A 144179-nucleotide genomic window follows, 5' to 3' on the forward strand; every position below is an offset into this window, starting at 1 on the left:
ACATCCACAGCCCTTTTCATTTCAAAATAGGGTCTCACTAAGTTGCCGAGGCTGGCCTGGAACCTTCAATCCTCCTGTTTCAGCCTCCCAAATACTGGGACTACAAGTGCGTGTCACCATGTCCAGTTCTAAAATGTCTATAAAAAATAATGGTAATAGGCTCCCGTTTCCTCATTTTTAAAATAGAGATAGTAGTCATATTATCTCCTGTAGCATCGATGCTCATGTGAAAAAATGATACATGTAAGACTATTAGAGTTCCTCATATGTAGTAGGCTTTCAATAAATGTTAGCTAGTATTTGGGGTCCGGGTCATTTTTCTTAGTCTCATAATTTGAGAGTCCTTTAAAAATCGAACCCTCAAAGACTCCCCTACCATTTCCCCTAACTTAACTAAAACTGCTAAAAGCTGAATAGAAAGATATAAAGTGACCTATTACTCCTTACTATTGTCCTATTTTCCTCCTCAACTTGCCTTAGGTTCCGCGAAGTCAAATGACTGGTGGGGGTCAGTCAAAATCCGTCGATATTAAGGCTTGGCCAAGGATGCCAAGGCGGAGGAAGAAGAGCCCTAACTTTAGCCAGCCGCTTGGGGCGACCAGGACCAACCACACACCTTTCCGAGGGCCAATGGCAGCGGCACCTGCGGAGTCCCAAGCTCTCGGGCTAACTCTGAAAGCGTGTCCTTTCCAGTGTTTCTTCAACTGCGCGCTAGCCTCGCCTTCTCCCGCCCCGCACCCCTACACCAGGAGGGGTTTCCTCCGCCACACTCCTAGGGAGCATCTGTCAGGCGGCGAGCACACCTGGCTCAATGGAGGTCACTCAGACCAATCGCATTAGCAGGTGAGCCGCTATGCCTGTTGGGATATGTAGTCCCGCGCGGGCCTCCCCGGCCGCCGGAAGACCACGCTTCCCAGCATGCCCCGGGAAAGGAAGGCTGCCCCGGCCGGCGGCTCACGTGACCACTCACTATGGCTTCCCTGTGCTGGGGCCAGCTGTTCGGAGGTTCGGGGGTGATTTGTTAGCTCTTTGCTGTTGGGGAAGCTCCATAGGATTCCAGCATGCAGAAAATCAAATCTCTCATGACCCGGCAGGTAAGTTCTAGTGGCTGAAGCAAAGGCCTTCTTCATCTTGGCCGAGAGAGGAGCCGGGATGTTCTGTCCCTGGGCGGTGGCTGGCAGAAAACTAAATGGCAAGCGGTGGCGGGTGTTTTGGGGACGGGGAAGCTGGGGAGAGCCCCGGGAAGCTCACCCCAGCCTCCTAGACTCCATACCCGCGCTAGGGGTAGTTCCGTCCTAAAAAAGACTCCTTTAGACCAGGTCAATGGGGAATCAGGCGATCTTTGTGTACCCTCCTACCCCTTGGGTCATTTTTCAGGACAGCCCCATCCGCTTTTCGGGGTCCCTTGCATCCTGGCTGTCTGTGGTTAGCGAGCAGGTGGCCTGGGAAGGGAGGTGGGGTCTGTGCATTGAAGGTGGCCTGAGATGAGTGAGCAAAGGGTGGGAGGGGCAAAGCGAATGATTTGAAGACAGAATTGGTGACTTTGTGATTTGGGGCAAGTCCCTAAGCCTTGTAGCTTAGATTTTGGAAGTGAGAATGAGAATAATAACGTTTTCCTTTCTATCTCACAGTTCTGTTATGAGGATGAGTAATAAGCTAAAATATGTGCAAAGTTTATGAAGTGCTTTGTTTTTAAAATTATCCTTGTTATGGCAAAATAATAGTTCTTAAGTTCTTTGCTAGAATGATAATGCATGAATAAGAGCTTTGGCAGTTTTGTAACCCGTTTTCTATAGGTTAGCTGCTTCCTAGTAATGCCTCAATTTCCAACAAACAAGAAGTGGCAGAAATGTACTTTTATCTACGTATGGATCATGACTTAGTTTTAGAAACCTTTACTTCAACGTATTTGACACTTCATTATTTTTAACATGAAAGAAACATAATTTAGACCAGCTTTAAATCAATTTGGCTTTGAGAAGTTGGGAGAATGTGGAGGATAATCCTTTAAAGGTTTATTTAAAATTTTTTCTTGACTGAAAAGAACATAAATTCTAAGTTAAATTCTTATTTATTTGGATATTTTGAATTTTAGAGATATCTGAACACATTATAAATTATTTTGGATGGACAATGCACAAAGGATCCTTGTGTTATTGTTTTTATTTTGTGTAATACATTGTTAATGTCCTAAAAATACAATAAAATGTTCTGTGAACAATCAAAAAATTTACATAAGTGGGTAGTAAGGTAATATCATTTGACATCTCTCACACTTGTTGAGTACTAGTGCTATGCTTTCTTTTACTTGTGAATGAATTTGGATATTGCTGCATCCTGCAGTAGGTATATGACCTTGGGAAAGTTACCTAATGTTTCTAAGCAGCTCTTTTTACACTTTTAACATTGGAACAGTAAGGCATTCCTCATAGGGTTAGCATAGTGGTGATGTCCATATGATGAAGTCATAGGAAGTTCATATGATGAAGTCAAAAAGATAAATTAAGGCAGTCATAGCACAATTCCTAGGCATATCTAGAAAAAGCTTGATCAGATAGATCACTGCATTGGCTCCTTCGGCAGGAAAGCAGGAAAACTGGAAGCAACTGTTGGGATAATTCAAATAGTAGATAATTTTATATTGATTTTGGTATTTGTCCTGCAAAGCACTGTACATTTTGTACATTATACCACTTAAAAACTGCTTTTGGACTGCTGTGTTGGACTTTTGTTCATCAGCTAAGTTGGTGCCTGTCATACAGTTCATTGTCGTCAACACTGCCAGAGTTGTACAGCAGCTTTGGTTAATTTATTGGTTTTGGACATTAGTTTGTAAAAAATAAGAGAAACAATGCAAAATTCTGTATACTGATGATACTCAGCTTATGTCTCATAAATGGATTGAAATAGTACTAAAATGGTAATTCTTAAGCCTCAGTTGCTTATTGAATTTGATCAGGTCATATCAGTAATTAATTGCAATGGAAAAAAGTCTAAAGAAGATATGCTAACAACATATGTTGAGTTAATGCGATATGAAATTTAGGTCTATGAAACAGTGTATTTTGACATTTCAGCTGTCCTGGGATCTTTGCTCATAAAGAGTGTGAAGGAGGAAGGGCTTTGTCTGCTCTATTGTTCCTTATTTTCTATTATGCTGGCCTCTGTTCTTTTGATTTATTCAACAAATTGAATTGAGCTCTATGTGCCAGGCACTATTCTACATTTGAAGGATGCAGCAGTGAATAAAATAGACAAGTGCTAAAGGAGGCCTGGTGACAAATGCTTTAGAGGAAAGGAGAATAAGGAATTCTGGGAGTTGCTTGGCAATTTGAAATCATTTATAATTTTAGACAAGGTGGTCATATCTCCTCCCTGAGAAGATAATTTACTTTAAATTTTATTTATTTATTTATTTATTTTTTTTGTGGGTCTGGGGATGGAACTCAGGGGCATTCAACCTCCGAGCTATACCCCCTGCCCTATTTTATTCTTTATTTTGAAACAGGGTCTCACTAAGTTGTGGAGGGCCTCACTGAGTAGCTGAGGCTGTCCATGAACCGCGATGTGCCACCACGCCCGGCCCTCAGAAGATAATTTAAAAAGACCTGCAGGAGGTGAGGAAGTGAACTATGTGGATTTTAGCAGAACAGAAAGCAGTTGCAAAGCTCTGAGGTAGGAGCATGTTTGAAGAACAGCAAGGGACCAGTGAAGTGAGTGAGGAGAAAAGTAGTAGGAGAAGAGTTCAGAATAAGGGCAGGGAGTGAGGGCAGGAAGCAGGATCACACAGAACCTTAGGTCACAGCAAATCCACAACTTTTATTCTGATTGAAATGGCAAGCAGAGGAATAGTATAATTTGACATAATATGCTAGGAATATCATTGTGACCTATGTTTTAAGAACAGATTAAGGAGGAATGAAATAGTAAAAACAGGGAGACCAGTAAAGAGGCTCTAGCAGTAATTCAATTGAGAAAGGGCATGAGTCTTATCCAGCTTACTAGTGGAGGAAGTATTGACAAGAGGTTGGGTTGTGGATATATAATAAATGCAGCCTTAGCAGGATTTCCTGATGGATTGGATTTAGGCTGTGAGGGAAAAAGACACAGCAGGATGATTCTAAACTATCTGGCCCTAGAAATTAGGAGAATGGAAATACCACTTACTGTGATGGATAAAACTGAGGGATGCCAGGCGTAGTAGTGCACACTTGTAATCCCTGCGCTTGGGAGGCGGAGACAGGAGGATCACGCAGGTTCGAAGCCAGCCGCACTGGCTTAAGAGACACTGTTTCCAAATAAAAAAGTATAAAAATAGTCTGGGAGTGTAGCCCAGAGGTAGAAGGTTTTCCAGGAACCCCAGTACCACCAAAACAACAACATGAAAAAACCCCAAAACAAACAACAAACAAACAAAGAAAAAAAAAAACTGAGGGAGGACCTGACTGAAGGCAGGTGGCTATCAATTTATGGGGAGAAATCCAGGTTATAGATAAAACTTGAGTTACAAGTATATAGATGGCCAAAAAAGGGTTAAAATCAGCATTGGAGTGAATGTAGATATATGAAGAGTCCAAGGTTGGAGATTTTCTGAATTCATTATTAAAAGGAAAAGTATTCTGCACAGCAGAATAAGTAGAAACATTTAGTGAGGTCAGAAGTCTTGAGCATCCCAAATGACACTTAGCATATAGCACATGTTCAACAGCCAGGAAGAGTGAGTGCTATAAGCCAAGTTAAAAAATATGGAAATGGTGAACTGTGTGAAATGCTGCAGTTTGACCAGCTAAGCTGAGAGTGAGAATGATATTTTAGACTGGGCAGTATCGAGGTCACTGGTGCCCTGGTTTCATGAACTGGTAGGGAGGAAAGCCTGATTAGGGTTGGTCCAAGGGAAGAAAAGGGGGAGTGAAGTTGGAGACTGAATGTAAACACCTGAATTTTTACTAAAAAGAGAAGGCAAGATAGCTCATGGCAGATGCTCCTTTTGATCCAATACGACCCAAATTGCTGGTCTGATAAATAGAAAATGAGGGTCTATGTAGACATAACTGAAATAGTCTGAAATATTAATCCGATTTGGAAGAAAAATAAAATGCAGAGGTAGGTGTAAATTTAAAGTGAGGAAGTTATCAAAATAAAAATCAAGTACAAAAGAAAATCAAATAGTGATCAAATAATGGGTAAGGCTAATAGTGGAAGTTTCAGGTTAATAGAGGCAGAGTACCACAGTTTCAATCATGATTATGCTTTAGAGAGATGAATATAATATTAAAATGACTTCATACTTGTTAGGAGGAACTTATAAAGTGATAATCAAAGGGTAATGCCCTCTAATCCTGAAGTGCAGCTGAGTGGCAAATGTGCTTTGAGACATTTTTGTAATACGTTTTCATTTGTTTTGATAAAAGAATACCACTTCTCTGTGATGATGATGATTTTAAGAATACTGGTTAATACATAAAAAAATGCTTTCGAAATACAAGGCAGCATTTTTAGTGCCTCACATACGTTGTCTCTTTCACTCCTATGACATCCTGTAAGTTATCACCATAGTTAGAATATCAGGTACAAGTAGGACAAGGAAGTTGTTTAAAACCATGGAGAGAGAGTCAGGGTACAAACCCAGGTGGTCTGCTACAGAGTTCATTCCTGGAGTCGCTCCACTCCACTACCTCCTAATACATACATAGGATGCCCAATTTTTATCACTCTTATTTTGTACATTTGGCAGAAAGTTGTCCTGTATTAGTATAGAATAGATGTGTGTGGTGACTGATTTGGAGGTTGTTTTTCCAGTTATTGATACTGCGCGCACACACACACACACACGTAATGTTTAGTTCCGTAATCCAACTTTCCCTTCTTTACCATGTTTGATGCTGTGCCCTCATGATAACTGTTGGTGAGAAAATGAGACAAGAATATACAGCCCAGGAGCAGTAATAGCCTTTACCCCCTTCACTCACTGTCATGGTAAAGCCCCAGTAGGCTTCCCTTTTCCAGCAAGTATTCTTTGAAAACTCCATTCTGCAGGCAGTTGCATGTTCCCAGGAGAGCAGTGTGCTAATTAGTTGGAGATTGGAGCCTGACCAATGACTTCTACCCCCAAATTGACTCATTTCATTGGTGTTTATTTTCTTTCTGGAAATTTGCTAGTTACTAGGCTAAAGAGGCAAATAATGTTTGATCTCTCTCTTGCCTTAGGACTTAATGCCTGGGAGAGAAAGAGAGATAGATTTAGAATTTAAACCATCATACTTTGGCAGAGGTGGTAGTTAAAAATGCACATTCCTGGTTCTAATCCAGAAATACCTTTTAGGTCTGCAGTAAGGCCCAAGAATCTTTAAAAAGTTTCCTGAGTGATATTAATGGAGATGATCTTTGGGCTATACTGAGAATTACTCTGTTCTTTGAAGCATAGGGATTTAGGAAGACTTCACAGAGGTAGTTTATGAGTTTTGTTTTTTTTTGTGGGGAAGGAGAGTGAGAGTGAGAGAGAGAAAGAGAAAGAAAAGGTGGGTAGATTGGGGTGGTTTGATACTCTGGGAATAATAGAAGATTTGAGGATGAAATAGAGCACTTTGTCATAAAATTTTGGTGATATTTTATACAATTGAAAAGAAAACACAGCTCTATAACTTGAGATAAGCAAGATTATTCCAAGTCTCAAATAATCAATTTAGGCATATCCTATGTTTGGGGTATTAAGGACCTCAGTGGGCCAAGACCGGGTACCTAAAGGACAGTGTGACTGTGTCACAATTCTCTTCCCAAATTAACATGCCAGCTAATTTTGCATAAAGACTAATATTACTGCTTTGAATAGCTTATTTTATTTTATTGCAGTACTGGGGATGGAACCCAGGGGCATTCTACCTCCGAGCTATATCCACAGCCCTATTTGTTATGCTTTATTTTGAAACAGGGTCTCACTGAGTTGCAAAGGGCCTCGCTAAGTAGCTGAGGCTATTCGTGAACCCAGATCCTCCTGTCTCAGCCTCCCAAATGCTGGGATTACAAGTGTGTGCCACCACGCCCAATTGAATAGCTTATTTATTTATTTATTTTTTTGTTGTTGGTGGTACTGGGGTTCCTGGAAGCCCTTCTACCTCCGGGCTACACTCCCAGACCTATTTTTACATTTTTATTTGGAAACAAGGTCTTCTAAGCCAGCGCGCGTGGCTGGCTTCGAACCTGCGCAATCTTCCTGTCTCTGCCTCCCAAGCATGGGGATTACAAGCGTGCGCCACCACGCCCAGCTGAATAGCTTATTTTTAAGGAATGTTTTTTAAAGAAAGTTTAAATTGCTGAATTTTTTTGTCTTGGTAATTTCCCCAGGTAGACATAAGGCTTTTAGAATCCTTTGATTGATGTGCATTTAGAAAGTACAGGGTACACAGAGCTAAAGAACAGGCAGAAAGAAAGCAATGAGATGTGGGAATTAAATCTTAATTTAGGCAGCATGAAGTGGATATATTCGAAATAATCAAGGGAAATAAGGGATTATTTATGTATTAATTAAGCAATTAACATTTTAAAACATCTTTGGTTATCTCAGTTAGTATATTATATCTGTGAATCATAACAAAATTATTTAGACCCTTTTTCAGGTGAATTTGCTAGTGATTAATAGGCAAGTATTTTTTATTTTTTATTTTTTTGGTGGTACTGGGGTTCCTGGAAGCCCGTCTATCTCCAGGCTACACTCCCAGACCTATTTTATTTTTGGAAACAGGGTCTCCTAAGCCAGCATGGCTGGCTTCGAACCTGCGCCATCCTCCTGTCTCTGCCTCCCAAGCGCGGGGATTACAAGCGTGTGCCACCACGCCCGGCCGATAGGCAAGTATTTTTATAGAACACTTTATAATCTATTTCCTTTTGGTTGTATGTAAATCATGGTTAAGTTAGACTTCCATTGTTTTTGTGAAGGTGCCATGTAATACCCTTTTCTTTTAAAATACTAAACTACATTCTTATTTGATTTTATACTATATTTATTAAATGATTGTTTTTAGAATATATGTTCTCTATAGTTAGAAGCAGGAAAATTTCTATTTTAATATGATTATATCTGTTAAGAAGGCACGTTCTATCTTTTACAGTTCTTCACCACAATTAATTTTTTTTTCCTTCTTATGTTTTTAAGGGTCTGAAAAGCCCTCCTGAGAGCCTCAGTGATCTTGGTGCCATTGAGAGTCTCCGGGTCCCTGGAAAGGTATTGATTTACACGTATGAGCGTGACTTTTCACTTCCTTTAGAAAGTATTACTGCCTCTAGATAATAATTGATGCGCAGAAGCTTTTCCTTCCCACACGCAGGTGGTTGTTAGGATAAGCTAGTTAAATCATTATACTATAGTAGGTATAGGTCTTATATTTGCTTTCATTACTCATTGGAGTACAATATGATTCATTATATTAAAGCAAAAACTGCAAAATTAGTAAATTTAGAGTTTAATTCTTTGCATGAAAGCATATGTATAGATACATATGTGTTATATATAATGTATATAAATTTTTATATTTTATATGTAAGTAATTGTATTAGGTGGATTTTTTTGGTCTTAATTTATGTGATGATATATAACCAATAAGTTAAATATGTGAATATTTAACTCATTGATTTATTTGTTGTAATTTGAGAAATAAAGTAAAATAATTTACTACTACTTTTTATACTGAAATATTCTGAGCTATACCTTATAGTTGATTATGTATTTTAGTAGAGAGTTTTGGATAACTAGGTAAAATACAATATATACTAAATTTTATGTATTTTAGATTTTAGTCCCCTGATAGTTGTTGAACTCCTTAGGTTTACAGATTTAATGTATGTGATTTGAAAGCTAGCCGGCTTCCCCCCAGGAGAGTTATTAACCATTGCGAAATCCCTGTGGTTTCCCTGGAGTTGCTGTGTGAGTAGCAGTTCCACCGTAGACAAAAGTGGGTACTGCTGAATGTCCACTCTTCAGATTTTTAGTTTGAAGATCATATTTGGAAGTACTGTTTGCTTTGTGTGCCTGGCCTCTTAGTCCACAGGGCTTGTTTCTCTTGCTCAGGACTCTAAGGCTTCTTCTCGAACGCCAATCAGCCTTTATGTTAGGTCAGACTCAAGCATATCATCGAAATGCAATGAAGTTCTGACCAACCCTTTTCTATGAAATGGTTCAGAAAAAAAACATAGAGGCATTTTAATCAACGAACAGCTCTTTATTTTATATGTTTATTTATTTTGACTTGAAAAAAGATTGCCTGTAGTCCCTGCAACTCAGGAGGCTGAGGCAGGAAGATTGCAAGCTTGAGGCTAGCCTGGGCAGCTTAGACCCTGCCTAAAAGAAAAAGGTGGGGGGCAGGAGGCTGGAAAGAAGCTCAGTGGTAAAGTGCTTCCATTTGGCCATTTACTTTGGTAAAGTAAGCTACATTTGCCATTATTCTAAGAAACCCTTACAAGTGTCTGGGCCAGTTCTTCTCTCTGTGCCAGCAACATCACAAGTGCTAGAGAGGGGCAGAGCTGAGGCTCTGGACGAGTTTCAGAACAAGGGGCTCCCAGTCCAGAGTGCGGGAACACTCTAGTCAGTAGAAATTCTCTACACAGCGTAGCTTGTTGTAACCTCAATGCTGAGTATAGTTTTCACAACTTAGATGTGACTTCATAGTTAGACCTTAAACATATATTTTAGGTAGTTTATTTTTGTAAAACTGCTTTAAAATTAATATGCAGCTAGTTCTTTTTTATTTATTTTATTGGTGCACTGTATTCATACATCATAATGGGATAAAAATAATACTTTTGTAGACATACATGCACACATCGCCCAGTTAGCCCCTACCCTATCCCCACCCCGTTTCCTCCCCATCCCTCCTTCCCATGCTTGGCTTAGTGGTTGACATCTAGTATTATAGCAATTTATCCAATATTAATGTTGATAATCTCACATAACAGTTTCATTTGTGTGATACCAAGCTTTTGATGACTTAAAGATAACATTTCAATATTTCTTTTTGCTTTCCTTCTTACCAGAGAATATTTCTTTTTTTTTCTTTTTTAAGGTGAAACTATCATATATTTATTTATTTATTTTTCACAAAAAATCTATCCTAATATGGAATATGAACTCTAGATACCCAAAACGATCTTGAAAAAGAACAAAGCTAGAAGATGTATATTTTCTGATTTCAAACCATATAAAGCTACAATAATTGAAACAGTGTAGTACTGTTCTAAAGGCAGATGTATAAACCATTGGAGTTAAATAAAAGCCTAGAGCTAAATTCTTCTATATATTGTCAAGTTACTTTTGGCAAGGTTTCCACGAACATTTGGTGGAGGAAATAATTATCTTTTAACTAAATATTGTTGAAAAATAATAATTACATGAAAAAGAATAAAATTGGACCCTTACCTAACACCATATACAAATATTAACTCAAAATATATAAAAGACCTAAATATAAATCTTAAGACTATAAACTTTTAGAAGAAAATCTGGGTCATAAAACCTCACAACATTGAAATTGGCAGTGATTTCTTGGATATGATTTCAATGGCACAGGCAACAAAAGGGTAAACAAACTCCCTAAAAAAATAAAAACATATTGTATATCCAAAGACAATGTAAACAGAGTTAAAAGTTACTGATAGAATGGGATAAAATATTTCTAAATGCTATATCTGAAGGTATATTAGTATTCCAACTAGAAATCCTAAAGATTAGCAACAATAAAAGCAAACAATACAATTTAGAGATAGGTAAAAGACTAACAAATAATGGATCTCCACAGATAACCAATCTTAGTTGTCTGTTGGATGGAAAATCTTGTTTCTCTGGTTCTGGTGTGTGTTACCTATTTCTTCTTTGTAGTTAATCTCTTTGAGTATTTTCTCTAGCGCTGGTTTTGAAGACATAAATTCCTTCAGTTTCTGTTTGTCATGGAAGTTTATTTCCCCATCTAATTTGATAGAAAGTTTTGCTGGGTAGGAAATTTTTGGCTGGCAGTTGTTTTCTTTCAGAGTTTGGAATATGTTACTCCAAGCCCTTCTGGCTTTCATGACTTGGTTTGGGAAGTCTGGAGTGATTCTAATTGGTTTGCCTCTGAATGTCACTTGGCCTTTTGTTTTTGTTGCCTTTAAGATTCACTGCTTGGCTTCCACATTGGTCATTTTGACAGTTATGTGGCGTGGGGATTCTCTTCTCCGATCCTGTCTAAAGGGAGTTCTATAAGTTTCCTGGACCTGTGTATTGACCTCTTGCTCTATGTTTGGAAAATTTTCTGCTATTATTTCTTTGAAGATATTACTTATCCCTTTGGTTTCACCTTCTTTTCCCTCCTCTATTCCAATTATTCTTAGGTTAGCTCTCTTAAAATGGGCCCATATTTCTTCAATGTCAGATTCCTGCTGTCGGATTTTTTTTTCTAAATTAGAAATTATGCATTCATTTTTTGAATGATCTTCTAAGTTCAAGATTCTATTCTCCGTGTGGTCTAGTCGGTTGTTTGTACTTTGAATTGAGGCCTTTACCTCATTAATTGCATCCTTTATCTCTTTTTGGCTCTCTCTGAATTCTTTTTGAAACATCTCTATTATTTCTACAGTTATTTTCCTGATTTGATCTTCTAGAAATCTCTGATTTTCTGTTTTATCGGGTTCTGATGTTGTGGGGTTGTGGGCATTCATTGCTCCATTGTTATTCCTCTTTCCCATGATTTCGGAAGTTTGTGCCTTCTCTGGGTTCTTCCCTTGGGTGACTACGACTTCACTTAAGGTGCTCTGGATCTCGAGTCTGTGGTATCTCAGACACCACTACTCCTTTACTAGGTTGTATCACAGAGTCTCAGACCCAGGGAGTCATTCGAGGCTGCTTTAGACCATGGGGGTGCCAGTTTGCGCGTTCTCCTATGGTGTGATATCTCTGCCACCGCCACTCCCCCACTGGGTCAAGTTCCTGGGAGTACAGTACTGGGATTTCTCCTCCAGGGCCCGCAATTTGACTCACTGTTGTTGAGTGCGCAGAGAGCTAGTTCTTGATGGCTTGAAATTTGATGTCCTCAAAGAATGATCTTCATTTAAAATTTTCAATTTATTAAAAGTATTCCAAGAAAATAAAAAGTATTTATTTGAAGTGATTATTTAAGTAACTTTTTTTTCTTTTAAAAGCAGCACATAATGTAAATAGAAAACATGATAAACTAGCCAGGCGTGGTGGCACCCACTTGTAATCCCAGTACTTGGGAGGCTGAGACAGGAGCAGGTTTGCAGTCAGCCTCAGCTACTTAGTGAGGCCCTCTGTAACTCAGTGAGACCCTGTTTAAAAATAAAGAATAAAAAATAGGGCTGGGGTTGTAGCTTGGAGGTAGAATGCCTCTGGGTTCAGTCGCTAGTACCGCAAAAATAAATAAATAAATAAATGAAAAAAGTTCCAAAAAATCACAGAAATCAAGGTTAACATTGCCTGCTGATATTCTCCCTATGGATATTCAACAAATTTTTTGAACATTCACGATGTGGTAGATATGCTATAGGGACTGTCAGTACATCTTAGAAAGACAAAGTTTTTCCCAAAAGCCAAAAATTCCCTGTTGTTGGGAAGCTTTCTTATGTTCAAGTAGAGGAAAGGAACCATGCTCACATTCAAGGTGATAGAAAGTTATGACAGATATTATGAAGGAAATAAGGTGATGAGGTAAATTCTGAGGATCTGGGGGCTATTTTATATGAAGTAGTAATTTTTATTTTGCAAAATGGTATTAAATTCTAGAAATTATTTTGAGACTTGGGTTTTAAACTTAGTAATATTTATTGTATAGAAAACATTCACCATATATTAGTAGGTTTAGAAAGCAAGCTACCCAAGCTGGGCATGGTGGCTCACGTTTGTAATCCCCAGGCTTGGGAGGGTGAGACTGGAGGATCGCGCAGGTTCGAAGCCAGCCGCACTGGCTTAAGAGACCCTGTTTCCAAATAAAATATAAACTAGGTCTGAGAGTGTAGCCAGGAGGTAGAAGGCCCCTGAGTTTCATCCCCAGTACCATTAAAAAAAAAAAAGAAAGAAAGAAACTACCCAATAGTTTGGCTTAGGCATTATTTGCATTTAGTAATTTATGCTGTTTAAGTAGTCAATTTAAATGCTTGAATGGAAAAACTTTTAAATATTAACTTTATTTAATAGTATCACCTCACTCATCAATATATTAGAATGTTTTTTAAAAGGCATGCCTACTCTTTAGGAATTAGGTCCATTCTTTTTCGCTTTTTTGTTAATATCTTTTCTAAGTTGAACAAGGAATTGAACTTTCAGTTATGTTTTCAAGAAGGAAATGGATTAGTTTGAGTTGTGTTACATTAAAAGGTGCTAGTATAAAGGATAAGTAGAGGGAGAATATTAAGGATCCAGAGGGAAACACATCAAGAGCTGTGTGCATGTATGCTTATGTCACTTTGACCTTTATTGTAAGGTATAGTTAAATAGCACCAGTAAAAATATAAAAATAAATAAAGTACTCTGGCAATTTTTCTTTTTTATTTTCTTTTATATATTTTTTATTTTTATGTGGATCATATTGAAAATGGCATACATTCAGACAGTGCTGGGTGCCCTCTCGCATCCCCTAATATCCCTTCCCCCCTCCCAAAAATGAGTGTCCAGGTTAACCATGATACATTCATACTTTTATACATATTCGAATGTAGCTCCTCCATTAATCAACCTCAGCCTTATTCCTCTCCTGTCCTTCCATTTTAGCTTTGCTGAGGTTTCCCCTCCATTATCTGCAGTCCTCTGGTATTCCTAATACTCCCTAGTTTGATCATATTAGAGAAAACATATATCCCTTCTCTTTTTGTGTTTGGCTGATCTCACTTAGCATAATGTTTTCCAGGTCTTTCCATCTTCTGGCGAATGACATGATTTTGTTCTTCTTTATAACTGAGTAGAATTCCATTGTGTGTATTTTCTATAATTTTGCAATCCATTCATCTGTTGATGGAGACCTAGGTTAGTTCCATATTTTGGCTATTACAAATTGTGCTGCTGTGAACATGGGTATGCATATGTTACTGTAGTTCTTTGATTTCAACCCCTTTGGAAAGATACCCATGATTGGTATAGCCAGATCATATGGTAGATCCATTCCCAATTTTCTAAGGAATCTCCACACTGATCTCCATAGCGGCTGAACTAGTCTGTATTCTCACCAACAGTGTAAAAGCGTTCCTCTTTCCCCATATCCTCGCCAGCATTTGATGTTGAGTTCTTTATACTTGCCATTCTAATTGGGGTTAGATGGAATCTCAGCGCAGTTTTGATTTGCATCTCCCTAATGGCTAATGATGTTGAAAGTCTTTTCAAATATCTATTGGCCATTTGTATCTCTTCTTTTGTGAGGTGTCTATTCAATTCAGTTGCCTATTTCTTGATTGGGTTGTTTTGCTAGTATAGAAAATTATCCTCAGTGAAAAAATAGAATCATATAGGTTGTCTATTGTTTATTGGTTGTTTATTGCTCTTCCCCATTTGTTTATTTGTTCACTGTTGGTTTAGGTTAAAAATTGTCGAATATTGCCAGATTTCATGTGGAAAAGGAGAAAGTAAAGGGAAACCGAAGACTGGCTTGAGGGTGTTTAGTAAGCCAGAGTTTGCACAGTGGTAGCAAAGCTAGGGGAGGATGAGGAATCAGTGGAAGTGAACATAGGATCTTCTAGAATTGGTGATTGAAGAAAAATTATAGCTGTATGGTTAGATTTTGGGGGCTGGAGACCAGAACACTGGCTAAGAAGAGTTGTGTGTGATCCCTAGTTCCCAGCACTGAACAAACAAAACCAAAACTAAAAACAAAAAGAACACCTGGGTGTAATGGCACTTGCCTCTAATCCCAGAATCCTAGTACTTGAGATGCTAATTCTGGAGGAAGATGGCAGGTTTGAAGCCAGGCTCAGCAACTTGGTGAGACTCTCAAGAAGTGATCAAGACCCTATTTCCAAATAAAAAGTAAAATATGCTGGGCTGGGGGTATAGCTTGGAAGTAGAATGTCTCTGGGTTCAACCCTCAGTACCACAAAAAAAGAAAAAAAAAAAAAGAAAAAGGAACATCAAGTATAGAAATGAAGAAGGGTTAAATTTGAGGGCCATCTTAAAAGCAGAATCTAAGATTAAGGATTTTATTGGATGTGAAAAATGTAGTAATCTGTGGAAAGTTCTAGGATTAGAAGTGCTATGATTTCTCAGAATAGAGTATTTTATAGAGAGGGTATGAAAGTTAAAAGAAAAACAGAAATGTGTGCACTGGGTTTCTCATTGTATCTCAGCTTTTGTGTGTCTTCTCCCATGTTAGCCTGTGAGTGCACAGACACGTGATACACAGCTTATTGTTGTTCATTGAAGCTGAGAAATACTTTGAAAGAGAGCTTTCAAAAATATTTGCTGTCTCTATAACTATTATCTTTAATGTTTCCCTTTTAATTTTAAGAATTTAGGAAAATACTTATTAAAAATATAGCCAAGTTCTGAACCTAGTTTTTTTGTTTTTTGTTTTTTGTTTTTGTACTGGGGATGGAACTCTTCTACCTCTGGGCTACACTCCCAGACACCTATTTTTATATTTTTATTTGGAAACAGTGTCTCTTAAGCCAGCAAGGCTGGCTTCGAACCTGCTCAATCCTCCTGTCTCTTCCTCCCAAGCGTGGGGATTACAAGCGTGTGCCACCATGCCTGGCTACAGAATAAAAGAAAAAAAGATACTATCAAATTCATCAAATATAAGATTTATGCTAATTTTGATTTTAATTTATGTCAGCTTAGTAAATTTTTATGAATCAAATTAATTTTTATTTATGACCTACGGTTTCTGTGTATAAATTGATTAAAATACATTTGTTTATCACATATGTGTGTTTTAAGTCTGGATTAAATTAATGTCATACAGAACCAAGCGTGGTTGTGCACACTTGTAATCCCAGCATTTGGGAGGCTGAGACAGGAGAATCTGGGTTTGCAGCTAGCCTCAGCTACTTAGTGAGGCCCTCTGCAACTTAGTGAGACCCTATTTCAAAATAAAGGATAAAAAATCCGGCTGAGGGTGTATCTCAGAGGTAGAATGCCCCTGGGTTCAATCCCCAGCAAAACACACACACACACACACACACACACACACACACACACACACCCCATACAATAACCTTTTATAAAAATTTTCTGTGAATCATTTTGCTTAAACCTGCTTGTGAATTGTAATCTCACCAGTATTCCACCAGATGGCACTGAAAGCCTAAGGAAAAACGGAGTAGGCTTTAAAAGCTGTATTATTTCACACACACACACACACACACACACACACACACACACACACACGCGCGCACACACGAACTGGCTGCTTTTGATGGATTATTATTGTTCTAGTAGAATTTTAAGAAATTGTGCCATTTCTCCACATAATCAGACATCTGGTAATTCATTATAAACTTATGTGGTACATGGTTTTAGGGTATCTGGAAATAGGTTTTGAACCCTGTTTCCTTTGGAAACAGATCAAACCTATTTATATTTAGTGATTTATGACTTTAATATTACTGATTGAATATCAAAAACTTAATACTTTGTTTTTGTTTTAGTTCTGGATGGATTTTGGTAGTTAAATATTTTTTTTTTTGCTTTCAATTAGAGCTCTAATGTGATATTAACTTTATAAGATTATGGCTTCTGTTTGGCATTTGTTTGAACAGAGTAGATTTAAAAATCTTGACTGATGAAGAAATGCCAGCAGTTTAAAAACATCAATACTTTACAAAAGCAAAATTTCTTCCTGCTCCTCCCCTTATCCTACAGCACACACACAAAACGTGTGTGTGTGTGTGTGTGTGTGTGTGTGTGTGTGTGTAATATGAATCATGGTCTAATAAGCTAAATTCAAAAACAGAAGTTGGGATTTCAGTATTTATTCTTCATAGTTTTGAAACTTGACCTCTGAAACGAACTTGATCTATGAAGTATATATTTACCTTTTTATTTGAATAAAAACTTACTACTGAAGATTCTGTGTTTCCTAGTTGTTCTGTGGATTAGATATTAGGTTAAATTGTTTTTCAAAATTAGAGACCATTGAGTTTAATAATGGTGAGAACTGTTAATTGTCATAACTCATTTTTATACTTATTATTGGGTTGGTATTTTCAGTTAATGTGGTATTTTGTATGATTTGAAAGTAGTGGTTAAGTGCAAAATTTGTAGTTTCTGTTTTCCTTCCTAAACTTAGATGTAGTCCCTTAAGATGAACACTTAAGCAGGAAATTGTGTTATAAAGTTACAGTCTAGTTCCTTGGAAGACATAAGTATACTGGAAATGTTTTATAACACCTTACATTTGAGGCTCACATTGTTTTATAGACTCCAATCCCCAGTTCTCATAAATCCTTTTGCTTTTATGTTGGGAGAAAAAGTGGATTGGCTGAATAAAAAATATTGACTTAAAATTCTATTATGATTATTGTTCTTCATTTTATAAGGTTACTTTTATAATGTGCATTTAATGTACATGTTCATGTAGCTTTATCTCAGAGATGATGAAAATAGGAAAATAATCTAAGTCCTATTATATGCAGCCTAATGGTGTGCTATTTATGACTGCTGGAAAAACAGCTTCTGAAATATTAGTAACGTCTTTATCATGTGCAGCTTTACTAAAAATATGCTTGGTTTATTATGTTAATAAAATAATGAAAATTTATTATTTTTGATACAGCATCAGACACAGTAATCTGTTAAGATACTTCATTTTTAGTAAAGAAAAATATAACCCTTATGTATATGTTTTATATCAGATTTTAAAAAACTCAATTGTTAGATTTTATTGCCTCTTGATATACTCAGTGCTGTCTCTTCTGTGACAGTTTTCTGTCCCACAGGGCCCACCCTTTATTGCTTTAAGCAGTGCTGGGCTTTCCTTCTGCTTTTACTTATGCTTTGTGTGATGCAGCCTTATTCTCCCAGTTTGTGAAGTTTGAACTTCTGCCTATTCCTGCGTTCTCTAACTGCTGCCTCCCCATCAGATGCGAATCCCCTGTCCTTGGTGTCTTTTATTTTGTTTTCCCCTATTCTTGTTGTTGTTCATTCATTCCTCAGACCCTGCTTCTCTTAGCAGTTATTTGCGGGAAGATCTGAATTTTACTCATGCCTGTTGCTCAGTTTTACTCATGTTCTGGTCTGGGGAGTTTTTATATAATAGGAATAAAAAAAAACTGCTGAGTGGAATTCTGTTGACTGGGAAAGGCTTGGTACCAGAGCCTGGCAGCAGGCAGGTTGGCTCACTGTGATGGGTAGGAGACAGTTTGATCTCTTCGTTTTGCTCTTTGTGCTTTCCTTTTCCCCATCTGCAGTTAAATTTATTACTTTATTTGTGGAGTGATATCGATGGGCATTTTCTTTATTTTAAGTGTAGTTGATTACCATTTGCAAGCAAGTTGTGGCACTCTTAATCTACTTGTTGGCAAATTCTTGGGTATTTATGTTTCACAGGGCACTTATATCTCTATCAATGTTAATATGTATTTAGTTACATACTGCATGACACAAAATTTAGTTACATATATTTGTGACACAAAATATGACCTTCTAAGAATTTTATTACTAGCATAACAACCATTTGTAAGACTGAAATAGCTTCTTCCAAACTTAGCTTAAATATCTAATATTATTGTAATCTTTCTTAAATCATATTTGGTATAAGGAATTTTACTTGTTCTTCTTTTTCACCCAATTTTGCCTTTAATTTTGTTGGGGGATGTTTAGGAAATCTTTTGTTTATGAAAAATTTAGCCTCATACTTATGTTTTGGTGTGACAAATTAGTTTTTTTTTTTTTTTTTTTCCGGTACATGGGGATGGAACCCAGGGGCATTCTACCTCTGAGCTACACCCAAGCCCTATTTTTTGTTTTTTATTCTTTATTTTGAAACTGGGTCTCACTGAGTTGCAAAGGGCCACTAAGTAGTTGAGGTTGGCTGCCAGCCGCGAATCTCCTGTCTCGGCCTCCCAAATGTTGGGATTACAAGTGTGCGCCACCATGCCTGGCAGATTGTATTTTAGGTGAAGAATTACATATTTTTCTACATCTACAATTCTAGGAAATCAGTTTATATTATGCAAAAATCACGGAGTAATTGTATTAAGAATATGCAACAGAGCTTCTGTTAATTTTTCTAATTTATATGCATATGATATTCCTAAACTATTAACATTTGTGGTTATGTCTAGTTAGAAGGAAGAGGTCTTTTATAAAGAGTTTGTGAAAAATTTTGACTATCAAATCAAGAACATGTCTTTTTGTTAGAGATTTCTTTTTAAATATAATCAACTTATTTATTTAGTTAAATCAATGATTATTATCTATAATGTGCCTTGGCACTACAGAGCACAGTGCTGGAGAATAAGAAACAGTTTCAGTTTTCAGCATGTGTAATCTGCAGAGCAGGCAGCCCTAACAGTGATGAAGCCTGTAGAGAGCAATCAGGCAGAGCAGAGTCTTACAGACCATCAGGGCAGAGGATGGAAGAACATGGTGATCCGAATTCTCTTGAGAGTGGAGTTTTTCTGAATGAGTTCAGATGTGTATTTCACATAGAAGCTGCCAAATTGGCCAAGAAGAGAGGGCATTTTATTCAGATTCAGTGTTATAAGGGGCATTTGTTGTGGATTGAATTCTGCATCCTGTACTTCATTTCTTTTCCTGCCTTCTTAGGTTTTATTCTTCTCTGCAGCTTAGCTTTCCTGTGAAACCTGAATGTCATGTGTTCCATTCCATGCCAGTTCTTGGAAATTATATGGGTTTGTCTGCTGTGATTTTAATTTGTTCTCTAGAAGGAATAGCATTTGACCGTTCATATACCTGTAAAAATTGTACTCTTTTTTTACAGATTCATTACAAATTTTTAAAATCAACAGTTGTGAGAAATTTTTAAATGAAGTCATGGTTTCCCTTGATGCTCTTTTTTATTTTTTATATTTTTATTGGTGTTTTGTAATTACCTCTCATGGTGAATTCAAAGTGACATAGACATACATGCACATAGCATTTGGGGTGTTTCCCTCTGAATCCCAGCCCACTACTCACTCCTCCTTGTGCATATTAGTGAGATTGGTAGTGATATCTTACATATGAATATAGCATTATTTGTATATTTGGATCTGTGTGTGTGTGTGCGCGCGCACATGTGCATGCATGAGAGAGCGGGAGAGAGAGAATTAATATGAGTATGCATGAGGATAAGCAAACTTTCCAAGGTTGATAGAGGATTTGCAGCTAAAACCTAAATGTCCTTACTTTTAGGTCAATCATTTAGGCACAGTGTGGAGAAACTCAGCATACACATCTAAATAAAAGCACTTGATCACTGTGCTGTATTTGAGATTTTGGCCTGGCTACATACCTGATTTTTTTTTTCAATCTTAGCATATATTATAGTCTTCAAAAACACTTTGAATAGTATTTTTTTTTAAATAGTATCTATTTGCTTGTGGTGCTGCAGAATTTCTAGGGAGACAACAGTACCATATCCTCACTTTGGCCTTATTCCCTTCCTTAACTTTTGGCGTTTGATGTTGGTAATGCACATGCCTGTGGGAGGGGGATTGCCAGCGATACTGACCTCCTTTTCCATTTCATATCTCATTGTCATTTCGCATTTCCAGTGGATGCATAGAGGTTGCCCACTGACAGGCTGGTTGAGAATCTTACCTTCCACAAGTAGTGTAGGTTGATCCCACATCCGTGCCTCAGCACCACTGTCCAGGGTTAGTGTTTTGTAGCTGAAACCCCCAGGAGTGCAGCTTCCATGTTTAGATGCTGAATTTCTTACTGTATCATAGACTGTGTGCTTAACATTTGTAGTTTTTTTTATGTGTTTTAATTTGAGTTTGGTATACAGGTTTATTTGTATATGACTTTTCTTTCTCTTTTAACTTTCTAAATGTACTAAAATTTAAATTTTATTGTTGTTATTACTTTTATTTTGCAAGGCTGGGGACTGAATCTAGGGTAGGACTTTGTTCGTACTAGGCTCTACTACCAAGCTACACTCCCATTTCCCCACTGGAATATTAAATCCAAACAGTAAACTATTCTTTTGAGTTTCTGATTTATGGTTCTAATATTTTCTTCTGGCTTGAACTTGCAATAGGGTATAATTTTATAGTTAATAATTTTATAAATATGAAACATAAGTTAAGCTCTAAGAGATATCCAAGCTAGCTTTTTTTATAAATTAAAAATATGTCCTGTAATAAAATAATATAGTATGTTTCTGTTTGAAAAATAATATCCTGTAATTAACCAGATAATTTTGTATATAGGATTAGTGATGATTCATTAAGATTTTAAGTATTATCTTAAAGACTATACAATAATTTTAAATAATAGTTTATTTTGTATACTTAAATGTATTTGAGATTAAATAAAAAATCAAATGGCTAACTTGTTATATGTATGATCTGTAATGATGTCTTGATTAATAGAGTGGGGAGTGGGGAATTGATTTACTGAAATTTCCTATTTAACTGAAGGTTTATCCAATTACTCAATAGAATTACATAGAATAAGGATGCTAACATTAGGGCTAGGGATTTGTCTTATCAAGATTTTTCTTTTTGTTATATAAATCCATGGGAATCTCATTCTGTATCATTAGAAAGAAAGCATTTTATCAAATACAAAGCTTTGGTTTCCTAATCAGATAATGAATTGTGGTATCAGTACACTTTGAAGGGAAGGAAGCCTCATAGAATTACAGAGCTAAGCTTGTGAACCTCCCCTGGAACCTGTTTCTTCGCTGTGCGCTGAGGTTTTCAGCAGAGTCAGGTGTCTGCTGCAGAGTTCCAATGCAGATTCTGATCCAGAAGTCATTGAAGTGATGTTCTCTTGTTATCTTGTGATGAGACAGATTTTTAGAATATTGTTAAAATGATATGTGTGTGTGATAGGTTTCGGTGGTCACTTTTCCCTTGTTAAACACTGTTTAAATTGTTAAACACTTAAATTCTTTCAATTATGTTGGCACACAAGGAGTTAAGAATAAAATATGAATTTTTAAACTGACTATTTTTTTTTCCCAGTAGATGGGCAGTTTTTAGTGTTTGGCTATTTCCTAATTTTCTGCAAACCTTTCTGGTTTCTAATTAGTTTGTGTCCTTGGTCAGAATGGTTCTCAGCAGATATGTGACTGTTAAGACAGATGACCATGTTTCCATGTAGATGGAATTTTAACAGCTATAAGTACTGTAATTGTGACTTTTTTTTCTTAAAGGAGGAATTCAGGGAACTTCGAGAACAGCCAAGTGACCCTCAAGCTGAACAAGAACTAATTAATAGTATTGAGCAAGTATATTTTTCTGCGGACTCATTTGATATTGTTAAATATGAACTGGAGGTAAAACAAAACTCATTAAAACATATCAAAACATATTTTGTTCAGTGGCTGAATTAGTGAGATTTGAATGTTTTTAAGGGACATTTGTATTTTTGATAACCAGAACAAGTCTGTGGTTATCACATTGTAACTTAATGAACTGTCATCATTGTTTAAAGGTCAAATTATTTTTGAAAATGTGATGTTAAATGCAGTTGTAGAAGATTGGTCATGGAAACATTTCTATATTTTGATTTTTAGCTTTTAGCATTCGATATTTTAGTGTGCTGCTTCTAACCTATTTTATTTTATATTGCATAAATATGTTTAGGAAAGCATTGCAAGTTTTAACCATTAATGTGTATTATGATAAAGCTCCTGTGCAATAATGTTTATGGTACTGGTATTTTAAATTTACAGCATCTTAAAGAAACGAATAGTAAAATTCAGTTTTATACAAAACCAAATGCAGCTATACAATATCAGTCAGTCTATAGCTCATTCTGAAGTTTCCTCAGTCAGTTAATGAGAACCAGAGTCTGTTTCCCTGTTTGCACAATTATATGTAGTTTTTTTTTAGTTTCCCATACTCTCCTATGAAAGCTGATACAACCAGAATATAGCCTAACAACTGTCACTGTCATACCATAGTTCTTAGTTATCATTCAGTATATTACAGAGGGAAAATCTGGTTTAAGTACTCTTGTGGGGCCGTAAATGTGGCTGGTAGAGCAGGGGATTAAGGTTAGGGACTTCTCTCACATTCTTTTGGAAAGGGTCGTGGGAACATTATCTCCCAGCCTTGGGGCCAGACATGCCAGTGGTAGTGGGATTTCCCAAAGGTCATAATAGCAGCAGTGCAGGTAGCAAGGCTAGGTAAGGGTTGAAACCAGACAGTCATGTAAAATAAGATGTGTAGGCTTTTGTGCCTGGAGTCTTGTGAGGGAGGTTGGAGAAGAGAAACCATGCAAGGCAAGTGGGATGTGACACTGTTTTATATATACTGATCATAGTTTACTAGTCAGAAGTGTTCAGATAAATGAAACCAAATTAAGAATTTTTATTTTTTTATGATTTTTTTCTATAGAAGCTCCCACCTGTTCTCAATTTGCAAGAATTGGAGGAGTACAGAGACAAATTGAAACAGCAGCAAGCTGCAGTAAGTAAAGAACACTTCTTTCTGATGAAAATGAAAAAACATAACAGAGAGGTGTACTGTTTGTAGATTTCATGATTTTTTTTTTTTTTTTTTTTTGGTACCAGGGATGAAACCCAGGGGCCTTCTACCTCCAGGCTACACTTTCAGACCTATTTTATATTTTATTTGGAAACAGGGTCTCTTAACCTGCGCGATCCTCCTGTCTCAGCCTACCAAGCACGGGGATTAGTGCGCCACCATGCCTGGCTAGATTTCATGATTTTAACACATGTATTAACATCTTAAGAATCCTGTTTTTAATGTGACTGAATCAGATGATATATACTTATAATAAAATTTTAAGACTTAATGTAGATTTTTTTATGTTGCTTTGATACATTTTCATCTAGAGTTTAGAGTTCTCTTTCTGGAGTCCTAAATGTGATCAAATAACTTAAAACTTGTTTTCATATTATCATATACCTTCAGGCTTCTTGTCATGTGTGCATGACCTTTCTACCCATAATTTTGTAGTAGAGTATTTTTATCTCACAACAAAGGTCCCCAGCATTAGGTGAAGTAGGTCTAAGTAGAATAGGGCACTATCATTCAGAAGGTCTGAGTGGTAGACAGTATTCAGTTATGACCTTGGTTGGTCAATTAACCTTACTATTCTGCTTTACCTGTAAAGTTATAGGTTAGGCCTGCCTTTCCTCTGATACTGCAAAATTCTCTAATTCTGGAAGTTCTTTGTGTTAGGCTGAACTTAACTTTATGCAGTTTAGTGTAGAAGATAATTAACGGGAGCCTGGGGTCTTGTGAATTTTCTTTTAAAGGAGCAGTGCTAATAAATTACCAATTTGAGTTTAAGATACGATGTTTAGTAACATACCTGGATAATCAAGGAAGATGTACTTCTCTTTTTTGTTACACCCAGAGGTCTCAGTGGGTGCAGGGATCTTCCTGGGGACAGCAGTGGCTTGAGTGGGATTGGGCTGGAGAAGGGACTTGAGCTCTAGCGGTCCATGTCATAAAAATGGACTGTGCTTTTGGTGAATTAGATTTCAGTGGTACTAGAATCCTTTGCCTTCTCTTGGTTTCAACATGTTGAAATAAGTACTCTTAAATCTGTGTACTTTATGTAAATCTTTTGGGAACATGCCCCACACAAAGACCTTTGGTTTTTGATAAATTTAGGCCTGAATTTGGCCTTACAGCTTACTAACTGGGGAACTTACTTGTAAGATAAGTGAAGAAATATGGAATCTCTCCCAGTGGATTGTCATGAGTTCTAATTACTACATTAATGTAGAAAAACATTTAATACACTGTCTGGCACAGTGCAGATTAAAGCTATACTTTCCATTTAAAAAATACAGTTAAGTAAAATCTGATGGGTCTTTCATATCTACATAAATTCATATACATCAAAACATGGTACAGAGAGCTTTCTAATTTAGTGCTTATATTATCATATTATTTTAATTAAACTATTACTAAATAGTCCTATAGAACCTTTGGAATTCTTAAAAATGACATTTAAGATTAAAATTGTTCTTTCTTCATTAATTGAAGTCTAAAAGCTATTTAAAGGTTGATATTCTTACTCTTAATGGATCCCTCTTTCTAGACATAGTGTATCTAGAAACTAATTCCCATAATTTTAAAAATGTTTCATGTAGATTAAGAAAATATGAAAGGATTAATTAAATAGTTTAACATATGTGCAATATTTTGTTCTTATTTGGCCTGGGTAAGGGGAGCTGATGTGTTTCTTGAGCAGACTCTAAGGCCCTTCTGTATGTTCTGCTTCTAGCTAGATTTGGTATTTCTGCAGTGTACTTAGGAGGGCCCCTGAAACTGTGCAATAAGCACCTCCTGATGAAAATCATTTTAATTTTAACTTGTGTATTCATGGATTTGACCAACAAAACCTTAGATAGCCTCATAGCATTAAAAAAAAAATGTATTTTCAACTTTTCAGACGTAGAGGACCAGACAGACTACTTCTCTTCTTATGTGGTACAAAGGAGTAAAGACTACAAGCAAATTGTCTGTTTCCAGAGATTGTCTTCATATCTTTCACTGATTAAAAATTTCTTTTAGCGAGCCGGGCATGGTGGCTCATGCTTGTAATCCTAGCATTTGGGAGGCTGAAACTGGAGGATTGTGGTTTGTGGACAGCCTCAGCTATTTAGTGAGGGCCTCTACCACTTAGTGAGACCCTGTTTCAAAATAAAGAATAAAAATAGGGCAGGGGGTGTAGCTCGGAGGTCGAATGCCCCTGGATTCCATTCCTGGAGCCACACACAAAAATAAATAAATAAATAAATAAATAAATAAATAAATAGAATTTCTTTTAGCGAGCTAGGCGTGGTGATGCACGTTTGTAATCCCAGCATTCAGGAGGCTGAGACCAGAGGATTGAGGTTCAAGATGGCCTCAGCTACTTAGTGAAACCCTTCACAACTCAATGAGATCCTGTTTCAAAAATAAAAAGATAAAAAAAAATAGGGTTGGGAATATAGCTTCGAGGTAGAATGCCCCTGGGTTTCATCCCCAGGACTGAAAAAAAAATTTTTTTTTCTCTTAGCAAATTTATTATTTTAAATAATATCCCTGGCCCTTAAAGATGGTTACACTTTTGTAAATGTTTGTTAGATCATACTATTAGTCATACATTAGTGATGACTATTGAGCTTCTCTTATATCCAGGTACTGTGACTTTTTATACTAGCTCTTTTACTAATTTTGTAGCTTAGGGAAATGTTTATGGCTATAGTAATCTAGTAACTTCTCTAAAAGCTACTGGGAAAACTTATGGGATATTCTTGAAAAAATATTAAATTTGCAATATAATAGTATAAAGGCTTTTATTTTACTTTATCTGATTGTATATTCTTCTAGGTCTCTAAAAAAGTAGCAGATTTAATCCTTGAAAAGCAGCCTGCTTATGTAAAGGTAGGATAATATTTGCTATTTTTGGTAGTAAAATTTTGAAAATGGTTTAGTGATTTATATTTGAGAATATTAAGGTATTTTAATTATTTGTCTATAGTTCTGTAGCAACCTATTGACTCTGCTGTGTGTGTGTGTGTGTGTGTGTGTGTGTGTGTGTGTGTGTGTGTGTGAGAGAGAGAGAGAGAGAGAGAGAGAGAGAGAGAGAGAGAGAGAGAGAGACAGACAGACAGACAGACAGACAGACAGGCAGGCAGGCAGGCAGGCAGGCAGGCAGGCAGGCAGGCAGACAGACTGACTGTGTATATGTATATGTACTTGATTTTCTTTGGACCAATTTACCAAAGAAGTTAAAGGGTTTTTAATTAGGGTTCTAAAGGGGTGCCTTTGTTTTTCCAAACTTTAGAAGGACCAGTGAAAATTGTTTTCGTGCACTTCATAATAAATTAATAGAGGAGCGATATAGCAATTTGGAACAATGACAGCATAACACCCTGGATTTAAAATATGATAAAATTGGAACTGCCTAGCTGAATCTGTGTTCACATCACAAAATGAGAGCCTTTGGAATCCATTGAAATGTCTTCCAGTGTACAAATCAAGGCATTCACTGTTAAAGCATCTTAGCAAACAGATGCCATATTTGTTATAGCTTTAATTACCTTGTGAGGTTTTGTTGGGTAGAAATATGTAAATGGATGTGTTATTGGTATATACTTATTTTTGTCTAAAATAGGTTGGGTCTAGATTGCCTTACCAGCAATAGTTACTAAGCATTTTGTTATCTGTCATTGTGAAAATCAAATGGGAGTAATCATTTAAAATAATTTTTCAAAAACATATACAGTTTTCAAGTTCAGGTACTTTTGTTGCTGCTTTGTTTGCCAAGCAGGCTTTTCTTTGGAACCCACCAGAGATTTTGTTAAATACCATATAAGTAAGTAAGAAAGAAAATGTGTCTCCAGTAATAACCTGTACCTAATCTTCCCTTAGGAACTTGAAAGAGTTACCTCATTGCAGACAGGTCTTCAGTTAGCTGCTGTTATCTGCACAAATGGGAGGAGGTATTGCTATCAATGATATTTTGTTCTCTAAGCTCAAAATATGTTGAGAATAACTGTGAAGTCTGTTATTGGTTCTGACTTAAAAATTATGATTGTAGTTTTTATAACAGCATTAATTAAATGAATATAAACAACAAGCTGTACTACGAGGATATGTGAGAAATATCTAAAAATATACTTACAGGTTAAACAATATTAATGTTTGCATATTTAGACTAGTGCTCCCTAAACGATTTGTGGTGAAGAGCCAGTATTTTTTCCCCTTGACCTGTCACAGGCTATTTTTATAAAATGTAATAGAAACAAATTATGAGAAAAAGGAAATGAAAGAAACAGCGAAAGGTATATAATTTCAATTTTTTATTACTAGATTTACAAAAATTAAAGGTATTCATCAAGTTTTGTGATAAGTTTTTAGATGCTTATTCTCAATTTCTGTACTTTTCTTATCCTAGACCACTAATAATTTGTTGTTTGGCATCCATGTATGCATAATTTTGGTTTAGGCTGAGCTACTGACTAAATTTATCATACAGTATTTTCAAACCCCCGTTTTAGTAGTAATCTAGGTCCCCAGTTGGCTAGTGGTTCCATGTGAATAGTATTATTGTTGAGTTAGAAATTTTTATTATTTATTGTTCACTTTTGCAGACACTTGAATACTGCAAAGGAAGGTTTTACTCAAGCTAGTTTGGGCCTTCTTGCAAATCAACGGAAACGGCAGTTACTGATTGGACTACTAAAATCTTTGAGAACTATAAAAACATTGGTATATATATGTCACTTTTTAAAATTAAAACTTGGTTTTGTGATTGAAACAGAGTTTACCTTTGATTTTTCTTTTTTTCAGCAAAGAACAGATGTACGCTTAAGTGAAATGCTAGAGGTAAGCTAAATGCACTTGGAAAGTTAGTGATGCTAATATTATATAGAAAAATTATAGTGGACAAAATTCAGTATGAATTTTTTTCAAATTTATATGTGCTATAAAGAGCATTTTTAAATAAGAAAGGCACTTGCCAGAGAGTCTTTTTCTGTTGACACAATATATATTTCATTTAGAAAAACAAAGTTATTTGGTAAAAATTTACTTGTGGTAGCATTGAAATGTTAATTTCAGTTTTTTGGTTGAATAGCATCCAATTTGCAATAAAAGTATATTTTGCATCTAACTATAATAGTGATTTATGGAATGCGTGATATTTTTGTTATATTTAGTATGTCCTGTATTAATTGGTTCTCTGTGTGAGCCATCTGTTTTCTCTTTGATGCTTTCTTAGCATTCTCTGTCTAATTCTGTTATAATAAGGTTCACCAGAGCATACTGAGGTACTCTTGTTTCCTCATAATATTTGAGATCACGGATGGAGTAGATACTTTGTTATTATCTCAATATCTTCAGAGTTTTGAATTGCATCAGTTGAATTTAGATAAGAGGATAGGGAAATTTTTGTGTGTGATTTTCCATATAGTTGTTGTGTTGCTTCTAAATGCTTACTACTAAACTAGGGTTTTAGAGATCCATATGAAAAATTTATTTGGCATTACAATACTATTTAGGTAGTAAAATATCCTGAAGTTATTAATTAACATTTGGATTTTTTCCCAAATTTATTTCTTTTGAAATATTTATTGATTTCTTGGTGGTAGAATTGTTGAGTCTAGATTACAAATAGAATGTGTAGTGTTTTGGAACATTTTATATAAACATTACTGAAGGAAAATTTATTAATAGTTAAAGAAAACCTTCCTGGTGAAGCTTCTAATTCTGTATAGACTTTATCCCTAAGTGATGGTCTCAGAGGGATGGAACTCTGTATTTGGGAGAACAAAATATTTTGAATATTCTTTGTCTACATTTTAAACCTAGAGCTAGTTTCTTCTTTATATTTTGTTATTTTTGTATTATGGGCATTCTAATCTTTAAGAGGAATTACAGTTTTTTGACCCTCTACCTTTGGGTTAGAGTATAAACAGAGATGTGGTTTTATGAAGAATGTTTCCAGTCTAATTTTTTTATATGCTTTTATTGGTGCATTATAGTCTCATATCATATTCTTTTAAGGAGGAGGATTATCCAGGAGCTATTCAGTTGTGCTTGGAATGTCAGAAAGCTGCCAGTACTTTTAAACATTACAGTTGTATAAGGTAAGATAGTGTAAACATTTCAAAGTTGATTCTATTGTCAGTTTATTTTTTAATGTAAGAGTTGTGCAACCTGAAATGTTAATTAGATTTGAAAGTTAATATAAAGGGTATTGTTCTGGAAATATGTAGTCCAACTGAGTGGATTCTTGGCTTAGTGTTAATAGTGGACAGAATTGCAGAGTAAGCATTTATCAGATTATTCCTTGTGTTACTCCTTATGCCAGCTAAATTACTGAATATATTAGTAATCCATTAGTCAATCATAAATTTTGATTAAAACTATCAAGTGATTTTCTCTGAATTAACTATTGTGTGAAGCATGTCTATCCAGTTAAGTAACATTTTATAAATATTATTAAATAAGCCAACTATAGTCTTTTAATAGTAAATTTTACGTCAAGCAGTTAAAGTGAATTTGAGAATACACATGAGGCATAAAATTTTTCTAAGCAACACTGATAATTTCTTAACTTTCAAATTTTTTAGGAGTCAGAATATTTTGAGATATTTCTTTTTCTCTAAGTTTCTTTTTTATCTTCTTCCACCAAACAAACATATTGTTTAATAATAAAAAAATAGTGTTTTAGTTTAACATTTCTTTTCATAAATGAGTAGTACAATAAAATTATGAATAGTTGTCTTTAAGGTGTAAAAGATCAAATGCTTTTTAATCATGTCTTCTCTTGTTACCTTATTGAAATTCTTTTAAAATTTTATTTCCAGTCAAATTGATGTCATTTTTATACAGTAGTAAATAAGTTAATTTGCTCACGTCTTTATTGCATTGCTTGGAAAGTCTTTTTAACTTTCTACATCATATAAATATTGAGGGTAATATTGTAGCTTGTTTCTAAGATCCAGATGGTTCCAGTGTTGGCTCATCATGATAGGTCTTTTAGAAAATTTAAATGCAATTTCAGTTTATGTAATGATTATCTTTATAATACTTAAATGATTATGTATTTAATACATCACATGTTTTGTTTAAAATATATGATGTAAAAAGGGCTGTTGCATCTTTTGCTGTTAGTTCTAACTTTATTAATAAATTATTGGTTTGCTTTAAGTGCAGGTTTATATTACTTGTGATAGTCACTTGGGAAAACTCTAATCCCTAGCTATAATTTTCATTGTTTCTCAGAGCCATCTCAAATGAACATAAATCAAAGTAAAATAATGTGCTTGCCAAGAAAATCCAGTTTCCAATTAAACTCACACCTACCCCTGAATGTAGCCCCTTTGTCTTTCCTGTATGGAAATTGTGGCCTTCAGTGGCATGACTCACTGTTGTTATAGATGTTGATTTCTGGTATCTAAAATATAAAAGGATTATAGCAGAGCAGAACATTAATACAAGTTTTAATTATTTTTTCTTTTAATACACTCTCATAGGTCTTTGTTAAGTATAGGTTGAAACCTAGAACTTTTCACACAGAAAATTTTAAAAATATTGATTATATTTTCTTCAGGGTCATACAGCTTGAACTAATACTTTTTATTTGACCAAGACATACATAGGTATGTAGCACCAGTGATATTTTTGTTTTGTTCATTTTGAGAATGATTAACTTTGATCACAAAAACTTGGCAATGCCATTTACACGTATTAAATTGAGTGAATAGAGAATTAGCTCTAGTACATGGAATGCATTTGGAAATTTCTAGCAAGATATTCTGGGTCCTGAAAAAACATACAGCAAATTTAGTTCATTTCATGGTGATACATCTGTGAAAGAGGCACTAGCTTGTTTATTGGGTGGAAATAATTCAGACAGTTATGTATTTACTGAGTATGTTTACACTAGCTGCTTTGCTTTGAAGTTGATGGTAAAGTGGTGAACCACATGCAGTGTAATCAGTATGAATCCCTGGTTTCATAGAGTGCATTGCCTATCAAGAAGGACTTGCATTGAAGTAGACACAAGTAGAATTGTGCCTGAGCGAGAAGAGATGTTGATACACAGTGGATGCATTGGTGCCTAACTCTCCTTCAGGAGTCAAGACCTGAAGGAGGAGCAGGAGTTGTTTGGCCAAGATGTAAGGAGATGCGGATGGGAAGTTCTGGGCACTGAGTGAAGTCTTGATTGCAGAGATGCCAAGCAAAATGAGGACTGAAGATGTTTTATCTGTTGGATTTATAACAACAAGTCATAGTTGGACTTCTTGGGGACAGATTTGGAGGGAGTTGGTTGAAGTTTAAGATGAAATTTTGTGAGGAGGGGAGATGTAGAAAAATAGGAGGAAAAGACTTGAATATTTGAAAATTGATGGGAAAGAGTGATAGGTTAAAAATAAAAAATAGAGAACATAATAATATATTAAGACTTTGCAGGGATTATAGCAGAAATTGATTTTGAAAAGGTCACCATCTATCATAATAGAGAAGACTGAATGTGGAATTTGGCAGCAGGAAGTTGAGGGAGCAGGTGACATGTTGAAACTATATTTTCCATTAATTAAAATTCAATTTCAGCTATGCTAAAGTAAATACCATATATGACAAAGCTATCTATAAAAATGACTTTGAAATAAATTTTTATTTGCAATTTTTAAAGTTAACATGAAAAAATAGAATTCCGATGTTTGCCTCTGAATACAAAAGCATTGACATTGACTATGTTATCTAGTAAGTCTCAGATTATTTGACATGCAGTGCCAAGTAATAATGATTACTCAATTGGTTGCAAAATGAAAGAAAACTGGTACCTTGTGCCTTCCTTGAGATGTGCTACATTTCAGCAACTTTAATAAAAGAAACTAACACCAATTTTGTTCACTTTTATAACTGACAGAGAACATTTTTACATTATTTGAAAATTTTTGAGTTGATTGACATAGTCATATAGTTGGGATTTGCTGGGAGTAAGAATCAGAGTGTGTTTATGTTAAAGTGTGTTTTTGAATGAAGCATTTAATTTCTTTTTCTCTTGAAACTTACCTAAATTAGTTTTGAGAAAAGTTATTCTGAAAAGTCAAAACTACTTTATTATTTTTTCGTTCACTTGAGAGAAAGTCCTTGAGGAACCTGAGAGCCTTCTGTATTAAGCACTGAAAAGTTTGGTATTATTGGAACTTGTTTGTTGAGTACTTTTCTTTAACATAGATAGATGTATTTTATTTTTTATAACCTTTAAAGTATCCTTTACTTTTTCTCAGAATATAATTTTGGCAGCTTAATGAAAATTGTGGATTGTAGAACGTCTTTTAAGTCATGTAGCAAATGGACACAGCTTTTAGTTAGAATACATTAGTGCTAGGGAGTTTTCTGTTATTTTTGATTTCTTCCTCACAAGATGAACCTGCTTTCTTTTTTTCCTAGGCTCTGGCCAGGTTCTACCAGGAACTGCCTTTGAGTAATGTTTGAATATTGAGTATTCCTGCTGGGTTTTTAGGCCTGCTCTCTATATCCATTCCAGATACTCTGTCCCTGTTGCTTGGTCTGTATGGACTGAGTAGTTGTTGATGCCATACTATGATACTTCTGGGCTCTTCATCTTTTAGTTTAATTTGTTTTATTCTGTCTCCTTCATTTGATGCTGTTTAAAAATAATATAAATTAATATCTGAACATAGCAAAAACAGTAATATTTAAAAGGTAAACCAGTTTTGCAGCTTATATGTTTTTATTCATAGGTTTTATTATAACTTTAAATACTGTACTAAAATAACTTTCCCCCTATTTATCACTATAGTTATATATTGGTACTTTTTTGTTTACTTGAAGAACAAAGTATCAATAAGAGATAGAAATTTGATGTACTTACTTTTTTTCTCTACCTTCCAGGTCTTGTTAGGGAAACTATTATTTTTACTTGGTAAAATTTTTAATATTTACACTTTTTTGTAATTACAATTAAGTATTCTGTGTTTTTTCAATAATCTACTTCCAAAAATACTAACCCAATATAAATAATTTCCAGATTGTGATTATAGATTGTGATTATATAAATATTATCTCAACAACTAGAGTGACTAGATTTATAAAAGGAAAAGTAATACATGATCTCTAAGTGAAAATCAAGGTATGTTGGTGTATGTTTAATTTTTTTTACCTTTTTTTTTTTTACCTTTTTTTAGGTCCTGCTCTGGGGCTATTTTTTGTTTGTTTTTGCACTGGGGATTGAACGTAGAGATATTCTACCTCTTAACTATACCCCCGCAGCCCTTTTTATTTTTTTTTTCTTTTGAAATAGGGTTTCCCTAAGTTGCTAAGGGTCTTGCTAAGTTGCTAAAGCTGACCCCGAACCTGCAATCCTCCTGTCTCAGTCTATCAAATTTGGGATTACAGGTATGTGCCACCATATCTTTCTTGCTTTCATTTTTTTATTCCTTTTTTGTACATTCCTGTCTTTTTTGTTAGAGTTACCTGAGAATTTTTTTAAGTGGGGTTCATGGAATACAATCTTTAAGATTTTGAAATGTTCTTTAGTCTATACATAATGGTTGAAAAAAAATTATTTTTTTCTCAGAACAATGGGAGGCATTGCTCAGTTAGCTGAAGGAGATATATGTGTATAAACATACACATATGTATATGATCTATATATTTTATAAAATATATAAAAATTAAAATATTTCATTGACCAGCTAAAAGATCTGTTAAACTTCAGTACAGGGCTTTTTGATGGATTTTGTCTTGCCTGATAATAAAAATTTCAGGCTTTGCAAATTATAAGGTCTCTGTTGGCAGTTATTCAATTTATAGTTTGAAAGCAGCTATAGACAATTTGTAAAGAAATGTATGTAGTTGTGTTTTAATAAAGCTTTATTTAGAAAAATAGTTAGCCTGATTTGGCCCATGTGCTGTGATATCTGATCTAGAATTATAATTTATGTAGTTTAGAGGGATTTGGAACATTTAGTATTCTTAAGAATAGAGTCTGAACTTTGTGGTGAATTATTGTGTTAAAAATATGTTAAGGATTTTTGAATAGACTCATCTGGCTAGATTCAGAGTGATCTTAGTAGTTCGGTGACAGTCTAGTCATATCTGGCTTAAAGGATTGTGTAGATACTTTGTGGTATCCCAGGATTGTTGATTTACTGTCAGAGTACTTAGAAATCAGGTATTCTTTAAGGTTGGTTGATAAATTATTTGCTTCCCATAAGTAGATTGAAACCACTGGAATAGACTCTAATGTAAACAGACTGAAGTTTTTAGGGGCCGTGGGCACAAAGTATACATTTGGAAGTCCACTTTTTGAATGTTCATTCTAAAAGTTTTAGAACTTTTCCTGAACCATATACAAAGATGTGATACATGAATAGCTGGTGTTCAGCATGTAATAGAATCATAAAACATAAGAGTTGGAGGCAACCCTATAAATCTAGCCCACTCTTATAAAGGAAACTGTTGCCAGAGATATTAAGAGATTTGGCTTAAATCACATGGTTTGTTAATAAGAGAACTTGGAAAGCTCAGTATGTACCATCTTGTCTTTTTGTACTGTTGAATTTATACAAAGTTTTTGTTTGTTTTCAACCTTCCTAAGACTAATTTTTGCTAGAATGTGTGTCCTAGAGCAGATGTTTAAAAGAACACTATTAATAGTTATTTATAGATATGTTTTCTTTAATATTTTCTGTAGCGATGGCAAAAATGCTCTGCAGGATTGTCTAATTCATTCAATTTAGCTTGCAGATAGCTTTTAGAAGCTTTTATCTTCCATCATAGGACTAGTAATTTTTTTTTTTACTATAATGTAGCTTTTATTTATCAAAATATTTATGAGTAGATCCTTTTAATATACTTTGATTAATTGACTGAAATGGCTTGAATTCACATTTCTAAATGGTAGCTAAGGGTCTCTTTAAAAGCCATACAGTTAATGTCTACTCCTTCATCACATCATACATACATACATACATACATACACACACATAACATATATGTTGAATATATATATTTGATTATTTGTTGTCAAACTCCAGTTGTAGATTTTGAAAGCTTTTTTAATAAGACTAAATATTTTATTTATATACTTTAGGTTTATAACCTGCATGCTATTTATGTTACCATGTTTGCATTAAGTCAGTACATAGAATATAGAGTCATCCAACTATAGAAAATCGCAGTAATAAAAGCAACAGCCGGATTTATGATAACAACAAATAAACGTCAACATCCATTTTTAAAAAATTTACTGGTGCATTGTAATTATACATAATAGTAACACTTATAGTGTGCACACACTTATAGAGAGGAAAAGAAATCATTACTCTTATCTGTGAGTAAATGTAGATTTATTTTTCCTCCAAATTAAAAATCTCCCTTAAGAGAATATGTTTATTGGTTCTGAATGCTGTTGTTCCAGTGGCCCTTGCCTGTGTGTACATGAGTTCAAAAGGTGCACTTGGGAATGCTGTGTATTAGAGCAGGGGGTCTGACTTTAGCTGTTTTTCTCTTCTGTTGCAAAAGCACCTATAGAGGCAGAGTCTAGTGTAGTTCTTTTTCTTCTAAAACATTCTCTACCCTTTTCTTTTATCTTTATAGTTTTATATATCGAGGTAGAAATATTTATTGAGGTAGAAATATATTGAGGGGCTAAAGGAATAATGGTGAAATTTTGCCATTTTTCTTGGAATTGCAAATTTGACTCAGCATACGTTTATTACCTGCTCGAGGTAGTGAGTTTAATTCTGGGGAGTCACTGGGGAATTAGCGACAGACTCTTGGAGGCTTGTACCTTGGATACATGGTCACAGATATTCTTTATTGTAATGTAGGACACTGAAGAGAGTTTTGTGAAACTTAGGGAAGCAGTTACTGAGCAGGAAAGGACTTGCCCGAGAAGATGGTATAAGGCTTGGAAAGATAGATTGGCACTTGCTGGTGAGGCAGAAAAGGGATATTTTAGTTATTTTTAATCTGTGTGCAAACACAGGGGATATGAAAGTATGGCATTTGGGGAACTCAGCAGTCTATATGACTAAAATATCGGCATTGAAAAATATGAATGGAAATTAATTTTCTCATTTCAGACTTTTAAGGGTTTTAAATACCATACTAATTTGTCCTTAGCTTAATGGAGGGCCATCAGAGATTTTAAAGCAAGACATTAGTATGATCTTATTTCTCTAAGAGCCACAGACTTGGTTATTGTTAGGGATCAGGCAGGTAATTTAAATGTGAAGCTGCCAGATGTAAGACAACAGGAAACGGCAGGACCCACTGGATGCTTGCCTTGTGGAAAGCCTTTCCCACACAAGTTACTTGAAAGTACTGTGTCTGCCAATCACGAAGAATATAGACCAAACCCACTGTGATCAACTTTCTTAGATTATACATAGGCGTGAGACCATGTGTTGTCTTTTTGTGCCTGGTTTCTTTCAAATAATATAATGTCCTTGAGATTCATTCACATTGTTATAAGTGATAGGATTACATCCACTTTTATAGCTGTTTTTTAAAAAAATTTCGTTGGTGTTTGGGATAAGAATTTATTTAATTTTTTCTAAGTGAATGACACTATCATGGCTATCCTTTTTGGGGTATTGTTTTAGTATTTAAACTTTTTTTGTGTGTGGTACTAGGGAAGGAACTCAGGGGCATTCTACCTCCAAACTACACTCCCAGCCTTATTTTATTTATTTATTTTTTTGGTGGTACTGGGGTTCCTGAAAACCCTTCTACCTCCGGGCTACATTCATATATGTATATGTATATGTATATGTATATATGATGTATATATGTATATATGTATATATGTATATATATGTATACACACACACACACACACACACACACACACACACACACACACACACATTTTGGAAACAGGATCTCTTAAGCCAGCAAGGCTGGCTTCGAACCTGCGCGATCCTCCTGTTGCTGCCTCCCAAACGGTGGGATTACAAGGGTGTTCCACCACGCCTGGCCCAGTCTTATTCTTTTATTCTTTATTTTATTTTATGTTATTTTATTTTGGTGGCACTGGGGATGGAACCAGGGGCCTTCTACCTCCGGGCTACACTCCCAGACCTATTTTATATTTTATGTGGAAACAGGGTCTCTTAAGCCAGCTGAGGCTGGCTTTGAACCTGTGCGGTTCTCCTGTCTCAGCCCCCCAAATGCTGGGATTGCAAGCAAGCACCACCATGCCTGGCTAACATTTTTAAAAATATTTATTTATTCATTTGTTCATTCCATTCATTAATTCATTATTTTTTGGACAAGAATTATCCTAACAATCATTTCTTAAAGGAAAAGTTCAGTCCCACCTACAGTATTTCCTTAACTCATATCTGTATATTTTTACTGTACATAAGATATACATAAAAGTTAAGAGATCTTAATTTTCCTAGTAAGGTATCAACTGTTGGTATCTAGTAAGGCATCAACTAGTAAGGTATAGACTGTTGATTGTCAAAGGTTTTTTCCACTCTTAGCTTTTATAAGAGAATATAATTCTTTACAGGAGAATAATTCTCCTCAACTTCAAACAAAAAAATGGTTATAATAAATAATATTTGGCGCACACTTGTAATCCCGGTGCTTGGGAGGCTGAGACAAGAGGATCGCACAGGTTCCAAGCCAGCCTCAGCTACTTAGTGAGGCTCTCAGCAACTTAGTGAGACCCTGTTTCAAATTAAATATAAAATAGGGCTGGGTAATAGCCCGGAGGTAGAAAGCCTCTGGGTTCCATCCTCAGTACCACACACACACAAAATAATAATAATAATAATAATAATAATAATAATAATAATAAATTGTAGAAAATGATTAAATTTCTTTCAAAGTTTGAATGTTTATCCTTGAGACCATAAACAAAATGAGAATTTGTATTATGTTGCTTTTACTTTTCTTACAAATTACTTTATATTTATGTATCAACCTGTATCTATATGTCTATCTCCTTGTAGCATTATCTTCTTAGCATGCTTTGAAAGACTTGTAAGAAGTCATTGCAAGGAGCCCATTATTTTATATACTGCAAGAATATTGTCAAAACTGTGGAGGTTTTGGAGTTAAAAGATCCCCTTTGTTAAGAGACTTGCAAACTTTTCTGTTGAACTTAATGACAGCAAAAGTGATTTTTGTTTCTTTGTTTAATTTGTTTCTTCTGAGCTACTGATTTGTTTTGAGGTTATGGATGCTGAATTGTGTGACTTGGCCCTCCCTTATAGGCCCTGGCTGCAAAGAATTTGAGATTCAAATTTATAATCATATAACAGTTGTCAAAAATTATAAGATTTTGGTGTGTGAAACTGAATATTTTACTTGGTCTTACTGTGAGTGTATGTGTTTTGTTAGATATCATAAACTCTTTTTTTTTTTGGTGGTACTGGGGTTCCTGGAAACCCTTCTACCTCCGGGCTACACTCCCAGACCTATTTTATACTTTTAAATTTGGAAACAGGGTCTCTTAAGCCAGCACGGCTGGCTTTGAACCTGCGCGATCCTCCTGTCTCTGCCTCCCAAGCGTGGGGATTACGAGCGTGCGCCACCACGCCCAGCTAACTTTTTTATTTTTAGTAGTGAGACATAATTTAAATAATCTCAGTTTTAAATTTTTGTCTTTTAGAAATAAATGCTGCAAAGATTGTGTATATATTTCTATTAGATTTTTATCTAGGCCTGAAACTGCCAAGATTCAGAGGATGTGTTGAATTTTAGCAGACATTATAGTTTTTTCTAGTATTAATTTCCCCTTCATCATTGAATGAGTATTTGTTCCACATCCTTACCGATATTTGATGATGTTATTTTTATTTTTAAAAATACTTTTTGGAAATTCTGGATATAAGCAGGGTTTTATCAGAAGTTAAATGACCTTTTGTTTTCAGAAGTTTTTTAGTAGTCCAGGTAAAACATTATATTTTGACTTTTTGTGTTATTACCAGTGTTTCTGGATTGTTACACTTAATCTTTTTGTTTCATTTGGGATATCAATGCATAGTCAGATTAATGTTAATTTACATAAGACTCAGTAATTCTTTGGAAATTATGAGACCTCAAAAAAGTACTTGAAGTTTGGTAGGTTGAATTTAATTTTACTGAATGACTGATGGCTCAAATGCCTAGTTATGTGTTTACTGTTGATTGGATATAGCCTTTGTTAAAAATTTGTTCAAGCCCTTTGCCTTTTTATTTTTTTCTTCTATTGATCTGCTTATATATCTTTTATACTAGTATTATACTACCTTACTGCTGTAATTTTATAATAAGCCTATTAGTATATGCCATTTTGTATTGTTTTGCAAGAATTTCTTAGTTATTGTTAGCCCTTTGAATTTCCACATAAATTTTAGAATCTGCTTGTTAGACTACAAATAAAAAAGAAAAACTTGCTGGGATTTTTTATTAGAATTTTAGTTATTTAGGAGATCATTTTGGTAAGAACCATGTTAAAAGTTTGAATCTATTAATGTGGTGTATTCTATGCATTTAAGTCTTATTCATTTATTTTTTTATTTTTTGCGGTACTGGGGATGGAACCCGGGGCATTCTACCTCCAAGAGACATCCCAGCCCTATTTTTTATTCTAAATTTTGAAACAGGGTCTCATTGAGTTGCAAAGGGCTTTACTAAGTAGCTTAGGCTGTCTGCAAACCGCAATCTTCCAGTCTCAGCCTCCCAAATGCTGGGATTATAAGCATGTGCCACCACGCCCAGCTTTTAAGTCTTATTTCCAGATACTAGTTTTTTCTTAGTAAGTTTTTAAATTTATTTTTATTTCTTTGTCTTACTATATAGAAATTAATATTTTTGAAATTTACTTTTTAAATTTTGCTTTTTAATCTTTAAAATTTTCTATCAGCTTTTGATTCTAAAGTTTTTATCTGTAGGCTCTTTAGGATTTGTACTCAGGTGGTCCTGTTGCTGCTGGTGGTGACTTCTTTCTAGGTTTTTTCCTGCCTTTTCTTTTCTGATCTTGTTGCACTGCCTATAGAAACAGCAACAGGTCTTAGTGCTCATCCTATTGGTATTTGTTGACTGTTTAGTTAACTTATTGTTTTAGCACTTTGTCTCTCTTAAGTGCACTTACATTTAATGTTTTATTTAATAGTGAGCTGAACTCAAAGCTGCAAGATACTTTAGAACAAATTGAGGTAAGGGTTTTTATCATGAGTTGTTTGGCTTTTTATTTTCAGAGGTTTTTTTGACTAGTATGGTACAAGAGTATGGTTTGATTTTTGTGTTATTACCAGTATTCCTAGATTACTATACTTAATCTGTTGTTTTTTATTTGGAATATCCATGCATGGTTAAGTTAGTATTAATCTACTTGTAAACTCAATAATACTTTGAGAATTTTATGACCTCAAAAAATTATGTGAAAATACCACTATTTCTAGAAAAATATTTTTGTTATTGGTATGTTCTCATGTAAATTATAAGGTCAAAATGCTTTTCCTGTGTTAATTTTGCTTTATCAACTACTTTTTTTAAGTTTAGTGAGTTAACGAGCTTATTAGTAGAAATTGGCACATGAAAAACCCTTCTAAATTCCTAAACCTCTTCATGATACCTCATATAGTTGATAAAAACATCGAAACTGGAAAGGAAAAGAATGTCATTGTGGTCATGGATGTAGCCTTGTTTTTCCTTTTACATATGTTCAGACATCATATCTTTTTTGTATAATCTTTGCAAAGCTGTGTGTTCGTTTCAATAAACTTAGTAAGAATTTATTTCTTGGAATATTTTATTTTATTGATTTTCTAATCAGAGTACTTCTAAAAGTTGAAGTTGTACTTTCAGTTGAACCTTTGCAAAGAAGTCTTTGATCATAAAGGCAATTGCTTGCTAATTGTAGGAATTCCAAATTACTTGATATTCACACTTGGCTTTGAATTCCTTAAGTAGACAGTTTCCTGGATTTATTTATTTATTTATTTATTTATTTATTTATTTATTTATTTATTTATTTATTGGTGGTACTGGGGTTCCTGGAAACCCTTCTACCTCCGGGCTACACTCCCAGACATATTTTATACTTTTTAAAATTTGGAAACAGGGTCTCTTAAGCCAGCGCGGCTGGCTTCGAACCTGCGCGATCCTCCTGTCTCCGCTTCCCAAGAGTGGGGATTACAAGCGTGCACCACCATGCCCGGCTTCCTGGATATTTTAATGAAAGATTCCTATTGAGAGCTCAATATTGTTTTCTCTTAGAAAGATGAAATATCATTCTACATATATGTAGAAAACCATTTAAAATGAAATCATTGAACTAGAAATCCATAAAGTAGTACATTTAGATATGGAAGCTTAAACCTTGATGTATGTCCTTTTAAAGTCACTATTTTGTTGATTATTTTTCAGTGATTGCGGAAGTCATTTTTATTGTTTTTTAATAGTCCTCAAAGTTCAGTTCATAAAGTATAAAATTATTAGCAGATGTTTGGGGAAATGTGAAGTTATGAAAAATAAAAAAATTAGATTTCTTAAGAAACTATTATACTTACTTTGTTCCCATTGAAACACTGTGGCATGGATTTCAAGGTATAGAAATTGGTTTTAATAATATCTCAGTAAATTTGATTGTAATTGCTAATTAAATTATTTACAATTTTATTTGTTCACTTTTAATTACCAAATTTAGTGTGTATATTTAGATAATAATTAAAAGTGAGACATTTGTGTTATTTTCTTCTCATTCCTTGAAAACGTAATTATTCTTATTTCCTCTTTTAATTAATAGGAACAATTGGATGTAGCTCTTTCCAAAATTTGCAAGAATTTTGACATTAATCATTATACCAAGGTTCAGCAAGCTTATCGGCTTCTTGGAAAAACACAGGTTAGTTTTAAAAGGATTTTTCTTTCTCCTTCTTCCGTGTGTGTGTGTGTGTGTGTGTGTGTGTGTGTGTGTGTGTGTGTGTGTGGTGTTTTGTAAGGGGGATTTAACCCAGCTGTATTCTACTTTTACTTCTGAGGTAGACTTCCATCCCTTTTTATTTTAATTTTCATTGTGAAACAGGATCTTGCTAAGTTGTTGAGGCTGGCCTCACAACTGATTCCCCTATCTCAGTCTTCCAAATCCTGGGGTTACAAGAATGTGCCAGCATACCATTCCCTGCTCCTTTTCTCTTAATCAGGAACCTGCTTAATTTTATGTTGTTTAAGTTCAAATATTTTTAATATAGTATCCTTAAAAAGTTTCATTTAATGTTGAACATTTATTGAAATAATTGTGGTCATATGGGTGTTCAAATAGAGTATGGGCAGCCTCAATAAAGATCACAGAAATTTGTTTTGAATTTGGAAGTGTTTGCCAGGTTTAATATTTTCACAGTTTAATATAGGTTTTTAGAAAAGTTTGTTGTAGGATACTTTAATGGGAGATGATGTGTTGTCTCTCGGTCACAGAACATGGCTTTTTTAATTAATTAATTTATTTATTTTTGTGGGTCTGGGGATGGAACCCAGGGGAATTCTACCTCTGAGCTACACCCCCTGCCCTATTTTTTTATTCTTTATCTTTTGGAACAGATTCTCACTAAGTTGCAGACAGCCTCACTAAGTAGCTGAGGCTGCCCGCAAACCGTGATCCTCAGGTCTCAACCTCCTGAATGCTGGGATTACAAATGTGTGCCACCACACCCGACTAGAACATGGCTTTTTAATGTGAGGGTTCCTAAATAGTCTAGTATGACACCTCAAAGTGGTATGTCAACTATGTTGTATATACCTATCTGCAAAATACTTCCATTGTATTTAGATTCAGATGTTTCTGAGGACCCTATTATCCCCCGGTGTCATCATGTTCTATGTAATGCATGGCTTTACATACTGTTACTGTTCAGGGGTTTTCTTGAAAAACTTGAAACAAGGGTCATGGTTTGAAAGTTAATTATATCTTCAGTATTTACAGTGTTACATATTTACTCATACAACATTTAACTATGATAGGTGTAAATGTTTTCTTCCCTTAAATGTTCTGTCTTAAAAGGAAACTTAAGAATTTATCAAACCATTTAAACAGTTTCCACTTTAAAATCTGAAATATACCTCAGAAATTTTCATGTCTTAGGTTGTATCTAAGGAAAAATACAAGAAGAAAAATACTTTGCAATTTTGAGGGACTTGTCTGAAGACTTTTCAAAATAGAATCATGACTTCTAATTTCCTCCATAAGATTGTTTTACATTAACTCAGTATTTTTGGGTACCTGTCAGTGTATTGTTCCAGGCACCTGCATATAAATATGCTGTTAGGTATTTAAGAGTGCTAAAAAGAAAGAGAAATTGGGGTAAGTGAGTAGAGTGATGAAGAGTACTCATGTATACAGGTAGGAAATCAAGAAAAACTTCTCTGAGAACGTGACCACTGAGGAGTACCCTGAGTGTAGGAAGAGGGTGACTGTGATGGCTGAGGTGATCTAGAGATGTGATTTATGCACAACTCTGTTGAGGAAGAGTAGGATGAGTACCAGCTATAAATATGGAGCAGCAGAGTGGTGTTCACAATTTAGACATGAGTGGTACAGTGTGATAATCTAAAGAGTTATTTGCAAATAATCTATGCTACAGTTAATTCTGGAAATAATATAATTTTTGTTTTGTAGTACCTGTAATTAGTGATTTTTTTTCCTGCTTTTTCAGTCTGTTGAAATTTATTTATTTTGACAACATGAAGCTATACTGTATGTTTTTTCCCCCCCACAGACTGCAATGGATCAACTTCACATGCACTTCACCCAAGCCATTCACAATACTGTGTTTCAAGTTGTCCTTGGTTATGTGGAACTCTGTGCGGAAAACACGGATACAAAATTCCAAAAGCTGCAGTATAAAGATCTCTGTACAGTATGTAGTAGCTTAATTCCTCTTCATATGTCTCTTTCTTGGGTTTTAGCTCCATATTCCCTTTTTCTTTGTATCTCCTATTTAAAGAAGTAATAAAATAAAAACAAATATGTTTGCCAGAGTTCCCTTCCCCACCTTTATTCTTCTCAAAACTTGAAGGCTAAGTCACACAACAGTCAGGGCTGCTGAGACGGGAGGGCAGTTGTTCCTAAATCGACTCTACCTCCTTGTAGCTGTTTTTACTCTTCTCTTCCTGATTCTGTTAATGTTGCTTTTACTAATAGTTGACTAAATGATAAAGCATTTGATTACAAGTTAGCAATTTTTCTGTTAAAGCAGAAAATAATCCTTAGTAAGTAAAACAGACATTTTGAGGTAGGTTTTTTGTTCTTCCATCATTTTTATGTCAGTTACATCTGGCGTGTGTGTTTGTGTGTGTGTATAGTCTGTTTTGTGACAACTTCCATGCGCTTTTAAAATTAAGGACATATTAGTATTCTTGTTTCTTGAGAAATATCTTTTTACCTTTACATGATATAAAGCTGGAAGCTGCACTGGCTTATACATTTTTACAAATACAAATTTGTACTCAGGGTGTTACTATATTATGGTTTTTTCTGAAGATTTTTCACTTTTTTTTTAATAAAAGCTGACAGTAAAATAGCTTTTGATGCAGTTGTGTGTATTTTAATGATCAAATACCAAGTAGCTTGTCCTTCTTCATTTTTGTCTTGAGTAAATGCTTCTTGAATTACCTCTAAGAATCTTCTGATGCATCATTATACAATTATCCACATATGTGTGATAGTGAAGTGTATATAGTTAAATTACAGAAACAAATGATTTACTAATATACTAGAACGTTTTTATAGAAGACACACATACGTTAATAAGCACATTCATCCAACACAGTGGTACATTTTTAGTTTATATTCCAGCTCTGTTAAAGTATTAGTTGAAGCAATTTTGGTTTGAAGTGGTATGAATTGAAGCAAATGCTATTGATGGTTTTTTGGAAGAATTACTTTTGAGGAAAAAAAGCATAATGTGAACATTATGTATATCATAATATGTGGCTCTTTTTTTTTTTTTTTGGTCACTTGTCTTGATTAAAAAAAAAAAATTAAAGAAGTTGTTCTAGGCCTCCTAGAATTTATTCCAGCATTCCTAGTTAGTGCTGCTACAGGTAGACAGGGGTATGCCCCTGTCTTTGAGACCTAGGTCTTCATTATATTGTGTCATACTCGACAAAGTAAAATCAGAAAGAAATTTTTCCAGTTCATTTTTTTGTTATTTAGTTTGATGGAAAGATGTGAACTTTTAGTAATTGACTTCTACAAAAGATGATGATTAGTACAAAAAAAGCAAACTAGAGGGAGCCTTTTGAAGTTGAATAAATAATCAGATGAAAGAAAATTTAAATGCATTTTTCTGTTGGGAACAAATATCAAGGCTCTGGAATGGAGTAAGTCAGGTAAGGGAGATAATTTGTGAAGGAACCTTTCACTAGAAGGTAAGGTTCTTATTTTCCAGTATGTGGCAGTGGGGACCCACTTCAGCCCCTAATTAAAAGTATAATTATTGAGGATATATTTGTGTGAAGCAGATGTGGAGAATGTGGGAAGCAAGAAGCCGCAGAATCCTCAGCAGACACGTAGAAGGTATTGACTGGCATATTTAGGGAAAAGGACAGGAAGCCTAAGCATTTTGGCAGTTTATTTCCTCTGTACCATAACAATATCTTGTAGGAAGTTCTTAATCATATGCAGAGTTTAAGAATAACATTAAAATTAAGATAGTTAAATGGTACAACATAAGAGGGAAATGGAGTTCCTCTGAACAGAGAGCAATTGTGCTTCCTTTAAATGGAAGGAGATTGGAAATGAAAAGAGATGGTAATCTTACATGCTTTATTCATAGTGTTATTTCCAACCACTTTCAGATGTCAGTCTAAATGAACTTTTTCAAAGAAATATAGAGCAAAATTTGTATTCTGTTTTTATTAACTCTGTTAAACAGAATCTCAAAGTTCTTTTAGCCAGTAGCTTTGTGTGTGCTTCTTTATAAAAATGTTTGCGATTTGTTTCCTTTTATCATGGTTCTGAGTTTAGGTGATTTTGAGCTTTTAAAAATAATTATTCAATTGAATGTACTTGTATATTTTATTACTAAGCCGTATTTCTATATGATTAAACTAGAAGCATAGCTTTTCTTTTAAAAATCTGTTAGTCCAGTTTTCTTGTTTTCCTAGTTTTTAGACTATTTAGCTTCTTTTAAAGAACCCCTTTGAAACCCAAATTGATAGTTAACACTTAGCAGCAAAATTTACAAAGGTGAATTTAACTTCATTAATGTCTGAAAGAGAATATAAAGAGTCAGAGTGGCAGTTTTGTTTAGTTAAAATCACCTTAAGCCGGGCGTGGTGGCGCACGCTTGTAATCCCCGTGCTTGGGAGGCTGAGACAGGAGGATTGCACAGGTTCCAAGCCAGCCTCAGCTACTTAAGTGAGGCTCTCAGCAACTTAGTGAGACCCTGTTTCCAAATAAAATATAAAATAGGTCAGGGAGTATAGCCTGGAGTTAGAAAGCACCTGGGTTCCACCCCCAATACCATCCCCCCCCAAAAAAAAATCAACTTTGTTTGTGAATACATTTACATTTTTATGTATTTTATATGTTTACACCAGTTTGTGGAAGGATTTATAGACAATTCTTGAAGCTCTTTGTTGACCTTGTAGAGAAATCTTTAGTGAGTTATGTGAAGTTTATGAAGTATTTGTCAGTTTTTCAGTTTTTTAAACATGTGTTTGGCAGCCTTGTGGGTTTTCCTGGGGAGATTATTTTGAGATGTTAATCAGAATGTTATTGATTAATTTTATAATAATAGAGTTGGCCAAGCTGGTTAAAGTTTTCTCAGCCATTTTTCAGTTATTCATTTCCAAATGATCTTAATGAAATTTGAGTTCTGTTTTTTAAATGAACCGGATCATCTAGTGCTACTTTTGGGGAAAAAGTAATGCTCTTTTAGGAAAAATACTTGTAGAAATCATTTTTGTGTGTTTTCACAGTGACTGGCTTATTATATGTGTTTAGGAAATGCTTTTTAAATAAATTGGGTTGGTATTTTTGTCTCCATTTGGTGAGGCATTGACACAATTCACATCTGGTTAGGTTATGTGTGAGGGGAAGAAAATTGGCACTGAACACCTCTGTGACATTTGCTTTTTATAGGTGGGTTTTTTTGTTATTATTATTATTATTATTATTATTATTATTATTATTATTATTTGGTGGTACTGGGGTTTCTGGAAGCCCTTCTACCTCCGGGCTCCACTCCCAGACCTATTTTATATTTTTGAAACAGGGTCTCTTATGCCAGCACAGCTGGCTTCGAACCTACGTGATCCTCCTGTCTCCGCCTCCCAAGTGCGGGGATTACAAGCGTACACCACCACGCCCGGCTTTATGGTTGTTTTATACTTGTACATCATAGAAAGACAAACAAGACAGTGTTCTGTACTTGTAGGCGTTTAAAGTTTTATTTTTATAAATATATATCTTACTTGGTAATTGAATTGTAATAATTCAGTGTCTATTTTTTTGAGTCAGTAAATATTTTTGGTTATGACCCTTGATTTAGTCTATTGTGATATTCATATCAAAACCTAGAAGCCTGGCGTGGTGGTACACGCTTGTAATCCCAGCATTCAGGAGGCTGAGACCAGAGGATTGGGGTTCGTGGATAGTGGACATCCTTGGCTACTTAGTGAGGGTCTTTGCAACTCAGTGAATCCCTATTTCAAAATAAAGAATAAAAAAAAAATAGGGCTGGGGGGTGTAGCTTGGAGGTAGAATGCCCCTGGGTTTCATCCTCAGTACTGCAAAAAACAACAAAACAAAACAAAAACAAAAAAACTAGAGACAAATTTTTCTTTTTAGTGGGAAGCATGTTTTTGTATCTAGGTTCTCAGGGTACTTTTTGTTGTGAAGAATTACTAAATTTTTTCTATCTTATCAGTGTGAGAATATACCAACTTTGTGTACTATAGATGATAAACAGCCAGAAGGTTCAAAGCTAAATTTAATGTTCATGAGTAGTGACCATCTTGCTTTGGTTTATTTATAGAATTAATTGAATCTTTTTTCCTTTTCTGTTTTCTGATTTTTAAAATAGTTTGTTACTGATTTTTTAATATCCTTCATAGTCTTTATAGAGTCAGTCATGATATAAATTATATAGGTAGTTATCATTAATATAATGTTTACTCTTAAAATACATATTTTAATTATATAATTAAAACAATAATTGTAGGAAAGACATAAGCATAATGAAAAAAACATATGTGGATGAAGGGCTCGTCTTTTAAATATGTATTTAAACAGATAAAGTAGCTGTATACAGTTTTGTATCACTTTTTCCACTTGCTATATTGTGAATAATTTTCCATTTCAATAATTATACAATCCACATAACTTTTAATGACTTGACAGAATTTCAGTTTTAGAGATTCTGTGGATTAACTAACTGGCTTCATATTCTTGGTTATTTATGTCATTTCTAGCTTTTGTAATTGTGAACAACACTGTTGTAAATATTCTTGAAGCTAAATCGTTGCACACATCTGTAATTATTTCTTTAGGATAAATCAGGAGAAATGAAATTGCATTGTTAAAGTCTTTACATTTTAAAGACTTTCGGTTTGTATTTCCAAATTGCCCTCTGGAAAGTGCGTTTCAGTTTACGCTCCACATCAACAGTGTCTGCTCTGATCCCTTCCCCTGAACACATGAATGCTGATTACTTTTTATTTAATAACTTAGTACTCAGGCACCAGAAGGAAGCATATCAAAAATAGTTCGTGTTGCTTATCCCCAGGACATATTTGGGGTGCTATGGAAATTTAACTGGGACATTTGTAAGTTGATGTTAGTTTGGCTAATACGGTTGGATAGGTGAGTGGACCTTTCCTTTCTTGCTGAATGCTCTAAATATTTGGTACAAGAAAGAAACCTTATACAGTTCAGGAAATATTATTATTTATTTGGGGGCATGCACAGGTTAGTTTTAGAATAACCTAAGAATTCAGCTTGTGAGATTTATTCTTATCCCATATATAGTGCCTAGCTAAAAAGGAATCATGCGTATAGATGGGTCCAGAGATACAGAGGAAACACTGTGAGAATAAGGGAGTGTAGGGGAGGTGAATGAACAGTGGGGTGTCAGCATGGCTTAACTGAAAGATTTCAAGTATGGTATTTGGTTGTACCCTGAGGTACCCGGGGGGTATTGAATACCCATGGCGCACACGCTGTGGGTCTTAGTTATCTGAGCAATAAGCCTGCCTTCTCTTGGATGACAGTGGAGGAGTGTGGCAAGGTCTCTTTGCTGTACAAGTGTAAGAACTCTTAATCAAAGTGACTTAGTGTGCAGCTGGGTGGGTAGTTGAGGGGGAGGGAATTGGGGTTAAAAGTTATAAAGCTATCCTATATTTAGAGGGTGGCATACAGCTGCCACCAGAAACAAAAAGTAATTTACTAGCAGAAAATCATTTTGAAACTGCCCCCTAAAACTCTATTCTTAATTTGATAGTGTATTTATATTTAAATATTACCAAGCACTGTGATCTCAGCCACCACAGGGGTTAATAGCATTTTGCCACTTGAAACTTTAAAAGATACATATTTTTTTATTGTTTTTGTTTTATAACATTAAGCTCTTGAGGCCATTTAACAGCAGTTATTAAAACCAAGAATGATACTAAAGAAGAATTTTCTATTTCATAATTTAGTACTTCTTAGTTACTCAGTTCCAAGTTGGGATCATTTATATCATACATATTACCTTGTTGTTATGTTTATATATGCATGTATTTAGTATTAACACATGGTAGATGAGAGTGCGTATTTTTCCCCATGATATATTTGAGTTTCTAAGTCATCAACAAATCCAGTTAGATGCAAGGAAAGTTTGGCTAAAAACATGTGTATTTTCGTCTGTGGGGTACCATAGGGACTCTAGGTGGCTTGCTTTAGCTGTTGGGAATTAGATTCATGGAATGATAGGCAGAAGTCTTGACCAAGTAGGTCACAACCTTGGGCCCCAAGTACAAACATAGTTCATGCAGTTCAGTGCCCTTTGCACTGTGTGATAATCTCTGCTTGGTTTCCAGTAGGTAGAAAGTATGTAGTATATTTATATACATCTTGGCACTGACGGATGTAATTAGACATTGGAGGGCTTTTGTATCTCTGTGGTCCAGATATACATTTAGGGTAAGAGTTCAGCTCCTGCACAGATGTTTTGAGCTCCTTGGGCCTATTTCTGGTTTGATCAGCTGCAGGTTTCCAGAGCTCAGGAAATTGTTCCAGCAGCATCTAGTGATGTGAGCTCCCAGTGTGCAGTGAGCTCACGGTTCCTCACAGTCATCTAGAATAACTGATAACCCTGTCAGTTTCTGAAATCTGTCTTCATGTATGTGAGCATGTCTTGTGCTCTGTTGGGAGGTTTGATTTCTGTGATACGCCAGAATATCTGTTTTCTTCATGTTTGTTAGGATGCGATTAGAGTGCTAAATCTAAATGTGAAAGAAGAACAAAATAATGCTTTAAGAATATCCCTAAGAATTTCTTCCTTCGTGAATTGTCTGTTAGTTCACTTGCCCATTTTTTTGATTGGGTTGTTTGTTTTCTTAGTGCTGAGTTTCTTGAGTTCTCTGTATATTCTAGATAGTAGCCCTCTATCTGAGGAATAGGTGGCAAAAATCTTCTCCCATTCTGTTGGCTCTCCGTTGAGGTTCCTGATAGCTGCCTTTGCTGTACAGAAGCTCTTCGGTCTATGCAATCCCGCGTATTGATTCGCCTTTTAGTTTGTTGTGCCTTTGGGGTCTTCTTGAGAAAGTCTTCTTTCCGTGCATATGTGTTGCAGTGTTTGACCTATGCCCTCTTTAAGGAGCCTCAAGGTCTCTGGTCTGATTTTCAAATCTTTGATCCATCTTGAATTGACTCTTGTGCAGGGTGAGAAATTGGGATTTATTTCCATTTTTTCTGCATATGGTTAACCAGTTTTGCCAACACCATTTGTTTTAACAGGCTATCTTTTTTTTTTTTTTCTTCCAGTGTATGTTTTTGGCCCCTTTGTCAAAAATCAATGGGCTGTAAGTGTGCAGATTTGTTTCTGAGTCTTTGTATCTGTTTTTGTGCCAGTACCATGATGTTTTTATTACTTTCGCTTTGTAGTATAGTTTAAAGTCAGGTATTGTGATTCTTCCTGTATGGTTTTTGCTGCTGAGAACTACTTTGGCTATTCTGGTTTTTTTGTTGTTGTTGTTTCAAATGAATTTAAGGATTGATTTTTTCTATGTCTATGAGGAATGATCTTGGTAATTTAATGGGTATTACAGTGAATCTGTAGATCACTTTTGGAAGAAAAAAAAAAGGAATATCTCTAAGAGCTGTGTGTGGTGGCACACACTTGTAATCCCAGCATTTGGGAGGCTGAGACCAGAGGATCGTGGTTCGCGGACAGCCTCAGCTACTTAGCAAGGCCCCTCACAACTCAGTGAGACCCTATTTCAAAAATTAAAAGACTACCCGGGCATGGTGGTGCACGCTTGTAATCCCCGCGCTTGGGAGGCTGAGACAGGAGGATCGCACAGGTTCGAAGCCAGCCTCAGCTACTTAGTGAGGCTCTCGGAACATAGTGAGACCCTATTTCAAAAAAAAAAAAGGTCTGGGAGTATAACCCAGAGGTAGAAGGTAGGTACTGGGTTCCACCCCAAGTACCGCAAAAAAAAAATAAATAAATAAATAATAAATAAATAAATAAAATATACATAAATTAAATAAATAAATAAATAAATAAAAGACTAAAAAATAGGGGCTGGGAGTGTAGCTAGGAGGTAGAATGCCCCTGGGTTCCATCATCCTCGGTATGCAAAAAAAAAGAACATTCCCTAAGATTTTTTTATATTTGATGTTAATATAAAAATAAAAACACATTGCTGATATGTGTGTGTGTGTGTGTGTGTGTGTGTGTGTGTGTGTGTGTGTGTGTGTTGGGGATGGAATTCAGGGGCCTTCTACCTCTGAGCTACACCTCCAGACCTATTTTATATTTTATTTGGAAACAAGATCTCATTAAGTTGCATAGAGCCTCACTAAGCTGCTGAGGCTGGCTTTAAACTTGTGATCCTCCTGTCTCAGCCTCCCAAATACTGGGATTACAAGTGTATGCCACCACACATGGCACCCTGATTTTTTTAAATAGAGATTTAGTAATAGAGAAAATTCTGATGGGCATAAAAGTAAATTATATAATAAACAAAACTTTTAACAGCCTTCTTTCATATTTATCCCTCTACTTTGCATTTAAGCAACTTTCAAAAGATGATATTCTTTCATTGTGTGCTTCAAATTCAGAGAGGATGCTTATATTTTTTACCAATTTACTATGTTCTCTGAAAATGGCCTGAACTTACTATTTACCATCAAGGCTAACATACTACTACTTTTGATAAGTTAACTTCATCATTTTACTTTTGATCAAGTAGATTGGTTAAGATGGTTAGTAGAAATGAGGGAAGGTGCCAGATGTTACTCTGAACAGATATGAAGAGATAGGAAATTAGATGTGTGGGTTTTGTAAAAGCATAAATCAAGATTGGATTAAGTAACCTACTTTGGTGTTCATGTTGTGAAGTATAATGGAAATGTTAAAATATCTCTTCTACATTAAAAAAAAAATTCTCAACGACTGTACTCTTTTCTCTTTTGCCCTCACCATACAACCTTCACTGAAGATCAAAGTAGGAAATAAGTAAAGAACACAGAGAATTGTGGGTAATCAAATTTTTGTTTTCTGCTTATTCTTTAGAAGTAGAGATTGAACTCAGGGACATTCTGCTACTGACCTACGCTCCATCTCTTTAATTTTTTTTATTTTGAGACAGATTCTCACTAAATTGCCAAGATTGGCCATTCATTCAAGACTTTCATTGCTATTTTTCATATGCAATATGATCATGGACCTGGAATTGCAGTCTAGTGCTCCTGTTTCATGAGATATTTCTGGTCTTATGCCAAATGAGTCCCTCTTAATTGAAATTTGGAGGTGTTTTTAATAAAGTAATTAGAAAATACTGGCTGCAGATTATTTTAAGAGCACAGTATTAAAAGCACAAGAAGCATTTGTTGCTGTGAGAGTTGACATCAGTTGGTGGCATAGTACAGTGGAAAGTGGTCCATTTTAGCTTGAAAAGCTCTGACTCATTGCCAGCATAGTCTGTAAGTATAGAGAGGAACAAACCATGGCTTAAATCTGTTGAAAACATTATTCTTTTAATCTATCCCATTTTGCTTTCCTTCCTTAAATTGTGTGTGTGTCTGTGTGTGTGTGTGTGTGTGTGTGTGTGTGTGTGTGTGTGTATTTAGTAAGATGACCTCTACATTTGTCTCTATCTGGCGTATTTATGCATATTGACTATCTAATGCTTACAGTTGTGAATATATTTGAAGATAATACAATTTGAACTCTTCTGAGAGACTTCTAGGCAAATCCAGTGGCTTACCTAGATCTGTGAATCATTTTTACTTGAATATGTGAGAAAAAGGTTGCTATAACTTGACTGCATAATTTCAACATAATATAAGAAAAACTCATATATATGTTTGTGTGACGATATCTCATCCACATCCGAAAAAAACCTCCTTTTCCTCCCATAAATAGGTGAATATTGTAATTAGGCAGTGGCTGGGTGGAGAACAGAAGGTAGTAGGTCTAAAGTTTAATTTTCTGCTTTGTTAAACTGTGACAAATATAATAGAAATTAATTGGTGTACTATCACAGTTATTTGTATAGTCATAATTTTTCTTTGAGAAAAATATGACTAATACTGCCTTCTTATCTGTCAGAAAGAATGTTGGGATATACTTAGATTATATTTGCATGTTACAAATATAAATTTATACAAAGTTGAGTTTATGAAATTTAGGAGAGTTAGCAGGTAGAATAGTGCACCTTTATTCATGTGAATGATTACTGAATTGCCGTCTGGAACTTTCTGAATTTTGCTTTTCTTTTCTTTTCTTTCTTTTTTTTTTTTTCTTTTAGCCTTTACTTGGCCTTGTGCATCAGTTCTGATTTTCAGTATATGTGTGTGGGATAAGAGGTGGGTCAAATGTAATGCTGCACTAAAGTAAATCAAGGAAACAGGAGTGAGACTCTGTGTGTGTGTGTGTGTGTGTGTGTGTGTGTGTGTGTGTGTGTGACTGATAGTTTATAATCCCCCATGTTTGGAATATTTTGCTAGATTACAGATAATCCTTTAATGAACAATGTTGTGCGTATGTATTTCACATTGAGGTATATCTTCAGGATAAGTTTTTAGAATTGAGATTGCTGGGTCAAAGAGAGTATACAGAGTCTGTTGTGTTACATGGTGCTAACTTCCCTGCTTTGAGGTTGTACCATTTTACATTTCCTCCAGCAATGTATCAGAGTGCCTTTTTCTTCACAGTCTGGCCAACAGGGTGTATATGATGGTAAACAAAGCTAGACACTGGAGTGGTTAGGACAGATTTTAATCAGCAATGCACTGTTTCAGTAGGGTGCAGGGAGAAGAGTACAGTGTGACCAGCTAAGATGTGCATCCGCAGATGGATGGATTACAAAATTATGGAATACACACACAGTGGAATTCTACTCAGCCATAAAGAAGAACAAAATTATGTCATTTGCAGGGAAGTGGATGGAACTAGAGAAGGATAAGAAGGTCTCTGATATACAGAAGCTAGGGAGAAATCCTTATAATGGAGGGAGGGATCAAGACAAAGGAGGAGAAACCTTAGTGGAGTGAAGGAGGAGACCTAACTGAGGGAAGTGGGAGGGGAGAGGAAGAGAGAAACACCTCAATGGACATAATGCACATACACATTTATCAGAGCCAATCGCTGTGCTGAACACGGAAAGGAGGCGAGGGGGGACGGTGGAAACTGGGGAAGGGCTCAACAAGGGCTGTGTGCATGTGTGCCTCTATCACCCTGAGCCTAATCAAGATGTATGATTTTAATGCACCAATAAAAAAAATCCAGTGTGAACTAACTTCAGTTTGTCCAAAGGTGACTAGACATTTTAAAGGGAACATGAGAGAATGGCTAGGAGGGTGATGGGGGCCTTGAGTTAAGGGAAATATTGCAAAAAATAAGAAAAGAGGGTTTGTCTTTATGAAACCCATTCAGGTTTGCTAACTGCTACTTAAGAAAGTTAGGCTTCTTGCTTCCCAAAGAAACTAGGAGCCAGAGGCCCTAGCCTCAGGTGTTAACTGAAACAAGCAGTACATCCTCTTGGCAGTATTAAGTTTTCTTAGCACTTTCAGAGGGATGGGGTCTCTGGGCATGGTAGCTAATGAGCAGGCTCACGTCCAGCCTTGGTAACTTAGCGAGACCCAATTTTAATATAAAAATAAAATCTAGCTGGGGGGTGTAGTTCAAGGTTAGAGTACCAGTGAATGAGTTCTATCCTCAGTACCACAAAAAAAGGGTGGGGTGACCAGGGTCATCCTAATACCTGGCCTAGATCCATTTGAAATTGTGATGGTGTGTGTTTAGTATTTTTTTTTTTTAACAGAAGTGGGCATGGGGCCCGGGGGCATTCCACCACCAAGCTACACCCCCAGCCCTACTTTTTTATTCTGTATTTTGAAACAGGGTCTCACTGAATTGCAAAGGGCCTTACTAAGTAGCAGCTGAAGCTGTCTTCAAACCAATATCCTCCTGTCTCAGCCTCCCAAATGCTGGGATTACAAGCCTGCACCACCATGCCCGGCTGTTCAGTTCTTTTTAGGCTAAAGTTCAGCCCTTCTTGTAAAGAGGACTCCTGACTAAGCTGGGTACCGTGGCCTATGCTTGTCATCCCAGTAATTGGGAAACTGAGACAGAAGGATCACAGGTTTGAGGTCAGCTTCAGGAAGTCGTCAGACTCTCATCAACCCAGGGAGACCCTATTTCAGCATACTAATAAAATAAGGCTGGATGCAATCCTTAATAACACAGACAACTAAAGTTTTATCAGTTTTTACCTTTATTACCTTTGAATTTTAAGTTGTAAATAGAAGAGCTTTCTGTATATTAGGGTTAGAGGAATTAATTCACGTTTTTTTCCCCATGCTTTTGTATTCATTTAGAGTTTATTCTTATGTCTGGTTTTAGGAATGTGTCTAATTTTATCTTTTTATAACTGACCGACTGTCTTATACCAACACTTGTGAAAAAACTGCATAAGTAATGGAGATATCTCTATCATATGCAAGATTTTTATACGAAATTGGGTCTGTTTCTAGACTTTTTATAGGTTCATAAATTAACTTAGGTTGAACTGATATCTCAATAATGTTGAGATATCCTAACCAAGAATAAGGACTTCTATTTATTGGAGCCTACTTTTATGTATTTCAGGAGTATTTTATTATTTTCTTTATGGAATTATTGATCACTTATTGTGAAATTTATTCCTAAACATTTTCATCTCTCCTATTGTTATTGTAAATGTGCATTTCTCAGTCAAAGTATCTAAATGGTGGTTATTTATATGTGAATGCTATGGCTTTTAAATGTAAATTTTATAAGCCACTACCTTTCTGAATTCTTTTGTTTGAGATAGTTTATCGTTAAATCTGTTGGAATTTCCATGTATATTATTATGTTATTAGCATGTAGAAATAGTTTTCTCCTTTTCCTATTCTTTTGCCTCTAATTGTTTTCTCCAGCCTGGTTGCATTAATAGTATCTGCAGAACATTGTTGAAAAGTAGAGGAGATGACGGGCATTCTTTCTTTGTTCCTAACCCTAGTGGTTAGACCTTAGAGTTTCTTCTTCTTAAGGACATATCCATCCATTCTTACTTTCTCATGAGTTTTTAATTAGGAACGGGTATTGAATGTTGTCAAAGTTGTACCCTTCTTTAGCATCTGTTGAGATAACTACTTGATTTTTTCTTAAATCTATTAATAGGTTGAATGCTATTAATTTATTTTATGAGATGAAATCATTGTAGAATTTTTGGCAAAAACACCATTTGGACAGTCTAATTCCACAACTTAACTTTTTTCTTTTTTTTTTTTTTTGTTACTATTTCCTGGCTCAGTTTCAAAAATTTGACATGCTTACATAAATGTGAACTGAGTGATACAAGTTAGTATTTCTAATCGGTAAATGAATGTTTTGTAAGTGAGGAATTTCAAGAGAGAGAAATTATTGTGGTAAGAAACTTATTTTTGAGAGAGAGACTGCTCTGTCTGTCCTTCTGAGCACCAGCTGCAGTTAGCCACTTTTCCTGTAGCTCTTTTGTACTGGCTCTTTACCATGTCAGGCTTTTTTACACCAGAGTCTTGGCCCATTGGTGTTTAATCAACTCTATCAGTTGTGGATTGATCACAAATAAAGGAATACTGGAAAATCTCAAATTGTAAAGCAAATGCTGCATTATGGCAAATGGGAAGCTTACAAGACAGAAGAGAAAAAAAGCTGAGCGGCTGGTTTGGGGTTTAGATTTTTTTAAAAAAATTTTTTGGTGCATTGTAATTATACATCATAGTGATGTATAATACACTAGGTGATACATTCGTATAGACACTCATCTCTTGGTGTTTCTCTCTGTATCTTACCCGCTACCACCCTCCTTTCCTGTACATGCTAGTAAGATTGTTAGTAATGCTTTCATATAAGAACATGTTATTTGGTCTCTTTTATTCCTCACTTCTCCTTTGTCCCCTTCTCTCCTGTCTTTTTCCCCTTTCACTATTCTGATGGTCTCTTTCCTTGTTTTTATGAAGTCTGAAGTCTTTTTTTTTTTTCTTTCTATTTTCTCTCTAGCTTACAAAGGGTAGAGAGGAAAAAGTCAAATAAATTTCCATTAGGGAGAAGATTTGGGATTGCATATTCTTTCACAGCCTTGTGTTTATAAAAAATGACTGTCAGTTATAGAATATCTATATCTGTGTGGTTTAAATAATTTAGGGATTGTGAAAGGTGTTTAATTGAACAAATGAAATTATCGAGTTATAAAGCCAACTTCCAATTTTTTTAGATTACAGTTTTTATATTATAATTTATTGTGATGGATGTCCAGATGTAAATATAAAGCTGTTTTTGTATGTTTAGAAGAATGTCTTTGAGATTGCATTTGATTCACAGTATATGAACTGTTATTACTAATGTATACTATAAAGTTATATTGAAATGGGGAAGCCGGGCGTGGTGGCTCACACTTCTAATCCCAGAATTTGGGAGGCTGAGACCGGAGGATCACAGTTCGTGGACAGCTTCAGCTACTTAGTGAGGCTTTCCGCAACTTAGTGAGACCCTGTCTCAAAGTAAAGAATAAAAAATAGGGCAGAGGGTGTAGCTCTGAGGTCAAATGCCCCTGGGTTCCATCCCCAGTCCCACACATAAAAAAATAATAATAGAAATGGGAAATTAAAATTTTTTCATACCATTGGATTTTCTTTGTATATGTGTGTGGAAGAATTAGCTCACTTATCTCTTAACTTTTTAAATGAATTTGATCAATAACATAACATTTTATTTTGATTAACACTTTATTAACTAAGGGTAATAACTTGAAAATTGGCTCTTCTCATTTTTCTCAGCATGTCACACCAGAAAGCTATATTCCATGCCTGGCAGACCTGTGCAAAGCACTGTGGGAAGTTATGCTCAGCTATTACAGGACGATGGAGTGGCATGAAAAGCATGACAGTGAGGACACAGCTTCAGCTTCTGGTAGGGAATCATTTTCACTTTATTTTAAAAATTGAACTATAAAATATGGCACATTTCTGGACCAAGAAGAAAGAAGAGGAAGAGGTGTGCTTTTAGGACTTCAGACATTATAGTGACCCCTAGATTAAATGCTCAGCAGAGAAAGTGATTCAGCTACCACAAAAGCTCCATTGCCTTTGGAAATTAACTTGGTCAAAAGATTTTAAGTAGCTGATGGCGCCAGTTTCTAAGATACTGATGACCTTAGAACAGAATTACTGAGAAGGAGGTTTTTTACTAAACCAGTATTTCTTTAATATTATTAGTTGCAAGGTATGTAGGACATTGGTGTATTCAAATATACTGTGAAATCAATACTAAATGTTCAATATGAGCCTATTTTACTACTTTTTCAGGCTAGATTCTAAGAATTAATAACAGTGTTAATAATTTCTTTCCTGAAAATACAGGAAGGCTTTGAATTTCATAGGACAATTTTAAAATAATCATCCTTGAATGGAAATACAACTTTGAAAGACTATGATTTAAGCAGATAAATTATAGAGGACAAGTCTGAGAAATTACAATTCTTATAAGGCATTCTATTTAAATTGTTTCATTCATATAATTATATATCTTCAGTTGACTATCCTTGAGCAATAGCTAAGATTTAGTATTTATAATGATTTAAAAAGCTACACATTTTATCAGCATTTTATTTAATATGGGCAAAATAAATTATACCATACAATTTTTATATTACAATTTATTATTTTGTAGTATTTATAATGATTTAAAAAGCTACACATTTTATCAGCATTTTATTTAATATGGGCAAAATAAATTATACCATACAATTTTTATATTACAATTTATTATTTTGTGGTACTGAGGATTGAAACTGGGGGTATTCTACCTCTGAGCTACACTCCCAGCCCTATTTTATTTTTATCTTGAAACAGAGTCTTGCCAGGTTGATGAGAGTCTCACTACTTTCTGAGGCTGTACTCAAACCTGTGATCCTTCTGGTTCAGCCTCCCAAGTACTGGGATTACAGGTATGTGCCACCACACCTGGCCTTGTATTACAGCCATTCAATCAAGTTATTTTGGTAACTTCCAGTTTCCCAGGTGCTTGCTTTCTGTGGTTGGGTGGTATAGAAAACACCCAAATCTCACTGTTTGATTAAACATAGTATTTGCATAGGTTAGCAGGCATAAATTCAACCTTTTTCTTGACTTATAAGAAGTTCATAGGGGTAGAAAGCAAAAAGAAGAAAATTCTGTTGATGAATTTTCATTCATTAAAATTTATTGTTGGAAAACCATAATCCCAGTAGTTGGAAACTGAGACAGGATTTCAGGTTCATTAGCCAGCCTCAGCAATTTAGTGAGGCCCTTGGCAAGGTAGAGTGAGATCCTGTTTCAAAATAGAAAAATAACTTGGAGGTAGAATGCCCCAGGTTTCAATCTCCAGTATGGGAAAAAAGGAGGAGGAGGAGGAATGGGAAAAGAAGAGGAGTGAGGAGGAGGAGGAGGAGGAGGAGGAAGAGGAGGAGGAGGAGGAGGAGGAGGAGGAGGAGGAAGAATGGGAATAGAAGAGGAATGAGGAGGAGTAGGCGAAATATTGTTGGGGAATGGGGAAAAAAGGAGGAGGAGGAGAAATATTGTTGGGGAAGGTAAAGGAAGGAAGAAAAACAAGAGAGAGAGAGGGTGAGCACCCAGTATAGCTCAAAGGCAGAGCTCCTGCTTACCATGTGCAAGGAAGACCTGGATTCCAGTTTTCACTGCCATTTACAAAAGGTGAGAGCTTCAAGAAATTCCCTAGACCTACCTCATTTAGGATAGGCTAACAAACAAAACAAAAAGCCCCCAAAGAATTAGTAACATGTCTTTCCTCCTATAAAGGTTAGAGAGGACTTACATCGGCAGTTTTTCTTACCATGAAAGGAAATGGGTCAAGAGATAATTATAATAATTATGATTGCAATAATTATAAAATGCCTATAGATCCTATTTTAAAATATTAGGAAGTTTTGAGTTCATCGAGATTCTGATTTTTCAGAAAACGAATCCTGTTTTGGCAACTTTTATATTTTTTTAAGGTATATACCCTACAGTACATCTGTAGACACTGTTGAGATACTCTAGCAACTTTTTTTTCTAATATTTTTAAGAGAAATCAAAAGAAAAGTTTGTAACAGAATTAACACATCATTAGATGTAATACATTATGTATACATCATATATATATGTGTGTGTGTGTGTGTGTGTGTATATATGTATGTATGTATGTATGTATGTATGTATGTATTTAATTTACTGTGAATCAATAAACTTTTTTTTTGGTACTAGGGATGGAAACTAGGGCCATTGTACCTCCGAGCTATACCCCCAGCCCTATTTTTTAGTCTTTTTATTTTTGAAACAGTGTCTCACTGATTTGTGAAGGGCCTTGCTGAATAGCTGAGGCTGTCTGTGAACTTCGATCCTCCAGTCTCTGCCTCCTGAATGCTGGGATTACAAACGTGTGCCACCATGCCCAGCCTGTGTATTTTAATAATATTCAGGCATTCTGATTAGTTTATAAGTCTTTTGATAATGTCTAGGACGGACTCTAAAAATTACTTGTCCACATGAAATTAATTCATTCATTTTACATTCAAGAATAAAATAGTAGGAGTTAATAATTTGATAATTATTCTTCATAGAACCTCATAAAGTTGAAGAATAACCTGGAATCTATTTTTTGTAACTCTGTAGTGATACGACTTGGTATCTTAACACTCTGACATTCTAAATAAAACTTTGAAGCTATAGCTGAGGTGCACTGTCCTAAGCTGCTGGGTCTGTAACAGCCAGATGTTGCATTTAATTCACCTCTAGGAGTGCCCACAGGTGAAATGGTCATGATTCTGTGGCCTGGCTTTGCAAGGGTCTTTCCTACTTACCTGTGGACACTGTGCTAGCTTAAGAAGAAATGATAATTATTCACACAAAAGTGATCTCTCTTTAATGTAAATGGTATGTGTGTTTTCACTTGTTTTTAGGGGAAGATTAGTTTCAAGGAAATTTGTTACATGTTTAACTGGACATTGTTAGAAATATATCTGCAATGACTAATACTATTATTTACTACGGAAAGTACAAAATTATGAATCATTACTTCACTGAATGACCAATTCTGAAATATGTGCTCTTGTTGGAGCCCCTATTAATTAGCGGTTGGTTTATTGGCCCTGTGAAGCCCTGGCCCCCGCCTGTTATGTGGTCTTGCAGTAGGTAGTAGGGGCCATTGAGAGCCTGGTCTTAGGGACCACACTGCCTGAGTTGGGAACCCAGCCCCGGTCATCACATATGGACTGAGGTCTTAGGTGTAGTTAGCATTTGACTGCTAAGATAATCTTACCTAATGGGTTTAGTCCTAATACCTATTTTTTGATGTTCAGTATGTAAATATTCAACATGTTTTATATCTTATGTAAGCTCACAAAAGTGAGGCATCAAATGGAAATTATTTGAAAAATAACATGTCGAATTAAATCTAAAATGTATACCATCTTTGACTTTCAGAAGGAAGTAATATGATGGGTACAGAAGAAACAAATTTTGATCGTGGCTACGTAAAAAAGAAATTAGAACATGGACTTACACGAATATGGCAGGTTTGAGTGTTTTTATTATTTTTTCGCAGAAGCAATAGAAATCTTAATGTCAAAATTGTTTTAAAAATCTAGTTTAAAAACTTTCTATATTGCTGGGCGTGGTGGCGCACGCTTGTAATCCCCGCGCTTGGGAGGCGGAGACAGGAGGATCGCGCAGGTTCGAAGCCAGCCGTGCTGGCGTAAGAGACCCTGTTTCAAAAATATAAAATAGGTCTGGGAGTGTAGCCCGGAGGAAGAAGGGCTTCCAGGAACCCCAGTACCACCAAAAAAAAAAAAAAAAAAAAAACTTTCTATATTTGTATTCTTTGCAGATTTAATCACGTTCTTTTTTTAAGCAAAACTGTCACTTAATTATTTTCTGTAATTTAGTTGGTAATTATATTGTACTACAAGTAGAAAAAGTCTGAAAATATTCATGTATTTGATTATATTTTAGCTTTTAGAGTTCTAAAAAACTTACTTATGTTTTCTTAAATACATACTTTGTTTATTAAGGTTTTCTGTTTGTTTACTTGTGCTTTCTTAATTTCTTTTCTTATAATTTTAGGAAAAGAGTAAGTAGGTGTCATATGAAGATCTGAATCTAGTATAGAATGAAATTTTTTTTAAATGAATTTTATGCTTTGAGAGAATCTTACCTGCTATTTGCTGAAGATAACTGTTTTAGTCTACTTGGGTAGCTATAACAAAATATCTTAAACTGTAGAGTTTAGAAACAACAAACATTTTTTTCCCTCAAAGTTCTAGAGAGCAGAAGTTTAAGATGGAGGTGTACTGGTGGGTTTGGTGTGTGGCCCTGTTTCCTCTTTCATTGATGGTGCCTTCTGGCTAATTGATCTGTGGAAAGGAAGGGCTGTCCTTCAGGCTGAGCACTGATCTGTGAGGGATCCACACTCCACGCCTACCCCTCAGCAAGGCCTCATTTCCTCTTGGGCTTGGGGTTTCAGTAGGAATTTGGGGTGGGTCAGACATTTTCAGACAAAGCAGTGTCATTAAAAGCTTTTTTTCCTTTTTTCAGGTTAGTGGTTCAATTGTTGTAGTCAGATAATATTTTAATTGTTAAATTTTGGTATTTTGTAGAACAAAGTCATTTCTTTGAGAGTAACTGTTCTTTTAGAACTTCTTGGAACATTAGAAAACCATAGAGACTTTTTGACCCTGTTAATAGCTTTCTAAAATATATTTTTGATTTTTCTAAGGAATCTAATTTTTAGTTTGACCATCTTTTATGAGTTTTCTTTTAAAAATTATTTAGGAATTACAGCCGGGCGTGGTGGCACACGCTTGTAATCCCGGCGCTTGGGAGGCAGAGACAGGAGGATCGCGCAGGTTCGAAGTCAGCCGCGTGCGCTGGCTTAGGAGACCCTGTTTCCAAAATGAAAATGTAAAAATAGGTCTGGGAGTGTAGCCCGGAGGTAGAAGGGCTTCCAGGAACCCCAGTACCACCAAAAAAAAAAAAAAAATTATTTAGGAATTATATCCTATAAACATAAATTTCCTTGAAAATCTCCTAATATTTATAATTTGGTGTTCTTCTAATTTTTGATAACTTTTATATTGGAAATACTATTTTAATTTGCAATTTAATACTTAAAAGATTTTTCTGGTAATTCTAAGAACTTTGACTTTATATTTTCTAATATGACCATATTAAACTTAGTTTTTAAATTTACCATTAATATTGGGTTTGGCCCACTTTTTTCCCTGAGTATTATGTTTAAAGGAAAGAGAAGTCTTGTACTGATTATTTAATGAAATAAGAGTTTCTTAGTTTCCGAATAGATCTAATTTCTACGGATGTTTTATTTGAATTATTATTTTGCTATTATGACAACTGACATGTTATTTAATAATATCCAAAGCTAATTCTCATTCTTTTAGTATTTGGATGCTCTGTTATCACCCACTAGTTTAATATCTAGTTACGTTTCTTAGTTGGATTATTTTTATTTGGATGATTATCAAATCATGATTTTTTCGTTTTGGTGGTACTGAAACCCTACGTCTGGGCTACACTCCCAGACATGTTTAATGTTTTTTATTTGGAAACAGGGTCTCTTAAGCCAGCGAGGCTGGCTTCAAACCTGCGCGATCCTCCTGTCTCTGCCTCCCAAATGCAGGGATTACAAGCATGTGCCACCATGCCCGGCTATCAAATGGCTATCAAATCATGATTTTTAAAAGAATGTTTATGCCTTCAACATTTAATAACTGACATTTTGGTCTAGGAAGGAGAATCTAGGGAAATCTCCAGAATCCCTAGAATCCCTAGATTAGAATCTAGAGAGAGAGAGAGAGAGCTTTCTCTCCAGTTACATATGCATTATAATATCAGGGTGGAGTAATATGTAACATATATAATTATATGCATATGTACCCACATACATAACTGATTATAAAGTTTGTCACTTTCTTTATTTCTTTTATGTTTTATGGATATATTGCAACAAATTTGCTTATTCAAAGAGCCTGTTAAGCTAGCTTTTGTGTCTTACATTCCTTCACCATTATTCAGGGACTTTCTTACTTCATCGTACAAAATTTTCTAGATTCATTTTGTACCTTCCTGCTTGATCCCTGATTTATTTATTTATTTTTGGTGGGGAATAGTATTTAGAAACCAATATTTGGCTATTTTTAACTGTGCATCTTGCTCCTGGCAGGTGTGTGTGGGGGGGTCACTGGTCCAGGGCTTCTCCATGAAAAGACTAGGAAATGTGTGTGTGTGTGTGTGTGTGTGTGTGTGTGTGTGTGTATACACACACACACACACACACATATATGTATATACGTAGAGGTATATACATACCCATAGTGTTGTGTTGTATACTTTTAATTTTATATATATTTATATACACTGAAAACATAAATTCACACTGATAAATCTAGTTTCAGTCCAAGATAGGGCTTATTCTTTCGTTTCCCCACCCTATTCCATTAGAAAACACAATTTCCATTATCTTCAATATATTTATCTATTTGCTGTATGTAATTCATCTTTTGACTCTCACAGTTACCTTCATTGTTTGGATTTTGATCTCAATTTAGACAAATAGGACAAAACACAATATAAATATGGTGGAGGTCATTAAAAGGACAGAGTAACAATGGATATTTATTTTGACCTTGGATAGTTTGTGTGTAGTGTGTCAGAATGGAAATAATTTTGACCTGAGGCATCATAATCTTTATAATTTCTAGGAGCCCTGTTACTCTGATTAGGATTCATATTTTAGATGCTTTTAAATGAACTTGAATAAATAGATTTTTTTTTTAGATTATAGGTACTATGACAATAGAGCTCAGAAATATCTGTGCACACAGGACTGCCCAGGACAGTGGTCATTCACCCAGGGCCCTCGACTTCCTGGAATATACAAATCCAACCACATGAAATTGTTGACCTTCCACAATTTTTTTTAACATTTTAAAAAACATTGATATAAGAAAAATGAGTTTAAAGGTATTTGCTAATTTCACTTTTACTATAGAGAATTAGGATTGTACAATTGTAGGTTTATTTTACTTTTGAGATTTTCTTTACATCCTAGTGTGCCCTCCACTTTTAAAATTCTTGCAACATTGAAAATTACTTATGTTTTTCCCTTTGTGTTGGGAATTAGCTTCTATCTATATATTAGATCAAGCTTGTTAATTGTATTATTCTAATCCACATTATTTTTCTTGATATGTATAATTCTGAAGGAGGAGCTTTAACCTTCCAGAAGGATTGCAGTTTTGTCAGAGTTTCTTTTATTTCTAACAGCTTTTGCTTATTATATTTCAGTTCCATTTTGATTGATGCTAAATGCTAATAATCACTTTACCTTCTCTGTATGTAATTCTGAATGACTTGTAATGAGCGGTATCAGTGTCTTTTTTACTTATTTCCAATGTGCAGTTGGCTACTGTTTTTATGATGTCAGACTATTGACCTTGTTCTTTTGTAGGTTCATATGCTACCTTTATTCTTTAGAAATTCTTTCTCATGTAAAGCTCAGCTAAATATTAATTAAAATATTCACCTAAATTTAATAGTAATTGCTGTATTCCTGATACTTAGATTACTACCTAGAATATTTAAATAGATGCTCAGGAAATATTTTTGCTTCATTCATTGAATTTATAATTTCTTATTTTTACTCTATTGAATATATACATTTTAATCCATTTTATATTTCTTCTGATGTTTGATATGAAGAAAGTTTTGTTTATACAGTACTATGGATTGAACCCAGGAGTGCTCTATCACTGATCTATATTTCCAGCCTTTTTATATTTTATTTTGAGACATGGTTTTGCTCAGTTTCCCAGGCTGGCCTTGAACTTTTGGTCCTTTAGCCTGAGAATCTCAAGGAGCTGGGATTACCTGCCTGTGGCATCATGTCTGGCTAAAAATACAGTTTTTTCCCTATTAAGTTTAGTTTGTTTTTCCTTCACTGTTCACTTTATCATTCTATTACCCTCTTTATTTGTTGCAAGGTACAATTTGAAAAGGAAACTTACAAGGAAAATAGACCTGGATTCAAGGCTAGCTTTGTTATTCGCCGGGTACTTGTGCTTAGGCGATTGCTTGACCTCTGAGTCTCTTTTTCTGGAAGGATCATAAGTAGCTGCTCAGTAGGGCTGTTGTTATCCATAGACAGTATGCGCAGTTCTTAGCTGTACACCAAGTAAATAACCAGAAAACTGAAGTTTTTACTACTGTTTGTTAAAGCCATTATGTGCTTTATATAATATATATTGTGCACTGTCTCTGAGTTATTTTATCTTTGTTTATTTTTATATAGTTTTACTGCTGGTATTCTTTTATCTTACATAATTTTAATATATTTAATATTGGTAATATATGTCTCCCAAAATTACTCATAACTTTTACTCCATCTTCACAAGGCTTTATTTTTTAAAAAGCATTTGTTACCTTTTATTATTCTAGCTGAATTTTTAGAATAACTTCAAAAATATCTTTGTTGTGATTTTGGTTGAATTTCATTGAGGCTACACATTTGGAAAAAACTGATATCCCTTTACGAGTTAGTCCACCATCCAGTCTCATTATGCACAATTTATATATTATCTTGTATTTAATGGCTTCACATAGTTTTTTTTTTTGTGTGTGTGTGGTACTGGGGATAAAACCCAGGGGCTTTCTACCTCTGGGCTACACCCCCAGACCTATTTTATATTTTATTTGGAAACACAGTCTCATTGAGCTGCTGAAGCTGGCTTCGAACCTGCAAGATCCTTCTGTCTCAGCCTCCCAAGTACTGGGATTACAAACGGGCACCACCACACTCGGTTAGTTATTAATTTTTGAACTGATTACTTTGGGATTTCTAACCAACTAAAGCCATAAATATTTTAAATGATGATTTTTGTCCTTATATCTATTATAAAGATATTATCGTTGAGTGTGTGTGCATGTGTTTTACATTGGATAAAATTTTATAGAAGTGTGTTAAATTGTAGTGATGATTCTGGCTCTTCCTATTTTGTATGAGATATTCTCTGTTATATTGCCCTTAGGATATTAGCATTTGGCCTAAAGAGATATTGCTTATCACTTTAAGATATATCTCTGTCTCATTTTAATTTATAATAAATAGTTATAAGAACTTAATTTCTATATTTGTGTTTCCTGAATTTTTTGTTTTGTTTCTTTTGTTTTATAGGACGTTCAGCTAAAAGTCAAAACTTATTTGCTTGGAACTGATTTGTCTATATTCAAATATGATGATTTCATCTTTGTTTTGGATATAATCAGCAGGTAGTGTTTGAGCTTTTGTCTTATTTTTTAGTTTCTTTCAACCGTGATAATGAAACCATGAATTAATGTGTTTTGTACAACTTCTTCATGGAAATGAAGATAATTGTACATTCATAACTAATTGCTGCTGGGTTTGTGGGTGAATGTGTTTAAATATTTCTGCCCTTTGGATGTTTATAACACATTATGGATTTGTGATCTTTAGAATTTTTTCAAGCATCCAAGTTTTTATGATTCATTATCTTTGAATAAAGAGAGTCTGGAATTTTTTTCTCTGTAATGATGTTGCTGAAGTTTACATAAACCTTTCTCTTCAATTAGGTTGATGCAAGTTGGGGAAGAATTTTGTGGTAGCAAGTCTGAAGTTTTGCAAGAGTCTATTAGAAAACAAAGTGTTAATTATTTCAAGAACTACCACAGGTAAAAACTAATAAATTATTAATAAATTTAGGTAAATGGGAATATTTTTCCTATTGCTTACTTTTCTAGCATTAATTGATTTAAGATAATTACTTTTGAACTTGAATGAGTATATTCTTTGCAACTCCTTTAGAATAGTTAAAGTTATTTCGCCAAAAATAGGATAAAATCTTCTCATTATGTATTTAAAATATTTTATGACTTGGGAGGGCTCAAAGTTAAACTATTGAATTAATATATTTGTGGGTAAAAGATGATCATTACACCAAGGTTCACCAAAAGAATTTGGCCACTGTTTCATGCCTGCATATGAATTGTGTGACTAGTATGGAAGTTAGGTCAGCAAAAGCAGTATTTTGTATGAGTGTGTGTGTGTGTGTGTGTGTGTGTGTGTGTGTGTTTCAAAGCATCTGTTTTGTAGAAGTAAGAAGATAGCCGGGCGTGGTGGCGCAGGCTTGTAATCCCTGCACTTGGAAGCAGAGACAGGAGGATGCGCAGGTTCGAAGCCAGCCGCGCGTACTGGTTTCGGAGACCCTGTTTCCAAAATAAAAATGTAAAAATAGGTCTGGGAGTGTAGCCCGGAGGTAGAAGGGCTTCCAGGAACCCCAGTACTATTAAAAAAAAAAAAAAGAAGAAGAAGTAAGAAGATATCTAAAAGGGCAGTGATACTTCTCAAAAGAAGAAATACAAATAGCCAACAAATGCCGGGCATGGTGGGAGTAATAAGTAATCACTTATAATCCCAGCATTCGAGAGGCGCGAGAAGCCTCAGCTACCTAGTGAAGCCATCTGCAACTCAGTGAGACCCTGTTTCAAAATGAAGAATAAAAAAAAAGCAGGGGGTGTAGCTTGGAGGTCGAATGCCCCTGGGTTCCATCCCCAGACCCGCAAAAAACTAAAAAATAAAAGGTCAACAAATAAATGTCTTTGTTCAATATCATTCACACTCAGGAAAGTCAAATCAAAACTATACTGAGATTCCATCTAATTCCAGTTAGAATGGCAATCATCAAGAATACAAACAGTAATAAGTACTAGCAAAGATGTGGGGGAAAATGAACCCTTAAACACTATTGGTGGGCTTTTAAATTAGTACAGCCACTATGTAGACTATAGTGTGGAGGTTCTCAGAAACTGAAAGTAGAACCTCCATATGACCCAGCTCTACTACTTCTGGGTATCATTCCAAAGGCATTGAAGTTAAAATATCATAGAAATCTTTGCATATCCATATTTTTTGTACTGGGAATTGAACCCAGGGCTATTTTATCTCTAAGCTACAACTCCAGTCTCCCCCTTTTTTATTTTTGAGACAGGGTTTCTTTAAATTGCTGAGACTGGCCTCCAATCTGTGATCCTCCTGTCTCAGGCTCCAGAGTATTGGGATTATAGGCGTGCTCCCACCTGGCCCAGCTGTAAGCTGTGTTTATAGCAGCACATTTTACAACAGCCAAATTATAGAACCAGCCTAGATGTCCTTCAGTAAGTGAGTGGATTATGAAACGGTGGCATATACATCACAATGGAACTTTACTCAGCCGTAAAGAACAAAATTATGTCATTTGAAGGAAAATGGATGGAACACAGAGAATATGCTAAATAATGCTTAGCCACTGTCAGAAAGTGGGGAGTTGTATGTTTTCTCCCCTGTGTGGAAGCTAGAGAGAAGTTTGGAAACAGGAGGAACTTCACATAAATTAGTAGAATAGCAGCATAGTGCAAGGGGATTTGGGGAGGGAGGAGAGGAGAGGTAAAGGGAGTCTTGATGAAGAAAACAGTTCAAATAATGCTGTGTACATGTATGACGCTCTCGATACTAATCTCAGTAATATGTGTGGGGAGGGAGGAGCAGTGTGGGGCACAGGAGATACCACGTGCTGTGTTCATGTCTGATTCTAGCACTCTGAACCTTATTAGGCTGTATCGTTACAGTGCACCAATACAAGTATATTAAAAAAGAAAGGGCATGGTTGTGTATTGCATTGTTTTGTTAAACCATCACTGCTGACTTTGAAAAGGATAGCCAGCAATGGTGGGGGAACGTGAGAAAGAATATTCGCATATAGCAGTGTGATTTTATGAGAAAGGGGAGGACTTGCATTCATTAGACCTCTCTTGGTAAAAGCGAGGGCCGAGCTTTGTCTCTTACATGCTTTTTGTCACTAGAATTGAATTTTATCTTACTTTTTGTTTTGAACTTGTACTTTTTACAGCCATATTTTTATTTTGTTGTTGTTACTTGGTATCAGAAAGGGGATTTTAAATTCCACTTTCTTTCTTCATTCAGTCAATGCTTGCTCACAGTAATATATGCCAGGTCAATAGAGAGATTATTGGGTATCACACTATTGATGAATGAATAATTAAATATATCTATAAATGATTTTTCTGTGCTAATTATAAACTATTAAGTAAATTGTTTTGAAAGATTATTTAATTTTTTTGGGGGGGTCTGGTGATGGAACCCAGGGGCATTCGACCTCCGAGCTACACCCCCTGCCCTATTTTTTATTCTTCATTTTGAAACCAGGTCTCACTGAGTTGCAGAGGGCCTCACTAACTAGCTGAGGCTGTCCGCGAACCGTGATCCTCTGGTCTCAGCTTCTCGAATGCTGGGATTACGAATGTGCGCCACCACGTCCGGCGAAAGAAGATTTAAGTTTAACCTTCACCAAAGCAGAGCCATTGGGTTTCATAGTCCAAATGAAGAAAGTATTTATAAAAACATTATTTTAATAAATCTCTGGAAACTGTTAACAGGAATAACATAAAACCCTTTTATTTATACCTTTTCATGCTAAAAGAGATGGCCTAGCCTATAAACATAGATGAGGGAAGGCCTTTCAGTTCCAAATGGAGACTGAAAGGAACCACAGTGGAGCCAGAACCTCATTTCCCAGTGCCTCCCAGAGCATAACAGATGCCAGTTCCCCAGGGATGGCTTTATACCTAGCAAGACAACTGCAAGACCCTTTGGATGCTTGGGCAGTGTAAATCTACTGCTTCTTGTAGTGGCCTCCATTCTGCATCCTACTTTACTTATTAACCCCAGTATCTGTGCTCAGTGGCCATCAGGTATGGGCATTTTGTTCTAGACTCTGACCATGAAGGAGATTCCTCACAGAAGTTCACCTCCGTGAACTTAGAGTAATCTGAAATTAATTAATATTCCAAAACACTCAACATTTTAAAGAACTTGAAGAAACATTTGTGAGTCTTGTTTCTCACTGATGAGGCTGTACTGTACTTTAGAAGCAGCGCGGGATTGGATGATAGTAGACTGGGGTTCCTGTCCCATGTTTTGATGCTCACCAGCTCTCTGATACTGGGTAAAACATTTCACCTCTGTGAGCCCTGATTCCATCAGTTGTAAACTGAGCTGGTTGGATTAAAAGGTCTCAGCTGGGCATGGTGGCATACACTTGTAATCCAACATTTGGGCGGCTGATACAGGATTGTGGTTCGAGGACAGCCTCAGCTACTTAGTAAGGCCCTTTGCAACTCAGTGAGACCCTGCTTCAAAAATAAAGAATAAAAAAAAAAAAATAGGACTGGGGGTGTAGCTTGAAGGTAGAATGTTCCTGGGTTTCATCTTTAGTATCGCAAAAAATAATAAATAAATAATAACAAAGGTCTCTGTAAGGATTGCCTACACACCTTAATTTTTTCTTGCTACATTGCATATTATAAAAATTGGGACAGGTTAAAAAGAAAGATTTAATTATTTTTAGTATCTACTTTTTCCAGTGTTTAAACAGCTTAATCCTTATATACTGAGAGATCTTCTTTTTCTAAGGTTGCCATTTAGAAAATTAAGTGAAAGCCACTTGCTAACATTGGCACCCACCATCAGGGTGTTCTAAAGTACATTGTTTCTTTATGAAGCAAAATTAACTTGACAGGCAGTTTAGAAATGTTTTCAGTGTACATATGTTGATTTGACTAAAATTGTAATAACCAGTAATGAATCTAAATCTACTAAATCCAGATTTACTCTAAATTTTACTACATAAAGACTGAAAAACTATATGAAAATTGAAGAAATATAGATCAATTGTGTTTTAATTTTCTTTATAAAAACATTTAAATGTGTATATAATTCATTTGATGAGTGTTTACTGAGATATTGAGAAAGAAAAAAAAGCCTTGAACTAAATGTTTCTTACTTTCAATCCATTTAGGTTATTAGTTTAAAGATGTAGGTATAATAAAAAGGTGAAAAGAGAAAAGAGTGGTATTTTACTTTCTCAAGAAATATTTATTTTGTTTATTCATGGTAGTTATAAATATTTGCATGCCGTTATCTTTTTCTAGGCAAAAATTTTATGGATATTTGAGGAAACAATCTCATTGTGAGGTTTTGGGTTTTTTTTTTTTTTTCAGGACTGGGGATAGAACCCAGGGGGATTCTACCTCTGAGCTACACCCCAGCCCTGTTTTTTATTCTTTATTTTGAAACAGGGTCTCACTGAGTTGCAAAGGGCCTCACTAAGTAGTAGTTGAGGCTGTCTGCGAACCATGATCCTCCCATCTAAGCCTCCCATGCTGAGATTACAAGCCTGCGCCAACACACCTGGCTACATTGTGAGTTTTTAATCTTTCAAAATTACAAATTTTATTTACCTCCAAATTTTTTGTTTATGTACTATGTTTGTATACACCCAAGCTATCATTCTTCTGGGTGATATAAAATTTCATAAAACACAAATAATCTAATTTAAACAATAATAACATAGAAATTATGGAAAGTGTATAATTGTTAAAGCATTCTATTTAATAAAATTACTTGAATTATTATAAAAATCAAAGTTATAGTGTTTTAAAGAACCTTAAAGGTACATTGACTATAATGTAAGAAGAAGGGAGAAATTGCGTCTTTTTAGGAAGATAAATTTCTCTTTATAATTGATTGTATCTTAAATATATTCTTTTAAAAGGTGTGGTAGGTTGAAAAAATAATACTCTTCCTGCTAAGCATATGTATAAAGATATCAGGCCTGAATCTCTAGACACTGTAAATGTTAACTTAATGTAGAAGAAGTGTCCATGGGTCTGATTGTTAAGAATTTTGTGACAAAGTGCTCAGGGTATCTATAGTTCACTGGTAGAATACATGTTTAGGATGTGTGAGGCCATGGATTCATTTCCCAATATCAGCAAAAAAGTGAAAAACAAAACGGGGGTGGAGAGAAGAGGAGGAGGAGGAGGAAGAAGAAAGAGAGGGGGGAGAGAAAGAGAAAGGGAATTATGGGGATAATTCAAGTTGAGTGTAGGCTTAGTATGTACAAGGCCCTTGGGTTCTACCCCAGCACACAAAAAAGGAAGTTTGTTTGAATGATTCTGTGTTTTCTGGATGAGTCCCCAGTGCTGTCACAGGTAAAAGGAAAGCAGAGGGATTTTACAGACACCAGGAAAAGCGACACCTAGAGGCGGTGGTGTGCAACCTGAGCCAGAGGCTGAAGTGCAGTGGCCACAAGTGTAGAAATGCCAGCAGCTACCAGCCCTCCCAGGACCTGGACTCAGCTCAGTGATACTGAGTTTGGACATTGGGCCCCCAGAACTCTGAGACAGTTCATTTCCCTTGTTTAAGCCACTCAGTTTATGATAATTTGTTAAAGAAAACTAATACAGACTGGAATTGCTTGAGCTCTGTGACAACCCACCTCCCTCCCTTTCTCCCTTCCCTTTCCCGTTCCCCTCCCCTTCCTGGGTTGATGGGAGTCTCTCCTGGCTGAGGCTGTCCTTGAATCTGTGATTGGCCTACCGCAGCCCCCCAGCCTACCTGGGTTACAAGCCTGTGGCACCACGCGCAGCTCTGGGTTTAATGTTTTGAAGAACTACCAAGCTACTTTTTCTAAAGTAGTTACACTTTTTACATTCCACTATTATTGTTTATTCCAAAACCATGGCAATATTTATTTTCTTTTTTATCTTAGCTATTCTGCTAGGTGCAAATGTATCTTATTATGGCTTGAATTTGCATTTCCCTAATGACTAAAGATGTTATGTTTCAGTTTGTATATCTTCTTTCCAGAAATGTGTATGAAAAGCTTTTGCCCATTTTTAATTGGGTTCTTGATCTTTTTATTGTTGAGTTGTAAAGTTTTATAGTTTCAATTCTTACGTTAGATCTTGATCCATCTTAGTTAATTTTTGTATACGGTGTTAGGCATTTGGCCACAGTCACTTTTAGGAATTCCTAGTGATTACATCTTTTGACCATCTTACATATCTCATAATATTTTCTGTTTCTTCCATTTTTTTAAACTTGGTTTGGGTATTTTCTATTGCTCAGTTTTCAAGTTTAATAATCCTGTCTTCTGGTACCTTTAATCTGCTCTTTTACTTATCATTCAGTTTTTTTTTTTTTTTTTTTTTTTTTTTTTGGTGGTACTGGGGTTCCTGGAAGCCCATCTATCTCCGGACTACACTCCCAGACCTATTTTATTTTTGGAAACAGGGTCTCCTAAGCCAGCACGGCTGGCTTCGAACCTGCGCGATCCTCCTGTCTCTGCCTCCCAAGCGCGGGGATTACAAGCGTGCGCCACCACGCCCGGCCATCATTCAGTTTTTAATTGGAGGTATTTCTATCATTTGGTTCTAGGAGTTCTCTTTTGTTCTTTTTTGTTTGTTTTTATTATTACAATTGTCTGAAGTTTTCATTTCTATTAGTCTTTATTCCTTTGTTTCTATTTTATGTTTAAGTTCTTAAAGATAATTATCTTTAAGTTCTTGTGTGTTAGCCCCAATATGTGAAGCAGTTCTTGCTTTTCATAGATTCTATTGCCTCTTTATTTTAGAATCTGTGGATTTAAAAACAAATTTTGTTTTAGCATGATAGAAACAGCTTGTCATAGACTAGAACAGGCACTGGCCCTTTATTCAACTGGAAGCAAGGCTTTTTTGTTGTTGTTATTTTGTATATGATGTCCTGATTATTCAGGATAGATAGCAAGAGCAATAGTATTAACGAAAGATCAGTATGACATGTGATTAGTGGACTGTCAGGCATTTGATGCCTTACCTGCTAATTTAATTTGTAAATGCTGTGTGGAGATAGGCATCGAGCTAAAGTCTTTGGAGAGTGATAATTATCTTAATATTGTAGCTTAATAAGTATGGTTAAGATCTGTGCTGTTTAGCATAAAGCATATGTTAGAATTTATGATCTCATATAATCTGTAAATTATTTCTCTGTGCTTTGGCATTGATATATGATTAGCTAAGGTTATTTTAAGAACATAATTTGGTAACATGTTTTTATTAATAAAAATGTCATTTTCCACACATTCATTATTTTTGCAATATATTAAAAATATTCAGCATAATAAATATTTGAGAGACTTTTTCCGTTAAGGCTGATAAGGTATTAAGAAGTAAAAATAAAGCCAGGCATGGTGGCGCACACTTGTAATCCCAGCATTCAGGAGGCTGAGACTGGAGGATCCTGGTTCACGGATGCCTCAGCTACTTAGTGAGGCCCTCTGCAACTCAGTGAGACCCTGTTTCAAAGTAAATAATAAAAAAATAGGGCCGAGGGTACAACTCAGAGTTAGAATGTCCCTGGGTTCCATCCCCAGTACTGCAAAAAAATTTTTTTAAAAGAAGTAAAAATAAACATTCATCCTTACTGTGTTAATCTGAATGGATTCTCCAAGTTGATGTGATCACGATGATAGATGTATAATTATATTGTACTTTATTTCTCAATTCTTGTGTGCAGTGCACTTTCCTTCCTACTTTTAGAGTGTGCATTTTCTTTTTTTAAGAACACGACTTGATGAACTGAGAATGTTCTTAGAAAATGAGACTTGGGAGCTTTGTCCTGTTAAGTCAAATTTCAGCATCTTGCAACTTCATGTAAGTTTTTCTTAAGAACAAAGAAATTTGTTTTTTAGTCATTCTTTATTTAGTTTCAAAAATGACATATGTAAGCATTTATAAAATCAAATTAAGGAACAACGCCATACCTTCTTTCCTTGAAAATCATAATGGCAAGCCTCTGTTCAAGAATGATCGTTTTGTGGATGTGTAAAACTTAGTTTACATGCTTCAGGAAAATTCTTTTGCCTAAAAAGAAACTATAATGATATTGTTTTTGAATTCAGGAGAGAATCTACTGCTATATTTAAGTATTCCAGAAAGTTAATCAGGCATATTTTGGTCCTATTTAATAGAAATACTTACTTACATATATAAAATATTTCTCATTTCTTAAAAGGACTAATAGTTTAAAAATATACTCCAGTCATAAATATGCCAATTATGAGAAAATGCTTCAGAAATAAAAGAGGCATTTATAAGTACTCTTAATTTTTATTAGTTAATTGGATTCCTCAGATTTTTATAAATTAATCAATCTGTAAAAATCTTTAGTTGGGTTTGATTTGTCTTTTGATTGAAACACAGTGCAGATAAATGTTCTACAAATGCCAGATATCAAAATGCAGTAAGCCCGACATGGTGTTGCACACCTGTAACCCCAGCACTTAGGAAGCGGAGACAAGATTGTCATGGTTTTGAGACCAGCCTCAGCAAATTAGTGATACTCTCAGCAACCTAGAGAAACTCTATTACAAACAAAAACTGAAAAGTGCTAGGAATGTGGGTAGGAGGTAGAACACTCCTGGGTTTAGTCCCCAGTACCGTACCACACACACACACACACACACACACACACACACACACACACACACACAATGCAGTATGTGGGCTTTGATCCATGTTTGAAAGTACAGTGCCTTTGGAAGGAATGGCTTTCTTGAAGCAGCTTTTTAATCTGGATAAATGTGAAGAATATATGGTTAGGCCAGGTGTGTTGGCACACACTTGTAATCCCAGAACTTGGGAGGCTGAGACAGGAAGATTGCAGGTTTGAGGCCAGCCTCGACAATTTAATAAGACCCTAAACAGCTTAGTGAGACTTTGTTTGAAAAAATAAAAAACAGAAAAGCCTGGGGGTATAACTCAGAGGTAGAATGCCCCTGGGGCTCAATTTCTAATACCAGTAAATAAATAAATGAATAAATAAATAAATAAAACATGATTATAATAATATAATTATATGTTCTTATTGTATAATAGTGTTATGTACATATTTCTTTTGTATTGCATTCTTAATATGGAAATATTAAAAAAACACTGAAACATGTTTATTAATAAATACTTGAATCTAGGTGAGGTGTGTGCACCTATAATCCCAGCGCTTAGGAGGCTAAGACAGGAGGAGCTCAGAAATCTGAGCTGGCTGGAGGCCACCCTCCGCAGTTTAGTGAGACTCTAAGCAATGCAGTGAGACTCTGTTTCAAAATAAAAAATAAAAAGGGCTGGGGTGTAGCTCAGAGGTAGAATGAGGCTGGGTTCAATCCTGGTACTGAAATAAATAATAAATAGTACTCCAAAGACAACAAAACTGACATTAATTTTAGTTAGCACTAATAAAATAACATAATTAACATTAAGCTAACGTAGAATCTACAAATTCTGAAATAATTAAGATAATTTTTAACATTTAGAATTCTAAGTTTGACATTAATTTTAGAATATATATTTAAATAATTTTACTTTACTTTTTTAAGCCATCAAATTATTTGTGAATTTTGCATGAATGCTTGATAGAATCATACAACTTTTTTTAGAGGCATACTGTAACATTTCCATCCAGATAAACATTTCCTTCAAAGTAGTTATCTTGTAAACTACTCATAACTATATTCTTTTGGATTTTTAAAAAATTGTCATTAATCTATATTAACCCTTTGTTTAAAATTGTAAAAATAATGGCATGACTCTTAAACATCATGATGGGTCTTTTTTAAGGGAGAATCAATGAAGGAAACACTGCTGCTGAAGTTTTGTGCATATGTAAAACTACTAATTCCAATCTCAAGATCACGAATGGAGAAGGGCTGTGTGGGGAGGGAGCTGGGGGAAAGCTCACCAAGTACTGTGTGCACGTATATCCCTATCTCTCTGAAGTACATGATATAAGATTACAGTGCACCAATAAAAGTATTTTTTAGAAGTACACAAATATCTTTTAAGTATTAACAATCCAGTGTACCTTTTAGGAATTGAAGAATAGAAGCAATATTAGAACTATTAAGAATATCTTTGAATATTTAAAAATTAAAATGATAATATCAGGCCTATCATAATTCAAATGAATTTCAGATATTACCTAAAATGGAAATTTTTCTCTAACTATCTGTGTAATCTTAAACTTTCCACTGGATCCTTCCAGACTGCCTCAGTATCCTCATCTGGATGATCCGTGATTTGTCCAACTGTTACAACTCTTTAACTATGGAGCTGTTACAACTCTTTAACTGTGGCTCTTTTGATTTTCCCAATCTAGATCAGTCCTCTTATTTTATATATGAGAAAATTGGGACATAGAGATGACAGGTGACATTCCCAACAATATATAGAAAATCAATTAGATGTAAAGGGTTAAATAGCAAGCTAGGGGTAGAAGACACATCACCTGTATATGTATTTGTATATATGTAACCTGTATATAGTATATGTCTTTGTGTTGTATGCTTCTTAATATATAAATAAAAATATATGAAAGTTTATGTACATCAACATAACAAAGAAAATAAATTCCCCATTCTTTGTTACAGAATATCTTAAATGGTACAAGTATATACATAAGTAAAGTGTTAGACTTAATTCATTTTTAATAATTGATTTTATGGGCTTAAATTCTATATTATGAAGACTTTTTGCTGCTACACTAAAATTTGTATATCCAAATATTTTAAGTTATTGGAAAAACTTTTGTGCATCTTCTTAAAGTATGCCAAAAGTAGTTTGATGCACATAATACTGACTTAAGTGATATCATTAACTGAGTTGTCCTTAGGAAATTATTTAAAGATGTATTTCCAAGATTGTGATTTCGGACAGCTTGCAAGATTTAAGAGTATAACCTGAAAATCATGAATTTTTTTCTGTTCTACATTTACATTGATGGAATATGCTTACGGCCTTGAATTGTATTTTTCCTAAAAGGTTTTTGGCTCCTTTTTTAATGTCTAGGAATTTAAATTCATGGAACAGTCTCGTTCTCCATCAGTTTCACCTAGTAAGCAGCCAGTCTCAACTTCTTCAAAAACAGTCACCTTGTTTGAGCAGTACTGTAGTGGTGGGAATCCATTTGAAATTCAAGCCAGCCACAAAGATGAAGAAACAGAAGATGTTTTGGCTTCTAATGGGGTATGTTGTTTTTTAAACATTCAATGAAACAGAAATGATATTTAAGTGTTCTACCCAATGAGGAAAGTAATTTGCTAGGTTGATTAATCCCCATCTACCGCCTACTTTCCCACCTACATGCTTATGTGCTACTTATAGAGGTAATGACTTACAGTATACTTCAATGACATACTATTTTAACAATAAATTTTGCTTTTTTGTTTTATGTTCTTACTGGAAATATAAATATCATACATAAAAGTCAATAAAATGTTTTTGTAGTTAATATACCTAGAACTACATGAACTGCATACTTTTTAATTTTTTAATTTTATTTATTTTTTATTGGTGAATTGTAGTCATACATCTTAATGTAGAACAAGATGATAGAGGCATACATGCACACACCACTCATTTAGCTCTTCCCCATTTCCCACCCATTCCCTTCCCCTCCCTCTTTCTCATGTTTGGCTTAGCGATTGACTTTGATGTTTGTGGATGTACCTCACATACATTAGGGAATTACTTTTAAGGAGAGAATTACTTCAGTCAGTGTTTTGAATTAATGAAGTATTAACTTGATATGCTAAAATTTAAGAGTAGGGAAAAGTGTACTTAAATCTCTGATTTATAAAGAATAAAAAATGGGGCTTGGGGTATAGCTCAGCGGTAGAATGCCCCTGGTTTCAACTCCCAGTACTGCAAACAAATTTTAAAAAATAAATATATATTTGTGGCCACTGTCTGATATTAATTCACTTCAACACAAAATCGGGCTCATTTAACTGAGAGGTGACAAAAAAAATTCTGATGTAATCATTATAGTTGTGGTACTGGGGAAGGAACCCAGAGGCATTCTACCTCCGAGGTGCAACCCCAGCCCTATGTTTTATTCCTTATTTTGAAACAGGGTCTCACTGAGTTGCAAAGAGCCTCACTAAGCAGCTGAGGCTGTCTGCAAACTGTGATCCTCCTGTCTCAGTTTCCCCAATGCTGAGATTACAAGTGTGCACCACCATGCTCGACTTCATTATATTTTTTAAGAGCTAGTTTATCCTAAAACATTAATAGGAAACCTTAATAGAAGGCTCAAATAGAGAACACAAAAAAATATACTGGAAAAATAAGTGGAGACTTGCTGTGTTTACTAGATTGAAGAAAAAAACTTCACATAAAAACAAATGGCTTGTTTGTTGTGCACATGCAGTTTATTATTTTTAGTGTTAAGTTTGAATTCTTTATGTATTCTAGATATTAGTCCTCCATCAGAACAGTAGGTGGCAAAGATTTCTCTTCCATTCATAGGCTGTCTCTTTGGGTGTTTGATTGTTTCCTTTGCCATGCAGAAGCTTTTTAATTTGATGCCATCCCAGTCACTGATTCTTGGTTTTATTTCCCAATCAGAAATCTCAAAAGGAGAAATACACCAGGCATGGTGGCACACCCCTGTAATCTCAGTTCTTGGGAGGCTGAGACAGAAGGATTGTGGGTTGAAAGCTGGACTGGCAACCCAGTGAGGCTCTCAACAACTTTGTGAGACCCTGTTTCTAAGTAAAAAAATAAAATAGGGCTGGGGTATAACTCAGAGGTAGAATACTCCTGAATTCTATCCCCAGAATTACAAAAAAAAAAAGAAAGAAAGAAAGTAAGAAAGAAAAGAAAAGAAAGAAGAAATACAAATGCCAATAAATGTATGAAAAAATGTTCAGAATCATTAACAATCAAGGAAATGCAAATGTAAATGTTAGCCATTATGTGATAATGCTATCTCTACTTCCTTTGCCTTGCATAAATGCCAGTATCCTTTCCCGTGTTGGCATTGGGCCATGGTGCCATAAAGGTGATAAAAATGTTAGGAAGGCACCCTTCCTTTCAAGAGTAAACCCACCATTTTTGGTCTTACTTTCATTAGGTCCCTGAATATTAATCTTCCATATTGCTCTGGCAACTGAATCTTCTCATAATGAATTAGAGCATCACCATGTGTGTTGTATGTGTTTATTATACAGAATTAATTGGTACTTCTAGAGTGTCAGAATTGGATACTTAACCACTTTATAATGAATTAAACGAAAAAATAAGTATGATGAAACTTTCAGAATATTTTTGTAAAAAAAAAATCAAATATGCACTCTATTCCTCACTTGATATCCAGTGGGTATTTGTTTTGTTATTGTTTATTTGTAGTTTTATATATGGAGATTAGATTTTGTTGGCCATCTATAAACTTCCATAATGTAAAATATTTTTATTTTCTTTTTCTTTTGAATTGGTTAATGTGAAATAATGGAGAAAAAATGATGCTATGCTTCTTTTGGCAAAATTAAATCTAAATTACTAAAAATCTTCCATTTCTTATAAAATTGAATGTTTTATTGTGTTGAAAAAACACCCCAAGAAACATAGCTCTTTATATTCATTGTTGAATCCCACTGTGTTCTCTTTAGTATGAGTCTGACGAACAAGAAAAGAGTGCCTATCAGGACTATGATAGCGACAGTGACGTGCCTGAAGAACTCAAACGAGATTACGTGGATGAGCAAACTGGCGATGCCCCTGTAAAGAGGTAAGTGTCCTTGGGTGGTGTGGTATTGAGCATTCTGTGTTATGTTCTTAACGTATTGTTGGACTTTCCTTCAAAGTTAAGAAAAAAAACCCCAAAATTATTTTTTGTGTGTTTATGAACAATATATGATAGAAATTAATTTTTTAAACAATTCCAGAAAGACTGAAAACATAATCTTTTTCCTATATTCCATAGCAGTGAATTTTGAGGGAAAATGAAATATTTTTATGAAAAGTTCTTGACATTATTTCATAAAAATATAAACATGTTTATGAATAAAGTTCTTGATTCTTTTTGTAGCATTTCACCGATCAGTTCATTTAATGGAATAAATTCATTTAACTGAGTTTGTTGTTACTGTGGCAAAGAATCACATTAGTTAGTTTTAAATGTCTTAAAAACAGTTTAAAGTTGTTTTTCCTTTTCATTTATTCAGCTTGCTTGACATTAATATATTTTTTTTCTTTTGCAGTAAAATTTGAATTTCTGATGTATAAAAATACTGGGTAATAATCATAGAGCTTTTAATTTAGAGATCAACAGTTTTTAGAGAAGAAAAATGTTTAGATTTATAAAATCAGTGCTGCCTTTGGGGCAATTCATGCTTTACAGAGGATAGAAAACCTCGAGGAGAAAGGGGCCATTTTTAAATAAACTTTTATTGGTGTGTTGTAATTAAACATCATACAGCACAGTCAGATGTAAAGTGATGCAGATATACATGCACACATCCCTTGATATATTTCCATCTGCGTGCCACCCCCTTCTCTCCTCCTGCCTCCCACGCACGTTTGTGAGATCATTGGTGACATCGTCATATGTGAACATAATGTGATGCGACTACTTTCCTCCATCTTTCCTTTCCCTCTCCCACCTCTATCCCCTAATCACCTTCCACTATTTTACTGGTCTTTCTCCTAATTTACCTGGATTTCCTTTTGTAAAAATATGATCTTTCTTTTCTGACACTGGCTAAGCTCACTTAACCTGAAACTCTCTAATATTATCTATTATCTTGCAAGTGACATAATTTTGTTGTTCTTTATAGCTGAGTAAAATTTCATTATGTGTATATGCAACATTTTCCTTACACATTCTTCTGTTGATAGGTGCCAAGGTTGGTTCCCTAATTTGGCTATTGTGAGTTGTGCTGCCATAAACATAGACATACATGTATCACTAGAGTATTCTTACTTTAATTATTTTGGACAAATACCGAAGAGTGGTATAACTGGGTCATATGGTGGTTTCATTCCTAATCTTTTGAGAAACCTCCATGCTGGTATCTGTAGTGATTGTGCTAACATATAATCCCACCAACAGTGTATGAATTTCTATTACCCTACATCCTCACCATCATTTAGTATTGTTTGTATTCTTGATAATTGCCATTTTAACTGCAGGTAGATGGAATCTTAATGTAGTTTTGATTTGCAATGTAGTTTCAGTTTGCATTTCCTTGATTGCTAATAATACTGAACATTTTTTCATATATTAGTTGACATTTGTATTTCTTCTTTTGAAATTTTTGATTGGGAAGTGAAACTGAGAATCAATAACTGGGATGACATCAAATTAAAAACTTTCATGCAACAAAGGAAACAAGAGTTTTAACTGTAACCTACAGCATAGGAGAAAAAATATGTAGAACACATCAAGAACTCAAAAACTTAACACTGGAAAGCAAAAAAACAAGCCTTTTTTTATGTGTGGAGTTTGTATCTCACTTTAGTAAACAAAGCAAGTCACCACTTATTTTCCCAGTGCCTGTTGTGTCCTCTGTTTGAACCTTCTACTAAGGTTTCCTATTAATGTTTTAGGATAAACTGTTCTCTTCAAAATTATGATAGGTTTGTCACCTTCTTCAAGCTGAATGGACCCAATTCTGTGTTGAAGTAAATTAATGTCATTTGGTAACCACAAGTATTCTTTTTTAAAATGTTAGATTTAAGTACATTCTTCCCTACCCTTAAATTCCAGGATATGTAGTTAATCATTAACTCGAAACACTGACTGAAATAACTCTCAAAAATAAGCAGTTCATGTAGTTGTGTATATATTAACTGGGAAAATTTAGTTGATTGGTTTTTATATATGTATAATCTTAACATATCATTAAATATATGTTGGGTATCTTTTGGCCACTAGGAAAGCTTTATTTGAATTGAAATAGACAAATGAGATAGTGCATACACATATATACACACCTCCATTTTTAGTAGGATTAATGCAGCCTCCTAAACTTTCTCACTTCCTTAGAAATTCGAATCATGTAAATTACTAACAGAAGCCAGTCTGTTAATAATGATGATTGGTTTTAAGTCTCCCTTGAAAATATAGAGTTTTCTTGTATTAGGATGGATTGGCCGTCCTGTTTCATGTGAAAATTATCCCTACAAGAAATTATTGGATTGTCCTCCTTACCTTGACTCTTATTCCCAGTCTTGCCTCATTCCAACCCATTCTTTTTTTTTTTTTTTTTTTTTTTTTTTTTTGCGGGTCTAGGGATGGAACCCAGGGGCATTCAACCTTGGAGCTAAACCTCCTGCCCTATTTTATTCTTTATTTTGAAACCCGGTCTCCCTGAGTTGCAGAGGGCCTCACTAAGTAGCTGAGGCTGCCCACAAACCGCGATCCTCTGGTCTCAGCCTTCTGAATGCTGGGATTACAAGCCACCATGCCCGGCTCCAACCCATTCTTAGATAAAAGTCAGATTTTTTTCTTAGGTACAAATTTAGTCGCTAATTTCCTGGTTAGAGTTTTTATTGGCTCACAGTGGCATTCCAAATAAGGGTCGTGCTGTAGGTCTGATTGCTTTCAGCAACAGCTCTTTGCCTGTCCCTTTTCCTTCTTTTCATTTCTACATGCTGGCCTGGTGAACCCCTGACTTCTCTCTGTTCTCTCTGCCTCTGTCCTGATACATTCTCTCCCTTTTTTTCTACATTTGCCATGTAACTTTTGCTTTTTGTTTGAGGTTCGTGCATTTCCTCAATCCCAGACTCTGCTCTCATGCCATATTTAATCAGATTTTAAAGAGGGTATTTTTTCATAAGTTTCCGAAATTAGGAAACTTAGTACATTTGCACCTAGATGTATAATTTCTTTAGAAAATCTGCTTCTTACATGATAATAGCTTTTTAAAATATGGTTAATAATGCTGGGTATGGTGGCACCCCGCTCTTGGGAGGCTGAGACAGGAAGATCGCACAGGTTTCAAGCCAGCCTCGGCTACTTAGTGAGGCTCTCAGCAACTTAGTGAGACCCTGTTTCAAAATAAAATATAAAATAGGTCTAGGAGTATAGCCTGGAGGTAGAAAGCCTCTGGGTTCCACCCCCAGTACCACCAAAAAAAAAAAAAAAGGTTAATAATGTCTTAGAATCAAGGAGATACAATTAATACAATTATAGTGCTTATGTTTCTTTGCTTGCTTATTTTTCTTCCCCTCTGGACAGTGAGTTCATCTGACACATACTAAGATTTTCGGTAAATAATTAGTGAATGAAAGCTTGATGCTAAGCTGAATAGCTTGTTGATTTATGATTTGACAGTCCTAATTGCAACTCTCTTTTGTTTTTCCATAATAAGTGTGTCCCGAGAAACTCTAAAAAGCAGGAAGAAATCAGATTACAGTTTAAATAAAGTGAATGCACCTATCTTAACAAATACAACACTGAATGTAATAAGACTTGTTGGTGAGTAGGTATACCTTTTTATTTAAAAATATTATAGTATTTAAATTGGTCTCCATTTATTACTGAATGAATTTTACTTGAAGTTTTCATTGTATGGTAACTTTAGTGCCCCCTGCAGCAAGGGATATAAGAATAGTATATGTCAACATTTCTCATTTTAAATGTTCCAAATAGTAAGATACTAATATTAATGTCAATTTCACTTTTTCAGTTAACTACTTTTTAAGTCTTTGCATCTTCTAATATTTCTAACATCATATTACAGTTAATTGAAATGTAATGGAGATTATCTAGTTGAGTTTGAGGTACATGTAGGGTGATGACTGTACCAGTTTTACATTTATACATTATTTTTTCTACTTAATTGTAGTTCTTCATAATCTTTCTGTCAGATAGGTAGAGTGAATAGTGGTTCTTAATATTCAGATCATAGTAAGTATTGTTCTTATTATAGATAAGACCTTTACTGATGATTTTATAGAAGACAAACAGCATGAAGAAATGCTGTTTTAAATATGCAGGTTTGAGGATGGTATAGAATTTTTAGTGTCAGTATTTAAACATCTATGTACTCAGCTGTTATGTTTTCACAAGTAGGTCAGTACATATGACAAATAAGTTTTAGAATGATCTTCTCATAGTGTCTATACCATTGAGAGATTTAGGTGGTCTTCTCTAAAAGTTTCTGTATTCTGTTTATGAAATGGTATTTACTGATTGCCTTGTTTCATTAATCTTAGCTCTGTTGAAATGGTCTACATTCTTTTTTTAAAATTTATTTTATTGGTGCGCTATAGTCTCACATCATAATGTGGCTCATTGTTGACAATGGCATATATTCACACAGTACTAAGATAAGGACTGCAAAACTTCATTAATGAATAGGATAAAATAAGCAAAGTGCTTTAGTCCTACTTTCTTTAAAGAAAATATGGAAAAGTAATAATGAATTGAGAGGAAAAGAAATGGTATACATTTCCATGGCATTCAGATTCTGGCATGACGAATTCTAAAAAGCTATCCTGTGGCTAATTATTGTCAAGGAAATTAGCTTTTCTTCTTTTGTCCAAGAGAACTAACTGAACAATATCATGAATAACCCTCTATAATTTATAGAGTCAGAATTGGAAGGATGCTAAGAGGTCATCTCATGTAAGTTCCCATAAAATAAGGTTTTCTTTCAATAACGTCCATAATACACTGTGATTGTCAGTCTTTTGTTTCACGACTCTCAGTCTCTCAAAGCATATTATTTTGCAAGACTACTCATTTTACTATTAGACTAATCTAATTGCTCCAAATCTCTTTCCTAAGGTAAATCAAAGTCTCTCTTTTCTTTCTAATTCTATTCGTTGGACTTACTCTGACCTTTAAAGAAAAAAAGTAAATCCATGCTTCTTCTCCGTGATTGCTCTTCAGATGTGTGAGGGAAGATTTCCTTCCTTTGTTTTCTTTCCTTACCCCTCCCACCCCAGTCCATTTTCAAATTCAGGGTGCACCTGGTCCTCACTGGTAGAAATGCCAAGACTTTCAGAGTGCTTGTCATCTTCCTTAGCCTAGTTCAGACTCAGTTATTTTGATATCTCAGGCACTACTTGAGAAATAAAATAGTCTGTCTGCTTTTGCTGATTTTGTTGAAGTAACAGGAAGCCCTGACCCAAGTGGCTTTCTCCCACAGGGAAGCATGTTTCTGCCCCAGGCTGGAGGAAGTGACCAGGCTATGTAGTGCTTCTGTGGGGGGATGGGGAGAGCAGATAATTGGAGAAAGTAATACAGTCAGCCACATCTAAGTAATTGTTTATATTTTTACTTTACCCAGTTCAAAAGGGACTAGAGGTAATCATGTTGCTTTTTACTCTAAAATGTAATTTGTTAGAGTCAAATCAAATATAAGGCAAAAACAAGGAGGAAGGATGTCATGTTTTGTTATGTTAAATGCAAACATCAAATATAACTCTTCTCAGTAGGCATAAAGAATGTGAAGAAACAATGCATTTTTCTGCTCTTATTATTCAGAATGTGATAACATATTCTAATGAAAGAATTCCTGATTGACACAGTTGACATTGTTCTTTGATTTATAGAGATTGAGAGAAGCCATGTTCTTATGGGCCTTTGGGATGTCTTATAAAGTAGGGCATAGTCCTGAGTTAAACATCCCAATGAAGAGAATCTGGCCACTGTAATTTCAGCCAACTTGGGGGGCTGAGACAGGAGGATGGCAGGTTTGAGATCAGCCTCAGCAATTTAGTAAGGCCCTCAGTAACTTAGTGATGCCTTGTTTCACAATAAAAATGGAAAAGGCTGGCATATAGCTCACTGTTAGAATGCCTCTTGTTTTAATTCCCAGTACAACACACACACACACACACACACACACACACACACACACACACACACACACACACAGGAACTCATTATTGAGTATTTTCAGACGTTAAAGAATAACATCCCTTTTCAAGTAGTATTGAGTGGGCAGGTAATGAGGAGAGATTAAACTAAAGAGTGTGTTTGTGAGGTTTCCCAGCCTAAGTGTTACTAAAATTTCTTCGAAAGGCTCCGGGAGACTTTCCACTAGGGCAGATAAATAATCAGAATGCTTGCTTGTGTGAAAAGAAAAGTCTCAGCCGCCTGATTTCTTACCAACAAAGGCAGAGGCGTTTTAGGTTTAGTTTAGAAGTGTTAGTTTTAGCTTAGAAGTTTTAGCTGAGAATGTTCCTCGTCGTGGAAGTAGCTTTGTTAGACACCATTCCCTTTGCTGGAGGCAGCTGCCACTGACCTTCTGAGGGCCAAGAGCGGGTTGCCAAAGCCCATGTGGGGCCTACAACAACACAAATACTGCGTTTATAGTTTGTAAAGCTACTCACATGTATGCCAGTACTTACAAGGAAACTAAGTGTATTTCTCTAAGGTATATTTAGGCATAATGTGACTGAGAGCTTATGTGAAGGAGAGAACACAGAAACGGGAGGGAGCAGTCCAACGCCTTCATTGGCGCTTCCCTTTTTGTGAGGTATTAATATTATTTTTATCATTGTGTCTTTTAAATGAAATATAATATATAGAAGTGGTTAAAAATGAAAGTAACTTGTAGTTAAACAGAGCCCTTGATCTCCAAGTTTTCTTAAACTGCTCAACTCATGTTTTCTTTTGGAAATGTTTGATGCTTTTACACATATATCAAATTTACACGTCTCTACTCTCTTGCTTTTCTGTTGTTTTTTTTCTTTTCAAAAATTGGATCATTATTTTTCATTTTTTTCTTTCACCTAAAATATTTTAAAATTATATTTAAAATATCTTGATATTAAATATGATAATATATAGAGATCTCATTCTTTTTCATGTTCTTATCCTATAGATATACCACAATTTATTTTACAAAGTCCTCTAATTTTGAACATTTAGGTCATTTTCACTTAGTTAATACTACAATCAATTCCACAGCAAATATCTTTGAAGGAGTATTTTTGTCTGTGTACAAATATGGCTGTAGGCAAATTCCTATAAATGCATCCTGATACTGGGACCAAAGTAAAAACTGTTGGTTATTTTGTACATTTTCCTGATTAAAATGAAAAACAATGTGTGCTTAAATAACAGGAAAATGTTTTACTGTAAGTTAATACAAATGGTAGAGTTTTTATGCAAGTTATTATATCAGTTGTTTTCAAAGCAACCTTACTTCATTCATTATAGAGTTCACTGAAATCACAGTGTAATCTTACAAAAGTATTGCAGTACTTTTCTTGTTTTATGATTAAAATAAAAATTATTTTTAAGAAGCAGTATTTTCATATGTAATATTTAATAAAAATGTCATCCTCTTATTTAGATTGCATATCAACATTAGTATTATATATTAATACTGATTCTTATGCAATAAAACTGTCAACAAGATACTGTTATATAACTTGATACTTTGAAAAACAGCTTTAAAACATTTTCAAAATTGCTAGCTACATATACAACATTATATTTTGAGAAGATAATCCCAGAAGTACAGTTCTTCAGTACATGTCACAAGAAAATGTGTTTGGAGGTTTCGAGGGCTAAGGCATGGTAATGAAACGATAGACTGAGAGCTGTCAGCCAGGCATTTGCTAATGGACCCATTAAGTGTTTTCTCCAGTCTTCACCTCATTGTTCAGTAGCTTTTCTAAATTGCCCAAGCTGGACTAACTTTTCCTTCCTTCCTTTATGTCTCATTTATAGCATTTCCAGTTTGCCTTTGCATATATTCTTATGTTTTTACATGGTCTTTATGCCCATTGATGATTTCTAAAATTAGTGCACTATAGTAAGAATAATGAACATTCGCTAACGCAGAGTCATTTTTTTGCAGCTTCTACTTAGAGCATCACCCAAGTACTTTTTACTTTTGTAGGTTCCAAGTATGATTTGGACTGAGTAATTGGGATACCAGAGGGTCTTCAAATAATGGAGGAGAAACTCCAGTGACCGGGGAGGTTGTCTAGGAGAAGCTGTTGAGGGTGGGCGGACAATCAATGAGGAATCACTTCCATTGACATTCTGCACGTATGTGCCAGTATCCTCATGGAACTGGACTGTGGGGGGCCTGGGGGAAGCTCACCAGGTGCTGGGGCATGTTTGTCACTATCACAATGTACTGCATTATGATGTGAGACTACAATGCACCAATAAAAGTATAAATAATCTTGACATATAGGAAGATCCATTTTCTTCTTTTTCACAATTGACACTAGAATTACATTCCCTCCACACTGCCAGTATTTCCCCTGACCCTTTTATTCCCTCCTGGAGTAAACTCTAGGAGGTGCAGCTCTCGGCCTGATAACCCCAAGCTTCCCTGGGCCTCCTTTCCTGTGGGAACTGCTTCCTGTGTCTCCTGCTCGTGAGTCGGCCAGGGCAGGCCCAGAGTTCTTTCTTCCTCTTGTTTCCAGGTGCTTTCCTTGCTGTTATTTGGTTGGTGTAAACTACTCGCAGCTTAAGTAACTATATGTTTGTAGCCGAGGAAATATCAGCAGAATGATCCATAAAATTGTAGGAGCATTATTTCAACTATTTTAATGGTTTTTTTTTAAAAGCCTAAATGTATGAAAGAATTGCAAAAGATGTTTTCAAAACAAAAGACTTGTAAGTAGAATAGAATTTGAATTGAATTGTTTTATTTTTTGATATGTATTTATATATTTTTGATTTGTATTTATAAGAGTTTCTCTTCCTTATCATTCAACTGTTACTTAGAATTGTCTCTCACAGAAATTAAGACAGATATATTGAGTTCTTAGGTAATGAGATGGTTTTTCACGGTAAATTTTTCATTTCTTCTGCCGCAGTTAATGTATTTTCTTTTGAGTCACACTATCTTCAATAACACCAATTTAAAATTTATAGCTATGAGTTACATGAAGTTAAGCCAGCATCTGAATTATTTGGAAATAAAATAAATGGTCTGTTTTAACATTTTACTTCTGCAGAATGTATAGGGCATTTGACATCAGTATGCTTCCTTCCCAGTTGTTTCCCCTGGGAAACACAGAATTAAGGACTCATAGTTGTTATTGGATTCAGCTCATCTCTCACATGCCCTTCAAGTACATTAGCAAGTTTGTAATTGTAGATATTTGGTTTTAATTTTTTTCCTTTGACTCTGGTTGCACGATTAGAGGAAGAGAATAGAATATTGGCATCTCCAGAATGAATGAGGTGCATATATATTTTTGGCACTTTGAGTGTCTTGAGCTTTGAGTAAGTGCCGTGATAAGAACTCTTGGCCTCTGACACAGATTCCACATGGCTACGGTTACAAGGAGTCCACCGTGCCACTCTGTGTCCCTTTCCCTCTTGCTCTTCACTTTTGAATCACATGTATTAGCTTTCGAAGGCAACACTTTTTCCCAAGTATGCTGTATTTTACTTTATATATTATTACTTAAATATTATTGAAGAAAATATTTTAAATCGAATCTGAAAACTGTTGTTCAGAAGTACAGTATCATTTGTAAAAGAGTGTAGGCATTAACAAACAGTAAAATATAATAACAGGAAAACATTAAAGGTAGGTAGGTGTCATTCATCGGTGCTGTTCAGTAGAACTTTGCAAGAAGTTGGAACTGTTTTTAATCTGTGCTGTCTGACATAGTAAACAGCCACACGTGTTTATCAGATACTTGATACAAGGCTCATGGGACCAGTAAATGCAGTATTTTATTATATTTAAGTATGTTAAGATGGTATTTTATTGTCTTTTTATAATTATAGATTAGCAGATTATAATTATGTTGTACTTAATTTTGATATTTTTTTCTTTTCAGGAAAATATATGCAGATGATGAACATTCTTAAGCCAATTGCCTTTGATGTCATCCATTTCATGTCTCAACTGTTTGACTATTACTTGTATGCAATATATACCTTTTTTGGTCGGAATGATTCGGTAAGTCAACCTTTGGAGGGAAAATCTGTTTCCTTCAAAATCTGTTCATTTTTTATTTACTTATTTATTTTTTGTGATACTAGGGATAGAACCCAGTTGCATTCTATCTCCGAGCTACACCCTAAACCCTATTTTTTATTCTTTATTTTGAAACAAGTCTCATGAGCCTTGCTAAATAGCTGAGGCTGGCCACGAAATTGGGATCCTCCTGTCTCAGCCTCCCAGGTACTGGGATTACAAGCGCTCCCCACCATGCCTGGCTCAAAATATGTTCAGTTTTTTACATGTAAAGTTTTTCATTCTTTCTATAGAAGATGCACAGATAACATTTTGAGAATTATCTGTCAAGTATAAAATCATTGGTATCAGCTTTCTAAATGCCTTATTTATATATTGTTTTAAAGCTTTTATCTGATAAACATGTTATTCAAAATTTTGGCAGAAAAATATAACATCTTTTTCTAACCTTGACCTAGTTTGGTAATGAAAAATATGCAGGTTACTTTATTTAAATCTGGCCCTTTGTATAATTACTACACAGCAAATTAGGCTTTTAAAAATATTGACTAACAATCTTCACAGTCACTAATACATTAAAAAAATAATGACAAGTGTTTACTAAGAATTGAAGATTTTTTAAACTGAACTCTTTGCCTGTCACAGAATTAATGTTTCTTTGTACCTCCTCTCTGTGTTTCCAAAGCTCTTATTGATTTTATTTTTTTCTATTCCTAATGGAGAATGCTCTTATATTAGGTAACTAATCTTAGGTTTGGAAATTATTATGTGGTTTGTCTAGATGTTTTGACAGTTTCTGTATAAGAACATACCAATGGGTCATAGGAATATATCATAACACTGACTTTTCTAATACTAAATTTTTTTAAGAAAACATGGAAGTTTTATTGTATAACTATATATCATATGAATATTCATATCCTCGCTGTGATCAGAATTCTATGAAAGAAATTATCTTTCAAATCGGATCTGAATTCCCTATTTTTCTAATTTTTAAAAATGGCTTTTAGAGCCGGGCGTGGTGGCACACGTTTGAAATCCCCGCGCTTGGGAGGTTGAGACAGGAGGATCGCACAGGTTCTGGCTTAGGAGACCCTGTTTCCAAATAAAAGGTATAAAATAGGTCTGTGAGTGTAGCCCAGAGGTAGAAGGGTTTCCAGGAACCCCAGTACCAAAAAAAAAAAAAAAAAAGGCTTTTAGAATGGTTGCTTATAAAATCAGAGACAAAGTGTTGCCAGAGAATTTAGGTACTCATTGTTTTGCTGACTTTGGAAACTCATCAAATAAATATTATCAGAGAAAGAACTCTATAATGGTTTTAGCTATCAGAATCTTTCAGTTTTCAAGAGGAAGCTTACTGGATCTCCTGAATTATGCCTTCAACGCCATGCTACCTCGGAGATGTTGTAGTAAATGAAGATGTTCTCTATTTGCTCAGCCCAGTTTAGGCCACTTGTTATTGCTGAACATTTAAACGTGACTGGTGGAACTGAGGGACTGAATTCTTAATTGTATCTAATGCAAATAGCCACATAGGACTACTGACTATCACATTGAACAGAACAGCTTCGGGTGATATTACTGATAAGGTGTGGTAACATAGGATCATTTTGAAATTTTGGCAACCTAAATGCCTTGGGCATGACTTTCCAGTGGATTAGATGTCAGTACATATTTGTTTAGAGTGGGGCTCATTAGAACCTGTAAAATATGTTACATATTTTATATATGATTGGTTATATTTTAAACAATACAGTAACCTGGTATTTTATATTAAAAACATTTTCAATTACTTAAAATTGAATACGAGCTATTTAATTATATTCAAACAGTTAGCTGTTAGTGACAAGGGTTTTTATCCTTAATACAAGTGCCTACCCATATATTAAAAGTAGTTTGTATTATGTGAATTAACATAAAATGTATATATGAGGAAGTACGCATAAGTAAATATAGAATTTTCTACTTACATTTCTTAAGAAAGGCCTTTTCTGTTTTAGATTACATTTGATGATAATGACTTTTAGCTATAGTGCAAATATTGAAAATATGAATATCTTCAAACAGAATGGATTTTAATTTGGTAATATCTTATAATTTTTGATTCTGCAAAACTGAATGAAACAATTAAGCAAAGATTCTGAATCTTTATGAAAGGAGTTTTCTGATTTTATTTGTAAAACTAAATCTATTTTACTTCTCTGCTTGTATTATTTTGCTTTACATATTTTTGTTAAGTGTAAAATTTTTGTTTGTTTTCTTGAAAGATTATATTCTCCTTGGCCATATTAAATGCCTTTTGGAGTTTTGGAGAAAGATAATCTATTTAAAATAACACAAATGAGCATAAATACACATATAAAACAAGTGAGGCAAATTCTTATTTTCTAAGAGAATAAGCTTTTTTCTAGAATCCAGTTGGTAATACAAAACTGCTTTACCCTAGGATACATAGAACAAAAAAAACTGGAATTCATAGTGAAGTAAAAAATAAAATTCTAGCCTGACTCTAAAATATTGAAACTAAGGAATAAGGATTTTCAAAGGATTATCTTTAATGAAGTGAAACTTTGATTCTTTTCAATGAAGTAAAATAGAACATGTTTTAAATACATAAGCATGTCAGCAGAGAAATAAGAAGTTCTGTAGTGACTGTAATAAAAAAGTGACATCCTGGAATTGAAAAATATAATTTCAGAAAATAGAAAAATTTACTGAATGTACCTAATAACCTCATAGACATGATAAAGGAAAGAGTATGTGAACTTGAAGAGAAATCAGTAAAAAATTATTCAGAGTGAAGAATACGAAGTAATATAGTGGGAGAATAGAAATTATCAACATTTTATAGAATAGATATGTTATTTTTAATGGTTAAACATGCATATTTGGAATACTAAATAAAGAAGAGAGAAAGAAGAAAGTTTGTTTTGCAAAGAACCAATTTGCAGATGGAAGATGCTAAACAAACAGCAAGAGGAATAAGCACAGTGGGCATACAGTACAGTACCTCATGATGAATGCTTGAAAGCACAGTAGACTGCTTATGCAAGAGAGACCAGCTGACTCCTCATAAGAAGAGTTAACAACTTTAACGTACTGGAAGAAAAGGAAAATTGTATAGTCAGAACTATATCCATAAGCACCATTCAAGAGTGAAATAGATACATTTACAGATAAGATTACACAAATGCAAGAAGATCTGTCACAACAAATACATGATACTAAAAACACATAAAAATGTTCTAAGAGAAAGCAGAGCAGGGTCACAAAATCAATCTCTAGTGACCATCTTCTTGCATAAGATGTTTAGACTAAAGGGAAACGATACCAGGTAAAAACATGGATCTCTAGAAAAAAATGAAGAGGGTGGAGCCAACCTGGAAAAATACTAAAGGTGATCTTTTCATTTTCAATTAATTTTTTTTCATGGCACTAGGGATTGAACGCAGGGGCATTCTGCTTTCAGGTTATACCCTAGTCCTTTTTATTTTTGGTTTTGAAACAGGGTCTTGCTGGGTTGCTGAGAATCTCCCTAGGTTGTTGAGGGTGGTCTCAAACCTACTGTCCTGTTGTCTCAGTTTCTTTATAATCCATGTAGTTGTTTAAAACTGAAATCATAACACTGTCTTTTGGAGTTCATTACATATATATTTATGTGACATAAACAATAAGGTATATGGGGAATGTGAATCTCTACCTTTGGAAGACTTATGTATATCATGTTAAGCAGAGTATTATTAATATTAAATAGACTGTGATAGTCAAGGATGTATATTATAATCCATGTGACAACCACAAAAAATAATGCAAAGAACTTTTAACTCAATATCCAACAGGAGGATTAAAAGTATAATATATGGTCATATATAATCAAAGAAAGCAAGAAAGGAGAAACAAAGGAATGAACTCTTTCTATCTCTCTCTCTCTCTCTCTCTCTCTCTCTCATATATATATATATATATATATATATCATTGTATACATATATATAACATATGTGTGACTATTTGTGTATATATAATTACATAAGGTATCAGTGGAACAGACATCAAAAGGCAATGATCATCAGATGGATTAAAAACAAATCCTACACTTAAAAATAACATTTTAGCCTGGCATGGTGGCACAAGTTTGTAATCCCAGCATTTGGGAGCCTAAGACAGGAGGATTACAGTTCACAGACAGCTTCAGTTACTTAGTGAAGCCCTTTGTAACTCAGTGAGACCCTGTTTTAAAATAAAAAAATAATCTGGGCGTGGTGGCGCATGCTTGTAATCTCCGCGCTTGGGAGCGAGACAGGAGGATCGCGCTGGTTCGGAGCCAGCCTCGCTGGCTTAAGAGACCCTGTTTCCAAATTTAAAAAATATAAAAAATAAGTCTGGGAGTGTAGCCCAGAGGTAGAAGGGCTTCCAGGAGCCCCAGTACCACCAAAAGATAAAATAAAATAAAAAATAGGGGTGGGGGTGTAGCTCAGAGTTAGAATGTTCCATTCTTAGTGCCTGGGTTCCATTCCTAGTAACTAACACACACACACACACACACACACACACACACACACACACACACACACACATTTTAAATAGAAACATACATACACAGAGATTAAAAACAAATGGGTAGAAACAGATAGCCATGTAAACATTAAGTATAAGAAAGCTACAATGGCTATATTGACATCAGATAAAAAAGAATCACAAACAAAATGAGATGGAGGCACACTTCACACTGATAGGAGGGTCAGTTCAATGAAAGCAATTTGTGAGATGCCTAATAGCAGAGGCTCAAAATAGGCGAGGTGATAAGTGATCAAATGAAAGGGGATAATGTAACAAAACACAAACTGTCAGTTCAGCAGTGAAAGGGAGGGCATCACTACAGATGCTGCAGTCTTTAATTAGACCACAAGAAAATATTATGGGCCATTTTATGCCAGGAAATTTACCAAACAGATGAAATGGACAAATTCATTCACAAACTTTAAATCGATCAATTTATATATACCTTAGTGAAAAATGGGAGAAAATAAATTAATGAAGTGTGTAAACATAAGAAAATTGAAATGTATTATAAAATTAGTAATTCATGTTTTATGATACAGTGTCATCACACAACTGCTTTAGCTTTAGGCTTTCTGACTGACACGTGTGAATAATTGCTCATTCTTGTATCTCACATGGGAGGACTAAGGATAAATGTGTGTGCATGTTCATGTGTATATATAGTCACATGTTTTCTGTGAATATATTAAGCTATATTTTATAGAGTATTTTTATTAGATAATGTTTCAAATGTATTGGCTTATAGAAAATATTTTTAAGTTTTTTTCCCCAAATGTTTGAATGTACTTCTCAGTACCTCTGAGTTCATTTTCATCAATGGGGGGCATCGCTCTGGGAGTGGACTCGCCCAGCTTTTCATGTCTTTTCGTCAAATCATTCTTCTCATTTGTTCTCTTCCGTGGAGGCTTTTATAAATGCTGTAGCGTTGTTGTATTAAAAGAATTCTATACTGTGAGATGTTTAGTAAGCTTAAGAGAAAACTACTGATTTCTGTATGAGGATTTAGGCTGACTCTAATTTGTATAAGGAAAATAAATTAGCAGTGCTCTATGTTTGACTTGTACATAAACACAACACAGTATACCATAAGTACAACAGAGCATGCCATCTTTAAGTCTTGAAAGTCTCAAACTTTGTAACTAAAAATAATAACTTTGTAGGAAAGAGATTCTCTTGATAACTCCTAAGTTTTTCTGCAAGTAAATGGTTTTTTTATTCCATTAGAAGCTAAGGCTTGACTTCTTTGATTGATGTGTTAGAATTTTTGAAGCAAACTAGAAACCCTCTACAGACATCTCCAGAGCTTAGTAACATGCCTTTCTATTTTTTTTTTTTTCCAGTTGGAATCAACAGGACTCGGCCTTAGTAGTAGTAGACTAAGAACAACTCTAAACAGAATACAGGAAAGCCTGATTGATCTAGTAAGTAATAAATTTCTTTTTAATTTTTTTAGTCTTTATTTTTTTATTGGTGCACTGTATTTATATATCATAATGGGATAAAAACTTGTGTAGACATACATGCACACATCACCCAGTTAGCCCCTACCCAATCCCCACACCATTCCCTCCCCATCCCTCCTTCCCATGCTTGGCTTAGTGGTTGATATCTAAAATTATAGCAACTTATCCAAAATTAACAATGATAATCTCACATAACAGATTCATTTGTCTGATATCAAACTTTTGATCACTTAGAGATAACATTTCAGTATTTCTTTTTGCTCTCTTTCTTACCAGAGGATATTTTTTTCTATTTTTTTTTTAAGGTAAAATTATCGTACATTTATTTTTTTTTCAGAAAAATATCCTAACATGAAATAAGAACTCTAAATACCTAAAACAATCTTGAAAAATAACAAAGCTAGAAGATGTACATTTTCTGATTTCAAACCTTATAGAGCTACAATAATTGAAACAGTGTAGTACTGCTATAAAGGCAGATATACAAACCAGTGGAGTAAAATAGAAAGCCTAGAAATAAATTCTTCCACATATGGTGAAGATATTTTTGACAAAGTTTCCAAGACCGTTTAGTGAAGGAAATAATAATCTTTTCACTAAATATTGTTGAAAAATAATAATTACATGAAAAAGAATAAAATTGGACCCTTACCTAACACCATATACAAATATTAACTCAAAATAGATAAAAGACCTAAATGTAAATCTTAAGACTATAAACTTTTAGAAGAAAGCCTGGGCCATAACACTTCACAACATTGAAATTGGCAGTGATTTCTTGGATATGATTTCAAAGGCACAGGCAACAAAAAAGTAAACAAACTTTCTAAAAAATAAAAATATTTCCTCCACCAAATGTCTGTGGAAACCTTGTCAAAAACAACTTAACAATATATGGAAGAATTAATCTCTAGGCTTTTATTTAACTCCAGTGGTTTATATCTGCCTTTATAACAGTACTACACTGTTTCAATTATTGTAGCTTTATATGGTTTGAAATCAGAAAATATACATCTAGCTTTGTTCTTTTTTGAGATCGTTTTGGGTATCTAGATTCCATATTCCATATTAGGATAGATTTTTTTCTGAAAAATAAATAAATAAATGTATGATAGTTTCACCAAAAAAAAAAAAAATGAAAAAAAATTCTCTGGTAAGAAAGAAAACAAAAAGAAATATTGAAATGTTATCTTTAAGTCATCAAAAGCTTGGTATCAGACAAATGAAACTGTTATGTGAGATTATCATTGTTAATTTCGGATAAGTTGCTATAATTTTAGATGTCAACCACTAAGCCAAGCATGGGAAGGAGGGATGGGGAGGGAACCGGGTGGGGATTGGGTAGGGGCTAATTGGGCAATGTGTGCATGTATGTCTACAAAGGGTTGTTTTTTATCTCATTATGATGTATGAATACGGTGTACCAATAAAAAATTTTAAAAAATAAAATAAATAAATAAAATAAAAAATAAAAAATATTGTACATCCAAAGACAATGTAAACAGAGTTAAAAGTTACTGATAGAATGGAATAAAATATTTCCAAATGCTATATCTGAAGGTATATTAATATTCCAAATAGAGATCCTAAAAATTAGCAACAATAAAAGCAAACAGTACAATTTAGAAATACAATTTAGAAATAGGTAAAAGACTGAAATAACTAATGAATCTCCAAAGATTTTAACCTATAAACACATGGATATATTCTTCTTTGCTTAGTTGTCTGCTGGATGGAAAATCTTGTTTCTCTGGTTCTGGTGTGTATTACCTATTTCTTCTTTGTAGTTAATCTCTTTGAGTATTTTCTCTAGCGCTGGTTTTGAAGACATAAATTCCTTGAGTATCTTTTTGTCATGAAAGCTTCTTATTTCCCCATCTAATTTGATAGACAGTTTTGCTGGATAGGAAATTTTTGGCTGGAAGTTGTTTTCTTTCAGAGTTTGAAATATGTTACCCCAAGCCCTTCTAGCTCTCATGACTTGGTTTGGGAAGTCTGGAGTGATTCTAATTGGTTTGCCTCTGAATGTCACTTGGCCTTTTTTTTTTGTTGCCTTTAAGATTCACTGCCTGGCTTCCACAGTGGTCATTTTGACAATTATGTGGTATGGGGATCCTCTTCTCCGAATCTGTCTAAAGGGAGTTCTATAAGTTTCCTGGACCTGTGTATCGACCTCTTGCTCTATGTTTGGAAAATTTTCTCCTATTATTTCCTTGAAGGAATTAATGATCCCTTTGGTTTCACCTTCTTTTCCCTCCTCTATTCTGATTATTCTTAGGTTAGCTCTCTTAAAATGGGCCCATATTTCTTCAATGTCAGATTCCTATTGTCTGATTTTTTTTCTAAGTTATAAAATATGCATTCGTTTTTGGAGTGATCATCTTCTAGGAGCGAGATTCTATTCTCCATGTGGTCTAATCGATTGTTTATACTTTGAATTGAGGCCTTTACCTCCATGATTGCTTCCTTTATTTCTTTTAGACTCTCTCTAAATTCTTTTCGAAAGTCCTGTATTATTTCTACAGTTATATTCCTGATTTGATCTTCTGGAGATCTCTGAATTTCTGTGTTATCACGTTCGGATAACATGGGGTTGTGGGCATTCATTGCTCTATTGTTGTTCCTTCTTCCCATGATTTCAGAATTTTGTGCCTTCCCTGGGTCACTATGACTTCACTTAGGGTGCTCTGTTATCTCGAGTCTGTTGTAATCTCCGCCGCCACTACTCCTTTACTGGGTTGTATCACAAATTCTCATACCCAGGAAGTTAATCAAGGCTGCGCGAGACCGTGGGGGTGCCGGGCTGGGCTTTTTCCCACGGGTAGCTGCGACTAGGGTGTGGTAACTCTGCCACTGCTACTCCTTCCCTGGGTTGGACTGCATAATATCCGACCCAAGGAGATTATCAAAGCTGCTCACGTCCCTGGGAGTGCAGTACAGAGATTTCTCCTTTAGGGGCCGCAATTTCACTCACAGTTATTGTGCGCACAGATCTGGAGCTGTGGCGGGACACGGTGAACTCGCTGGCGCTGCTGGCAATATGGTGCTGCTGCTACGCCTTTGGCCATGTGGCTGGCGCTGCTGGCAATATGGCACCGCTGCCACGCCCTTGGCCATGAGGCTGGTGCTTCTGGCAATATGGCGCCGCTGCCATGCCCTCGGCCATGAGCCTGGCGTATTTCTTTTCTGGTTTTGAGCTCCATTCTGAGTCTCTGGAAGGCATGATGAGCTTGGCCACTGGGAGTTTTAGACGTTCATTGTGCTGAAAAAACTGCTGAATTACACCTGAATGATCCGCAGCTGTTTATTTCAGCTCCTTGTTTACCTTTCCTCTCTGCAGCCTGGTGCCGTGAGGGAAGATGGCGCCAGTATGGCTCTGCTGCCTCATTGCAGGCTTGATTTCTTGTCTCTGGTTGTTCTTCTAGTCTTTATTTTTCTCTGCCCCTTGTGTTACATCATTTATTTCTCTGCTGATGGCGTTTTCTGGCTATGAAAAGCACTGATTTTTGTGGCAACAGAGACTGAGTTTTAGCAGGACTTGTAAGCGCTGCTTTTCTTATCGCCATCTTCCCGGAAGTCTTTAAATTGAATAAATTGAAATAAATTGAATAAATTGAAATAAATTCATTTGCTATATAAAATAAAATAGAAATTACTCATCCAGTCAAGTGTGTGTGTGTGTGTGTGTGTGTGTGTGTGTAGAGAGAGAGAGAGAAGAGAGCACGCGAGCAAGCACCTGACACTTAGTATTATGTAGGAAATGAAACAGGTTATCTGGCAGATCTTTGTGGTTGGAGCACTGGTGCATGCTGAAGAGTTATGATATAGGGAGTCTCTTCTGAGAACACCTTATAAATGGCCTTGAAATTCAAAGAGAAGGTTTAGGCTTAGTTTGCTGTGTAGTAAGAGGTCCCCATTCTTGACTGCTGCATCATGTGATGAAATGCATGTTTTAAGAAGATAGGTTAGATAGCAAAACAGAAGTGAATTTTCTAAGCTAGTATAAGCATTTAAAATAAGAAAAAAGGTGCTTTTCCTCATTGTTGGTTACTGTGGACACAAATTTATATTTTATAGGACATATCTCCATATCTGCATTAAAACTAGGCTTCTCTGAGTTTTTATTCATACCTTTAACCAAACAAGCAATTATTTTCTTCTTTTTCTTTTTTTATTTTGTGGTACTGGGGATGGAAGCCAGGGGCATTCTATCTTCAAGCTACCTCCTCAGCCCTATTTTTTATTCTTTATTTTGAAACAGTCTCACTGAGTTGCAAAGGGCCTCACTAAGTAGTAGCTGAGGCTATCCTTGAACTGTGATCCTCCTTTCTCAGCCTCCCAAAATGCTGGGATTATACACATGTGCCACCACACCTGGCGCTTCTTTTTTTTTTTAATATGGTCATATTATATACATACTTCTGTTATTAGAGGTTTTATAAATCAGTGTAATAATTACTTTAACAAATATTAATTGAAATAATTGTCATATGCCAGGCATTGCTATGATACTAAAAATTCATCAGTGCCAGAGGGATAATTTCTCTCTTCTTGGAAATTTCTATTTTATTGGAGTAGAGACAAAAATATAAGATATTGTTTGCCATAGTGTCATGTACTGAGAGGTGCTAGATGAAAATGCACCAGAGAATGATAGGATGCTGATCCTTGATCAGAGTCAAAGAGAGAGAAGCATTAGCTGATAGCTCGGGTAAGCACTCTTTGAGCCAAGGAAATAACTGTGCCCATCTCTCCTATCATTTGGAGATGTTCTGGACCAATACATCTTTTTTATTTTTTTAAGACATTTATCCCTCGGTATATATGGGGGCATTGGTTTCAGGACCCCCTACAGATACCACAGTCCCTGGATGCTCACGTCTTATATAAAAGGCACCACATATCATATCAACTACTTTAAATAATTTTTAAGATTATTCAATGGCAAACAACTGTAGTCTAATCTGTTATGCAACCACAACAGCCTTTTATAGGGAAATTATGTGGAAGAAGAAAAGAATAACAATTCACAATTAAGGATGGAAACAAATATATGAATATATGTGAAGTAGTAATATAGAAAATGTATCAGGGGAATCAAAGAGTAAATCTTTAAGAAATCATTTCAAAATAAAAATAATTCTTTTTGTAAGTTTATAAAAATAATCTCAAGATTACTTATAATGTCTAATACAATGTAAATAGCTGTTATACTATATTATTTAGGGAATAATAACAAGGAAAATGCTTATAGCACATATGCTTTTTGTTTTTCCAAATATTTTTTATCTTCAATTGATTGAATCTATAAGGATAGAACTTGTGGACCTGAAGGGCTGATTTATAGTCATAGCACTTACCTTAGTATATTATCATTTCTTCAGTAAATGTTCACAGAGTAAATGAGTAAACTCTAATCTCAGATTTTCCTGTCATATTTAACATGGTTTATTCTCTTGGCCAACTTTGAATATTGATAACAAACATATATTTTAAACTTGTCCAGGAAGGTCTGTGAATGTGAATTCCCTTTGTAGTAGCAAATTAATGGCAGGAAAAACTGAAAAAAAAATGTTTGACTTTGCTATGAAAATAAAGATTGGTGATGTCTTCATTTCTCAGTCTTCAAAAGAGTTATTTGGTTTTTACTTATTGGATTGCTATAAACTGAAACATGATTCAGTTTAGGAGCGTTTCTACTGAAAGCATGAAATAGGCATGAAATAAGCACGAAATAGCCATTTATTTATGTTTACCTGACATATTTAAAATGTCTTGCTGTCTTCAGGCATATTTCTTAAATGTGAACATAGACCTTTTAGGCTTTAAGCAGATAATTACCAAAATTTTTTATGCCAGAATGCCAGTGATAACGAAGCAAAAAAGGCATTCTCATAAACACCTTGTGATGGGAGATTCCACTAGTCTGAATCTGAATGTTTTGTGAAGTGCTCTATAAGCAAGGAGGGGGTTCAACACATTGCATTGAAGGTACTAAGAAAGTGGTTAGGCAGGTGCTTTTGGCCCCTCCTGTTCATCCTGCAGCTGAACTGCCTTTTCCTGAGGCTATAGATAGTCGTCTTCCAGCTACCACCTTCTAGCAATGCCTCCCTTGTTCCATCCCAAAGTAAACATTGTTAGCGTATAAATTCAAAAATAACTCTATTATAAGTGTATGATTTTCATTAGGGATCCTTAAGCTATTTTGAATTTGAATAATATTGCCAGGAAGTTCATGTCAGATTCAGTTTAATTATAAAATGCTGTATAGTTTAGAGTGTTTTATGCTTAGAAGAAGTTTTATTACTCTATTAGAGTATAATACTCTGAGTTTCACCCATAGTGTCATAGAAGGAAGCGTATCTGTACTCATTTATCCTGTGCAGTAGTCCTAGGAACCAGTAACTGTCAGCTCCTGTCTGAACCTCTCCAGCGATAAGGAAATCATAACCACCCAAGGCAGCCTTGCCTTATATTCTCCTGATAGAACGTGCTGGTGTGGTATAGTTACTCTGCTCTTCTGGAACTGCTTCCTGCTTCTGCTGTCTCTTCCTCCATTGACACCACCCCTCTCCATTCATCATAATGAGATTGGTAGCAATAACTTCATTCATGCACATAAGATAATTTTAATTGTTTCTTTTGCCAGTTCTTCCTTTTCCCATCTCCACCTCCATCCCTGTTTCCTTCTCACCATTCTACTGGTCACTTCCGTCAATTATCTAAAGTCTCTTTTTTCCCCTGTTTTCTCTCTGTCTTCCATATATGAGAGAAAACATTTGACGCCTGACTTTGTGAAACCTATCTCACTTAGGATAGATAATATTCTCTAGTTTTATCTATTTTCCTGCCGGTGATGTAATTTTGTTCTTTATGGCTGAGTAAAGTTCCATTGTGTGCATTGCCTGTTCATCTGTTCTTAAATACCTAAGTTGGTTCCATAATTTGGCTACTGTGAATTGTGCTGCTATAAACATAGTTATGTATATTTCACTGTAGTATTCTAACTTTAATTTTTTAGAGAGATACTGAGGAGTGGTACAGCTGGGTCATATGATGGTTTTATTCTTGGTCTTTTGAGGAACCTCCATACTGATATCTATAGTGGTTGTACTAATTTACACCCCATCAACAGTTTGTAAGAGTTCCTATTCTTTTGAGGGTCTTTTAAAACAGTTACTTAGATATGTACTTGAATGTGCTTCTCCTCTTGAAACTGCATAGTAGAAATAACTATTTAATGTTTCTCATGCTGAAAATAGTACATAAATTGCAGATGATAACATTTAGCATCTTAGTGCTGTCATTCTATGATGCAGTCAAATTTTTAAAAGGTTTTGCTTAAAGGTTTGGCCAGGGTCAGAAGTTAACCTATATCCAGGTAAGCTTAAAAAGCATAATAACATGTCTACATAGCATTTTTTCCTTAAATTTTTTCTTGCAAATTTTTTTGGAATTTTTTTCTTGAAATGTAAAGAATAGAATTTGTTGCAATGCCATTTTAGAAAAAGTACTAGAACTGAGATTATTATTTCTATGTCTAATTCAAACTAATTATTAGAAGAAATATGTTTGGCTTTAAAAGCTTATTTTGGCTGCTGGGTGTGGTGGCGCAAGCTTGTAATCCCCGCGCTTGGGAGGCAGAGACAGGAGGATCACGCAGGTTCGAAGCGAGCCTCACTGGCTTAAGAGGCCCTGTTTCCAAATAAAAAATATAACATAGGTCAGGAAGTGTAGCCCGAAAGTAGGATTCCATCCCCAGTACCACCAAAAAAAAAAAAAAAAAACTCATTATGGCCTTAGGCAGTAAAGGGACTTGGAGATGATAATATCATCAGTATTGTTGGGAATTATTTATTGACCACTGTGCTCCCATAGAATTAATTACTCTTTTTACAGTGCACATGTGATGGCCTTAACTCCACTTCCCCAGAACAATAAGTCAGCATCTCCTTCTTTGACTTGGAGTGTAGCAACTGTTGAGGTATAGGATGATGTCCAATTCCAAACAGCATTCCTTTGTGTTTACATGTCTACATGTGCTCCTAAATTTTTCTCTATTGAAACTGGAGCTGGTGCTCTTCTGAGCGTCTGTCTACTACTACAGGTAGACAGTCTAGCACCTTCTTACCTAAAACTTTAGGACACACCCAACCTCCCCAAGCTGTTTGTTTATAATACAGGGTGTTTTTCTGGAAAGTCCCAAGAACATACATAACTTACATCCAAAGTGTCTTTACCTGTCATCAGAATACCTGGAAAGGTAAGTTAGTAATTAGAAGTTTGCAAGTGAGCATGGGATCAGAAAGTCGAATGCTTTTCCTGACTTCAGCTGAGATTGTTTTACTCCTGTCAACCATATGGCTATCAATTTCATTCATTTGCTCTCTACTGGACAGTGCCAAAGAGCCCAGCACACCCTGCTTTCTGGGCATCCCTTTCTTCTGTTTACATTGACATCTTCCTTCACATCAAAAATCTGCCCCCAGATACATACAATACAGTTGTTTCAGTTTCAGTTTGTAGCTACATGGTTGTTCTGCCTTATTGAGATTATATCAAGCCTACATTGATGAAGATTTGGTTGAAAAATGGTTAATCAAACCACACTTTATGGTTTTACCAGCTCGATTCTTGGGAGGAAATCTCACTGCCCTCAATAACGAGTTCTTGATGGGCAACTCACTTTGTCTTCATAAAATATGTCTGTCACTGCATCAGGAGTCCTCGTATTGGTGCATTTTAGGTCATATGTAGATGGTGGCATGTAGTGTTGGGTCATATACAGAATCATTTTCACTTAATATAAAAGGAAACTCCCAGTAATTACAAAACAGAAAAGCCTTTGAGGACTGGAACTAAGTGCAACTAATGTATGCCTATGAGTATTTTGCTTGTAGTTTCAGTTTTATCAAACTCATGTGGCTTATTGCTATTAAGATTTGTTGTTTCAAGAATTGTGTGTAATGTGTGTGTTGTATTTTCAGGAAGTTTCAGCTGATCCTACTGCCACGCTCACAGCAGTGGAAGAAAGAAAAGAGAAGGTACCCAGCCCACACCTCAGTCATCTAGTGGTTTTGACAACTGGAGATACATTGTATGGGTTGGCAGAGAGAGTTGTAGCCACGGAATCCTTGTAAGTTGTTAAAAAGAGTTGGTTTCCCATTACATATATATAAGAAAAGTTATAAAAGTAAGCTTTGTATAATTGGATTTCTACATGTGTACAGACACCACTTTAAAACATCACTTACCTCTTTCTGAGAAGTATATGTTAACAGAGGTTACCAATTAATTTTTAGAACTGTATGATTGGCTTTCAGTTATATAAATGAAAGGAAGGGTATTTTAAGTTTTGCTAATTAGCAACATTCTTGCTTTAGATAAAACTTTAAAAAGGCATTATGGTATATTTTATATTTTTTTGATGTTGGTGAAAGATTCTAGAGAAACTGTATTACGTTATCAGTTTTAAATATAATTCACCCTTGGCATCAGCCAAGATTGCTTCCACTATCAAGTGGAAAGTAATCTTAATTGTTTAAGTTGTTCTTCGATACCTCAAAAGGTGACACATACAAAAGCTTTGACAGGCTCTCATCCCATGTGGTTTGCTGACACAGTGATCTTTGTTCCCTTTAGAGTGTTCTTGGCTGAACAGTTTGAGTTCCTTCAGCCGCATCTAGATGCTGTGATGCCTGCAGTCAAAAAGCCCTTCCTGCAGCAGTTTTATTCTCAGGTCAGAGATGGTCTCCTGTAGCATTTCAACTATAAGCAAGATAGAACTATCACAGGTTATTTAGGTGGCATCTGTGTGTTTGTGTTTGTGTGTGTTTGTTGTACAAGAGATCAGCCTTCAGATCACAGGAGAGCTGAATAGACTATTCAGTCATAGATTCCTGTGTTAAATAAATTCTTTTTGAGCACCTCATATAACTTTAGTCTAATAAGAGCGTATATCAACTAAAACTGTACTTAGAAAGTATGGTGAAGGAGACTAGTGCTACAGTAAGAGGAAAAAGCAGTGACAGCATGTTTAACCCAGACTGGAGGAGTAGAGAGCTAGGGGTGAGAGCAGGGTGTCTGAACTGTGTCTGTAGAAATGGTGTTTAAGCTGCACCTGCCAGGGAGAGAGAATGAGTTGAGGCATGGCATATCTCAAGGCCGGAAGATAAGAGAGTGAGGTGCATGTGCTCAGCAGGGAGAACCAGCTTATGGAGCAGGAGAGCCGGCTGGTGATGAGAAAGACAGCTGGAGTAACAGACAGGAGCCCCGTCACTAACGCAGTCTCAGTCTGGAGTTGGGCATGATTAACTGAGAGCACCAGGAAGCTACTGGAGAGTTTGGAACAGGTGAACAGCACAGTCAGGTTTGTGTTTTAGGAGTTCTTTGAGGACAGTATGAAGGATGGACTTTAGATGACAAGCCTAGGGGCAGGGAGACCAGCTTGCAAGTTTTATGTATTACAGGTAAGAGATAATAGAATTCCGAGGTAGGATCCTGGGAATGAAAATGGAGGGAAATGGAAGTATTTGAGAAATAGTTACTAGTCTTCAGGAAAATCTCTAGTTCTTTTATAATGGTAATGTCAGCAGCCTCAAGTTTATCAAATGTCACAAAATTATGTTTTAAATAAGGCCTTTGCCCTTGCATTGAAATATTTTCATAATTTCAATCTCCACACATATAGTGTTTTATGTTCAGATAGGAAGAAGTGCAAAATATTCTTTATAAATTTGATATTTTTAGAAAATAACTATTTATTTTGTAAAATATATTTCAGACAGTCTCAACTGCCAGTGAACTACGCAAACCAATTTACTGGATTGTAGCAGGGAAAGCCATTGACTATGAACAGATGTTGCTCCTGATGGCTAATGTGAAGTGGGATGTAAAAGAAATTATGTCGCAGCATAACATATATGTAGATGCGTTTTTAAAGGCAAGTGCTCTAGAAAACATCTTTGCTAATGATCATTCTACTAAGGGAAATCTGTGCTGTCTCGAAAATAGTGAGATTATAGTTGTCATTATATTTGTTCCTAACATTGTGGTATTAAAGTCCCTGATTTGGAATAGGCTTACCTTCCAAAGTATGTTTTTGTAAATTAAATCTAAGAATACTTTGAAGATTTTTCAAAATTTTGGTTTTGCTCACTAATTCTTCAAGTTGAGTTACAGTTTGATTGTTGCATGTCATTGCTGACTTTCATATTGTGTAGTTCCACTAGCCATGATTCTAAACCCAAGAAGGTATTTCTGTTTAATTAGAAGTTATTTTTAAGCTGGGCATGTAATCCCAGTACATGGGGGGCTGAGACGAGAGTGTTGCAGGTTTGAGGCTAGCCTCAGCTACTTAGTGAAGCCTTCTGCAACTTTCAAAATAAAGAATAAAAAAATAGGGCTGGGGGTGTAGTTCGGAGGTAGAATGCTCCTAGTTCAATCCCCAGTACCACACACAAAAAAGCTATTTCTATGATTTAGTATATATTTTTATTAGCAAGAGATCATGATCTTGATTATTTTAGGTTGTTGGGTTTTTTCCCCCTAGAAATCACATTACTTTTTCAAGGTGTCCAACAAATAGCTCTTTGTGTTCAATGGCCTGCATTTATAAGTTTTCTTGAAAAATTTGTTCTTCATTTTTTCTTTTATGTATGACTCTAGTCATACATAAAAATACATATTTATAGATTGCCTGACATGTGTCATGCACTGTGCAATATAATTGTGGATGGAGGAACTTAGATGCCCTCAAGGAATTTATGTGCCATTGAGAAATAAACAATAAATTGAGATCTAATGTCAAGTGATGAATACTGGTGTGAAAAAAAATAAACTAGCTAAAGGAGAGAGAGGAAATGGCAGGATGTGGGTTAGAGGGAGTACCATTTATCTGCTCTGCTCACAGAAACTCTGTTTAAGTGAGGAAGAAGAAGACTAAAGGAAGTAAGGACATGAGCCTTGTGCACATCTGGAGGAAGGAAAGGACATCTGAGAAAATGAAAGCAGCTATCAAAAACTTTGACTTTTCATTTCTGTCAGTGAAAAGAAACAGACTTTTATATCATTATTATATCAATACACCTTTATTCTAACCTGCCTAGCCAAGGCAATAAATAATAACCTGGGATACCTGACAACCTGGTAAAAGCCATAGATAGCAGCAGAATTGGTCTGTTGTGCCTATACCCAGTATCTTATGGCACTGAGGACTGTGAGGCGGTCCCCAGACTCAAGGGACTTGTAAGCAGTGTCTAAAAGTTTCCATGGAGATCTAAAGGGTGGGTGACAGTCAGACTTTATTTACCACCCTGGAATTCAAAGATCATTGACCTTGAAAAATAATGGAAGGAAGCACCCAGAGGCACCCAGAAGATTTCAGTTGTAAATATTAATTTGGAATATAAAGAATCAATATAATTTATGAATTTTGACCCCACCCATACTTTTTAATAATAATGGTTTTGAAAAGTTTATTTTGTTTTTTATGACATGCTATCTTAGTCCATTCAGGCTGCTATAACAAAATATAATGGACTGGGTATCTTATAAAAATAAATCATTATTTCTCATAATCCTGTATGCTGGAAGCCCCAGATCAAGGCTCATAGCAATCCGGTGTGTGGTAGGGACTCAATCTCTCATAGACGTTACCTTCTCACCACATCCTCACACAATGAAAGGGGGCCAGGCAGCTCTTGGGCCTCTTTTATAAAAACACTAGTCCCATTCCTAAGAGCTCTGCCCTCATGACCTAGTTACCTTCCAAAGGACCCCACTCCTAGTTGGCCATCGCCCCGGAGTTAGGATTGCAGCCCATGGATTTGGGGAGATGCTAGCATTCAGACTGTAGCACATGTCAGTCATGATACCCACAGAGATTCATGAGCAAAGACTTCAACACTACTTGCTCCAAGGTAGAACTGGTGTTACTCAGATTATTAACCCAAATTCAGTTTTTAGCAGCCTAAGCCCTTCTTTAAGCATAAAGGTTAATTATCTGTGAGGACTTTGGTTCTCTTACTTTTCCAAGTTTAAATCCAGGGAGAGTAGGCTGCTTTTGTTGCCTTAAGAGAGTCATAAATAAAAAGAAATGGTTTTATTATTCATTTAACAATCATTCTTGAGCATTTCATTTAGCAATAAGTAGGATGTCATTTTGTACAATAAGCATATATAGCTTTATCTTAAAATAAATTAATGAAAAGTACTGAACTATGACTCTTGAAATCAAAAGCAATTTAATGTAGTGAACGCATAAATAAATACCATGGCAAAATAGGACAGTGCTGCTAGAGCCATGAAGTGAAACAACAGATGAAGAGAATTTTTATTTAAATTTCACTTTCAAAGGTAAGCTTAGTGAGTTGACGATTCACTTCTTTAAAAAATTAATTAAAAGCAATGAACTGTTAAAAACAAATCAGCAAGAAAAATTGAGATTTAGGAAGTAGCAAAAGAGCAAAGGATGGCAGTTATCATCATGTGGATCTTGACTGAGGCTGATCAGATTTTTTTCCCTTCCTCTGTGTTATTAGAACAGTTGAACACATGTTCTTATTTGTTAAACACTGCCACTTTTCACTATTCAAGAAACTAAAATCCATTTTAAGCCTTTGTAAGTTTATTTGAAAGATATTGCCAAGGAAGGGTAAATGACATCTACTTTTGTAAATGAACATATTTGGATGATAATTGTCCAAAGAGTCCATCTATTGAAGGATACACCATCTACTGCTTTCATGTTTATATATATATATACACATATATACATATATACATTTATTTTTAGCATAGTCACGTCATAAATGTTAGACAAAAATGTAGATAAGAGAAAATGTTTTGGTTTTCTTTTTTGGACTAAAAATTTGCAGCTATGACATGACTTTCAGATCATTTAGTATGTAATAATTCATTTACTTTCACAGAATGTTTAAGAAAGAGAATAATTTGAAAGATTGCTTTCCAAGGAGCATAACCACGTATTAAAAAGCTAACTTTGAGTTAAAGGCTTATTAAGATATATTTTTAAGAAACTGGTTTTGAAAGATATTTTTAAAGCAAAATTAGGTTCATAGTTCTCTGAGTCCCTCGTGTCAGTCATAGAACATTTTGAAATGTCCTATGATACATCTGGACATTGTTAACATCATTTAATCAGCAACATATTTCTTTTGAGATGAAATGAAGTGTATTCTGAACTGTAACACAATCTATTTATATTTTAAAACCTGTTACAATAGCCAGGCATGGTGGCACACACCTGTAATCCCAGCAACTACAGAGGCTAAGGCAGGGGGATTGCAAGTTCAAGGCCAGCCTCAGCAACTTAGTGAGAGCCAGTCTGAAAATAAAAAATAAAAGGGCTAGAGATGTATCTCAGTAGTAGAATGCCCCTGGGTTTTATCTCTAGCATCACACACAAATAAAATAATCTTAATAGTAAGTCCAAATTATCTTTGGCATTGATCTCTCTGTTTTACTTGGTTTGATTCTGAGTCTTTCTAAATCTATTTTATTTAATAACTTTTGTGAGAAAGCACTGTGATATGTGAATCATAATCATATATGGTCACGATTTTTGTCTTCTTAGGAATTTGAGCAGTTTAACAGGAGGTTAAATGAAGTTTCAAAGAGAGTTCGGATACCCTTGCCTGTGTCTAATATACTTTGGGAACATTGTATACGATTGGCTAATAGAACTATTGTGGAAGGGTAAGTTTATAAAAGTAGTATCTGTTTCTGAAATAATAAAATATATGAATAATAATATATGCAACTAGTAGTAGATAGAATTGAGAGAAGTAATGATAAATAGCGGACAAGTTTAAAACCTATTTTATTTTCTTGCTGGTGTCATAGAATCAGCAAATAGATGAATGAGGAATGCAGAAAAAGATGATCACCAAAAAATTAAACAGATCATTATTATTGCTATCAAAATATTTTCTTTTATTTTGGGTCTGGTGATGGAACCTAGAGGCATTTGACCTCCGAGCTACACCCCTGCCCAATTTTTTAATTTTTATTTTTGAAACTGGGTCTCACTGAGTTGCAGAGGGCCTCACTAAGTAGCTGAGACTGTCCGCGAACTGTGATCCTCCAGTCTCAGCCTCCTGAATGCTGGGATTACAAAGCGTGCACCACCACGCCCGGCTTGCTATCAAAATCTTTATGGTAATTTCTCCTAACATTTCTTAAGCCTATGTATTATTACCGAATCAAATATTTCACATGATCATATCACTAAATCCTGATTTTCCTCTCTTTTAAAGATATTATCATTCTGTTTTATCACTGAGAAAACTTAGGCTCAGAAAATCAAAGGTTAAACCAGTAATTAACATATCCATGTTCAGTTTTTTTAAGGTAGAGAAGACATTATAAACTCATTTTCTTTTTTTTTTTTATTGGTGCATTGTAGTCATACATCTTAATAGAGTACAAGATGGTAGAGGCATACATGCACACATCACCCAATTAGCCCTTCCCCAATTCCCGCCCCACTCCCTCCCCCTCCCATGTTTAGATTAGTGATCGACTTTGATATATTAGTGAATGTACATCATGTTTGTTAAAATGAGAAGGGAAGTGCTTCAGGAATTGTGTCCATGTATGTTCCCATCACTCTGTACCTCAGTATGATGTAAAATTACATTGCACCAATAAAAGAGTGTGTGTGTGTGTGTGTGTGTGTGTGTGTGTGTATACATGTGTGTGTGTGTGTTGGAACATATAGAACATGTTCCTGCATATATATAGTGTATTAGAAAGCGGGAATGTGATGGTGATGAACTGATAAAATCTTGGCAAAACTACTGTGTCAAGAATCACAAATGAAAAAGTGTTTTCAGTGAATTTGTTTAATAAAGTAGAAAAGTGAGTAATAAATGTTAGATTTCAGTATAAAACACTCAATTGGGAAGTAAAAGGCTTGGCCACTTTAAATAATGGCAAGCTGTGATTTCTTGAAAATTCCCTTAGGAGAAATACCTCATTCCCTAAAGTTGAATTTTTACGATCTATATGAACAATTGAAGAAATGAGACATTGATCTGGAATAATAATTTATTGTACAGTTAAGGTTAATATATTTATTCTTATACCTTAAAACACAATGTTTTAATAGTGTGGGGTTTCAGGATAAGTCTATGAATTATCTTACCATGGAAAGATGTACTGTGTTCATAGGAGAATAATTGCAGTTGTTTCAGAAGTTACAACATTGAACATTCTGTAAAATTAGGATTACTTTGGAGTCTTCAAAGTTTATTCTGAAAAATAATGATATCTTTGGAGTACTCAGCTTATACCAGCTCACCATTTCTATGGGCAGTGTTTTATGGGCATTTTTTTGGTGCAGAGAACTAGTCTATAGAACAGCAAAGAACCTTGACGATATTAGAACTCTTTGCTTTATAAATGAAACTGAAGACCAGATGAGAAAAAAATGACATTTTTTGTGTGTATTAGGGATGGAACCCAAGGGCATTCTACCTCCAAGCTACACACCCCCAGCTCTATTTTTAATTCTTTATTTTGAAAATGTGTCTAAGTTGTGGAGGGCCTCACTAAGTAGCTGAGGTTGGCTGGGAATCTGATATCCCCCTCTCTCAGGCTCAGCCTCTCAAGTACGGCATGTGCCGCCACGCTCAGCTTGCTTTTTAACAAGACAGGTAAAGTAACAGGGCATGGACACAGCCCAGTCCTGATGCAAGGCCTCATATGTTCTTTTTTCCTGAACCCTCTTATTTCTGGACCGTCTCTCCAGAGTTTAGAGAAGAGTTCAAGTACCTAAGTGTTTCTTTGTCCAACCATTCCACCCTTTATGTTGCCTTTTTATTGTGTATCTTAGATATGCCAATGTCAAGAAGTGCAGTAACGAGGGTCGTGCCTTGATGCAATTGGATTTTCAACAGTTTTTAATGAAACTTGAAAAACTAACAGATATTAGGCCCATCCCTGATAAGGAATTTGTGGAAACCTATATCAAAGCCTACTACCTAACTGAGAATGACATGGAGCGCTGGATCAAGGAGCACAGGGTAAGAGTCGGAGAACAGTTAATTGAGCTTTTACTCCTTTCCTTTGTTTTGTTCTTGTCTGGTATATTATGTCATTTAAAATGATGAAAATGAAATCTGAAAAAATTATTTGCTTTTGTAACATAAATTATTAAGGTCAGTTCTTTGCTACATTCAGACTTGACTGTGCAGGGCCCTTTGAGCCCTTTGAACTTGTGGGTCATTATCTAGAAATGTAATCCAAGTCAAAGCATTACTTATGTTTTTCCTGCAGCTGTGCTGTAGGGAAAGGCTGAAGTTGCTTAACATCAAGACAGATTGAATACAGTGATGCTGAAATGGTCAAGCTACATAGTCCATTATAAAACATATGCTTCTTGTACCTCTCAACAGTGCCCTGAGAACATCCCAAATCCACTGACATGTGTTAATGATAACTGAAGATACTCAAACTTAAATTGTTCACGTAACTTGCATTAACAATATACTACACTTAATATAAATTTGATATTTCTTTGATTTGGATATATTGATAAATAATGAAAAACACTATTGATTGTTACTTAGTATGCTGAGTTGGAAATTCAGTTGAACTTAACATACATCACTTACCCATGCTTGGTATGGAGAGCCTTTCTGTATGCTTGTTGTGTCACTTATCTGGGTAGGTAGCGTATGAGCTCTTACTACCTTAATGACTCCAGTGTTCACATTTACTTAGGATGTGAACATCGTGAGTACAAGTTAAGTACTATTTTATTTGGGTAAGGAAATAAGGAATCATTTGTACTTACTTTATGAGATTTATTCTTTTGAGTTTTAACACTCTGAAAAGAGGAAATGAACTTTAGCTTGGAACATCAACATTAGCTGAGTTTTGTGTAAATGCTCACTGTAGGTTGAAAGCAAAGTAAAAATGTACATGTTATTTTCAGTTATTTTGATCAGTAAGTCAGAATTGAGAAAATTTTCACCATGGTTAGCCTCAGTGGTATTTGAGAACCAAAATGCTAACCCATATGCAGATGGACTGCTGAGTGTTCCCAAAACCCATTTGGTAGAGTAAGCTCTAAACACTCCAGAGTTCATACCAAGGAAGAGATTTGAGTACAAATTGGCCTAGAAAAAAAACCACAGCTCTGTTATTTGATGTAAGAATGATGCCCATTTTAGGATTTCTTTTATATATAGTGTACTGAATTTTTTTTTACCTTGGTATATTAGAAGAGCTTCGACTGATTAATATCTATAATTCAGTGAGTTTTTTTCAGTAGCAACAGCAGGGAATTTCCAGAGAAACCCCACAATGGCAAGTCCAGTGCTGGACGACAGCAGTTACTTACCAAATGGGGATTATTTAACAGGTGGGATTATTTAACAGGCGGTGACAGGTGCTCTCAGAGGGCAAATGCACCAGCCAAGCACTTTGCTGGTTATCCTATCTTTAGTGGTTATGTTAGTAAAGACAGGTATTTCTTACTAGGTGATAGTAAGACAGTCTTTCCCTAATCAAACTCTTGCTATTCAACCTCTGGAACCAAACTAATAATGCAGACATTTCTCATGAATGCTTCTTTATTCTCATCCTAGCAGTTCATTGTCTGAAATTCAGGAGCCCGATAGATCTGGATAGTGAAAGATAGTTAGTCTTGAGCCGGGTGTGGTGGCACACGCTTGTAATCCCTGGGCTTGGGAGGCTGAGACAGGAGGATCACACAGGTTTGAAGCCAGCCTCTGCTACTTAGTGAGTCTCTTAGCAACTTAGTGAGACCCTGTTTCCAAATAAAATATAAAATAGGTCTGGGAGTATAGCCCGGAGGTAGAAAAGCCCCTGGGTTCCACCCCCAGTACCACCAAAAAAAAAAAAAAAAGAAAGAAAGATATTTAGTCTTAATTTTACATACTATCTACCAATTATAATATGAGGGCTTTAAAAACAGAAAACTGTTTTTTTTTTAATCTTTATTACATTAGTAATTTTTGTAGGTCTTTGGAAAGTTGTTATATGGTTGGGATTTTTTTTTCAAGTCAGAGCTGTTTATTAAATGTAGAATGCAAGAAAAAAATACTTAACTCAGTATGGTTTTTAATTTTTGAAATGGCAGTATATTTTGATAACTTAATAAAGAATATCACAGAAAAAGCATAAAGTTTGTGACCTTTGAAGTGATAAAAAGCATATCAGATTGCCTTGCCATGTTAAAACAGATTATTTTCCTTTCTGTTTTAATTGTATACTCTAATACCTTACTCCCTACTTTTAAACAGCTCAGCAAACAATATAATTTTCACTGTTTGTCATGAGATAGCTCAGAGCTGTCCACCACCGCCTGAACAGCTACCTGTTCCTTTGTTGCATTGACCAGTACGTGTCTGTAGTCTACTCAGTTTGGATCTTCTTCCTTTGAGCAGGAATATTCAACGAGGCAGTTGACCAATCTGGTGAATGTTTGCCTGGGATCCCATATCAATAAGAAGGCCAGACAAAAACTTCTAGCAGCTATAGATGACATAGACCGACCTAAAAGATAATGGACACAGCTCTTCTTCCTCGCTGGCCTCCATCTTCTCAAACCTACGTGACGCGAAAGCCAGTTTTTCATGCACCCCCGACAACTGCCTGCTGAGAACTTCGTGCATGTTCTTTCTGACCGGGAAGTAGAAAACACTGGCGTGTGTGTGATATCCTCAATGAATTTCATATGCTCTGGTCTCTTCTCTTCAACTTTTGGTCTCATTTGTTGTAATCCTTTCCTGAAATGATATTATTGCCCCGTAACTATTGTTGTGACTACAATTACACATTTTACAGAAGAATGTATCATAATATGTAATTAGAAGGCACAGTGTCTAGTGTATCGATGAGCAGTTTGGGGAGGGTGAATTTATGGTGACTTTTTTTTAACCCTCTGAACTTGGTTCTTAATAGGTATAATATGAGAGGGTTAATGTACAGTATTTCCTAATTATGAGCACTGCATGAAAATTAAAAGTACATGTAAGTAAAATATTGAAAAATCAGTATGTTCTGTTTTTAAATGTCAGAGTTTATGTGAGAGTTAATTTGGTTATAACTAAGTGATTATAAAGGATGAAATTTAATAAATATTATGCCTATATAATCAGCCTGTGTGCGACTGCATTTTTATATTTTTACCTGGCAGGCAGATTTCATGAAACTTATAATGGAATTTTAGCGTGTTCTAATTTTAATTATCTTATATATTTAGATGAATGTGAGTTAATTTCACTGCGTATACCTTTTCAGTGCCTGAGCAGCATATAAACTGATGATTGTGGGATTTTCTTTTATCTTTTTGTTGTCTTAGGACAGCAAACCTGGGCTGCCTGATGCAGAAAAGAACTGTCTGCTCCTCAAGCATATGTTCACTTTTCTTAAGTATCTGCTTTATAACGCAGATGTAAAATACTATGAGTACCCAATAGTGAACTTTTAGAACCCAGCTAATTAGTCTATAGTAACTATGCACTGTTGCTTTAAACTTTATAACCTGGAGCCTGGTGTCTCTCATAATATATATATGACATGAATGTCAGTTTCCCGTGCATTTATAAAGCTAACTGTCTAATAAGGAACTTTGTGTATGTCCTTTCCGACTCATGAATGGATGGCATTTAAGCTTGAGTGAGTGATGTTGGTCCAAGGATTACGGTGCATATTCTATAACATGGCCCACAAATCCTGAGGAATTTTCTTAGAGACCAGCCTTGCGTCCCATGAGTCTGCAGTGCTCAAGTGAAGGGCAGTGGGTGGCGTGTGGCCAGGCGTAGAGCTAGTTAAGGAGATGATTGCCACTCATCCATCTGTCCCTGCAAAAGTTCAGAACAAGCTTGTAGGGTGCAAAGCACCTTTAGCACATGTCCGTGTGTGGGCATTTATGTGTTTATGGTGAGTTTTTCATTTTCAACCTCTCACCTCGCAGTTCATTTACTGTCAGCTTAAAACTTTCCTCTTATAAAAAGATGACTTGGGTGCTATTATGATCTGCTTGTGATACTGGAGCATGTACTTATGAAGTAGATGCTGCTTGGAGCCTTTATCTCCTTGCAGCCTCTTGAAGAAAATAAACATGAGACAAGCTTGGTCCTTGTGTTTAGATGGCACTTTCAACTGGACACATAAAGAACTCTAATAAATCTTATTTATTCCACAATTGATTAGGGGGTACTTATTTCTTCTTTTTTTCAGGATTTAATGGTTGATTTCCATTAGTTTCTACTTTAAGCTGGCTCGGGTAAAATGAACAGCAATTACCTGCTCTGATAGAGCCTGGTGTTTTGCAGGGCAAGGGACTTGATACAAAAGAATTACCTACCTTATTATATAAGAGCTTCAACTACACAATCTGACAGAACTCATAACACTCTCACTTTTATTTCTCCAGCTTTAAAATAAAAATGGTAAGTCTTCTCAGTGTTTTTTGAAACTAGTTGTTTGATTTTGCATTAGAAGGTAGTTTAATAAGCACCACTATCAAAACAACATTTAGCAGATTTGAATTAAGGAATTACCTAATGACTTGAGAGTTACCAGGCATTCCTCAAATACATTATGCAGTGATATTGAATTACAAGACATTTTTTGGAACTAGTGTTTAGATAAATAGAATTGAAAAGCTAAGCAAGTAAATGGAGTTGTACATATTCTAAAAACTACAATAGTTACCCCAAAGTTCTTTTTGAGTCTAAATTTTCTTTAATTTTGACATTTTATATGAAAGTATCCTGTAGAATTCAAGGGTTTAAATTGATATGGGAGCCTGGTAAATTAATATCCTCTAAGAAAGGATGACTGTATACAAATGCATTGTCTTTCTTTTTTTTTTGTCTTTCATTTTAAAATGCTAGAAAGATACATAGTAATTCAGATGAAGTAATTTGCTTCAGCTTATTAAAAAAAAAAAAACCACCCTATAGAGATCTCAGGTTCACTGTAACTAATAAACTCATCTACTCACCTTACAAAATGGAATCAAATTTCTCTTGAAGCCAGGACCACACAATATATTATCATATCTTTAAGCAGAACTTCCTTTTTTAATTTTTATTTAGCTGAATGCTAAACTAAAACTTCAAATTAGATTAAAATAGCCTTTTCTTTATTCATAGTCATAAAAAGGCTTGTAATTCAATTCACTTTGAAAACATCATTATCTTTTGTAATGAAAATTTGACCTTAAGATGAATACAAGTTGTGCTCAAAGCAAACAGAAGTGGTACAGAGAGAGGGGGAAAATTGGAATAATTTTGATTCAGACTTTATGGTTAACAAAATGATATTTAGCTCTTGACAATGATTAATAGCAAGAGAATTATTAGTGCTCTGGTATAGTCTTTGTAAATGTTACCAGTTCCGTTTTCTAGAAGTTTTTTTTTTTTTCCTTTATTGTGGAAAATATTTGCTCAGTTCCTATTTTCCACAAGTTTTTAAAGTTCATCAAAAGGTTTCAACTGCACAACTCCCCAAAGGACAAAACTGTGCCAGATTTATACACGAGAACTCTTAACTACTTCAGAGAATAGAGGAAAATAACTTACTTGCTTTGAGAGACTCCTCTTGATTGGCATATCCTTTTGTGAATTCAGGTATACCTGAATCAGTTGTTTCAATTAAAAAAACAAAACCACATCCAAATATTCTTTGCTTAGGAAGATCCCTCTGGTATTATAGTACTTTGGTAATGGAATAAATTTTGAACATTTCGTCATGGTTTGGCTGTGTCTACTTGTTTTTTGTGGGGTACTAGTGATCGAACCCAGGGGCATTCTACCTCCGAACTATACCCCCAGCCCAATTTTTTTATTCTTTATCTTGAAACAGGGTCTCACTAAGTAGCTGAGGCTGGCCACAAACCTACAATCAATCATCCTGTCTTAGCCTCCTAAGTACTGGGATTATAAGTGTACGCCACCACGCCTAGAGGTTGGTTGGTTTTTGACGAAGAACCATTTTTGTAAGTTCTTTAGAGCTCACTTTTCCATCTCAAGACTGAAAAGTCCATCTACTAAGGATTTTCCATATTTACTCTTTAAGTAGTTTTTCACACTGAGCTGGACCTGTCCATCTAGAAAATGGATTTTCTTGATCAATAGCTTTTATTTTATAGTGTTTTCCCCCCTAATGTCTGGTCTCTGTTATGTATACCAATAAACAAAAAAGATTTCTGTTTTAAAGGATAGATATGTTTTTATTCAGCTACAAGTAACAGGCATGCTAATCTTTGCCTTAAAATGAAAGGAAAGAAGGGCCTTCAACAAATATATGAAAAAATGTCCAACATCTTTACCAATCAGGGAAATGCAAAAACATACTGAGATTCCATCTAACTCTAGTTAGCATGGCAGTCATCAGGAATACAAACAATAAATGCTGGTGAAGATGTGCAAAACCAGGAACTTTGTATGTGTATTAAGCTCAGGAGCATTCTAACCTTCAAGCTATACCCCCAGACTGATTTTTTTATTTTCTTATTTAGAAACAGGGTCTTGCTAAGTTGTTGAAGCTGGCTTCAAACCTACAATCCTCCCGACTCAGCCTCTCAAATACGGGAATTACAAGTCCAGCAGAAACAAATTCTTATACACTATTGATGGTATTGTAAATTAGTAACAACCAGTATGAAGATCAGCATGGAAACACTCAAAAGATTGGGAATAGAATCACTATACGACCAAGCTATACCAGTCTCCTTGGTATCTTTCCAGAATAAAATTAGAATGTTGTAGTGATACATGCATATCAATGTTTATAGCAGCATGATTCATAATAGCCAAACTATGGAACCAATCTTAAGTATCAACAGATGAATGGATTAAGAAAAAGTGACATATACACACAGTGGGATTTTACTCAGCCTTTAAGAACAACAAAATTATGTCATTAGCAGGCAAATGGATGGAAATAGAGAATATTATGCAAAGCCAGGTCAACCAGTCTCAGAAAGTCAAGGGCCATATATTTTCTCTCACATGTGGAAGCTAGAAAGAAAATAAGGAAACAAGAGACATAGGATAAATGAGAGGAGACCAGCACAATAGTGGAAGGGGGTGCGGTATGGAAGGGAGGGAAAAAGAAGGTTGGAGAAAGGAAACAGTTCAAGTAGTGTGCCCGTATATGAAGGTATCACTACCAATCTCACTAACCTGTATGAGGGTGGGGGAGCAGGCGGGGATCCAGAGGGAAACACACCAAATGTGGTGTGCATGTATGTTTGAAGCATAATTACAATTCAGCAATAAAGTTATTTTAAACGAACTTAGGCAGAGTTTCCATTTCCACGGAGCTCAGATCTAGAGCCTGTGCTAATGTGTGCACTACATAACCATCAGGAAACATATTTTACCGGCTCCTTGCTGCCTACCCTGACTTCTCTTTGTCTAGTCCCGATGTCACGTTCCTAAGAACACAACCAAAATGCTGTTTTTTCCATGAGACTTACCCTTCTCAAAGACAGGTGTTACAGGAAAGAATCGATAAGAGAATGGAGGTGGTAATGCAATTTTAGGGGGGCATTGCACAAGGCTTCGAGTAGAAGAAGCTGAGGGTCTAGCCATACAGATGTTGGGAAGAGTTTTGCAGGCTGGGATAATGGGAAGGGTGGAGTCTGCTATTTAGAGCAAGAACACCAGTGTGGCTGACACAGAAAGCTGGGAGGTGAGAGAAGGGACATGGCATGGCAGTCACACAGGGAAGACCTGCTCTGAACCCACTTCCGTGTTAGCAAAAGTATGCACTTGAGACCGGAGGGGAACATCCATCCACCAAAGGAAGGAATAATGCAGGGGTGATACAGTAAACCCTGAGTGTCGTGACAGTGACCAGGACCACAAAAATGCTGGGGGATATGGTGAGAGGCAGTCAGACTCCAGACGTACTTTGAAGGCAGAGATGATATGATGTGTTCCTTGATGTGATATTTGGGACTGAGAAATTAAGGATGATGTAAGATTTCTCTGAGCAAATGGAAGTCCAAGAGGCTGGATTTGCGCAGAAGGCAAAGTAAGTGGTTTGGGCAGGGAAGTTTCAGGTACCTGAGACATTCAGTTAGAAGTGCGAAGAAGCAGTTGGAGACATGAGTCTGGAGTTGAGAAGACACTGGGGCTATAAATGTCAATGTGAAAGTCATGAGAATATGTCATAAAGCCAAGCTTTCTTTAGCAGGCAGAACCATCCAACTTCAGCCATTAATATTAATGATACTGGTCCTGCAGGTGAGTTCCTTTAGAAATTCCATCTGCCATGCAATGGGGCTCAGGAAAATATCCATGTCACATAGGATGGGTTAAGAAAAAGGACTTTCTTAGAGAAATTTAGAAGCCTGGGACAGCAACGGAGGCCAGATGGGACACCTGAGACTCTACGAGAGGCAAGATGGGACCAGGGGACTGTACTAGAGGGAGGTTTTTCTAGAGCAGTTCACCTCCTGGGACTTGCCTGGGACTATGAGACTTTGTAGCTCCATTGGCTGGGCAGAGGATGCCATTGCTCCTTCAGGGAGATGTGTTTCGGTGTAGCCTATCATCTAGACAACTGTGTGGGCTTCAGGGTCCTGTTGTCTGGAGGATCCTGTGTCTCCTTTGTCAGATACTGGCTGGGTTCTGAGATGCTCTGGTGGATAAGCCAAGATAGTGCCTGCTGTCTTCAGGATGTGGAAATCTAGCAGGATTAACAGGAGCAAACAAGTACTTTATTATATTCTGGGGAGTATTCCATAGGAAGAGTCTGGGGTGGGAGTCACCAGTGGAGACCAGGGATGAGTAGGAGTTGGGTGAGGAGGCTCAGCAGATATTGTATTTGAAGATCAGAAAGGCCAGCGTGATTGGCCATAAGAGAGATGGAAAGGAGGCACAAGTGAAGGTAGAGGAGAAGCTGCAGTCAGGAAACAGCTTCATAAAGCAGCAGATGCCACCCAGTAACAAGTGATCGGCATTTTGAGAACTGGACGATATGGCCCAAGTGGTATCTGTGGGCACACACGTTGTCATTTTAAACTCTGCATCAAATAAGGCAACCACTTTTACTAGCCCATTAGTTACGGGAGCGGAGAGACTATGGAGGGAAAATGGCCCAGAACCTCCATCCATGTTCTCCAAGGGATCATCCTACAAGCACCAGCACAGAATCGCACACTCTGAGATGGATGAGATGCAGGTCCCTGGCTCCTTGAACAGGAGCCCCTGCCTCAACCGTTCTGAACAGCTGGTCAGGTCCTTTGGGGCAGGACTGCTACAGCATACTTCTCTTGCTATAGAGCACCCCACCATAGTCAGATGAATGATCAGCTAGGCAACTTGGTAGGCATACAAATCCTTAGACACTGCCCCCAGTCCTTAGAATTCTGGGGATGGAGGAGCTCCAACAACTGATACTGTAACAAGCCCTGATGCACACCACAGTTTTTGAACCATTGTCTTGGATTTACTGTTAAACACACACACACACACACACACACACACACACACACACACACACACGGATGAAAATGATCAGGGTTGTTCACCTGAATCTGTTTGTTTGTTTGTTGGTTGGTTGGTTGGTTGGTTGGTTGGTACTGGGGTTCCTGGAAACCCTTCTACCTCCGGGCTACACTCCCAGACCTATTTGTTATATTATTTTTTTTATTTGGAAACAGGGTCTCCTAAGCCAGCGCGGCTGGCTTCGAACCTGCGCGATCCTCCTGTCTCCACCTCCCAAGTGTGAGGGTTACAAGCGTGCGCCACCACGTCTGGCTTGAAACTTTTTTCCCCTGACCAAAGAACTATAGTATTTGTATTCCAGATAGACTGCCAAAAAAGACCATTCTTCCCATTTTTAGGCAATACTTCCTTATCTTCTGTTCCCCTTATAGTAAGAATTGTAACTTTTCCATGGGAGAGGTCTTGGAGCATTGCCTTTCCGGCCAGAGCCTCTGAGAGGCTTCCTGTGGAACTGGCCAGCACACGTGTGGTGCCTTCGTCACAGTGACTGGAGTCAAATAAGAAAGTGCTCCAAGGGGACTTTCAATTGGTGCTTGAGTTATGAGCAGTGAGACAAGTGGAACTGAAAGAATAACTAATATAACATTTCATTTTTTACAGTGACTTGGTCTTTGATTCACTCAGCAATTAATTGAATCAGACAAGGAGAGAAACCAGTTCGCAAGTTGGTAAGGGAAGCTGGCCAACCAGATGGCTATTATGTATGAATCAGTTGGTTATAAAATCTCACTTTGCTGACAGTCCCCAAAATATAGGAAGGGCTCAAACATCTGGCCGAATTGGTTAGTGCACAACTGTCCTCGTGAATGCTGAAGCATTTGTAGGAGCACCTGTTTTCGTTACAAAGCCACAGCTGGATTCTATACCCGAGGTGTACCAGCACATCGTTTTTAGTGCTTCAGTTATTAGACTGAGGTTATTCCAAGATTTCCACAGCATTCTGCACACACACACACACACACACACACACACACGCACGCACGCACGCACGCATGCACGCACGCACGCACACACACATGCACACGCACATGCACAAACACAGGTTAGAATTATTTTCCTAGTACAATACATTAGGATAACCACCTTCACCAGTCCACCAGTCAAGATTCCTTGGGGAGAAGATATGGGGTATGTATCCTTTAAAAACAAAGTAAAGAGGTTGTTTTCCTTGCCATCTGTTTCTTAGGAAGCAAATTCTAAGAACTACACTTTCTGAGAATTTTCAAAGACTATCCTTATCCCAAAAAATATATGTGCAATTTACTTTCGTCTTGTATGCAGTCCACAAAGCTGACTCCCTACAACCAGTCCCCCTCTGTAGGGACATCACGTGCCAGCCTCCTAACAGTCCTTTGTCATCACCATTATTATTATTATTATTATTAATTATTATTTTTATTATTATTATTTTGTACTGAAGATTGAATCTAGGGGTATTCTATCTTTGAACTACACCCTCAGTTCTTTTTATTTTGAAACAGGGTCTGGTCAAGTCACTAAATCTGGTTTTGAACCTATCTTCTGCCTCAGCCTCCCAAGTACTGGCATTACAGGTGTGTGCCACCCCTCCTGGCTTGGCACCAACCGTTTTAGTGGCTTCCACTTCCCTAGAAACATTCACCAAGGACCCTTCTCAGCAGGGCTTTCCTGCCATCGCCTTACACTCCCAGCCTGCATCGACCATTTTCCAACCCTGTTCCCTGTCTTGGCCTGGTCTCCTCAGAAAGGGGTTGTATATTGTATTTGTATCTCTCCTTTTAACAATCACAGTCCAACTAGTAGTAATAATTCACTAAGCACTCTCTAAATATTTTACCTCAACCCATTTAATCTGTGTGTTACCTACCTTTATGTTCATCTTCACTCTACAAGAGAGGAAACTGGATAAATCATTTAATTCCTGTGTAATTCAGTCTTAATTTATAAGTAGAGGTGGATTGACTCAGTTATCTAGGAGTTTATTATGATTCCATGACTTATGCATTTATCTGTTACCCTATAAGCCATTTGGAACACATAATTTAGGAAGAGTCTACCTTGTTCTATGCAAAGTTAATGTAGATTTTCCCTCTATCCATTTCTATATCAGACTGACCATGATATGGCTGCGTGTTGATGGCTGAGGCTCTGAGCTTGCATTCTTATATCTTATTGCCAAGTTTCCATTACTCGTCTGTGATACAATTTTTTTTTGTGTGTGGTATTTGGGATGGGACCCAGGGGCATTTTACCTTTGAGGCACACCTTCAGCCCTATTTTATATTCTTTATTTTGAAACAGGGTCTCACTGAGTTGCAAAGGGCCTCACTAAGTAGCTGAGGCTGTCCGTGAACCGCGATTCTCCTGTCTCAGCCTCCCGAATGCTGGGATTACAAGTGTGCGCCACCACACCCGGCTTCTGCGATAAAATTTTAAAGAGAACTTCCTTAGCCTGGCATGGTAGTATATGCCTGTAATCCCAGTATTTAGAAGGCTGACACAGGAGTTTCACAGATTTGAAGTTAGCCTCAGCAATTTGGCAAGGACTTCAGCAACTTAGTGAGACCGTGTTTTAAAAAAAAAAAAAAAAAGTACAGCTAAGAGTGTGAAGTAGAATGCCCCTGGGTTCAATTGCTAGTAACAACAAAATAGAGACAGTATTTCCTTTCCTCTGACATGGGAATAATAATAGTTCCTATTCATAGGGCTATTGTAAGAAAAGAAATATGAAAAAAAAGTTCTTAGGACAGATATCTAGTTCATTAAATGGTAGTCATTATTATTGATCTTATTTGTAGAAAAGTGACTGGAGCTCAAATCTTCACCGAGTCTTCCAAAGTCACAGTGCAAAGAACCAGAATTTCCATCCAGTGTTCTTCCAATCACTGCTTCCAGTAACCACGTGGTGCGGGCATTGGCCACTGGAGAGCCTCATCCCACTTCTGCTGGGCACTGGCATGCTAGATTGCATCTCAGTATCAATTGTTTGGCTGTGCATTTACATCTTCCCAAAGGCTTAGTTAGCACCCTGCAAAGTGCACGCTGATCCTCAGTGGGACTCCCTCAATGTTCCGTGTCTCTAGATTTGAGAACAGAGCCCATTGCAAGGGTAATGTGACTTGTTCTCTAGAATGACTGCACTTCTAGAACGGGACCTATACTTTCTAGAATCAAGGCATTGCCATGTGTAGATGAATGCTCAAGAGCATCTTCCTTCATGCATTCTTTCAGTTAATTACCTAAGAGACTCTCTGCTGACTGCTAAAAATTCATGTAGCAATGGTGCTGTGCCTGCTGCCACACAACCTCCTAAGCAAATCCCAACTGTTATGTTCAATTCTACTTGAGTTATGGAGAAAAGTTTCCCTTTAGCCTTCTTGAGGTATAGCTCTCTCATCCTATATTTAGGAGGCTTAGGTCTGAGTAACAGATGGCCCATAGACAATAGAAACCTGCATATTCAGCCCTCGGCCCCTCCTACACCTTTACCTGTCCTCACAATGGAACCTCCTCCATCCCTTTTTCAAGCTGCTCCTTCCTCCTTCGTCTCTCATCTCAACCTCCCCACTTCATTTCCTTTCTGTAGCCCCAATATTTGATGTTTGGGGAACTGAAGAAGTGGTCTGAAAATACCCACATTTTAGCTCACAATTACATTAGAGGTTTCTTAGATTCATTATTTCAACTTGCTCGAGAGAGAAAAAATGGCACTCAGGTGCTAGTGAGGGTAAAAAATAAATACATAAATACATAAATAAAATATACAGAAAACCAACAGAAACATTAATGGGGATATAACCTCACCATTGATCATTATCTTCCTATTGTTGGAGTACTCTCAATTCTTGTAGTTGAAGTCTTTGTAAGTTTGCAGATTTATAACTAAAAAGACCTGATATTTTTCTCTCCAGACTCATATGTCTGCACACACATCGCCCCCACCCCAACTCCACTGACTAAACAAACAAATGTGCAGCCCTGCTATCTGTTGTTTCAGATAATGGAATGGTTATTTTAAAATTTATTTAGGCTGAGGTCCATCGGTTACCTCTTCTGAGTCATTAATCTTTGAGACAAGGCTTGTGGTGAGCAAACTAACTGCAGTTTGGTCTCTGAGATTCAAGTGTGTGTCAATAATAAAGTTCTAATTGGGATTATAATTAGTACCCACCCAGAGACTGAGATTTGGCGGTACCCGATAGACTTAGCAAGTACTTCATCTTTAGCTCTAAAGGTCATTTGTTGAAAGCTCATTTAAATACTTTCCGAACCATCTTGGAAAGAAAAGCCAAGATGTTCTTTATAGTTGAAGTTCCACTCATCACTTGGAACATGCTTGAGAACTTTTCTACCTCTGAAAAATTCCAGGTGCTGTTTGACTGGTTTTATTGATGGTAAGAGAAACTTTGCTTTTGTGGTTTAAGATGGTTAAAACTTCTTGATAGTTTCCTTTAGAGATTTCAAGCCAAAATATATTTGTCAAATCTCCTTTCTTCCTATGGTCTTTGAGCCCTTAAATTTCACTTTCTTGATGCTAGAAAAGATTATGAGTTCATAAAAACAATGGTGTCAAAGAAGAGTGTGCAGGAAGTGGGCTCGGTAGATTTTGAGCAGTTGGTATTGTGAGCTGTTGTTGCTCAATTTTCAAAACTATGGCTTGTTTGTTTGTTTGTTTTAAACCTAGTTAATGTCACTCCATATGCCTCAAGCAGGGACTCATTTTCTTCCTTCCCTCTTGAGGACTTAGGGTTGCTATTTATATCCTAGGTTATACTACATGTTAACCCCCTGGAAGGTCCCACCAGCCACTGGTGTATAACTGGACTTTGGCCCTGCTGGGCACCTCTCTCCTCTTCCTCCTCACAATGATCTGCACACACCTGTGTAGGTACACCGGCTTCTCCAGAGACTCCTTCCTTCTCAGAGTGAATGCTTGAAACTCTGTAGGTAGATTTTCTCCCTCACTCGCTTCCCCTCTGTCCCCAAAGTGCTCTTCTTCTAGAGCTAAATTCCCTTTCAGTTTCGGGACATAAGGCTGGGGTATCTTTTCCTGACTATTTTCTGAAATGTTTCCTCTTGGTGACAGAGCACAGAGCATGGTGCTCAAGTACTCAGCTCCAAAGCCTGACCTGTTAGGTGAGCTCAGGCAAATGACTTAGCCTCCGTGGCCTCATATGTGAAATTAGAATAATAGGATAGTAGGTCATAGGATTAAACAAGGTAGAACATGCAAAATTCATAGCAAGGCATATTTAAATATTTACTAATTATTGCAATGGTCTAGGAACTATTTTTGGCCATGCCAATATGAACCCTAGGAATCAAGCTGTATTTCATCTTCACTTTACTAGTCAGTTCACAGCTTGAGGAAAACAAGTTAAAGTAGCTGCCCGGGGCTGCGCGCACAGCTACAGACACAGCGTCCACACAAACTGGGGTGGACCTGAGGCCTCCCACAACTGTGCGGAGCAGGCTCAAGGCCCCTGCTCCTCTCCCGGCTTCCTGGATGATGAAAGCATCAGCATGTTCAGGCCAGAAGTCCTCAGCATGAGCTGCCTTGAGCAGAATAAGCCTCTGGACGGCGTCTTAGGATTCGAGGCCCGCATTGCTCCAGGTAACCTCTCCAGGAAAGATGAGGGAGCTGCAGGGGAGCCTGGCCTGACTTCAGCACTTGACCTGTGACTTTGGGGATTTTTACTTTCACACGTTCTCCTAATCATACTTCTCTCATCTGCAAAATGGAAACTGTAACGTCTACCTCTACCGGTTTGGCTTGGGGCCTCGGTGAGAAATGTGTGAGATTCCCAGGGAAACTCCTCACACAGCCGTGTTCCCCGCAGGAGATGGTCCTCTGGACTCTGCCCGCACCACCAGCTCCAGCTTGGCCATGCGCATCTCTTTGATCCAACGCGATCACTGCTCATTTGGTACTGTCTTCACATCCAGGGCTCTTCTCCTCATGCCTGAGGGCCAGTTTCCTCTCAACAAGGTCCTTTCTATGCCAGTTTCCCATCCTCTGTTTCATTCCTCCCAACGGAGGTAAGACTTCAGAGTTTTGACTTCAGATTCTTCCCCCACTGCCAAAACTCATTGCATGCTGTCTAGCAGAGGCCAGAAGCACTGTCCGTGGGATTTTTTTCTTCTTGATTTTTGTCCTAAGAATCATTGAGCACCTCATTTTTCCTTCTTTCCGGGTGGGTCATAAGCATTGTCAAGGCAGGCGGAGCTCCCTAAGATGGTGGTGGTGTTGATGGGCATGGCTTGATGAGTTGATGATTATTGTAAATGGAGGGAGATGCTCCGGAAGCTTAGAAGGAGAAGCACGCCCAGGGTTTTGTTTTGTTTGGTTTGGTTTGGTGGTACTGGGGTTCCTGGAAGCCCTTCTATCTCCGGGCTACACTCCCAGACCCATTTTTACATCTTTTTAAAATTTGGAAACAGGGTCTCTTAAGCCAGCGCTGCTGGCTTCGAACCTGCGCGATCCTCCTGTCTCCTCCTCCCAAGCGCGGGGATTACAAGAGTGCACTACCACACCCGGCTATCATTCACTTTTTTAAACCTTTCCACAACTCTGCACCACGCCCGGCACATGCCCAGGTTTGTAAGAGAGTTTTGCCTCTGGCCAGTGCAGGAATGTAATCCCTAGGCAATTCCATTTTTTTTTTTTTTTTTTTTTTTTTGCTGTGTGGATCACACTGTTTGCTTTCTGAAATATTGAAATATTGAAATATTGCATCCCTGAAAGACCCCCCTCCGTGGTCATGATGCATAACATGGTCATGGTGCTGAATTCTATTTGTTAATATTTTAAGGGATTTTTGTGTCTATATTCATGAGAAATATTGGTCTGTAGTTTTTTTTTCTTAAATGTTTTTGGAAGGCTTTAGATATCAGAATAATATCTTCATAAAATGAACTGAGAAATAGTCTCTCTTTTCCTATTTTCAAAAAGAAATTATTCAGAACTGATGTTAATTCTGTTTTTCCTTTCATCTAATTCTTTAATGAAACAATCTGGGCTTGGAGATTTGTTTGGGGATTTTAGATTATAAATTCAACTTCATGTATGTATGTGTATACACACACTATATATATAATATTCTCTTATTATCCTTTTTGGCATCTGCAAGGTGTACAGTGAAACTGTTTCAGTACTGATACTGGTAACTTGTATCTTTCTCTTTATTTTGTTAAGTTTTGCTAGGGATTCATCAATCTGACTGACCCTTGCAAAGAACCAGGTTTTCTTTGTTTCATTGACTTTCTCTTTTCTTTTGCTGTTTTCAATTCTGCAGGTTCCTTCTTTCTTTAGGTTTCTTTGATCTCCTTTTTTGGTGGGCCCCTCAGGTTATCGATTTGAACTTGCTCTTCTTCTGTAACGGAAGCATTTAGTGCTATGAGTTTCACTCCAAGCTTTGATTTAGCTTCTTCCCACAGGCTTCAATATGTTCTATTTTTTACTTTCATTCAATTTATCTTTCGATTTTACTTGAGTCTTCTTCTTTCATCTATAGATTTTTTTAGAAGTGTGTCTCTTAGTTTCTAAGTGTTTAGAGATTTTTCTATTATCTATCTGTTGTTGATTCCATTGGAGTCAATGCAGTAGAGAAAGGATAATGCAGAAAAAGCACTTAAAAAAAAACATTTGGCCTCCATTTATAACAAAAACTCCATGAGAAAGGGATGGAAGGGAACCTACTCACCTTAATAAGAAGCACCTACAAAACACTGCCACCAGCCCTGCACTTAATAGTGACAGCCTGGATTCTTTCTCCTCAATTGGAAATAAAGTGCTTTCCACACTCTTACCCACTTTTACTTCAAGATTTATTATAAAGTTATAGTTATCGAGATGGTTATCGAGATGCTGTCAAGATAGGCATACAGACCACTGAAACACAACTGGAAGTCCAGAAGTAGGCCCGCATGTATGTAGTTCTTTGATTTTCAACAAAGCAGAGGGAGAATGTATTGAAGAAACTATGAAAGGCGATTTTCTAAAAATGGTGTCAGAGCCATTGGATATCTATATAAAACAACAAGTGGCTGCCAAACAAAAACAAAATCCCTAAAAGCAAAAGTAATAAGAATTGGTGCACAGCTTGCATCATACAGCATCATACATAACAATCAACTCAAAATAGATCCTAGATCTACATATAAAAGATAAAGTCGTAAAGATACTAGGAAGAAACACCAAAGTTTCTGTCTGAATTTGGGTCAAAGATTTCTTCTATTCAACATCAAAATCACGATCCATGGAAGAAATATTAGTAAACTGTACTTCATAAAAATAAGAAGTTCTGCTCTTTAAAAGATATTAAGAGGAAGAAGCAAGCCAGAAAAGATACTTGCAAATCTCTAAACTATATAATGAATTATCAAAACCCCATAACTAGGGCAGAAAAACCCAATTAAAAATGAACAAAATATGTGAATAAACAGTTCATCATAAAAGATATATTAATTGAGAGCCATATGCAGTGGTGCATACCTGTAATTCCAGTACTTGGGAAGCTGAGATGGGAGGGTCAGAGGTTCAAGGCTAGCATGCGGTAACTTAGCAAGACCAGGTTTCAAAACAAGAGATAAAAAGGGCTGGGGATAAGCCCAGTGAGGTGACGCATGTTTGTAATCCCAGCACTTGGGAGGCTGAGACAGGAGGATCGCGCAAGTTCAAAGCCAGCCTCAGTCAGCTACTGAGTGAGGCTCTCAGCAACTTAGTGAGACCCTGTTTCTAAATAAAATATAAAATAGGTCTGGGAGTGTAGCCCGAAGGTAGAAGGCCCCTGGGTTCCACCCCCAGTACCACAAAAACAAACAAACAAAAAGGGCTGGGGGTGTAGCTCAGAGACACAGTGTACTGGGTTTAATCCTTATTTACACACGTACACACACAGATGCACTGATTGACAATAAGACCACAGGAAGAAATTCACCATCAGTATGTTTTCAGGGGCATGCTTTTCCTTTAAGGCTATAAAAGACTTACTAGGAACCTCCATGGCTCCTGGAAAATGGGTGAGGGATCTGGTGTCCACCGTTTCCGCTGGCCTTGGCCACTGCAGACGCTGCTGCAGAGTCTGGCGCTGCACCTGCTCTGAGGCCCTCAGACTTGAGTGCATCTCAGAGACCACCTACTTGCTGCTCTTTCCAAACCACAGACACAGATCCGCAGACCTCCTCAGCATCTTTGCGCTCTGCACAGGCACCTTGCCTTCATGTCGCTAGGTGGTGTTCTGCACACGAGCAGGACATAACTTTACCCAGTTATGATACATAGAATCTTGCAGCCTCCTTGGGAAAGAGAAGCCACTCTAAGAACACAACTATTTGATCGCTTTTTTTGGCATGGGGAAAAGATAAACACATGACTTTTATTTAGGTTCTTCCAGCAATGAGAAGGAATCACCAAGACCCTCATTAATTCATTCTTTTCCCAGACGTCATCACATTTGATATCAGGGAAGCCTGGCTGACTCTAAAACTCAAGCTGTCTCTCCAAACCCTTTTGGGTTTCATATTTATTGACAGAATATTTCTAAAATATCTCAGTCCAGCAAATGTACACCATTAATAGACAACTGAGGGCAAATGAAGATTTGGGGTTTTGACAGTGATTAAAGACTTGATAGTACTCAAAGTCATTCCTCTCCGAATTAATTCTCAATATTCGCTTATGTCAATATAAGTACAAAAGATCAATTATATCTGTCTTCTCCTGGGAGTTGGCATTTTGACGAAGTTTTATGATTTAAGCTCTTCAACTGTGTTCTGTTTCTCCCAAAAGGAATGTTGGGGAAAAAAATGATTGAAGCAAAGTTCATGGTTGACATTTTATCTTTATTCTAAAGCCGGCCAGTGTCTATCTAGGCTGTTTGATCATTTATGGAGGGAGTTTACAAGTTTCTTAATGTCAAGAATGATACAGGTGGAATTTACAGCTTCAAATAATCTCAGTAAATCTTAGTTGTGAGGCAGGGCAGAGGGCCTGGTAACTGGAGGGGCTAAAGAAGGCCGTCAGTATCACCCTCAGTGAGGGGCAGGGACGAACAGAGAGGCGGGAGACCAGTGGGCGCCACCAGCTCATAAGATAATTCAAATTAAGGATTGAAATTAGGCAAAAGACACTGATTACCCCAAACCTGATTCTGACCAGTCATAAAAAGGCAGATGGGGAGCTTCAGTAAGGTTTAAAAGCCTACCTTATAAGAGCTTCTGTAGTAACTCTCTTTTAGGACCCACTCTGTTTTGAGGGGGTGGAAGCTGTTTTTGTCTTCTTTCTCTAACTTAAAATAGGCTTTCATGTTTCCCTCCCTTCCTTCCTTCCTTCCTTCCTTCCTTCCTTCCTTCCTTCCTTCCTTCCTTCCCTTTCCTTCCTTCCTTCTTTTCTTTCCCTCTTTCTTTCTTTCTTTCTTTCTTTCTTTCCTTCTTTCTTTCTTTCTCTCCTTCTTTCTTTCTTTCTTTCACTGGAGATTGAACCCAGGAGCATTCTATCTCTGAATTACACCCCCAGCCCTATTTTTTCCCTGTTATTGGTGCATTCCCAGCCCTATTTTTAATTCTTATTTTCAAACAGGCTTTTACTAAATTGTTGAGGGCTACTAAGTAGCTGAGGCTGGCCTCAAACCTGTAATCCTTCTGTCTCAGCCTCCCAAGTAATAGGATTAGAAGCGTGTGCTCCCATGCCCTGCAAGCTTTCATGTTTCTATACCCTTTGTTAGTCCTTGGACTTCATTCATTGAAATACACTGGAAAATAATCCTATAAAAGAAGACATCCTGTTTCAGTTGCACAAATTTTTTTTGTGTATGTGGTACTGGGGTTCCTGGAAGCCCTTCTACCTCCAGGCTATACTCCCAGACCTATTTTTACATTTTTATTTGGAAACAGGGTCTCCTAAGCCAGCATGCGTGGCTGGCTTCGAACCTGCACGATCCTCCTGTCTCTGCCTCCCAAGCGCGGGGATTACGAGCGTGCACCACCACGCCTGGCACAGTTGCACAAAATTTTATGAAGGTTAATCCAGATTGCACTACACAAGAAAATTAGAACACCGAACTTCTGATATTTCTGGTTGGCATTCTCAGCTCTTTGAAAATGGCCCAATGGAGTATTAATTTTTAGGTAATCTATGCAAATCATTAGATTTATAGTCCACACTGAACCGTCATTTAGGGAGGTTGCCTTAAGGTGTAATTACATTTGGAAGTGTCAAGTTTAATTTTTTGTTATTGTTGTTTTGGTATTAGGGATTGACCTCAGGGACATTCTGCCTCTAAACTACACCCCCCAGTCCTTTTTATTAATTTTGTTTTGTTTTATTTTGAAACAGAGTCTTTCTATGTTACTGAGAGTCTTACTAAGTCTCTGAGGATGGTCTCAGACCTGAGATCCTCCTGTATCAGTCTCCCAAGTACTGGTATTACAGGTGTAGGCCCCCACACCAGTCTGTCATGATTAATTTTATGTGTTTATTTCCCTGGGATACAGGGATGTGCATAATTTGATCAAACTTTATTCATGGTATTTCTGGGTGAAATTAACATCCAGTTACCCTTCCTAACATCAGTGGGCCTCATTCAATCATTTGAAGGCCTGGATAGACAAATGGCTAACTCTTTCCAAGTTAAGACCGAGTTCCTCCTACCTGACTGCCTTTGAGCTGATACAGCAGCTTTCTTTTCTCTTTCTGGATCTCAGGTCTGTTCCCCTGGGTCTGTAGCTTGTCAACTCTCCCTGCAAGCCTTGGAACTTGTCAGCCTCCATAACTGTATAAACAAAATTCTCTCTTTCTCTCTCTCTCTCTCTCTCTCTCTCTCTCTCTCTCTCTCTCTCTCTCTCTCTCACACACACACACACACACACACACTCACACACTCACACACACACACACACACACACACACACACACACTCCGCACACACATAGATCTTCTAATGACTTTTTCCCTCTGGAGTCTCTTGTAACAGTAGTTTTCTTGGTGTTACCACATCTCCTAGGATGCTACAGAGGTATGAGTGTAAGTTCATTTCTGTGGTCTCATTTTCCCTACTGAGTGCAACAGATATAGCACATAAGAAGTCTGCTATTTGAGGAAAAGAGTAGTTTTAGAAAGTTCTTGCTCTGTCTAGAGCATCCCCTTCTATGTTGGCTCCAGGAAAGTGCTTTCCTTCAAAATAAAACCCAAACTTCAGATGAATGAGTCTGAAAAAACAGCACACTTTTCTAATGTTCACATCTCTTTAAACAGGTGCACGTCTCTTTGAATGGAGAGCATCATTTATTTCAGCTCTGGAGGTGAGCAGCTGTTTGTAAAATCAGTTTATAAGTGAAAAACCTGAAGTTAAGCATGGTTTGAAGCTCCTGGATTGACAAGTCAACCAGGTCTGGATGGGTGGCAACAGATGTGGGACACATTCCAAAACAGTTTCGCAAGTCTGGGAGAAGAATGCTCTCTGCTGCTTTCGTAAGCATTCTAAGAGGCTTCCATGCAGAGGTGTGGTGAGCAGATGTCTTAAATCCATGGGAAGAAAAGGGGCTAAAGAGAGGAGGAAGAAAGAGAAACTCTAGCAGTTCCTGAAAGTAGATGCTTTTAAAGTTGTTGTTGAGTGAGCATGAGAAACTCATTCAAAGCGTAGAGTGAATACATCCTGTCCTTTTTCCTAGAGAGATGCTACTTAGGATTTCTTTTGTGCTCCACATCTTAGACGTAAACCTTGGGTGTTCAAGGAACAATGTAGAGAAGTTTATTATGCCAAGTCCCAGGCAGGCCTGTGCTGAGGCTTTCCTCCCCTGACTTTCAATCCTGGGTCAGTTGGCATCCAGTTTACTACCATATGCAAGGCACTCCTGAATTAAAGACCATACCTATTTTCCACTGTATGACTAGACATTTTCCGCACTACTGCACTGTTCAGAATGATTATATACAAGCAGAAGTTTCAGAAAACCATAGGATATTCAGAAATGAATGATATCTTTAGCAAGACATTGGGTTTCAGTCTTCAAAATATACCACCCCATTGCAAACCAAGCAAAAGTTCACAGTGAATCTCCATAGGGGTTTTCAGTGGCTTCCTCTATTTTGTCAATCATTGAGTTTCCATGGTTTTATGCAAAGTTGTTACCTCCCTGCCTACAGAGATTGGTCCAAGGCTGGTACCTAGTTCAAGTTGGACCAATCAGAATCCTTGGATTTTGCAACCTAACTTCAGAGTATAGCAACTCAATACCTTTCTTAGGGAAGCTAGGAGGCGTAGGTCTCCATTTCTCTAACATGGGTGAGTCCAGTCTGAGAGAATGAGGCAGGCACAGGAACAGTAGCACAGGCAAGGAGGGAGAGACAGTCTTGGAAGCATGTGAGTCCTCAGAGCCCCTCTGCTCTCTGGCCCTGTCAATCAAGGGGATCCAAAAATCCCTTTTCATTGTCTAAGTTAGAATGGAGGTTGTTACATGTAGTCAAAGGGTGGATGTCTCTACATTTTGCTCAGCATACGTTCCCCTTTTTGTAGTGACAGCACTTTGATTTTCCTCTTGGGTACCACCCTCCTCATTTTCAGTCCTTGTAGATTGGGTTAATCAGATGCTTCTTACACCCACTTTTGTGGGCATGGAGACACTACCCAGGTGTGGCCAATGCGACTTATTCTCAGGGTTTTAGTTAAAACTGGTGGGAAAGAGAAGCTGAATATACCAGACCAGGCATTACTAGAAAGGGCCTGTCAGCAAAGATAACACAGAAGAAAATACACTCAGAAAGGAGGAGAAAAGGACTGGGTCCAGAAGAAACTTTGCATTTCTGGATCTTACTATGCCTAAACCCATTTTGATCTTGGCCTTTTTAGCTATACAAACAATGAATGCCAGCTGGGCGTGGTGGTGCATGCTTGTAATCCCAGCATTTGGGAAGCTAAGACAGGAGGATCACGGTTCTTGGACAGCTTCAGGTGCTTAGTGAGGCCCTTTGCAACTCAGTGAGACCCTGTTTTAAAACAAAGAATAAAAAATAGGGCTGGGGTTGTAGCTCAGAGGTAGAATGCCCCTGGGTTCCATCTCCAGTACTGAAAACAATGACAACAACAACAACAACAACAACAACAACAACAACAACAATGAATGCACTTTTTTCTCCCCCTGAAATGGATTTGAGTTCTCTTTTGTCACTTGCAACTAAGATCCCTAGCAGATTACAATTCCTAAAGTCAAACAATTAAGTGAGTGTTAAGCTGCGGGGAAGGGAAGCCCCAAATATCCTTCCTGTATGGGACAACTCGAGGATTTTTCTTGTTCTAAGACTCAAGTCACCAAAAGGTGGAAAACCAGATTTAAATATTTTTGGTTTAAGTTTTCCCAGAAATACTTCCAAAATTCCTTAACAAGAGTACTAACAAGAAGCCGCTTAAAATCATCTTGCATTGTTCACAACATCCTGGGATGAAGAAGTACCATATAATTTTTTGTGTGTGTGTTAAAAACTTAAGAATTGTCTCTTTTACTCAAATCATTTCTAAAAAGATAGCTGGTGTTAATATTTTTTATTGAACTTGATCTAACTTTTTGTACTGAGCAAAGAATATTCTGAAATATTTTAAATGAAAAATGAGTTGATGCTTCAGTTAAGTGAAATGAATCCAGGTTGCTCTTTGAAAGAATCTGACCTGGGATTTTTTTTTTTTTAAGAGAGAAAACAAAAACAAACACACACAATTCTCCCTGCCAGATATATTTAGACAAACATTTGCTTGGCATATTTTCTTCTTTATGAATAATTTCTTTGTTCTCATTCAATGTTGATAAATATCATGTTCAGTATCCCAAAGAGCAACTTGCAAATGCTATAAGGTCCAGCAATTGCAATTTTTTTTGTTACACCATGGCTTTTTATGTCTGATAGTTCTTTTTGTGTTTGTTAGACTTTTCTTCATAACTGTTTATCTATTTTTGTTTAAACATTTTGTCTTTGTAGACTGACCTTCCTCTGCCTTCTTCTGTTACCTAGATGAATAAAAAGGGATTTGGAAGCTGGGCGTGGCGCATACTTGTAATCCCCACGCTTGGGAGGCAGAGACAAGAGGATTGGGCAGGTTCAAAGCCAGCCCAGCTGGCTTAAGAGACCCTGTTTCAAAAAACAAACAAACAAACAAACAAACAAAAAACAGTATAAAAAACAGTATAAAATAGGTCTGGGAGTCTAGCCCGGAGGTAGAAGGGCTCCAGGACCCCCAGTACCACACACACACACACACACACACACACACACACACACACACACACAGAAGGGATTTGGGTTTTTTTTGTTATTTGTTATTTTGTTGACATATCACTGATTTTTGTCTGTTTTGGTATTTACTTCCCTACATACAATGATCTTTTATTTTTATAGAAATTACTAAAATACTAATCTTTTGAATGAGTGATATTATTTGAAATTATTCTTGTTTAATATTTTCTAAAGTTTCTAAAATTACATGTACCTGTATACTTCAGATGATTAGGCGTAGAATAATCGCTTTTAGATATGATACACTTGAGAGCATTTTCCCGTGACAAAGAAATTGGAAGACTATGTAATTTTCAAAACACTTTGTTATTTTGATGCTGTGTCAAAGCAAAAGGTTAATTACAATGTCTGTTGGTCCTGTTTTTTAAAAAGCTATCTGTAGGAAATTGTTATGTAAATAGATTTAGTTTGGCACTTTCTAAACAAGACGATTACTAAGAAAGTATCTTGAAATATTTTGCTTTTAAAAAAAGTACTTTTAAATTTTCATTTATGCAAAACTTTGGTCATATTCAGATTGAAAAATACATTTTCAAAATTAGCAAAGGAAATGATCAAGAACCTCAAATGAGAGCTGACAGAATGGGAGAAGATTTTTGCAAACTACTCTTCCAATAGAGGACTGATATCTAGAGTGGACAGAGAACTCAAGAAGCTCAGCACTAAGAAAACAAATAACCCAATCCAAAGATGGGCAAGGGAACTAAATAAACACTTCATGAAAGAAGAAATTCAAATGGCCAATAAATGCATGAAAAAATGCTCAACATCATTGGCAGAGAGATGCAAATCAAAACTACCCTGAGATTTCACCTAACTTCAACTAGACTGGCAATCATTCAAAACACAAACAACAACAAATGCTGGTGAGGATGTGGAGAAGTGGGAACTCTGATACATTGTTGGTGGGATTGCAGATTAGTGCAACCACCTTGGAAAACAGTATGGAGATCCTCAGAAGAATGAAAGTGAACTTACCATGTGATCCAGCAATACCACTTCTGGGCATCTACCCAAAAGAATGGAAACCAAACTACCAAACTAATGCATGTGTATCTATGTTCACAGCTGCACAATTTACCATTGCCAAACTATGGAATCAGCTAAGATGTCCATTAACAGATGAACGGATTACAAAACTGTGGGATATGTACACAATGGAATTTTACTCAGCCATTAAAAAAAACACAATTGTAGCATTTACAGGGAAATGGATGGAACTGAGGGACATTATGCTAAGTGAGATTAGTTAGTCACAAAAAATAAGAAATTGGATGCTCTCTCTAATATGCAGAAGCTAGGGGGGAAAAGGGTCATAGGAGGAACTCTATACGAAGATGGAGATACTATAGATGAGCATAAGGCGACCTAACTGAGGAGATGGGAGGGGGAAGAGGAAAATTCTCTAGTGCACACGATGTACTTTAACAAACATATCAATGGCAATCACCAAGCCAAACTTGAGAAGGAGGGAGAGGGAGGGTTTTTTCCCTAGGTTTTTACCCTTGAATGTACACACTAGCATAAAATAAGCCATCAATAAATGGAGCAAATTAGAACAATGTTTCAATTATTCAAACATGGAAGAGTGCAAAACTTTTAAATCCCTGCACGCTAAACGTGATAGGCTCTCTGCCAGTGTCTTGTCACAAGTGTTTAGTTTTACCTCTTTGCCGTTCACATCATATCTGTAAAAATATATCAATGCAGTGGTCTCTGAAAAACAGGCACCCAAATGTTGATTATGGATAATGCAAAGATGAGGTAAAATCTCGTTCCTGTATTCCCAAATGGCTGGACTTTTTCTTAGGGAGAGAGGAGTTAGACCAGGCTCTAGCATTCCTTTTATTTATTTATTTATTTATTTATTTATTTATTTTTACTCCTCAGAGTAGGAAGTGTGGATTAACCAAAGGTCACATGTTGTTAGTTCAGAATACTCACTCTGGTATAGCTGGATTGTATGGTGGATCCAGATGGATATTCTGAACTAACTTTTCAAAGGGATTGAAATAAGAGAACTACAGTAACATATGCATACCCATGTTCACAGCAGCACAATTCACACAATAGCCAAACTATGAAGTGAACCTAGGTGTCCATGAACAGGTGAATGGATTGCAAAATTATGGGAAATACACACAATGGAATTCTACTCAGCTATAAAAAAGAACAAAATTATATCATTTGTAAGAAGGACCTGGAGAACATTATGTTAAGTGAGATTAGCCACACACAGAAAGAGAAGGGACATATGTTTTCTCTAATATGGTCAAGCTAGGGAGTATTAGGGACACCAGAGGGACTCCAGATAATGGAGGGAAAACCTCAGTGGAGTCAGGGAGGAAGGGTAAGGGAGGAAGGAGGCTGAGGTTCATTAATAGCAATTCTACCTGCGACTATATCTATACATGTGAATATAACATTGTTAACCTGGACACTTGGTATTGGACGAGAGGGAAATGGGGAGGCAGAAGGGGCGCACCAAGTGCTGTGTGAATATATGCCATTGTCAACATGATGTACATTATGATGTGAGGCTGTAATGTACCAATAATAAAAAAAGACTATTCACTCTGGTATTTGGGATAGATTTTTTTTTTTAAATCACAACCTCAGATCTTAGGACTGTCTGCCTATAAATGGTGCCATCACACTCTTTAAGAGGGCCAGTGGGGAGTATGTAGGGAACAGTGAAGTCTTCCCCGGATTCTTCAACTAGGTTATCTCTGACTCTGATGAGAAGACGGGCAAGTACAGAATTGGTTAGCATTTCCTATAGAAGGCAGGGTCAGGAGGGAAGAGGAGAGAGCAGGAACATGGCTTACCTGAGAAGAAGCAGAAGAGGGGCGCGTCAGGACCATGAGATGCTGCACCCGGAGCTAACAGGGAGCAAGGTGCACACCAGGGTACTTCCTTGGGCACATGCTGTCTGCTTTGTAACCCCAGGACCAAAAACTCCATCAGCAAGTGCATATGACTGCTGAATGCTGAAGGAAGTTCTTCACACCCGAGAGGATAGAGGGTGCTCAGTGCAACACCTCGTCTGCAAGGCAGATAAAGAAGACTATAGTGGAAAGAAATTGTATTGAATTTTTTTTTGTTAAATAACTAGTTTGGGTGTTTTATCACACAAAAAAACCAGGCAAGCTGATATAAATGTTTGCTTCTTTACAGTAGCCATTTTACTATCTGTGTCCTAGAACATCATGTTATAAACTTCATATATACACAATGTGGCTTATTTTTAAAAGACAAATATAGAAGATATCATGATGGCATCGTGGTGGGTGGTAAGGTGTATCCTTATAAACTGAGAATCGGAAGAACTTCAGGCGGAGTCTGAGCACTGTCTTTTCTGAGTCCTGGCAGAGGTCTGCCCTTAATCTGCTGTCAAAAACAATTTCTCCTTC

At 36.1% G+C, this 144179-nt stretch overlaps 1 protein-coding gene across 1 annotated transcript; it reads left to right on the forward strand.

The window, feature by feature from the left end:
* Nucleotides 1–1061: 1061 nt before the first annotated feature.
* Nucleotides 1062–118538, forward strand: VPS50 (VPS50 subunit of EARP/GARPII complex; the record flags this gene model as incomplete). Its single annotated transcript, XM_080700953.1, has 28 exons — nucleotides 1062–1094; nucleotides 8150–8218; nucleotides 22290–22412; nucleotides 23479–23550; nucleotides 26437–26490; nucleotides 27481–27551; nucleotides 28203–28320; nucleotides 28402–28437; nucleotides 29617–29699; nucleotides 40709–40751; nucleotides 42344–42442; nucleotides 44310–44450; nucleotides 59093–59225; nucleotides 62777–62868; nucleotides 68541–68635; nucleotides 68957–69055; nucleotides 76825–76915; nucleotides 80102–80278; nucleotides 82705–82823; nucleotides 86410–86516; nucleotides 92816–92937; nucleotides 98857–98937; nucleotides 107967–108115; nucleotides 108622–108718; nucleotides 109763–109921; nucleotides 113576–113697; nucleotides 115838–116027; nucleotides 118419–118538. 28 exons carry the CDS (start codon nucleotides 1062–1064, stop codon nucleotides 118536–118538), a joined length of 2895 nt encoding a protein of 964 aa, XP_080557079.1.
* Nucleotides 118539–144179: the final 25641 nt, after the last annotated feature.

Source organism: Muscardinus avellanarius, assembly GCF_963383645.1.
Source record: "Muscardinus avellanarius genome assembly, chromosome: 9".
Classification (NCBI taxonomy): Eukaryota; Metazoa; Chordata; class Mammalia; order Rodentia; family Gliridae; genus Muscardinus; species Muscardinus avellanarius.